This window comes from Mus musculus, chromosome 15 (genome assembly GCF_000001635.26).
Source record: "Mus musculus strain C57BL/6J chromosome 15, GRCm38.p6 C57BL/6J".
NCBI classification, from domain to species: domain Eukaryota; kingdom Metazoa; phylum Chordata; class Mammalia; order Rodentia; family Muridae; genus Mus; species Mus musculus.
This window is the reverse complement of record NC_000081.6, coordinates 88,666,210-88,808,725: the sequence shown is the minus strand read 5'-3', so window position 1 is coordinate 88,808,725 and position 142,516 is coordinate 88,666,210. Positions and strand designations below refer to the sequence as shown.

Sequence of the window (142,516 nt, the reverse complement as noted above, 5' to 3'; positions counted from 1 at the left end):
TCACAGAGCAAATTCCAAAGACCTCTCCCAAGCAGCTTGTCTTAAAATAGGCAGGAACTCTGCATCCTTTAGCATTCTTAGCTATGAAGGCCTTTAGAGGCACACCCAAACTGCATCTCTACAGTATACCCTTCACTGACCTGACAACTACAATATCCACTTAAGCTCTTGTATTCTGCTAACAATTAGATTTTCTATGCATAGTAATCAAATATCCTGCAGCATTCCAGTGTCCAATGAGAGGCACTATCTGAAAGGAAGAAGAGAGTGACAGAGCAGGGCACCGGTCCTCTAGGTTCTGCACATGCACACCTGGATCGCTCATCCCCCAACAGAAAATACTCCTCCCTCCCCGCCAACCATAGTCTGTCTTGGGAAAGGGAGGGAGTGAGGCTGAGCCAGTCCCAGGACTTGGTGGAGTGTTGGGCTATTCTCAGCAGGCAACCACGGGGTGTATGAGGCTTGACCTGGGGGCGCCAGCATGCTGAAAGGGACCTCAGTACAGCGCTCCTGGTTGAAGTCGGCCTCCCAGTCCTTCCATCTTGGAAGTCTGTTTGCTTTGTATGATTTATTTACACACAAGAGAAGCAAACAGTAATGCCGGGTCTGTTTAATGCCCTTTCAAAAGCTAGTATAAACTTGAATTGGCATCTAGAGCGGAAAATAGAGGTTTTCTTATTTTAGATTACTCTGTGTGTGTGTGTGTGTGTGTGTGTGTGTGTGTGTGTGTGTGTGTGTGTGTGTGTGTGTGTTAGTGGAGAGGTGCGCGAGGTGCACTGCTGTGGCGTGGATGTGGGGTCCATTCTCTTTCCACCTTTGTGTGGGTTCTGGGGTCATGGTCAGGTTACCAGCTCGAGTGGCAAGTGCCTCTACGCACTGAGTGGTCTCCCTGACTCTTTATGTTTTGAGGTAATCTTGTCATGTAACCCAGGCTGGAGTCAAATCTGCCATCATTCTTTGGCCTTCTCAGTGCTGGGGTTCTAGGCCTGTGCCCCTGTGCACAGCCACAAAGTTCTTCAGCAGGCATTTTAGTCATTTGGTTAGTTGAGGTTTTGTTTGTTTGTTTGGTTGGTTGGTTGGTTGGTTGGTTGGTTGGTTGGTTGGTTTTTTAATCAATTTTTTTTGTTGTTGTTTTTTATTTGTTCATTTTTTTCAAGACAGGGTTTCTTCTGACTGTTCTGGGTGGGACATATGCTGTAGAACAGGCTGGCCTTGAGCTCACAGAGATCCTTCTGTCTCTGCCCCTGCCCCTGCCCCTGCCTCATGAGTACTGGAATTAAAAGCCACCACCACTTGGCTATTAATTGAGATTTTTAAGTCACATTTAGCCTAAGCACAACCTCAACACCCTTCCTATATCCATATGACAATTTAAAGAAATTTATAAGCACATTAAAAAGAACAGATGAGCCAGGCATAGCAGGGGCACACACCTTTAATCTCAGCACTCACGAAGCAGAGGCAGGTGACTCTCAAGCTGAGTTCAGGGCTAGCCTGGTCTACAGAGAAAGTTTCAGGACATCCAGGGCTACACAGAGAAACCGTGTTTCAAAAAATAAAATAAAATAAAACAAAAAAGAGAACAGATAGGGGGCACTGCCATGAGCCTTACGTGTAAGCCAAGTTAGGTAGGGGCAAGAGGTATGCACAGTTAAGTAGTCTTGGTCCCCTGTGGCCTGGCCTACCATTATCTTAGTTCTGGTTCTGCAAGGTGGTGAGAAGACAGTCTCAGTTATCCTGAGATGAGTATTCCTGCTGGGGCAGGTGTGTGTGTGTGTGTGTGTGTGTGTGTGTGTGTGTGTGTGTGTGTGTGTGTGTGTGTGTGTGTGTGAGAGATCTGTGGGGTTAGGAGAACTGCAGACTTGGGATGCTTCTGTGGGTTTGGAGCAGCACAGTGTCAAAGCTGGCAGTAAGATAGCTCAGTTACTCTCTGCCCTCAGCCTTGAAGAAGATGTTGGTATTCTTGCCACCGTATGCTTTTCATTACATATCTTTTTCTTTCAGCCTGAATAAAAAGTCTTGGCCATACAAGGTGAGAGCTATGCTGGTGACAGGGCATATCTTGGTGAATGTGGCATATACAGCCACGTCCCTCTATGTGTCTCATTTCAACTACCCTGGTGGGGTTGCGATGCAGCAGCTACATGAGCTGGTACCACCTCAGACAGGTTAGTCCAAGTGCTCCCTGAGGAAAAGCCCAGGCCTGAGTGAAGTGCCATGCTGGCTTCTAACTGAGATTTGGTTTTTTTAGATGTCCTTCTTCACATTGATGTGGCTGCTGCCCAGACAGGAGTGTCACGGTTTCTACAGGTCAATGATGACTGGAGGTTTGTTTCGGAATTTTTTTTTTAAGATTTATTTATTTTATTTATATGAGTACACTTGTATAAATGCCACCAGAAGAGGGCATCAGATCTCATTACAGATGGTTGTGAGCCACCATGTGGTTGCTGGGAATTGAACTGGGGACCGCTGGAAGAGCAGTAAGTGCTCTTAACCTCTGAGCCATCTCTCCAGCCCTTGTTTCTGAAATATTGTAGCTGCAGGTCTAGTTGCTTCTCACAGAGGCCACCTATATATAAATCACTTCAGTGGAACCTACATGGGGAGAGGTGGTGTGAGACGTAGGCAAAGTTGAATGCAGTGGTGACAGGTGACCTCTTTCTCCCAGGTATGACAAGAGTGAAGATGTGGGAGCAGCGGCCATGCTGAACTACACCCACATCCTCATGGAGGCAGTGCCTGGGCACCCGGCCCTCTACAGGGACACACATCGAGTCCTGGCCAGTATTGAGGGCACTACAGGTATAAGCCTGAATTTGATGAAACTGCCACCCTTTGATGTCAACCTGCAGACAAAGCTGGTACTTCTAGAGCGGCTGCTTAGGCCAGCCTGAGAGGACAGGAGATCTCCAGGAACATCGAGTGTGGTCACCTTCTAATGCAGTGAAGACAATTCAAGAAAACAGCAAAGACCAGGGACTTCCAGCATGTCTACAGCATGCCTGGTGTTAGCCTACATCAGTCTGGGCCAGGCCCTACAATAGCCACACCTAAGGCACAGGGCTGAGAATGTGGAGAACAGACCACCAAGTGTGATAGTGGCCTGCTCAAACTGTCTGCTATGGTTAGGTGGCCCACAGGATCATTTACATTCATACTGGGAACCATTCATAACTAAGAACAGTGAGTCAGGCTAGAACACCCTGGCACCCTAGCTCTGCGGTGACCCTCAGTGTATATTTCTTGCCCCTGAAAACCACACTTGTTGCCCATGGCCTCAGGAGACCACGATATAAACCAGGTCTTTATGGGACAGACAGACACACACACACACCACCACCACCACCACCACCACCACCTCCTCCACCACCAATCATGGCAGCTGTTATAGCCCGAGGCATGTTATCTCCATTTCAGATTAACTCTGAGGACCTACACATGTTCATAAAAGAATGGAAATAAAAATTATGTTTTCTTATATTGTGTCTTGTTGTTGGTCACTTCTGGAGACAGTCTCTGCTCTGGTTTCACAGTAGGAGCCACTGGCTCTGCCACTGTACTGAGCATTTCTGAAGTGTGACAGTGCCAGTCGTAGAGATGACAGATGGTGTGTGCACATCATGCCTCCAGTATGTGGGCACACACCACACAAGCTCATGTGTATACAGATACGACACACAGCCTAGATAGGATAGCATTTATGTATACAGTATACAACACAGCTATAAAGGCTGTGCTATGTGTGTGTGTGCACATGCGCTATGCTGTGTTGAAATATATGCAAGTGCATGTTAAAGCTAGGGGACACTCTTGGGTTTTTGTTCCTCAGGCACCATCCACCATTTTTCTGTTTTCTGGCAAGTGAGCCCCAGGGACCTGCCTGTCTCTGTATCCAAAGTACTGGGATTAGAAGTATGCACTATATGCATGCATGTTTTCCCCCAAGTAGTTCTATAGGTTGAACTCAGGTCGCCATGTTTGCAAGGCAAGCAGTTTACTGACTGAGATCCTCCAGCTGTTTCTAAGTCTTTGAGAGCAGATGGTTTGAAGAATAGCCTTTGGCTTGTCTCAGCTTACAGGTATAGACTTTTTCTCCGCATACAACCGTGACACGCTCCACAGATACCTCCTGATGCAGTCTTGTATGGTGGTTGGAGGGCAGGCTTTAGACTCTAGGTTGCCTCCTGACCCTCAGACAGTATTCTGAACACCCCTTCAGCCATGTATTTCTGTTTTTTATCTGTACTTACGTGTATTCATATATTATCTCTTGTCTCTGTGTACATGTGAGCTACTACTTAACTTCGATGTCTGTGAGTCATTCCTAATTCTCATGTTCCCGTGGTGTGAAATGTTCCCAGTGGGAGCCCTGTCACATGGTACTTAACCCTGTGACATGCCCCTTTGAGCATTTCTCAGGTGTGTGACCTGTGAGATTAGCCATGACTCAAGTTTCTGGGCTCCTTTTGACGGAGCGTGGCTTTAGGCTGAGATCTGAGGCTGGGTGTCCCTGTTGCCCTTGGGTGTCTGCTCTTAGGCCCTTCCTATAGACCGATTAGGAAGTACAGGCATGTCTACATGTAGACATGAACATGTATGAACAGTCATGGGTCATATCTATACTAGTTTTTGTGGGACCTGGGATTGAACTCACAGCTCCATGCATGCTAGCGCAGCATGTACCAGTGAACTGTATCGCCAGCTCCAGCACTCATAATTCATCCCACATCATGGAGTTCTTGACATGCTTCATGCCACAACCATGCAGCCCCCTTCCACAATTAGAATCTTGGCTCCTGGCAGTGTCTATACATTTCGTACTTTGTTCAGCAACAAAATATACATTAGGTAGTTCTGGAATTCCGCACCACCCATTTCTAGTTTGTAGACCATGACAATACTTCAAGGGATCGATCCACTCCTACAGGTAAGCTCAAGGGATCGATCCTACAGGTAAGCTCAAGGGATCGATCCTACAGGTAAGCTCAAGGAGGGTTCTTCATCCGCCTCTGTTAACTGCTCTAGAAGTAGTGGGACCTGGGAGAATAGAGCCCATCAATGAAGTAATGTCTCATGCAACAGCCAACTTTATTCAGATCATCGGACAATTTATACCCTGACTGTTAAGAGTTAAATGAGGAAAGTGAACAAGGACAAGCCACACATAGCATAAGCATGTTTTCCATAGAGACATATGAACAAACAACAGTATCTGTCTATAATGAATAATTTAAACTCATTCCTGTCTGTTACACATGGGAGGGGCATGAAAACACATTGCAAGAACAATTCTGTGTTTTTGAAGAAACTGGGGTCACAAGACTCTTCTCTTGTTTACTTGGACTTTCCTCACAAGCACCCAGAATTCCCCTCAAGTGACTCCATTCTGGGACTGTATTCTCTTACACCTTCTGCTCGCGTTTTGGTCATTAGTGTGACTGTTTCTGTTTATCTTTATAAGGACAGGCAGAGGCTCACATTTTATTTCTCCTTCTGTGATGGCTTTTGTCACTTACCAGCCTCTCTGGAAATCCATGAAACTCCACCAGGCAGGCTCGCCATGGCTTCTGTAGCATGTCCTCTAGGTACTCAGTGTATTTCCAGTCTTTTGTAATTCAGTGTCTCAAAGGATAACCGTGTGGGACATACTGTTTCCTCTACACACAGAGGCGTGTCTTCAGGTTGAGGTAGACTGAAGAATGCTGGACAAAGGGAGATCATGTGCTCATGTGCTATGCGTGTCCTACCACTGCTCACTGGACAGGGACAGGCCTCCAGTATGGCTGTCATTTTGGTGTGCTTCTACCTGCAAGGTGGACTGTCTGTGAGTTTCAAGAAGATGCTATGAATTGTCTGTTCGTACCTTTTTTCCATTTCTCTAATGGCGTTTACATTGTTTTCTTCCACTTTGCAAGATGATGTAATGGTTAGATTTTATTTCCCATGGTTAATGACTCCTTAACCCTGTTAGTCTAGGACCTTATGAAGGGGCTGTCTCCTTCCTGGGTGCTTCTGCTTACCAGTGTCTGGGTGTCACACCATCAGCCTTCTCCTGTACACTCAGAACGCAGCTGTGCTTCCTCTATACCCAAAGTGCAGCTATGCTCTCTGAGTGTGGCTGTCCCTCCTGGATACTCAGATTATGGCCACGCCTCCTCTATACCCAGAATGCATCTGTGCTTCCACTCTACCCAGAATGAGGCTGTGCTTCCTAAGTACTCAGCTCTTCCATGCAGTATTTCCCTGATAGTTTTTGTCCATCTGGAGATAAGAACATTTCTCCATACCAAGCATGATCCATGGGAAGCTCACGTTTTTGCTGAGATTCCACTTGAGCGCACTAGGCTTATGAAGTCGGCGCAGCCTGATGCTGTTGCAGTCTCAGGGAAGACAAAGCAGTTCCACGCTGGCTGTGCCCACATGTCCTTTAAGGGCATCAGGATGCCTTGTCCTTTTTCCATGCCAGTTCAGATGCATGTTACTAAACTTATTCCTAAGGGTTTCGATTGTTTTGTTGCTATTGTAAGGCTTTCTTGTTCATCATGCCATCTCACTGGGTCCTTCCTATGTACGAGTCACTGAGTTTTTTTCTTACTAAGGTGTTATGTATAGATAATCTGCCAGCTTTGGCTGCATGGCTACTTCCCTGTGACATGCAGAGCTGTTCACTAGATATATGCGCATCTGGTTTCCCCTTACCACTTTGCTACCTTGAAACTGAACTTAAAAGGACACTGTGGTGCCCTTTCTTTTATATATATATATTTTTTTTAATTAGGTATTTTCCTCATTTACATTTCCAATGCTATCCCAAAAGCCCCCCATACCCTCCCTGCCACTCCCCTACCCACCCACTCCCACTTTTTGGCCCTGGCATTCCCCTGTACTGGGGCATATAAAGTTTGCAAGTCCAATGGGCCTCTCTTTCCAGTGATGGCCGACTAGGCCATCTTTTGATACATATGTAGCTAGAGTCAAGAGCTCCGGGGTACTGGTTAGTTCATATTGTTGTTCCACCTATAGGGTTGCAGATCCCTTTAGCTCCTTGGGTACTTTCTCTAGCTCCTCCATTGGGGGTCCTGTGATCCATCCAATAGCTGACTGTGAGCATCCACTTCTGTGTTTGCTAGGCCCTATGAGGTGCCCTTTCTAGAATGGGATATCAACTGCATAGAATGCATCATCTTTTGCTCTTTCTTTCAAGTGATGTTTGCTTTCTAGTGTTGTGATAAAGATCACCACCAAAAGCAGCCTGGGAAGGAAAGGTTTTATTTCAGGGCAAGGTAGAAGACCTGGAGGCAGGAATTGAAGCAGAGGCTGTTGGGGAGCGCGGCGTGCTCCCCATGGCCTGCTTACCTGCTCGCACTGCTTTCTTACACCACCCAGGACCATGTGCTGAAGGGTGGTACTGCTCTATCCCCCATCCCCCACCGAGATCCCAACCCCTCCCCATGAGCTGGGCCCTCCAACATCAATCATTAATCAAGAGAATGCCCTATGGACTTACCCACAGGCAATCTGATGGAGGCCTTTTCTCAGTTGGGATTCCTCTTCCCAGAAAACACAAACTTGTGTCAACTTGACAAACTAACCAGGACAGTGATGGTTCTGAGCTTCCTCGGATGTAAGCTGACTGTACACCAGGTATTTGTTCCTTTTGTCTCTGAGATAGCTTCACACTGAATGGGGCGTACCCCAGTCCGCTGGTCCACGGCTGATGTCTGTCTGAGTTGTTGCCAAGTTCTGGCTATTAAAAATGTTGATGCGAGGGCTGGAGAGATGGCTCAGCAGTTAAGAGCACTGACTGCTCTTCCAGAGATCCCGAGTTCAATTCCCAGCAACCACATGGTGGCTCACAGCCATCCGCAGTGAGATCTGATGCCCTCTTCTGGTGTGTCTGAAGACAGCTACCGTGTACTTACATATAATAATAAATAAATCTTTGGGCTGGGCAAGCAGGGCCGGAGCAAGCAGAGGTCCTGAGTTCAACTCCCAGCAATCACATGATGGCTCACAACCATCTGTACAGCTACAGTGTACTCATATGCATAAAATAAATACATCTTTAAAAAAAAGTTGATGTGAACGTGTACATGTGTGTACAAGAAACATAGATATGTTTCTTTTTTTTTTTTTCTTTTCTTTTTTTTGCTAAGGAGATGACTCACAGAAGAAGAGTTGCTGAGCCAGGACATTAAGTGTCTTTGAGGTGGTAACCACCGTTTCAGATATGATTGCACCAATTTATGTAGCACAGTGTCCCAACTTATGGATGGGCACAGTGGGTCATGCTCCAATCAGAGTGGCACTTCTCTTAAACACACAGTGTTCCCACGAGTGGTGTAGGATCTGTAGCTCATGCTTGCATTCTGGTAAGAGAGTCACGTGGGAATTCCGGGTGCTTGTGAGAACACTCCAAGAGAACACGTCTTGTGACCTCAAAACACCGGCTTGCTCTGGGAATGTGTCTTCCTGCCCCTCCCAGGTATAGTGGAGAGGAGTGAGTTTGCTCCAGCTTACTCATTATTGCTTGCTGTTATTCAATGTTTAAACTATCCTTTCTATGCCTCAACAGAGGCGCGGGGGCGGGGGGGGGGTACAGGGGACACTTGTTCTGTTCCAGGTGCAGCTTGTCCTTGTGGTTGTGTACAGCTTAAACTCAAGAGAACTTTACTCGGGTGACCTTTCTTAACCCTCGAAGTCTACCCTGTCTGGGGCCCCGAGTAAAGTTGGCTGTTGCATGAGACTTTAGTCTCTCTCGTTTATTGGCTCCACGTTCCCAGGTCCCACTGCCTCCAGAGTGATGACAGTGATGGTCTCTTAGTTTTAAAGGTACGGGGCTGGAGAGATGGCTCCTTGGTTAAGAGCACTGGCTGCTCTTCCCGGAGGACTTGGGTTCAATTCCCAGCCACCACATGGTGGCTCACAACCAGTTGTAACTCCAGTTCTAGGGGAATCCTCCACTTGTTCCTATTCTCTGCAGGCACCAGACATCTGCAGACATCCATGTAGGCAAATACCCGTATACATAAAATTAAAAAAAAAATTCTGGAGGTTGCTAAGAAACCTTTAAAAATTAAAGGGGGCTGGCGAGATGGCTTAGCTGTTAAGAGCACTGGCTGTTCTTCCAAAGGACCCAGGATGAATTCCCCAGCATCACATAGCAGCTCACGATTGTCTGTAATTCCAGTTTCAGAGGGTCTGACAACTTCACACAGACATACATGCAGGTGGAGCACCAATGTACATAAAATAAAATTTAATCAATTAACTAATTAATTAAAGGTATGAGCCATCATACCTGGCACTCCATATATATGCATACATACATGCATACATATAAATATACATGCATATATTTATCTCAATTCCGCATATAAAAGAATAATGCAATATTCATTTGAGTCCATTTTATTTCTCCTAATGCAATCCCTAGTTCCATCTGTTTTCTTGCAAATGACATAATTTTATTCTTTGTGGTTGAATAAAATTCTAATCTGTGTGTGTACCCATATATCTCACATGTTCTCTAAGCATTTGTCTGTTGGTGGGCTCCTGGTTGTCTCCATGACTTGGTTGTGAACAGTGCTGTGATAACACTGTGGTACAGGTGTCTCTGAGGTCGGCTGACTTAGACTCTCTGGGGTACACACCCAGCCGTGCTATAGCTGGCTCGAATGCGGTGTTCTGGTTTTAGTTTTTCCAGGAACACTCCTACTGATTTCCATAATGGCTGGTCAATGTAACACAAATTATAGGCACCTGTGAAGAGAGAACTTTAACTGAGGAATTGCCTCTACCAGATTGGCCCATAGGCAATCCTGTGGGGCATTTTACTGACTACTGGTTGGTGGGAGAGCCCAGCCCACTTGGGCACTATAAGCAGCAGCGGGTAGTAGAATGCAGATCTGGAGAAATGGAACTGTGGGACACCTTTGGAGTCCAGAAAACCGTGAGTCGAAGGCATCAGACACTGATCAACTCACTGTTGGTGCTGGGATCTGGTTTTGCCTGACTTTGATTGTAGAAACGTGTTTTTACTTACAGGACCTACAGTTAAGAGACTGTGGATTCTTAAGACGCCTTTGACATTTAAAGTGTTGAAATTTCAAGAGACTGTAGGATTTAAGAAAAAGGTTTTTAAAATAGTGTGTGTGTGTGTGTGTGTGTGTGTGTGTGTGTACCTGTATGTGGGTATGTGCACATATTTGCAAGTGTCCTCAGAACTTGGAAGTATTGGACCCTCTGAAACTAAATTACAGACAGGTTGTGAGCCACCTGATTTAGGTGCTAGAAATTGAACTCAGGGCCTCTGGAACAGCAAAATATGCTCTTAAGTCCAGGGTGATATCTCTAGACTCAGACCTTGGGACTCTAAATTAAAGTTATAAATTTTGTCTATTGTGATATTAATATGTGATCTTGGGGATAAACAAGAAAGGAAGAGTTACGGCTTAAGAGTGATATGTTGTTTGCAGACAAGGAGTCAACTGAGCTGGTTAAATGTTTCAAATTTGAAACAAACTACACTTTGGAAGGAGAAACCTCAGTTGTGGAATTGCCTCAATCAGATTGGCCTGTGGGGCACTTTCTTGATTGAAAATTGATGTGGGATGGGTCAGGGGATGGTGAATCATGCCTTTTATCCCAGTATTCAGGAGGCAGAGAGAGAGGCAGAGAGGCAGGGAGAGAGAGGCAGGGAGAGAGAGGCAAAGAGAGGCAGAGAGAGAGAGGCAGAGAGAGAGAGAGGCAGAGGGGGGGGCAGAGAGAGGGGGTAGGGCAGAGAGAGAGGGGGCAGAGGAGAGGGGAGCAGAGAGAGAGAGAGAGGCAAAGAGAGAGAGGCAGAGAGAGGCAGAGAGCGAGAGAGAGGCAGAGAGAGAAAGGCAGAGAGAGAGAGCAGAGGCAGAGGCAGAGGCAGAGGCAGAGGCAGAGGCAGAGAGGCAGAGGGGCAGAGGGGCAGAGGGGCAGAGGGGCAGAGGGGCAGAGGGGCAGAGGGGCAGAGGGGCAGAGGGGCAGAGGGGCAGAGGGGCAGAGGGGCAGAGGGGCAGAGGGGCAGAGGGGCAGAGGGGCAGAGGGGCAGAGGGGCAGAGGGGCAGAGGGGCAGAGGGGCAGAGGGGCAGAGGGGCAGAGGGGCAGAGGGGCAGAGGGGCAGAGGGGCAGAGGGGCAGAGGGGCAGAGGGGCAGAGGGGCAGAGGGGCCGAGAGGCAGAGGCAGAGGAGGCAGAGGCAGAGGCAGGATCTCTGTAAGTTGGACTCCAGCCTGGTCTATAGAGCAAGATCCAGGATAGCAGAGCTATACAGAAAAACCCTGTCTTGAAAAACAAAACAAAAACAAAAAACAAACAAGCAAAAAAATTTAAACAAGAGAAAAGAAAGTTGATGTGGGGGACCCCAGCCCACTGTGGACAGTGCTACTTCTGGGCAAGTGGTACTGGGCTATCTAAGAAAAAAAGCTAGACTGGAGATAGAGAGATGGCTCAGCAGTTAAGAGCACTAACTGCTCTTCCAGAGGTCCCGAGTTTAATTCCTAGCAACCACATGGTGGCTCACGACCATCTGTAATGGGATCTGACACCCTCTCCTGGTGTGTCTGAAGACAGCTACAGTGTACTTATATAAATTAAATAAATCTTTAAAAAAGAAAAACGAAAGAAAACAAGCTGAGCAAGCCAGTGAAGAGCACCTCTCCGTGGTTTCTGCATCAGTTCCTGCATTGAGTTCCTGCCTCAACTTCCTTCCAAGATGGACTGTAATCTGTGAACCGAATACATCCTCTGCCCCAAGTTGCTTTTCGTCAGTGTTTTATCATAGTGACAGAGAAGCAACTAGGAGAGTAGCCACACAAGTTTGCTTTGCCACCAGCCCAGCCCTGTATGAAGGTCGCTTCCCCCTCCCACCACATCCAGGCCAGTACTTGTTCTTTTCTTGAGGGTAGCCAATTCTGACTTGGGAGGAGATGAAGCCTGAGTGTAGTTTGATTTGCATCTACTTCTTGCTCGTTTGACTCTTTACTTAGAACTGCCAAATTTGTCCATTCCACCTATTGAACTATTTGGTTTTCAGTGGTTTTATGTTTGGGTATTAATCTCTGATGAGCTGAGTAGCTGGCCAAGATTTCCTACTCTTCTGTAGGTGTCCTGTCATTCTGCCGGTTACTTGCAGTACAAAGCTCTTTCGTTTTGTGCAAACCCATTCACAGCTCTTGCCATTGTTTCTGGCCTGCTGGAGTCATTTTCAGAAGATCCTTGGGCCTGTACTTCCCTATATTTCGAAGTATTTTTTCCTGGTTTCCTCTAGCAGTTTTCAGTGTTTCTGGTCTTACATTAACATTAAGGTTTTTTGTTCTATGATGAGTTGATTTCTTTCTTTTTTCTTTTCTTTTCTTTTTTTAAATTGAGGGTACAAGAAAAGGATCCAGTTTTAGTCTTCTACCTGTGAATACCCCATTTCCCCAGAGTTATTTATCAAAGAGACAGCTTTCTCAGAAGTCAGGTGACTGTAGCTGTGTTGGTTTATTCCTGGGTTCTCTATTCCCCAAGTGGTATGTTTGGTTTTGTGCCAGGACCTTGCTGTTTTTCTTTTCTTTTTTTCAGACAGATTAGAAGGATTAGGAGGTGTGGCCTTGTTTGCCACGCTCTCCGGTTGAGTCAGTTTGACAGGCTGAGGCTTGAAAGCTACTCACGAGGCAAAAGAGTTTCATAGAAACTCGCTCCTGGAGTCTGGTGTTCTCTCTAACCCATACATTAATTTTCCATTCCCAAGTTAGTCTAGTGTGTGGATCCACGTGCTCTCTTTTAGTATTATCCTATTATAAGTGCCTTTTTAAAAAATTTATGTATGTATTTATTTATTATAAGTACACTGTAGCTGTCTTCAGACACTCCGGAAGAGGGAGTCAGATCTCATTACGGGTGTTTTTGAGCCACCATGTGGTTGCTGGGATTTGAACTTCGGACCTTCGGAAGAGCAGTCGGGTGCTCTTATCCACTGAGCCATCTCACCAGCCCCATAAGTGCCTTTTAAGATTGAATTCTGACATAGCTAAAGCCTTCCGCCAGTGTTCCAACAGTCCTAGAATGTCCTTGAGCAAGACCATGGGCTTGAAATTCAGTAAAAATATTGCTATTCAGTGACATTCAGAATAGTCTCTGGTATTACATTATCACTTAGAATAAAAGTCAAGTCGCACCCATATACAGAAATTTACAATGGTTTAGGAAGTAGATCGGGCTATGGTTTTAGAGTATTGCATTATTCATGAGATGTTTAGCTAGAACGGAACTCCCTAGTTAGAACCATGACTTGGGTGTGAAAGCCCTTGCCTTAGGAAAGTAAAGACCTCACACCTGGCTTCTAAAACTATAGCTGAGTTACACTCATACACACGTATTTACAATGGCCTAAGGGGAAGGTGAACTATACAATAGACTAAAATAGGAACTATGGCAAGGGCATGAAGCCCTTGACCCTGGCTTCTAAGATTAAGTGAATCTTAGGTGGAGCCCTTGTTGATCCCAGTTGTTAACAATGAATTCTATCCCAGGTGGTTCCTCTTAGACCTTCTGTGTTTGCATTCCTGTTTTATGTAAGAATCCAGTAACCTCTTTGTACCTTGCTGGTATGTCACCCAACTTCCTTATTGTCTTCTGTATAAAAAGTCTGATGCTCGATTTGACAAAATACATTCAGATACTACACAACCTCTCCTGTGTGCATCTGTCTGTCAATTCATCTGACGCTTTGCCCACCTGCGACTAGAGACCCATTCCACGCAGACAAAGGGGCCCAGAGGGTCTATGGCACTTGTTGAAGAAGTGCTTCAAAAGGGGTGGGCTTGGGCTGGTGAGATGGCTCAGTGGGTAAGAGCACCTGACTGTTCTTCCTAAGGTCCAGAGTTCAAATCCCAGCAACCACATGGTGGTTCACAACCATCTGTAACAAGATCTGACGCCCTCTTCTGGTGCATCTGAAGACAGCTACAGTGTACTTACATATAATAAATAAATAAATCTTTAAAAAAAAAAAAAAAAAAAAAAAAAAGGGGTGGGCTTTGAGGTTTTGAAAGCCCATGGCTGATCCAGGTGTACCTTCCCCTGCCCCTCTCTCTGCCACCAGATCAGGATGTAGATAATGGCTACTTCATCAGCACAATGCATGTTGCCATTCTTCCTGCCATGATGATAATAATGGACTAAATGTCTGAAACTCTAAGCAAGCCCCCAATTAAATGCTTTCTTTTATAAGAGTTGCCTTGGTTATGGTGTCTCTTCACAGCAATAGAACAGTGACTAAATCACTCTATGTAGTCTGGCTGTCATGAAGCTTGGTATGTAGACTAGGCTGACTTCAAACTTGTAGAACTGTGCCTGCCTCTGCCTTCCAAGTGATGGGATTAAAGGTGTGTATGAATATCCGTGGCTTTGTTACTTTTTAAGATTTTATGTAAGTGATTTGCCTGCAGACAATGTCTGTGCACCATGTACGTATAATACTTATAAAAGCAAGAGGAGGGGATCAAATCTCCTGGAACTGGGGTTAGAGATAGTTGAGGGTCACCATGTGGATGCTGGGAACCTACTCCTCTGCTGCCAAAGGTTATGTGCTCTTAGTTGCTGAGCCATCTCTCTAGTCCCTACAGTTGTTTTTTTTTTTAATTAATTTATTTTTTATTTTTTTATTTTGTGGTCTTGGGGACCAATCCCAGGATTTTGTGTATGTTAGGTGTGGTGGTTTCATATATTTGAATGTTTGGTCAACCAGGGATTAGCATTGTTTGAGAAGGATTAAGGAGGTATGGCCTTCTTAGAGAAACTGTCCATGAGGTGGACTTTCCAGAACCACTCTCTCTGTCTACCTGTGAATCAGAATATAGTTCTAATCTACTGCTCTAGTGCCATTTGTGCCACACACTCACTGCCATGACAATAATGGATTGGCCCTCTGAATCTGTAAGTAAGCCCCTAAGTAAGTGTTTTCTTTTTTTAATGAATTGCCATGGATATGTGGTCTCTTCATAGCAATAAAACACTAAGACACTAGTGAACATCCCCAGCCCTGAGCCCATGTTTTTTATCCTTAATCATACTTAGGGTACAATATAACTGTATTAGGGTTCTCTAGAGTCACAGGACTTATGGAATGACTCCCTCCCTCCTCCCCCCCCTCTCTCTCTCACACACACACAAACACACACACACACACACACACACACACACACGCTGGAATTTATTGGAATGATTTATAGGCTACAGCCCAATTAATCCAACGATGGCTAGCTGTGAAGGGAAAAGTCAAGACTCTAGTAGCTGTTCAGTGCCCAAGGGTGGGCAATTCATCTGGTCTTCTGTATTTGCTAGAATTCTGACAAAGTAGGCTCCAATGCCAATGAAGGATGTGGCTCAAAAGCATGTTGTCTTCACTCCTCAAGATCACAAGTGTGCCCTCCGTTTCTGGATTGTAGTTCATTCCAAATATAGTCAAATTAATCAAGAATAGTTGTCGTAAGATTTACTGATTTGGATATTTTGAATAATATTGGTACTCATGGAGTGAATCCAACTATATTGTGGTAGTTGGTTTTTTATATATAATAAATTTTCTTTTTATTTGGTTTTTTTTGAGACAGGGTTTCTCTGAGTAGCCCTAGCTGTCCTGGAACTCACTTTGTAGACCAGGCTGGCCTTGAACTCAGAAATCCGCCTGCCTCTGCCTCCCGAGTGCTGGGATTAAAGGCATGTGCCACCACTGCCCAGCGTGGTATTTGATCTTAAATGTGTTGAATTTAGTTCCAAGTAGTTCATTCAGAAGTTTTATAAATTTTATAAATAAGTTTGGAAGATTTCTTTCTTTTTCTACTCTCTTGAGAAATATTGATAATTCTTGAAACTTGTCATAGAATTCAGGAATCAATCCTGGACTTTTCTCAGGCACTCCCAAGTTTGTGTGTGTGTGTGTGCACGTGCGTGTGTGTGTGTTTTCATGTATGGTAGGTAGTGCAGGTGCATGTACATCACAATGCATGTGTAGAGGTCAGAGGACAACCTTGCCTTCTACCTTGTTTGAAGCAGCATCTCTTTATGGTTTGCTGTTAATGTATAACAGACCAGCTGCTTGAAAGCTTAAAGGACTTTCTTGTCTGTGCCTCCCATTTCTCTGTAGGAATGCTGGGATTATATGTAAACTGCTGGGTCCATCTTTTATGTATGTCTGGAAATTCAAACAAGTCTTTACACTCTTTTGAATTTTTTATTTTTTTAATTTTTTAAAAGGTCCTTACACTCTTATCTTAGTTGAGATTTCATTGGTGTGAAGAGACACCATGACATGGCAACTCTTATAAAAGACACTTAATTGGGGCTGGCTTACAGATTCAGAGGTTCAGTCCATTATCATTATGCTAGGAAGCACGGCAGTGTCCAGGCAGACATGGCACTGGAGGAGCCGAGTTCTACCTCTTGTTCTGAAGGCAGCTGGTATAAGACTGACTCCCACATGGCTAGGAGGAGGGTCTCAAAGCCCACTCCCACAGTGACAAGTTTCCTCCAACAAGGCCACACCCCCTAATAGTGACACTCCCTGGGCCAAGCATATTCAAACTACAATTCATATATATAGCCAGCTCTTTACCCACAGAGTCATCTCATTCTTCCAGGACAATAGGAGATTCTTATACTATTTTAGTTGCATTTCTCATTAGAGATGTTCTTAAGCTGTTCATATCTTTTTGGTCAAATTTTGGTAGGTCATGTGCCTAGGAATTTACCCAGTTCTTCCAGAGATTCTAATTGTAAATTTTCAAAAGTACTTTTTAATGATCCTCTGGAACTTAGTATTGTATGTCATAATGGGCCCTTTTCCTTTCTAATATGGGGCTTGTTACTTCTGTTTGTTTAGCTAAGGGCTTCACAACCTTGTCTTTTTAAAGACTCAGTGCTTTGTTTCATTAATTCTTTGCATTGCCCCTCGTGTTCTGTTGGTCATATGCATTGTTGCTTGTCTGCATCATTTCTCTTCATTGTTTCTGGTCTGTTTCCCTGATTGGTTACATTGCTCTTTGTTTCATTGTTTCTACCTTGAAACCTGCTTTTTCTTGCCAACTACTGATGTGCGGGTTTCCCTTGTTCTTATCAAATCTTAACATCATCAGGCCTGTTTTTGTTGCTTGTTTTAATTGTTGAAACACTGTCTCACCATATAGCCCTGGCTGGGATTAAAGGCATATGCCATGCCATCAGGCTCTCTGGGTTTTGGTTTTTAATGTAAGGACTCTGTGTTAGAACCGTCTTTGCTGTATTCCAAAGGTTCTTGTAAGGTGTTTTCACTTTTATTAGGTTTTGGGAAGTTTTAAAGTTCCTTTGATTTCTTCCTCATGAACCAACCAGTCTCTTGTTTGCTAGAATTGATAGTGCATACTGGCAATCCCAGTGCTTGTGGGGAGGGGCAGAATTGTGAAGTCAAGGTCAACTGTGGCCACAGAACAAGCTTGGCAGGGCTACATCAAGTTCCTAGGTGAAGGAAAACAAAACAAAAAAGAAAAAAAGAAAAGAAAGAAGGAGTATATTGTTTAACGTTCATTTTTACTAGTTTTTATTGCTATTGGTTTTTAGTTTTATTTATTAACTGGTAAGATATAAAAAATTATTAGGTTGGCTGGGCTGTCGTGGCACACGCCTTTGATCCCAGCGCTTGGGCAGCAGAGACAGGCAGATCTCTGTTAAGCTTGAAGTCAGTCTGGTCTACAGAGTAAGTTTCAGGACAGCCAGGGCTACACAGAGAAACCCTGTCGTCCCCCCCCCCCCAAACAAACAAACAAACAAACAAAAATGAAACACAAAAATTATTAGGTATTTCTGTTTTGTTTTGGTTTTGCATGGTAAAGACTTTTGTTTGTTTGTTTTGCTGTTTTGAGACTGGGTTTCTCTGTCTGTCCTGTCTGTCCTAGCACTTGCTTTGTAGACCAGGCTAGCCTCTAACTCACAGAGACTTGCCTGCATCTGCCTCTGCAGTGCTGAGATTAAGGGTGTGCCCTGCCATCACCTGGCTTTAAACACTTACTTTATGGCCTAAAATATAACTTAACCACTTTAGAGTTAGGCATGGTTATATTCTGGCTTCCATTGGTATACCAGGCATAGCAGTACATGCCTTTAATCCTAACACTTGGAGAAAGGCAGGTAGACCTCTATGAGTTTTGAGGCCAGCCTTGTCTACATAGTGAGTTCTGGAACAGCCAGAGCTACATAGTGAGACCCTGTCTCAAAACAACGATAAACAAAGAAAATTAAAAAGATCCATGGGCTGCCATCTCTAATATGTATTCTATAGCCATTGATCTGCTAGAATATTCTGCAGATGTCTGTCAATTTGTCTTGTATTCTGATCTAATTCTATAAAATCCTCAATTTTCTTATGTAGAAGATCTATTAGGGTAGTATATCACCAATGTTTGTTATCTGAGCCCATATGTCCTTTATAGCCAATAAATTTTAAGAAACTAGATATATCAATGTTTGGTATATATGTATTTACATTTTTTTCTTCTTGATGGACTGTTTTAATATGTAGAAACCTCATGCATTTCTAATTCTAGCTTAAAGTCCACTCTTTTTTTTTTTCTTTTTCTTTTTCTTTTTTTTTTTTTTTTTTGAGACAAGGTTTCTCTGTATAGCTCTGGCTGTCCTGGAGCTCACTTTGTAGACCAGGCTGGCCTCGAACTCAGAAATCCACCTGCCTCTGCCTCCCGAGTGTAAAGTCCACTCTTGTCTGAAGTATTCTTCTTCCTATTTTTGGCTTCCATTTCCTTTGTATATAATTCCCTCTATATTCACTTTGTATGTCTTTGGCAGTGAATTTCTTTTAAACAATCTAGAGTTAATCTTGTTTTTTTTTTTTTTTTTCTTTTTCTTCTTTCCTTTTTCTCAGAATTCTATTTGTATGTATGCCTGCAAGACAGAAGAAGGTATCAGATCCCATTACAGATGGTTGTGAACCATCTGGGAATTGAGCTCAGGATCTCTGGAAGAGCAGACAGTACTTTTAACTATCAAGTCATCTCTTCAGCCCGGATCAGTTTTTGTTTTGAATCCAATCAGTCTTTGGTTTGCATATAAACCAGGATGGCCTCAAACTATGTAGCTGTAGGATAATATGAACTTCTGATCAAGTACTGGGATTACATACATTTATCACAGCGGGTTTCTGTAATGTTTGGACCCAGAACATTTTATGTGCTAGGCAATCACCAACTGAGCTATATCCTCTAGCCCTAGTCTGTATTTTTTAATGGGAGATGTAAGTCCATTTATATTTATTGAGCAGTATTTAGTGGTTAGTAATTTTGGGGCTCCCTTCCCTTGTTTGAATACTGTTTTCCTTCTCCTTTATTCACCTTAGTATTTTGCTACCTTACTGAAGTGGGCTTGATTCCTTTTACTTCTCGTTTATGCTCATGAAGCGTATTCTTTCCTGGGCTCTACTGTCTGTGACCATCTCTTTTCTTCCCCTGTGTATAGGACTCCTTTAAGTAGCATCTGCAATCTTAGCTTAGTAGTGAACATTTTTTTAACTTGTGTTTATCTTGGGATCTCTTCATTTCTCCGTTGACTTACAGTTAAGCCTTACTTCCAAGCCATTTATCCTCAGAAACTGAAGTAAGTAACCCATATAGTCTTGGTTTTAGGTTCTGCTGAGGTCTGGTACTCTGATGACTTTACCTCTTGTGATCGCTGTTATTTCTTAGCTCTGTAGTCTTAGAACTTTACCTGGAGTATGTAGTTGAGGGATTCTCCTTGTGGTTTTGCTCATGTCTAGTTGGGGTTATACATCCACTTGACTGCCTCTATTTTTCCTTAGATTTGGGGGAATTTCTAGTATAACATTCTTTTTGCTTTCTTTAGCTCTTTTCTCTGGCATAATTTCATTGAATAAATGTCCTATGCCTTTTGTTTCTATTTTTGTTCCTCTTCTACATCATTAATTCGTAGGTTTGATCTCTTGATCCATGTCCCAGATTCTTTAGAGTTGTGGTCATATTCATGTATGTCTAAATTCATAATCTCCTCAGCTTTTAATCTTTGACAGACTCTTTTGTTTAATCTAGATCATTACTGAGTTCCATTTAAAACATTATTTCCTGAATTTCATTCTAGTTTCTGCTTACTTCTCCAAATTCTCAATTTCATTGTTGAATTTCTCGTTCATGCTGCTTTTGTTGTCTAGTTCTGAGTTGACTTCATTTATCCCCTTGGGCTGTCATTTGAAATGCTGTTTTGAACCATTTGTCTGGCATTTTAACATCTCTGTGTCTTTGGTCTTAGTTATTGAAGAGTTCTAATCATTTGGAGGAGTCATGCTGCCTTTGTTTTCCATGCATCTCATGTTTATACGCTACAGTTCATGTCCCTTAGGGTAGACAGCTCTCTCTCTCTCTTCCAGTTTCACTTGAGAGTCCTCATTAGCAGCAGCTTTCTCTTGAGGCTCAGTTGTCAGTAGCACTGAGGGGAAACTAATTACTGTAACAGCAACAAACCAAACCAAATCAGATATAGAAACAATAATAGCCTGGTCTACAAAGTGAGGTCCAGGACAGCCAGGGCTATAGAGAAACCCTGTCTCGAAAAACCAAAAAGAAAAAAAAAAAGTAAGCTAACAGTAATTTAAAAGAAATGTGCCATGGGAAGGAAAGAAAGCTATTAAAACACATGAGGAAAATATCAAGAGAAGAACTGATGATATAATAAAGGAAAATGTATGATTAAAAAGGCTCTTTAAACAAAAAATAAGAATAGTATTAATATAGTAAAAAATATTAAAATGACAAGAATGAGCATTTTTGGGGGGTCTTTGATATTGAAATCTGCAGCACAGCAAAGGGGAGATGTTAGTTACATTGTAGCTGAGTGACACTCAGTCTGGTGATGTGAATTAGCCATGAGTTAGGCAAGAGGAAGATCAGCTCATCAAGTCTTGAGTTCAAGTTACAAGTACCCTTTGTGTGTGCCGTGAGCCACATTCAGCTTGTGGGCTGGGCAGGATCTACTTAACTCTCCTGGGCAAACCAGAAAGGAACACAGGGTTGTTCTTTCAAAGGGACACATACCTGTTATCCACACAGAAGGCTGGGAACAGACAGCTTACTAATCTTAGAACCTTTCTGTATAGATGATGGCTCATGTATTTAACCTGTAGAACCATCTTTATGGAAGATGTCATATGTACTTACTGTGCTGGCTAGTTTTATGTCAACTTGACACAAGCTAGAATAATCTGAAAGGAGGAAAACTCAGTGGAGAAAATGTTTCTGTAAGATCAGGCTGTAAAAGCCAGTGGTGGTGGTGGCGGCATGTAGCTTGAATTTCCAGCATGGGGGAGGCAGAAGCAAGCAGATCTCTGAGTGAATCCAGGACAGCCAGGTCTACACAGAGAAGCCCTGTCCAAAAAAGATCAGGCTGCAAGGCCTTTTCTTAGTGATTGATCAGGGAGAGCCCAGCCCATTGTGAGTGGTGCCATCCCTGGGCTGGTGGTCCTGGGTTCTATAAGAAAGCAGACTGAGCAAGTCCAGAGAAACAAGTCAGTAAGCAGCACCACTTCCTGGCCTCTGCATTAATTCCTGCCTCCAGATTTCTGCATTGCTTGTGTTTCTGATCAGACTTCCTTCAATGACAGACTACAGTAAGTCAAATAAACCCTTTCCCCCCTAATTTGGTCATGGTGTTTATCACAGTAATAGTAACCCTAACTAGGATGCCCATTCCAGGTAGACAGGAGGAATTCAGGAACAACCTGCCCAAAATGTCATCTGGAGGCAGGAAAACAAACAACTCAGAAGGTAAGTCAAGGTAGGATGATGGAGGGGCTGGTGAGATGGCTCAGTGGGTAAGAGCACCCGACTGCTCTTCCGAAGGTCAGGAGTTCAAATCCCAGCAACCACATGGTGGCTCACAACCATCCATAACGAGATCTGACTCCCTCTTCTGGAGTGTCTGAGGACAGCTACAGTGTACTTTAAATAAATAAATAAATCTTTAAAAAAAAAAAAAGGTAGGATGATGGAGAATGAACACATTTATTCTCAATATACCTATAACCTACCACCCAAATACCTGTCTGTGTAAGTCTATGCCATAAGAACTAGGCCTGTTCTCTTGCAGGGCTACCAGCAACTTTAGACAGAGATATAGCTCAGCTGTGTCCTTAGTGATGAGGGTGCCTGGTATCAAAAATACATTCATCACCTGTCAATAGAATATTAAGAGTTGCCACACCAACCCCAGTAGAATCTGTGTGACAAGTTCCACAGACTGAGGCGGTAGACTTCAAAAGGAGGAGGTCTCCTGGAACTCTTGGCCAGAGCAAAATATTGGGCCGTAGTTCTCACGGCAATCCATGTTTTGTTTTCTCCTATTCCTGTTCTTACTTACATGTTGCTTGTAGCCTAGGCCAAGATCTTAAGTGAGAATAATGGGTAAGAAACCATCCCTTGAGATGGGGACACTAACATGACCTTATCTTTGAGGAAACCAATGCTTTACTTTATAAATCATTTATAAAATTATACAATAGTATTATGACAGATTAAAAACTTTCCCAACAATAAAATTTCATATGGCTACATGTGTGTCATCAGTGTTGGGCTTTGGTATATGGTAAAGAAATCCTTAAAAAGAATATAGTTTAAATTTATGCATTGAAGATTAAAAAAAATCAGGTATTAGATGGTAAATAATAATTGACCATAAGGATTTATTATCCTGCTCTTGGAAATCTGCCCCTAGCCTTGGATGGCTGCCCCACTGAATACATCCTTTCAGAGTTGTTACACTTGGATGATTTCTGATAATCATGTCACCTGTTCTGTTTGTGATTCACTTAGTGCATCTTTTCTGAGTTGTAATGTTTGTTTGTTTTTTGTGCTTTACTGTGCCAAGTGATAATGATGGTATTTGTGGTTGCTTCACTGAACACATCTTCTAAGAGTTGTAATATTTGTTCTTTTAATGTATCTTTCCCCCTGCTTGAGAGCTGCAAAATACACTCAAACTGCCTCTGTGTTTCTGTTTGTTACTGCCAAAACTTTACCTACCTAGCTTTGAGAACCCTCATTCCAGGGACCCCCGTACCCGACTGTGGTAATCTGTGGCACAGAGTAATGGTGCTTCCAATGTCAGTTGTAATATTTCTGCTGAGACAAACAAGCACTTTTTTTTTTTAAATCTTTTTATATCCTGTGACTTGAGCATTTAAACTAGAATATGGTAGTGTGATGCTGAAAATTTACAGGGACAGAATGGCAGGTGGGGGCCTGGGGATGTAAGTAGTTAAGTTGCCTAGCATGTAGCAAACTGTTGGCTCTATTTTCAGCAATGCATAGAAGCAAGCACGGTAACATACCCTGTCATCTCAGCACCTGGGAGGCAGGGGAACAAGTTTAAGTTCATTCTCATCCTTGACTACACAGTGAATTGGCAGCCAGTCTGGGCTACATGAGATCCTGCCTCAAAAAGAAAAACTGAAAGCAAAGGAAAGAAACAGATAGCAAGTGCTGTGGATAGGGCTCAGCAACATCTGCTCAACTATCATTTCTTTGCTCCTATCTACAACTAACCCTTCCCATGTCAGGAGTGCTGGCCGGGGATAGAGCACTGTGTGGACTGTGAAACTCAAGTCCAGGTCAAATGCTCCAGGGCTCTCCAGAAATAGGCTGGTGCCCAGGGGTAAATATGCACAGGCATCAGGTAAGAAAGGATATGCTGACAGGGTATGCAGAGGTGCTAGGAAGTTCTAACCACCACTACCATCATCAAAAATGGAACTGTTAGGAATACTGCCTCTACTCCCCAGGGTCCTACCTGTGACTATATTCACATTTCTTCTTCTTCTTCTTCTTTTTTTTTTTTTTTTTTTTTTTTGCATGACCCCAGTCAATTCTGAGACTGAAGGATGTATGGACATTTCAAACACTGTTTGAATGCAGTTTGTATGTATTAACACATAAAAAGCATTCCTGAGCCAGGCGGTGGTGGCGCACGCCTTTGATCCCAGCACTTGGGAGGCAGAGGCAGGTGGATTTCTGAGTTCGAAGCCAGCCTGGACTACAGAGTGAGTTCCAGGACAGCCAGAGCTGCACAGAGAAACCCTGTCTCGAAAAACAAAACAAAACAAAAAAAAAGCATTTTATCCTAAAAATAAAAAGCCATCATCAGTCAGCAATAGAAAATCGCAAATAAAAAGTTTAATTTCAGAATCCAGGTTCGTCATTTATAAATACACTAAAGCACAGTCCAGGCAAACTCAGACCGAGCCCACACAGTATTTCAACACAACATTTGTTTTCTAAAAGGTCAGAGGCAATGAGTGATTTGTTTCACCCAGAATATTTAACTGATTTGAAATGAGAAAATGAAAAACTTTTTCTTTTAGACATAAGCAAAAACTTTGGAGTCTGGTAAAGAGTCTGATAGCTGATACTTCATGTTGGTATCCTTGGGACTCTATAATGTCCCAGTGATGGTTGAGGCTTCCCTATCATAGGAAAAAAAAAAATCTAAATGCCTAAGGCTTTTCTCATGACTGCAATAAACAAGCGCTTTCCCTGTCGACAAGCTACCTCCTCAAAGTAGAATCTGAGCGCTATCTGGTCAAACTGAGGGGTCAGTGCATACTTCTTATGAGATAGCTTTATTGTATAGAGATGCAAAAAGTAAACCAGAGGCATGGAGATTGGATCAGCAGGCCATCTGTTGTAAACGTGTCATATCATGCTCTGGTGAAGTCCTAAGCATGACTTTAAAACCTGGATCCAATTTCAAGGGGCTCATGATAAGTGGGATATCTCTGAGTTAACTGACCGTGTAAAACCTGAATGCAACACCTGACATGGGACCATTCTCATGACCAATTAGCCATGTGATTGACACTCCATGATATGCCCAAGTTCAGTTTTGTTTTCAAATGCCTGGTTCTGTAAACAGCTTCCAGAATATTCTCTCTAGGACATACTTTTGGAGCCTGTGGTTAAGAACTGTTCAGTCAGGATGGCTTAACCTCCACCTCCTATTTACAGGTTTCATTTAACAGCCACAAAAGCTGTTTTGTTGCAATTAAAATATTTAATTAAAATACAGCACCTGATTTGTGGTTTTTACACAACTGAATAAAAACCCTACATAATAAAATTGTTTACATCTTCCTTTCATTCTAGTAAAACAGATTACTATCCCCTCAAAACAAAACAAAAAACCTTTATAGTTTTAAACCTGATCATCCTATTTCATAATTGCCAAGACTGTTTCTAGTGGGCTTCTGAAAACGCACCTTGACACCTGGCCTGAAGGAGGAGTAAGGCACATGTGGATATTATGGTGAGAACTGGCAGGTAGCCCCAGATGCCTGGTCTGGTGTCCTACATGGCCCTGCCAGGCAAGTCAGCCCTGGTACAATAGCTAGCACTCTGAAGCACGTTTCCAGTCTGGTGGCTCCATCTCTGAGTTCAATACTGAAAGCATATTAAAGGAAGATTCACTTTTAAAAAGATGAGCTTTTCAAAATGCTCCATCATGAGCCTGGGCTGGCCAAAGCTGCCAGCATCCATGGGTGTGCTGAACAGCTTTTCTGAGGGGACTGTACTTGGGGGACATCCCAGAAATCGAACTGCTAAGGTAGACAGCCCAGGCCACGATGACCGCTTTAGGTTCCAGTAGGTGAGTGGGTCACAGCTGTGTTCCAGCACCTCTTCCTCCAAATACGCAAGCACCATGTCTTCAGGTAGCTTCTCTCTCTGATCTCTCTTTATCGGTGCGAGTGACCACAGGCTCTCCTCTGTGCCAGTGTCTTTAAGTGGGGACCCTGAGTCACAGCCATTGGAGGTGGCAGTGTCCTCTGAGGTAGAATTCAGTATTTCTAGCTCCCTGATTAAGTCTTGCCTGTACTGCTCTGCCTCCTCCTCTGTGAACAGGGAAGCTTTGTAGCGAGGGTCCAGCAGTGTGGCAAAGATGTACCTGGGGTCATGGAGTGTGGCAGACAGGCGGCTTGCCATGGCTTCCTTCAGGGACTTAAGCATGGTGTCAATGCCCATGGTCTCCCCAAACAGCATCTCCACTTTTCTGCTGAGGATGTGGATCATGGGGATGACCTGGCTCAGCGTAGACATGTGGGCACTCATCTCTCGGCTTGCAGCATCAAATGGTCTCAGCACATGGCACACAGACTGCATGACCTCCCACTGGTCACAGCTGATCAATTCTCTGAAGTTACACTCAATGGATACCTCATTAACTGCCCTCTTCTGCTCAATCAGACGTTCGAGCATGTGGAACGATGTGCTCCACTTAGACGGTACATCCTGGATCAGCTGGTGCTGTGGCAGCTCGTACTCTTTCTGCAGTTCTGCTAACTTCTCTCTTGCTCTGGGTGACCGATGGACCCGCTCACACAGCTTCCGGGCAATACTCAGTAAGTTCTGCACCATCCTCTGGCTCTTGATAGCCTCGCTCACAATCAGATTCACTGTGTGACTGAAGCACTGCACACTTGAGTGTTCACCCTCACTCAGCATCTTCCCTATGCTTGGATTGTCAGTGACAGTGATGCCAATCTGAAGGCCAATGGAAGTCACCCAGGCTTCCCACCAACACTCCAGCTGCTTCTGAATGCTATTTCCACTATAGTCACAGTCGATTTGTGAGACATCTAAAAGTGCTGAGCAATGGTGGTCCTCACAATGTGGTCGGACAGCGGATGCGAAGGTGACCCAGTGAGCTGTAAGGGTCAGGTATTCACGAGTCTGGCTACTCATCCATATTCCAGAGGTGAAGTGAACCACACCACTCTCAGCTTCCTTCAGATGTGACATAATTATCTGTTTCACATTGTCATACATACCTGGGATAGCTGTTCTAGAGAAGTAGGAAGGGGAGGGTAAAGAGTACTGAGGTTTCAAGTATTCGAGCAGCCTGTTAAAGCCAACGTTGTCTACAAGGGAATATGGCTGAAGGTCAAGTGCAATCATTTCAGCTATGAGACTTGTGATTTTTTTGGCAACTGGATGAGAGTCATAGAACTTCTCTGTGGAGTCACGGAAAGAGGAAGGCCCTGAGAGCTCTATGCCCAGAGGCCTCCGGATGCCTGGAGAACGGGACAGAGTGGCCTCTGAGACATCATTCTTGAGTACATGGCCATGGAACCGCTGCAGATGTCTCAGGAGACAGCTGGTGCCCAGGTTGGTGGGTTTCTTGCCCCTGCTGATGGTCCGGCCACAGTGCAGGCACACCACCTTTGTTGAGTCTGCTGAACAAATAGAAAAGTGATTCCACAGCTTTGAGGTCTTCTTGCTATTAGTAGGAAACACACCTTGATGGTTTTTTCTGACCACTGCTGGCAAGTCAGTTAACTTGGAGGAGCTTTCTGCAGAAGCCAAAGTGGCATATGGAGAGTTTGCCAAACTTGCACCCAGAAAGTCCTTCTGGTTCCCAACCACCTCAGGGTGGCGTCTGTACAGGTGTCGCATCAAACAACTGGTGCCAACATCTCCCTTCTTCCCCCGACTAATAACGCAGCTACAGTACCGGCACACTGCTTTGAGACTGTCCATGGGGGCCAGGGAAAAGTGATGCCAGACTTCTGACTTTAGTCTTCTCATCACCTTCTTATTTTGCTGGAAAACAGTACCTGATTCAAACCTTGGATTTACCGTGTCCGCTGGCTGCTTCTCTGGAGAAGACACTACAGAGGCCTCCCCCAAGTCATCAGAGGATGACAACATGGACACATCTTCCCGGGATACATCCCCAGGATTAGTGTGTGATGACAGGTCCTCCGGAAGCCTTTCTGGGGATGAGGAGGCAGAAGGGGACTCTTTGACTTGTTTGCCTGGAGACAACGATGCGGAGTTGAGATCCCCTTCTGGGGGCAGCAGGGCAGGCAGCAGGGTGGGGGGCATAGGGTACAATGGTGGGATGCCTGTGTTGCCCCCGTTCTCCTGCAGTACAATGGAGCGATGTGCTCTCCACATGTGCCTGATGAGGCAGCTTGTACCCAGGTCCTTCCCATTTTTCCCTCTACTGAACTCATTCATACAGTGGACACAGACAGCCTTGGAGCTATCAAGGGGTGACAAGTAGAAGTGCTTCCAGACGGCTGACCTCCTCCTGGACCCAGATGTGCTTTTGGGAAGAGAAAGGTTTCTGTCTGCCATGGTTTCTGAAGCGTCGTCATAATGGAGCATGGAGAGGTTGGGGGAGGAGCCTGCCAAGGCCTCCTCTCTGCTGTACTTTTCAGTGACAGACACATCAGAGGACAACTCTTCAGAAGAAACTACAGTCACAGACTCTTCCATTATTTGGTCAGGGGATGGGATCTTGGGAGCCATTTTCTGGACAAGTCTGACAGGCGAGAGCACAGTGCTAAGGTCTCCCACATCTGCAGGCTGTGGTGGAAGCAACAGAGAGGGAGGGGAAAAGGAGGACCCTGCCGATAGACTTCCATTTTCTTGAATGAGCTTGGTGGGGTGTGCCCGCCTCACATGTCTCATGAGGCAACTTGTACTCAGGTCTTTCTCATTCTTGCCCCTACTGAACTCTTTCATACAGTATGTGCAGATAGCCTTAGTGCTATCTCGAGGGGAAATAAAGAAATGCTTCCAGGCTGGAGACTTCTTCCTGGAGCTTATGTGTCGACTGGAAAGAAGGCTCTGGGTCACAGCTTCCATGGCTACGCTGTACAGTGTGCTACTATACTGGGAGAAGAGTGAGCCATAGTCATCCTCACTCTCGGCAGCTAAGAACTTCCCAGAGGGCTGACAGGCACAGCTCGCTGCCCTGATGTCTGCCTGTTCATCGCCACTGTCTGTCTGTCTCATATCCTCTGACTCACTTTTAAAGTCCACTTGTTCCAAACTGTGACAAGGAGTTTGATCATCATCTTCCTCCGTTTTGAAATTTACTTTGTCAGAAACAAAATCACTGTCCCCCTTGGGACAAGTTTCTTGCTTATCCTCCATGACCAACCATAATTATCCTGGTTGCTTTATCATCCTGACATCTTACGTTAATAAAAACTGCTTATAATGTCCACTTGTGAACCCTAATGTAGATTTTATTCACTCTTTCATAATCTCATTTTCTAGGCTGTTTACTATGGCTGACCATGAATGTCACTGGAAAGCTCACACAAGCACACTGTCACAGGGCATGGAGTGCTGTTCTGTAGGAGTACTGCAACCAAATACTTCTTGTATAAACCAATGCGTGCAGCATAGACCTCTTCCTCTTCTCCAAGTCAGGAGCCCCGCCATCTTGAGGGCACACACAGTCCTTCATTTCCTGTAACAGAGGATATCAAATTAAGCATGGAACTAAACTGTATATTCAAGACATATTTTATCATAGGGATCGGCCTAAATATATAGGAGAAAAATTTCCATGATAGAAAGCTAAAGTCAAAAACCTTGCTAGTGACATTTTGTAATCCATTCACATAAAAACAAAACAAAACCCCCAAAAGATATAAATTTAAATTCCAGTATTCTACCACTAAAGGAGTAGAGAATATGAATGAAAAGCAGTGATGACACTAGAAGAATTTTACAAGGAATTTACAGCCTTCTTTGCGTTTTTTCCATTAATTTATTCACTTTACATCCCAATCACAGCCCCCACCCCATTTTTTTCCTTAAGATTAATTATTTATTTATGTTGAGACATCATGTATCTCTGGCAGATCTGAAACTCATTATGTAGACTAGGCTTGCCTTGAACTCCAAGAAAGTCACACACTTCTGTCTCTTAAATGCTGACATTAGAGGTATGTGCCACCAAGAACAACATAAAGATTTTTTTTTATTTTTGCTGGGTGTAATGGCAGATGCCTTCAATCCCAACATTAAGGAGGCAGGGACAAGAGGAGTTTTATGAGTTTGAGGCCTGCCTGGTTAACACAGTAAGCTTAGGGTTAATCACAGTGCATAGTGAGACCCTGTTGACAAAAATAATTTAAAAAATGTATGAGTGTTTTGCACACATGTATATCTGTGCACCACACACATATAGAGGCCAGAACAGTACATCGTAAGATCCCTTTGAACTGCAATAACTGAAGATTGTGAACAGGAACTGATCCCAGGCTTTCTGTAGGAACAACAAGAGCTCATAACTGCTGAGCCATCTCTCCAGGCCCGTCTTACCTTTCAGTTTACCAGAGGCACCACACAGTGTTACTTTAAATCCTAAATTCCTTGAAATCAATTTATTCTACCTTTCAAGTAGAATATATAAAGAGTTCCAAATGTTCTTATGAAATAATAATTCACAGAGTAACTCAGACTGAAATCCAAAGGAGAATATATGTCTGTGGAACAGTTTAAAAAGCAACACAAGGGCTGCTGAGATTGCTGAGTGGGTAAAGGCACTTGCTGCCAAGCCCAGCGATTCAAGTTTGCTCCCCAGAATCCACATGGGAGAGACAACCAATTCTTCTTCCAAGATGTCCTGTACCTGCCTCCCCCCACCCCCCAAAAAACACACCTTCTGGCATCTACACCCTCAACACAAAATAAACAAATGTAAAAACAAAGCAGCCAAAGCTAACACTGTCATGTGGCAACAATGTAAACAGGACCCCAGACCTTAGCACAATTAGCTCCATGGTGTAAGTAGCATCTAGCTGTAACAATGGCAGACAGCACCACCTGAAAATAAAGACCTAATCAATCCATCAAAGTCTCCACTTCTGGGAAAGTCTCTAAATGCCTGGGTTTGCTTTTGGGCTTCTGGTTAATGTGTTAACTGCAACATGGCTTCTGTGCTTGAAGGCTCGCCCTGAAAAGGGATGGGTGTGGGGTCTTGAAAAGCTGGTGTAGCCGGGCGTGGTGGCGCACGCCTTTAATCCCAGCACTTGAGAGGCAGAGGCAGGCAGATTTCTGAGTTCGAGGCCAGCCTGGTCTACAGAGTGAGTTCCAGGACAGCCAGGACTACACAGAGAAACCCTGTCTCGAGGAAAAAAAAAAAAGAAAAGCCAGTGTAGTCATGGCTGGCTAAGACTTTCTATTGGTTTAAACCATCTCTGAACAGGCTTCTCGGTGGTGATCCCACAACAGCACAAATGCCAAGACACTGTTACAAACTTACTTCATGAGACGCTGCTGGGCACAAGCAGGCGGGAAACTGCTGAGAGGCTCTTGAGCACAGTGTCTGAATGGCTACTAAGACCCATACTGAGCATCTTGGGGAAGGGTTTAAGCATGATACCTCTGAACTTGCAGCACTCAAAGCTACCAGGCAATTCCCTGACTTATCACTTTTTTTCAAATCAGGCAGTTTTTAGAACAAGACTTTATATTGACAATAAGCTTAGGCCAAAACTATCAGTTTTCCTGAAAGAAGACAATCTCAAAAATGGATGCCATAAACAAAATTGGCTGAAATCACTCAAGGGCTGAGGAAAATAGTTATGGGTAGAACATCCTCAGCACCACATTAAAAAAAGAAAAAAAAATCAGCATTGAGATTAACTACCCGGAAACATATACAAGGGGCTGGAGCGATACAAGATATTGCTGTGTAAACATGAGAACTGAGTTTAATACTCAGACCCCAAGCTAGCTGTGCATGCTATGTGTGACTGTAAGGCTAAGAACTCTAAAGGAGATTTTACTCCCACTACTTCCCTAAACCAGCATTATTCCCAACCTCATTCTAAATACTATACCCAAAGATTACATGGAATTCTCATTCCTCAACAAAGAAGTTTGTTTCTGCAGTAGACAGCATTATACAAAGACAAAACTAGTCAGACTGCAGAGAATAAGTGGCCATGGGTGCCCAGTGCCAACTGAGACATCTATAATGCAGCCACTACATTGAAGGCTCAAGAAACATTGGAGAGATGGCAGAATGACTAAGAGCCAGAGAAGCAGGGCTTCTGCTCTGAGATAGTGCTATAAAAAAACCAGGAAGCTATCCCCATAAAATCTCAATATGGTTACATAAGTGAGTCCTATACAATGATAACACAAGTTGACATACCAACCTGGTTGGGGGTAAATTTCACAAGACCTCTACCTTAGATGAAAAATCATAGGCAACTGTTGACTGCTGATAGAAGGAATATGTGACCTAATCCCAAGTAGCCAGCTCTAAACCCATATACAGATGAGCAACACTAAATGAACACAACAGGTTTTGTTTATAAGTGTGGGTGTGCACACACAAGCATGTGACAATAATAAAAGGCTGGGTATGATGATGTATGCCTGTAATCCTAGAGCTGAGGGGTGAGGGGCAGAAATAGGCCGGTCCCTTGGGCTTGTTGGCCAGACAGTCTGGTCAACTCAGTAAGCTCCAAGTTTAATGAGACCCTGCATCAAACAAATAACAAAACACCAATGTGGACAACTCCTGAGAAATGACACCCAGGGTTGACTTCTGGCTTTCTACATGTTTGTTCATGTACACTGTAGCATAGTCACACACAGGAGGGGTGGGAAAGTGGAATCTCCTTGGAAATGGGAAATAGATTCTTCAGGTTGGCTAAGGGATCGGAACAGGAGGGGATCAGATAGGAATGGGAGGGATGACTGAGATAGGGGCACTTAGGATGATATAGAAGCCTGGTGCAGTAGAAACTTCTGGAACTCAAATGAAGGGACTCTGAGGAAGATTCACAGTAATGGCAAACACTGGGCCTGAACTGACCATCTTTAGTAACCTGGTGGAACCAAGACACCAACCCAGCCACAAAACCTTCAAACCATACCCGTCCTGCCTGGAAGATGTGTTGGGGCAATGGTGGCTCAGAGCTTGTTAGAGTGGCAAACCGATGACTAACTTGAGGCCAAAGCCAAGAGAAGGAACCCATGCCTGACACTGCTTGGAGGCTGTATGACTCAGAGACATAAGATAGAACCAAACACAACTGACAAAAGCAAAAAGAAATGCTTCCTAACAATATAACAATATTCTGCTATACTCATAGATTGGTGTCATCCAGCAACTGATGGGAGCAGATGCTGAGACTCACAGCCAGACATTAGGCAGTTTGGGGAGCCCTGTGGAAGAGGGGGAGGAAGAATTTTAAGATCCAGAAGGGTGAGGACACTAGGAGAATATGGCCCACAGTATCAACTATGCAGGGTTCTCACAGAGACTGAAGCAGCAATCACGGAGACTGCATGGGTCTGCACTAGGTCCTCTGCATACATGAAGTGGTTGCTGTGGGTTTTGTGGGAATCCTGACAGTAGGAGAGGGGGTGTCTCTGACTTTTTTCCTGCACTTGGGACCCTTTTCCTCTTACTGGTTGCCTTGCCAGTAAGTCTTATTGTATCTTGTTGTGCTGTGTTTAGTAGGTATCACTGGGGAGCCCTGTCTTTTCTGAAGGGAAATGGAAGAGCATTGGATCTGAGGGAGAGTGGAGGTAGGGGAGGGACTGGGAGGAATGGAGGGAAGGGATGCTGTGGTTGGGATATATTGTTTAGGAGAGAATAATGAATACAACTCAGGAAGAAAGAAAAAGCATAAATGTACTCATTACACATATGGCCTAAATCAATTACAAACAGCTGTACATAAAACAATATATACTTCATACATAACTATGCACATGTATTTTTAATATAGAAAACAAAATTGAGCAAAATAAGACACTAAATGCTAGATTTGGAAAATTAAACAGCAATTAAAGAAATATATACAAATCAAACTAATACATTAATGTGACACACTACGATGGACAGAATAAAAATTTAAGTGTCCATTTGAAGACAGAGCAGGGGCTGGAGAGATGGCTCGGCGATTAAGAGCACTGACTGCTCTTCCGAAGGTCCTGAGTTCAAATCCCAGCAACCACATGGTGGCTCACAACCATCTGTAATGAGATCTGGCGCCCTCTTCTGGAGTGTCTGAAGACAGCTACAGTGTACTTACATGCAATAATAAATCTTAAAAAAAAAAAAAAAAAAGACAGAGCAACAAAACTCTCAAATAGTCTGCAGAGAGAAGATAGGTAAGTACTCTGGGAAGAAGCTTAACAGTTCCAAAGCAGCTAACCAGACTCAGGCCATCCAGCAGACCCACTGCCATGTTACCTGTCTTAGTTACTTTTCTAATGCTATGAAAAGGCACCATGATCAAGGCAACATATAAAAGGCAGTTAATTGGGGACTTGTGGTCTGGAGCAGGCAGGCACAACACTGAAAAACTAGCTGAATTCTTACATCTGATCCACAATCACAAGGCAGATAGAAATACAGTTTACTGGAAATGACATGGGCTTTTGAAACCTTAAAGCCTGCCCCCCATGACAAACCCCACCAAAGAGATCACACTTCCTAATCTTTCCAAACAGTTCCAACAACTGTAGCTCAAACATTTAAACATAAACCTTAGAGCAGCTGTTCTCACTCAAACGACTACACTACCTGTCTTAGTTAGGGTTTTATTGCTGTGAAAGGACATGACTATAGTAACTCTTATAAAAGAAAATATTTAATTTGGGGCTAGCTTAATATCAGAGATTTAATTCATTATTGCCACAGCAGGAAGCATGGCAGTGTGCAGGCAGACATGGTATTGGAAGAGCCCAGAGTTCTACATCCTGATCCACAGGCAGCAGAAGACTGTGTGCCACAGCTTGAGCATAGGAGACTTCTAAGCCCACCGTCAGAGTGATACACTTCCTACAAGACCACATCCACAGTGCTACTCTCTATAGGACAAGTATTCAAACACACGAGTCTATGGGGGTCATTAAATCACTGCACTGCCCAAAAGAAATGTTCACACAAGACACCAGCTGACACAAGTGTGGTCCTGGGCAGCAATAAGATCAAAGGCCCTCACAATTTCAGTCAAAGGAAGGGGTCTTGCAAGTACAATAGAAGTGACACCATCCAAGGTTGTTTATCTCAAGCTAGTACTGACTTCAGGCCACACAGTCCTGAGCCACACATCACCAACATCCACTCACAAAGCTGCATGTAACATCCTCATAGTTTTGGTTCTAGTGTGCTAGAAAGTGCTTTAGGGAAAAGCACCAGGATCACTCAGGCAACTGTGGCAGTTTTCAGTTAGAAGGCTGTGGTCAGGTCAGGCTGGATTCTCACAGAAATAACTACATTTCAACCCCCGCTAAAAACAAATCTCTGCAAACTTCTCCCTTTGGGGAGAAGGAACTAAACTGAAGAATGAAAACTTCATTTGGGAACTGTTGGGGAAGGTTGTGGCAATTTAAAACTGGAGAAAAACTTACAAGGTGCCTTGACCTAAACTCTAATTCCTGCCAGGTGGATGACACCTATCATTGTGCCTTGTGAAGTTGTGTATCTATTGCCCCCTGGGAAGAGTCCAACAAAAATAATCTACCATTTCTCCCAAGCCCACAGATTAATCCCAATTGTAAACAGGGATCTTGAAGCCCCATAACTTTCACACTTAAACTCTGGAACCTCTATGTTTCCCTAGCCTAGTCATTCTGGGATACACAAAAGCCCTGGGGAATCAGGTTATATCTCTCTGTGAAAGACCCAGGTACTTCACTTACAATCCAAAGAAAATAGGTTCAGTCTGAGATAACTAAACCCACAAGTCCTGATATGTATGTACCTTCTCCCAATGCCTCAGGTTCCCCTGGCATGCCCACACCTCATAGATCTACCAACTACTGTCTTGCCTATTCTAATCTCCCCTAAGACATCCCCCTACACACTCTCCCTCCAATGGAGGTGCCTTTCCTGACCACGATAATGGCAACCTTTTCTTCCCTAAACCACTCTGTATCTAACCTAACACAAGATTGCTGGTTCTGTCTTGACCCTTACTATGTAGGACTGCCTTACAATCTGTAACTCACAGCACTGCCATGAGCCACTACTGAGGCTTGTTCCTGGTCTCAACCTAAATTATTATAGGTGATATACAAGGGTATTCATCATGTCAAAAGTACCAGATAACTTGGCTTCTCCTTATTTGGACAACTGTGCAACTATTTTCAGAACCTTACTAGCTCAGGTACTAAAAGCCAGCAGCTATTCCTCCCAGCGCACTCTAATACATGATGGACCTATACAGAAGGCATTACCCAATGTCTCTCAATCTCCCTCATTGATAATGGGACACATCCACTTTTTGCACTTACTCACAGACTCTCACAAACTTATATTTATGAGGACACAGGCCACTTGCATCTAGCCATGGCACTTGACCACTCTTGGCCAAAATGAGCAGTCACCATATTGATTCCACTCTTATTGGGTGCAGAGATCACAGGATCTGTGGCACCAGGAACAGCAGCCCTAGTCCTGCAAGGCCAGGGATTCAGAACCCTGACAAACAAGTGAAGCAAGATTTAGGGTCTTTGCAAAGCTCATTCTCCATAATGGAACATCAGGTATACTCCCTGGCAGAAGTAGTTTTACAAAAGGCCTGAATCTGCTCTTTATGAAGCAAGGAAGGCTTAAGAGAAACCTGTTGTTTTTATGCCAGGCAGGCAGGAATAATTAGAAACAATCTCAAACTAAATATTTAGACTACCAGAAGGGGAAAAAGATTGGTACCAACTAGCCCCCTGGTTAACAACTCTTTCTTTCAGCCACTTGTAGGTCCCTTAATCCTCCCAATAATGTTCTTCACAACCCATCATCATCAGTCCATGCCTCACAAATTTTGTCTTCTGATAGATAGAAACTGCTAAAATCTTGCCCTTCATCACCACCATTAGTCCTTACAGCAGCTAAAAAGGGAAGTTCCCTATTAAGGATTTGACAGGGACACATAAGACAAGTTAGGGTTTGGGGAGGGGATGAAAAACCAGAGTCCAGTTTGTAACCAGGAGCCATTCATTGTTCAGTTAGATTTCTGTTTACTGTAAAACTTGAAATTTCTGTTTCTTGGAATTGGGTTATGCCCCACTCCTACTGCCATAGAATGTTCTGTAAAGAAAAATTTCCTGGGCTGATGAGATGACTCAGTGGATAGGAGCACTGACTGCTCTTCTGAAGGTCCGAAATCCCAGCAATCACATGGTGGCTCACAACCATCCGTAATGGGATCTGACGTCCTCTTCTGGTGCATCTCAAGTCAGCTACAGTGTACTTATGTATAAAAATAAATAAATCTTTGGGCTGGAGCAAGCAGGGACTGAGCGAGTGGGGTTGACTGAAGTGAGCAGAGGTCCTAAAAAATGCAACTCACAACAACCACATGAAGGCTCACAACCATATGTACAGCTACAATGTACTCACATACATAAATAAATCTTAAAAAAAAAAAAAAAAAAAAAAAGCAAAGCAAAAGCTAAGCTTCCTTAGCTGCTGGTCTTGCTTCTGTAACCACGCTTGCTTACATGCTTGCTTCTGTAACCATGCTTGCTTGCTTACAAACCCATCCTGCAGAAAAGCCCTATAAAAGAAGACCGAGAAACTGGCTCTGAGCTGATCTCTAAAATGCCATCTTAAATACCGCTCTGCTGTGCATAAATAAAGCTTGCTTTGATTTGGTCATAATTTGTGGTTGGTAGTCTTTCTCCTCATGTCTGTGGGATTAACAGTAGTAGTTAATCTTGGATGGAAACTCCTAGAAATCTCAGGTTATCTCAGACACCTAAAGATGATTAGGAAATTATGATTCTGTAAACTGGTAGATACAAAGAATCACTATCTTTAGTTTCCTACATGAATTGCTGCTACCTTAGGTACTAGGAGAGGTTCTTTCTTTGTGTAAGTCTTGCTGACACCTGAGAAAACTGGGTCAGAACTGTAACACAACTGCAGTAGTAGTTCCTGGAAAGAAAGAAGTCTGACTGTAGGTATCTTTTAGTGCACACCAATAACTGCACTAATAATCAAAATAAGATTCCCAGACATGGGACTATGGCTGTTTTATTGCTGGTTTTGTTTCAACAGTGTCTTACTAGGAATCACCGATTGGCCCCAAAGCTTTGATTCTCCTGCCTCAGCCCCCTGAGTGCTAAGAATACAGCTGTATGCCACTATGCCTGGCTCTTGAATTGCTTCTTTAATTATTTTTTCAAGTGTCTCTCTGTGTGGGCATGTGTACATGTCTGTGCAGATATCAGACCCTTTGGACTGGAGCTACAGGTGGTTGGCTGCTTGCGAGCTGCTTGCTATGGGTACTGGGAACAGAACAATCTTACACCTCTCCAACTCTGTGAGATTCTTCTTGAACTTGAACCAACGAAACACCTGTGAAAAAGAAACTTGTGTGAAGTCCAATTCTAATTTGATCAGGCCTCTAAATATACCTACCGATTTACAAAAAGCCAGAAAACACGAGGAAGAGTAAAGCTCAGAGGAATGCCTACAGCATAATCTAGACTGGAAGAAAGACAAGGGGCAGCTACCACAGGAGGCAGGCTATGGATACAACCTGCACAAGAATGAGTTGTCATTTTTAAAAAGTCCAAAATTGCCGGGCGGGGGTGGAGTACGCCTTTAATCCTAGCACTCGGGAGGCAGAGGCAGGTGGATTTCTGAGTTTGAGGCCAACCTGGTCTACAGAGTGAGTTCCAGGACAACCAGGGCTACAGAGAAACCATGTCTCAAAAAAAAAAAAGTCTAAAACTTGACAAATACTTAGAGGTGATCAATTCAGCCATAAAAAACATAAAAACAAACTATCTCTATCTACCCACCCTCCTACCTATCTGGAAGTTCTTGCCATAGAATTCAGGCTAGCGGGTACTTTCACTTCAAGGGCAGGTCATGAGTCTAGGCCAAGTAGAAAATGAAAGGATGTTCTTTCCAGTCTAAATGCCAGGTATGCATGTGCTCATCATATAGCAACCCACTGAGACACACCTATTTTATTTAACTTCAACATCTGCACTATACTTTAAAATAGCTTAGGAATATACATATAGGGTATAGTGGTCTATATTTGTAATCCTAGTACTTGGAAAACTGAAGCAGGAGGACTGCCATGAGTTTGAGGTCAGCCTAGGCTATGAAGTGAGACTTTATCTTAACAAAAATACATAGGCCTACAAATTAGCTCATCAGGTAAAGACATTTTCCAAGAAGTCTGATGGCCTGAGTTCAACCCCTGAAATCCACATGGTAGAGGTTATTTTCTGACGTCCACATGTACAGTGACACATTCATACTCATATACAACAACTGTTAAAAAGAATGCATATGTGAAACTGCGCATGTATAATAATGGTACATGTAATACACATATACACACACAGCAACAGAACCCTGTGGCACTGCAGCATTAAGACTGATGTCTCAAGGGTAAGGTAGAATATACAGGATATATATGCCCTTCTTGTTTCTATAAAGGTGATGTTCCAACTGTCCTGCCAGGAAGTACAAATGTTTTGTGCATTGAGCAAAAAAGCATTAAAATTTTTATTATTTGTATGCATGTGTGGGAGCACACAGTACTTGTTAAGGTCAGAGGACAACTTGTGGGAGTTGTTTTTCTCCTTTTATCCTATGGTTGAGGATAGGGAATAGAACTCAAGTTGTGAAGTTTGGCAGCAAGCACTAGGTATTAACTGCTAACCCACCTCACGGGCATTTTTATAGCCTAATTTTCTGTTAGTCTTCACTCTTAGAAAATAAACAAAACTCAGTTTCTTTGCAGAATCTGTTTTGGAAGAAAATCTTACTCGAAATCTCTATAACCAGTACTATATATTTTATAGCTTACTGAAGCTTTTATCTTGGTGCCAATGAATGTTTTTTAAAAAGTATTTTAGATGTTTGTTGACTCTAAAATAACTGTTTTAGAAGAGCATTTATATCTTTGGAATCTTGGAACAGGTTATTTCTCAGCCTCAGTTTCCAGAATTAACATTTGAAAGCACCAGACTCAAACTATCCCACCTGGAAGAAAGCTGAAAATTAACATTTCTGTTAATATTTGAGTTAGGCCTGTCTCTGGTAAAGTCCGACCTAGCCAGTTTTCTGCAGTTCCCCAAATCTATAGTTAGCTGTTAATTATTTTCTAAGGGAGAGGAAAACAAACAGAGGCAAAAGGTCTTATATATTAACATAGTCCAGAAATCATTCCCACATGCTCTCCTGCACTCAGAACTGCACTAAATCAGGCATGCTAGCAACAGTGATTTCAGTGTGTGACAAGTTTCAGAAAATGGGAGAGGAAGTGGGCAAGGATTTGCTGCCCAGTTATTTTCTGGAACTCTCTGGGCCAATTAAGTTTTTCCCATAGTAAGTTACAAGAGACTGGTTAACTTGAGTTCTCCTTAGGAGCATCAAGACTATACTGGCAGTATTTTCTGTGGTTATATAAATCACAGTAGAGATTTCTTCAGCACCCTGCTCATCTGTTCCAAATGGTTCAGTAGAACCCCAAAAGACTAATTCCCATGTTTCCTTTCACTTGACAGATACTATCCCAAGTCATTCAACAGAACTCCAAATTTTCTCAAAAGTTGTTCCAAACTGAAAAGGCCTGTCATAGAAATAATACACCAGCTAAATAAGCAGTGGCTCCAAGGGACTCAAAAAAAGATAAAGCCATTCAGTCTCCAAGTGGCAGTTGCTGAGAGGGCTCAGGAAGAGCCCAGACAAGTCAAGGGAGTCTAAGCTAACAAGGCAAACTATGAGGTGCACTGATCTGGGAGGAACTCACTCATTCCCTGCTTCACACAGTAGAGTTAGACAGCACCCAGTGCTGGCTGAGATGGGAAGATGCATCTCTGGAATAAACTGTCCCCACAGCTGTGTGACACTGCTTGCTCTTTCCTTCTGGAGTCCACCTGCTGATGTGGCTGATAGACAAATATGTCTTTTTCTCCTGCCCATGACTCAAGTTGTTACCAGAGTTGTTAGGATCAGAACCTGGCCCCTGTCAATCCTAACAACCTAAGCTTAGCCACCTGTCACAACAGGCCAACTAAACACAACAGTAAAAAGCAGAGAGAGACTTAAGGACCCATTGGGGAAAGGAACAAATAAGAGGTCCAGTGACCAGGACAACACCCCCCACCCCAATCCATCTCTGGGCTCCTGACAGGAGGCTAAGGTTTATGTGGAAAGCAAAGAGATACACATAACTAAGTCCTAGTGAACATGTGGACCTACCCATCACTGAGTTGCCATTATATAGGCTCCACTCTCCTGCAAGGTGGTTCAGCAAGTCAGAACTGTGCTATAGACTCTTGGAGACAGATTGCTTTTGTTTGTTGGCACCAGACCTTTCCTTTTTTTTTTTTTTTTTTTAATTTTAAGTTTTATTTATTTATTATATGTAAGTACACTGTAGCTGTCCTCAGATACTCCAGAAGAGGGCATCAGATTTCATTACGGATTGTTGTGAGCCACCATGTGGTTGCTGGGATTTGAACTCAGGACCTTTGGAAGAGCAGTCGGCGCTCTTAACCACTGAGCCATCTCACCAGCCCCCCCCCCTTTTTAATTTTTAGTTTAGTTTAGTTTTTTCGAGACAGGGTTTCTCTGTGTAGCCTTGGCTGTCCTGGAACTCACTTTATACCAGGCTGGCCTCGAACTCAGAAATCCGCCTGCCTCTGCTTTCCAGGTGCTGGGACAGACCTCAGCTTTTACTTCTTCCAGCATGAAATTACTGGGGGAAATTCTAATTTCTTGGGGAATATTATTTCAATAATCTAAAATATTTTATATGTTTTATTAAGCATACTTAAAATGAAATATTTTAAAATTAATTTTTGGATTAATTTGTATGTAAATACTGTGGTCCATAGAAATATATGTATATGTGTATACATGTCAATGAAGAGATGGAATAATTTTGGGAAAATTGCTAACAAATAGTATTTTGTTGTAATATTACATAATAATACAACAAAACATTGTAATATTATGAGATTGCATATCTTAATAACTTGTATATATGTTGAAAATCATCGGGCTGGTGAGATGGCTCAGTGGGTAAGAGCACCCGACTGCTCTTCCGAAGGTCTGGAGTTCAAATCCCAGCAACCACATGGTGGCTCACAACCATCCGTAACGAGATCTGGCGCCCTCTTCTGGAGTGTCTGAAGACAGCTACAGTGTACTTACATATAATAAATAAATAAATCTTTAAAAAAAAAAAAAAAAAAAAAAAGAAAATCATCCAGACTTTATATATTATAAATAACTGCTGAGCCGGGTGGTGGTGCCACACGCCTTTAGTCCCAGCACTCAGGAGGCAGAGGCAGGTGGATTTCTGAGTTCAAGGCCAGCCTGGTCTACAAAGTGAGTTCCAGGACAGCCAGGGCTATACAGAGAAACCCTGTCTCGAAAAAACAAAAAAACAAAACAAACAAAAAAACCTGCCTGTTTTCTGCAAGTATTTAAAACAATTATTTTGTGTGCATGGGTGTTTTGCCTGAATATATGTCTGTGCACCATATGTGTGCAGTGCCCCCAGAGGCCAGAAGAGAGCACTGGATCCTCTGGGGATGAAATCACATGTGGATGCTAGGGCTTGAACCCAGTCCTCTGGAAAAACAGCCAATACTCTTAACCACTGAGCTACCACACCAGCACCATTTTCTGCTTTGTTTTTTTGTTTTTTGAGACAGGGTTTCTCTGTGTAGCCCTGGCTGTCCTCAAACTCAGAAATCCGCCTGCCTCTGCCTGCCAAGTGCTGGGATTAAAGGCGTGCGCCATAAAGAACTACTTAGATACATTTCTTTACAAAATCAAGGTTCAGCTAAGTATCTGTTTATATTAAATATTTTATTTTACTTATTTAGTTTTGGACAGGGTCTTACTATGTAGCCCTGACCCCTGGAATTCCCATTTATTGACCAACCAGGCTGTCTTTGAAGCATCTGTACTGGGATTAAAAGCATGTGCCTTCACACCCAGGAGTTATTTTTTAGCCCCGTGTTGTGTGTGTGTGTCCCTATATGGGGCATGTGCATGTGAGTGGAGTAGAGCATGGTGGCCAGAAGATAGCATCAGATCCCCAGCAGCTGGAATTGCAGGCAACTCTAAAAAGCCTGCCCTGGTGAAGGGAGCTGAAGTCACAAGTTATTTACGAAAGCAGTACATTCTCTTAACAGCAGAGCTATCTCTATAGTGTTTTTTGTGGTTGTTGTTTTTGCTTTTTGAGACAGGGTTTCTCTATGTAGACCTGGATGGCTGTCCTGGAACTCACTCTGTATACCGGGCTGGCCTCAAACTCAGAAATCTGCCTGCCTCTGCCTCCTCTGGGTTTAAAGGTGTGCGCCACCACTGCCCGGTTTTTTGTTTTTTTCTTTTTTCTTTTTAAACTTAGTATTTTATTTCTATTTTATGGTCATTGGTGTTTTACCTCCATGTATGTCTGTGTGAGGTGTTGGATCCACTGAAACTGGAGTTACAGACAGTTGTGAGCTGCCAGGTGAGTGCTGTGAATTAAACCTGGGTCCTCTGAAAGAACAGCTAGTGTTCTTACTTGATGAGCCATCTCTCTAGCTCCTATCTCTATAGCTTTATGTTTGTTTGTTTATTTGTTTGTTTAGATGACCTTTCTCTGTCTAGTCCTGGCAGTCCTGGAACTCACTCTAGAACATGCCAGAGATCTGCCTGACTGTACCTCCCTAGTGCTGGGATTAAAGGCATGTGCTGCTAAGCCTGGCTTTAAGCATTTAAATGACACTTAAAAGCAACTAGTCTTATATGAATTGGTATATTTAATGTGAATATGGTATATATAATACCATATTTATCTATGATTAGATATGTATGGAGCTGTGAATCTGAACTTTATATATTATGTAAACATTTGCAAGCTGGGAGATGGCTCCTTTGGTAAAGGGTCTGCCATACAAACATGAGGATCTGAAATTTCATTTCTAGAACCCATGCAAAAAGCTGGGCAGAGCAATGCATACTATGGGGGGATATGGGAGCTGGTGAGATATATATTATATACTATGGGGGGATATGGGAGCTGGTGAGATATATATTATATACTATGGGGGAGTATGGGGGTTGGTGAGATACATATTATAGACTATGGGGGGTATAGGGGCCAGTGAGATATATATTATATACTATGGGGGAGTATGGGGACCGGTGAGATACATATTATATTTCTGAGGCTTATTCATGAGCCAGACTAGCCAAATTGACAGGGTTGGGTTCAGGGAGAGAGCCTACTTAAAGAAAAAAGGGGGAAAAAAAAAGGAATGAGAACAACTGAGGAAAAACAAGGTCCTCCTTGGCAGACACACAGACAGACAGACAGACAAAAGGACAGACACACACGCTGCAGAGCTAACAAAATATAACTTTTTTTTGTTTGTTTGTTTGTTTTCGAGACAGGGTTTCTCTGTATAGCCCTGGCTGTCCTGGAACTCACTCTATAGACCAGGCTGGCCTCGCCTGGTGGTACACGCCTTTAATCCTAGCACTCAGGAGGCAGAGGCAGGCGGATTTCTGAGTTTGAGGCCAGCCTGGTCTATAGAGTGAGTTCCAGGACAGCCAGGGCTACACAGAGAAACTCTGTCTTGAAAAAAACAAAAACAAACAAAAAAAGTGACCACATATGTTCTTTTGTATACAAAATATACTACAACTAATGAAATTCTTTCAACCCTTTTTTTTTTCCTGGTTTTTTTGAGACAGGATTTCTCTGTGTAGCCCTGACTGTTCTGGGACTCTGTAGACCAGGCTGGGCTCGAACTCAGAAATCCGCCTGCCTCTGCCTCCCAAGGGCTGGGATTAAAGGCGTGCGCCACCCCCGCCCAGCTCCCATTTTTTGTTTTAAAGATTTATTTATGTATGTGAGTACACTGTAGCTGTACAGATGGTTGTGAGCCTTCATGTAGTTGTTGGGAATTGAATTTTCAGGATCTCTGCTTCTACTCACTCTAGCACCAAGATTTATTTATTATTATACATAAGTAGCTGTCTTCAGACACTCTAGAAGAGGGTGTCAGGTCTCATTACGGATGGTTGTAAGCCACCATGTGGTTGCTGGGATTTGAACTCAGGACCTTCAGAAGAGCAGTCAGTGCTCTTATCCACTGAGCCATCTCTCCAGCCCTTGACCTTCCCATATTTTACTTTAGTACCACTGAGATGAGAAAACAAAACAAAACAAACAAAAAAAAAACCAAAAAAACAAAAAACAAATCTTCCAACTCTGCTATCAGAAGTTTGCCTCGATATTTTGTTACTGTGCACATGAGACACCCTGCACACCACAATCAGTCTGTCTGCAGCAACTAGCTCTGTTCCCTAAACTTATAAGGTCTAATATTTCAAGTTCTGTCAGTGCTATAGACTTATCAACAACATACTGGGCCAAAGGTTCCAAATTTTGCTTCAAAAGGAGCCCAGTTACTATACAGACCACTTCTGAACAGTTCTGCTGGCTGAAGTGTGTTATAGAAGTCTCAAAGCTTAAGACACTATTTTACAAAGCTGCTGTTATCCTCCAAACTAGAATTCTCAGTGATGCTAACCTTTCCCAGGCCTGTTCATGTATTCTTAATTGTTGACTTGGCTAAGAAAGAGAATTAGACCTGTCCTAATGCCATACCCTGCCTAATAATTTTAAAGGAATTGGATGCCTTCTAAGAAGCACATCTCCAATAGTACTTAATTTCAAACCAGTTTTCTTTAAATGTTTGCTCTCACTGGTTGTGTTCTTGTAAATCTTTGTAACTGCTGTCTGTTAACTTTCTATAGAGGTATAACTTCTAACAAACGGACCTGACAATGTGTTTTTAGTTTAGTTTTACACTTATTTGCATGTGCACACACGCATCCACATAGGTAGGTCAGGGGACAACTTGGAGGAGTTGGTTCTCTTCTATCAGTTTCTAGGAATGAACTCCAACAGTCAGACTTTGTGGCAAGCACCCTTAACAAGCCGTCTCACTGGCCCCTTAAAAAAGATGTTTGTATTTCTTATATTGTGAATATGTATGAAAGTCAGAAGACAACTTCCAGGAGGCAGTTCTCTCCTCCACCATGTGGGTTCCAGCAAAGTTCCTTATTAGCTGAGACATCTCACCAGCCCCTGCGTGGCTATTTTTGAGATAACAGAACATCACCCACAGGGCAGCCAGAATTTAAGGAGAAAAATGGACTCCTAAATGTTAAACCTCTTAGTTGCTGAAAACTGAACATGGAAAAGTTTTTGGTACTAAGTCACTGACATCAATCTCAGTCACATACTCCTTGCCCTACTAAACGGGAACAGATGAGACCAACCAGGACAGACCTCAACCTGCCAATGAGGGGGAGCTGAAATAAAACCCCTGGATGGTTAAGCAGTGATGTTTTCAGAGTATTTTTGATAAACAAGGTAGGGAAGATGTCAGAATAAAGTCTGCTGAGCATGATGCTGCTTGCCTAGAATCTCAGCACTCTTAGGGCCTGAAACAGAATCTCAAGTCTGAGGTCAGCCTAAGCCCCATATAGAAACCCTATTCCAAAGCGAACATCAAAAGGAACCACCTCCAAAAGTGTGTACAGCCACATCGCAGAAGCTAGGCACAGTGGTCATGCCTTTAAACCCAGCACTTGAAAGGTCGAAGCAGATGGAGTTCTAAGGCAGCTTATTCTACACAGCAAGTTCTAAACCAGCCATGTCATGGCTGTGCAGTGAGGTACCTCCTCAAAAGAAAAAAAAGAAAGACAAAAGAAAAGTTGTTTTGGAGAAATGGTTCTTACACAGGGGTACCTGACACCCCAACTGTGGATACTACTTACACTGTATTTATAACAATTTCAATCACAGGCATATTCCACCATGAGACAGGTATGAAAACAACAAGTAAGGAATGTAGCTATCATGGCAAGAATGAAGATATTCTAAAGAAACACTTGTTACCCTCCGTTAGGCTATGGAACTATTGAAGCAATGGTCCCCAAGAAACTGGTAGCAACACTGTACAGCACTGAGACAGGCTCTTCTAAATCAGTGTGGGAGGGACACTGCTTTATCTTTTTAAAATTTTGTATTTTTAGCATACATATATATGCCAACATATATTTAACTCATGTGCGTATGCATGTCTGTGTGCGCATGATAAGATAAGCTGAGCATGTTGGTGGGGTGTATGTGTGTGTGTGTGTGTGCGTGTGAAGATTAAGCCAGGCACAGTGGTGCATACATTTAGTCCCAGAACTCAGGAGGCAGAAGCAGGTGGATCTCTGTGGATTTGAAGCCAGCCTGGTCTACACAGTAAATTCCAGGATAATCAGAACTACACAAAGAGAGGCCCTGTCTCAAGGGGAAAAAAAGGGTGGGGATGGGGGAGATTAGAACATAATTACGTCCCTTCCCTTCTTTCCTTCTTCAACAACTCCAATGTACAACCACCCCCCATATGCTCTCAAATTCATGACCTTTTTCTTTTTAAAAGTTGTTATTAATTGATTGATTTTTAAGTGTATAAGTGTTTTGCCTGCTTGTATATCTGTGTACCCCGTGCATGCCTGGTTCCCATGGAGTCCAGAAGAAGGTTATTAGACACACTGGGACTAGAATTACAGAAGGCTATGAACCACTATTTAGGTCCTGGGAATTGATCCCAAGTCCCCTCTCTGCAAGAGCAGCCAGTGCTCTTAACCTTTGAGACATCTCTCCAGCGCCTAAGCCCTCTTCTTTTATGTGTGGGGGAGGAGAGGGGTGTTAATTTGTATGTATCTGTTTTGAGGGCTGACTGTTTAGTATTAGATAATCAACTGGTGTACTCTTCTCTGAAGAAGATTATTTATCCAGCTCTCAGCAGTCTTTAATTTTCCATAGTTCTTTTAAGGCCTAGTGACCTTTCTCCCTTCCCTATTAGTGTTAGCATGGCTATTGTGGTGTCCTTGTTCAGATCATGATGGTTACTCTTGTATACCAACACTCATGTTGGAATCTATTCCTCATTATGTTTATTAAGAACTGAGACCAGGGGCTGGTGAGATGGCTCAGTGGGTAAGAGCACCCGACTGCTCTTCCGAAGATCCGGAGTTCAAATCCCAGCAACCACATGGTGGCTCACAACCATCCGTAACGAGATCTGGCTCCCTCTTCTGGAGTGTCTGAAGACAGCTACAGTGTACTTACATATAATAAATTAAAAAAAAAGAAAAAGAAGAAGTGAGACCAGGGGGCTGGAGAAATGGCTCAGTGGTTAAGAGCCCTGACACTCTTCCAGAGGTCCTGAGTTCAATTCCCAGCAACCACATGGTGGCTCATAATTACCTAGAATGGGATCTGACGCCCTCTTCTGAGATGCAGATGTACATGCACACTGAGCACTCAGACATTAAATAAATAAATAAATAGATAGATAGAAAGTGAGATCAGGTGGTCCCTGAGAGGTGATGAGGACCTTGCACTAATGAATGGCTTAATAACATTCATGTGACCAATGGGTTAATGAGTTGTCTGCAGCTGTCCGCTATAAGAGACAAGTCTGGCTATGACTCTGGTACCATGCTCTCTCTATAGGGTTCTGCCAACAGAAGGCCATCACCAGATTCTGAGGCAGAGCTTAGAACCAAAACAAACCTCTTGCCAGCATGGTGACACATACTTACACCCTAGCTATGGGCAAACCGAAGCAGAACAATCACTTAAAGAATGTTAGGAACAACTTGGGAAACCCAGGAAGACTATCTCAGAACAAGAAAAAGGTAGACAAAGTTATTAGTCCATTAGATCTTTCTGGAAGCTATGACCCTTTACCCTATGGCTCGTACCACTCTAGAACTGAAGTCCACGTCAACAGCAGAGGCAAAGACAAAACAGTAAAGGATGTAGTATAGGAAATGTCCTTATGTGCTTAAGTTAGAGCAAAACAGAAAATACCTATTGTAAGGAGATGGATAAAACTGGCCACATTACAATTAAGAAAAACAAAAACAAAATCTCTGAAGCTGGGTGGCAGTGGCTCACAGCTTTAATGCCAGTGCTTGGGAGGCAGAGGTAGGCAGATCTCTTGTGAGTTCAAGACAAACAAAGTTCCAGGATAGTCAAGGCTACACAGAAAAACCCTATCTCACCCTCCTGCCCCAAGAAACACCACCAACACCAAAATTTAAAGAGGTTATCTTTTCCATAATTTAGACAGCATGGTATGGAACTGTCTAAATTTAAGACCTACGTTCTGATTTGGGAGAAAAACGTCCCTTTCCATGTAAAGCTTTGCTGTTCACAAGCAGCCAGTGAGGATGATACTCTCTGCACAGTGGGGCCACTCAGAGACTTCCACCCCAGCCACCCACTGTCAACTCAAATGCTTTGACTCCCTGACTACATCCAACATGGGGAACTGGGAGCATTAGCTTTTCCTTCTTCGCATTCAAACTGTAACACATTAAATGAAGTCCATTTAAAAATGCCACTTCTCAACGGTAGCCACCAGAGTGCCCTTTATGGTTAACACAGGTGGGAGGGGAGGGGAGAGAAGGGGAGGGGAGGGGAGGGGAGGTGAGGGGAGGGGAGGTTAGGTTTACAGAATGACACTTACCTTTCTATTTAGCCACCCCATACTAGGATTGATTAGACCTAGAAGACTATGTTCCTCAAATAAAGAGCACATAGAAAATCTTCAGGCACATGACCTTCCCCACAAGGAAGGCAGGCCTGCTACCCTCAAGGATGAGTTGATAACTACACACTGACTATATGCTGCACTGACTAGGAGTTGTGAGGGGCAGGCTGTGATCTCTCCTGTGGGCTGGCTACCAAAGTATATCCCATCACCCATGCAACTGTGTCCTATACGTGCTACCTACAGTGACTCAAGTCTCCAAATGCTAGGTCACAAGGTCTACACAGAGGCAGAAAGCAGGACACAATACTAACCATGACACGAGATTCTGGTTTGGAAGAAATAGCTACTTGAGACAAATGAGAAATGTACACACTATCCGCTGGGTGACTACAGGGATTTTTATTTCATTTCTTAGACTATCAGTGCTGGTAATGGAGTGGAAAGAAAAGTAGTCTTTGAGGTGAATAGTTCTAACACCCACAGTTTCCTCCAACGTTTGTAAGTCCATCAGGAGACAGTTAACCCTGACGGTTCCATCTAGGAACATCAACTCTGTAGTTCAGTAACTTCACAGCATGGAAAAAAACAAAAAAAGACCCAACCTCTGTCTTCAACAGGGACAAGCCCTCACAGAGCTATCAGGGACACCTGTTTGGGGGTTGGGGGGGGGGTGTCTTTGTTCCAAAGACCTTAATTAAGACCTGGCCTACACCAGAGGGCAACTTTAACCTACTGGGTGTACTGTATAACTAACATTCTAAAGGAAGCATTGCCATCAAGAGCCTTAATGCTATAAATGCCACAGAGTCACTGAGCCGATAGAGATGACAGCTAACCACTAAGGCTGCCTGTCCCAAAATGGAAAGTCCAAAACTGAACACTTAAGATTAAAGTGCAGGGGCGGGAGGGGGAAAAAAAAGATTAAAGTGCAAAGAGTTAAACCTCAGAAATCTGGAACCAGAGTTATTTCCACCATGGTCAGAAACCCTGATAAGGCTACCTTGGAAACAAAGCACATTCCACAGTAAGCAAACACCCCACACTAAGGTCACTTGGTCCCTGTTCAGTCCCCGTAATGTTCTGGGTCACATACCACAAGCCTGGATTTTTCTGGTTGCTCTGTGTTTCCCCTGAACTTAACACTGGCATCTTCACCAACTACCCTCTGTGGTATAAGGAGTCAACACTAACAGGCCTAAGTCACAGTTTCGGCTGAAAGTTGCTGGAAGTCTTTAAATGTCCATCACAGGATGTGAGACGTGGCTTTCATGATACAGTGGACAGAGTTACATCCCTGTAGCTGGCAGGTGGAGCAAAACAAGGTGAGCTTCAGTAAGCAGCCATGATGACTGCTTTAGATGAAATTCAGCTGCTCACAGTATCTGTCTGCAGAGGTAAGGCAATTAGTTGAACAAGGCAAATCTGGGTTTGCTGGTTCACCAGGCCAAGGGTCCCAGATCAAGGAATAGGTGGCTACATCAATCACATGACAGCACCTTTGTAGGGCAGTAGAGCAGGATAGTCCTACCACAGCCTTACTAATGCTGGTAGTGTAACTTGGTACAAAAGAGAAAGAAAAACTTGGGCCCTCACATGGAGGCGCCTGGAAGCAGAACTCACACCTTGTTGGACACATACTGTCCCAGCATATTCGTTCACACCAAGGCATTTAAACTGTGTAGCCAGTGACTTCCCAAAACACAACCCTGGAGAGCTGACCAGGAAGCTGCAGCAGACCCTGAGTGCTCCAGACCCTGAGTGCTCCAGACCCTGAGTGCACCACACACTCTGTGGCACCAGCACCAGCCCCTCAGAGAAACCCTTTACTGTGCCAGAGGCATTTCAGAGCACACTGAGACAGAACACAAAGCAACAAGCCTGCCTTTAGCTGTCTATAATTTCCCCCAGAATACTACTTGTGAATTGGATCTCTTTATTTTAAGTTGAACTTGTGCGTTCAAATAATCCTCTTGCTTCAGCCTTCTCAGTCTATAGATGGGAACAAAAGATGTACACAGGTACAGGAAGGGCCCTTTTCTCTAGTTATTTAGGTCCCTACCATCATTATAAAATTCTCTGAGGACAGGAAATTATGAAGACACCACTATGAGAGCAGTTAGTGCAGTGCCAAGTGCAGGGTAGAGGCAAGGATGGCCCGCCAGGCAGCGGAGTTCTTCTGCTAGTCCAGGAGTCCTCTTCCTTAGAAATAGGAAAGGTTTCACTGTTCTTAACAACATCTTTCAGTCAGGCAGTGGTGGTGCATGCCTTTAATCCCAGCACTCGGGAGGCAGAGGCAGAGGCAGGCGGATTTCTGAGTTCGAGGCCAGCCTGGTCTACAAAGTGAGTTCCAGGACAGACAGAGCTACACAGAGAAACCCTGTCTCAAAAAACAAAAACCAATATCTTTCAAAATTTGAACTAGTGCAAAAAGCACATATTAAGTAATTAGTAAGAAGGCTGTGAGTTATGTGTGTAGCTTAGTGGTAGAGCATTTACTTAGCATTCGAAGACCCAGAGGTCAAGTCCCAGCACTACAAGATAATAAATATATAAATAAAAGAAAAAATATTAGAAATAACTAACAAGATGGAATATTAAAATGTTAGCAGGTAAAGGTACTTGCCATAGAAACCTAACAACAAAGTTTGATCCCTGGAATGAATATAAAAGTAGGAGAAGAAAACTGATTCTGCAGAGAACTATCTTTGGAGAAGTGTGGCATACACAGTAATAAATAAAATTTAAAATATAATTAGAAAAAAAGTCCTTGCTATTAACAGGTATTTTAAAACCACTTTTGCTAAAAAGCACCAATTTCTCATCAGAGACCACACAGTTACTAAAAGCAGACAAAAGCCTGGAATTCCTGGGCTCTTTCTGCATGTTTCCGTTGTCTTAAGGTTCTGAGTCCCTCACCTGTTTAATCCTGAGTGTAGACATATCCAGTCCTCTAGGAGTCTGTCTACAAGCTGATGGTGGCTAATCCATTTCATGTTCCTTCAAGGCTGAGGGCAGAGAGTAGCTGAGCTATCTTACTGCCAGCTTTGACACTGTGCTGCTCCAAACCCACAGAGGCATCCCAAGTCTGCAGTTCTCCTAACCCCACAGACAGATCTCACACACACGCACGCACACACACGCACGCACGCACTCACTCACGCACACACACTCACACTTACACACACACACTCACACTTACACACACACTCACACTTACACACACACACACACACACACGCACGCACGCACGCACGCACGCTCACACTTACACACACTCACACTCACACACTCACACACACACTCACACACACACGCACGCACGCACTCACACACGCACACACACTCTCACTTACACACACACACTCACACACACACTCTCACACTTACACACACACACACACGCACGCACACACACTCACACTTACACACACACTCACACTTACACTCACACTTACACACACACTCACACTTACACACACACACTCACACACACTTACTTACACACACACACGCTCACACACACACACACACACACACACACACACACACACACCTGCCCCAGCAGGAATACTCATCTCAGGATAACTGAGACTGTCTTCTCACCGCCTTGCAGGACCAGAGCTAAGATAATGGTAGGCCAGGCCACAGGGGACCAAGACTACTTAACTGTGCATACCTCTTGCCCCTACCTAACTTGGCTTACACGTAAGGCTCAAGTCAGTGTCCCTGGGCTTAAATGCCTCCTTTCATCTCCCTCTCTTACTTCTGTCTGAACATCCACCAGCCCAGACAGGGTTGCTTTGTATAGCCCTGGATGTCCTCAACTAGCTCTGTAGACCAAGCTGGCCTCAAACTAGACATCTGCTTGTCTCTGCCTCCTGAGCGCTGGGATTAAAGGATCAAAGGCATATGCCACCATGCCTGACTTGTTTGCTTTCTTAAGGGCTAAGTGTCTGGAAACCTAGAGTTGAGCCTCTGGGCTAGGGCTCTGCTTACAGGCATATCTAGGATAAAGAAAAACCTAGACATTCAAGAGTGGGACTAGGAGTATCTGAAAAAATGGGGTTCAACCGCTGACAAGCTGCTACACTTCCCAGATGTCAGTGAAGGCCAGAACTGAGAGATTCTTGCTGCTAGACTTGCAGTGACATACAAAACATCTGCAGGAATGACAAACACCTGCAACGGTATCTTCAAAGAGTAATGAAAAGAATGACAGAGCTGGCTCTGAACTGGTCTGTTCAGAAGGAAATGATGCTGGTTGGAGGAGCCTCTGGTTAGTGACTATGCCTCTTGCCCCAGATGGCTCTACCACAGGGCTAACCAAGTCTGTGGCCAAGGAAAGAGTCACTTACCTATGCCCTCCTCTCAGTAGGTCAACCAGAAGTAGAAACTAAAGTATTTGAAGCCAGGTACATAAAAAGTGCAGACATGGGGTGAAGAGACAGTGACCATGGTCACTTATGGTCTCCATGCTTCTAGAGCTCTGCTTCCCAGTTCTCGCTCCAAACTCTAGGCCCATCAGAGACCTGGAACACACATATGCACTTCTTTCACTGAACAAATACTATATACATCAGCTCATGTACACATACACAAAATTCAACCAAGTCCCCTAATTCCCTAAACACCTTTTCAAAAGTGTTTGGGGCTTTCTGTGTATCTGTGTTGTATCAACGTCAAAGAGTTTTCACTTATTTTTATTTTTTATTTTTTTAAATATGTGTTTATCATAAACAATGACTTTATTTGTTTTGTTTTTATTTATTATATGTAAGTACACTGTAGCTGTCTTCAGACACAGAGGGAGTCTGATCTCGTTAGGGATGGTTGTGAGCCACCATGTGGTTGCTGGGCTTTGAACTCAGGACCTTCGGAAGAGCAGTCGGGTGCTCTTACCTGCTGAGCCATCTCACCAGCCCTGAGTTTTCACTTATAAAAAACATCAATTATCCAAATCAGAAATTAACTGGTTGGGGACACACTCAATTAATCGCTATCAAATGAACTAAGCGCTTTCTTTCTTTTTCAACTTATTTTTACATATGTCTATTGGTATTTGGCTTGCTCGTATGCCCGTGTAAAGATGTCAGAAGCCCTGGAACTGGAGTTACAAACAGGTGTGATCTGCCATGTGATTGCTGGGAATTAAACCCAGGTCCTCTGGAAGAAAGGCCCTGCTCTTAACCAGTAAGCCATCTCTCCAGCACTGTGCTTTCTTTCAACATAAGAGTCTGCATACCTGCCTAAAAGACATGAGGCTTTCGGTTTCTATGACAAACACCATGACCAAAAAGTAACTTAGGGAAGAAAGGGTTTATTTCATCTTAACACTTCCAGGTAAGAGTCTACCATCGAGGAAGGGCAGGGCAAGAACTTGGAGGCAAGAACTGAAGCACAAGTCATGGAGGAACACTGCTTACTGGCTTGCTTTTTTTATATCATTAAGGATCAACTGCCTAGGGGTGGCATAATAGCCCCTTGGCTGGACTTGCCTACATTGATCATTAATAAAAAATAAACAAAATAAAAAATAAATAACAGAGCCGGGCGTGGTGGCGCACGCCTTTAATCCCAGCACTCGGGAGGCAGAGGCAGGCGGATTTCTGAGTTCGAGGCCAGCCTTGTCTACATAGTGAGTTCCAGGACACAAAGAACTACATACAGAGAAACCCTGTCTCAAAAACAAACAAAGAAACAAAAGATTTCCTCTTCACAGGAGCTGGAGAAATGGCTCAGAGGTTCAGAGCACTGACTGCTCTTACAGAAGACAGGGGTTCAATTCCCAGCACCCACATGACAGCTTACAATTGTCTGTAACTTCAATCTCTGATATCCCCACACAGACACAAATGCAGGCAAAATACCAACACACATAAAATATATTATTTAGAAAAAAAAAATCCCTCTTCTGGGGCTACAGAGATGGCCCCACAGTTAAGAGCACTGGCGCTCTTTCAAAGTACTTGGGTTCAACTCCCAGCACCCACATAGCAGCTCACAGCTATCTATAATTTCAGTTCCAGGAGGATCTGACATCCTCACACAGACAGACATGCAAGCAGAACACCAAAGCACACCCAATTAGTAAATAATTTTCAAAAATTATTTTGAAGAAGAAAAACGGAGTCCCTCTTCTGGGGCTAGAGAGATGGCTCCTCTTGAGATGATTAAGAACAGTTCCAGAGGGCCTGGGTTCAATTCCATTCAGTCACAGGCAGCTTACAACCGAAACTGTAACTCTAGTTATAGGGGATTCAACATTCCCTCAGAGACATACTTGTAGGTGAAACACCAATGAACATTAAAAATAAGAGATTAAAAAAAGTTCCCTCTTCCAAAATATGTCTAGGTTTGTGTAAATTGATGAAAACCTATCAGCACACTGAGACTTTGAAACTTCCTAAAGATTCAAAAAAATTTTTAACTAGATCTTCTCATGAAAATAAAAGCCACACAAAAAGTCTATATAAAAATTTATATAGAAAAAAGTTTATATAGATTACAGAAAGCATGCACCAATGTCTTCATGCACAAGCCACTCCCTCAGGGTGTAGAGCCAAACTTGTAGCTTCTCAATTCTGCTTAGCATGGAATTAATTCGTGCCTTGCAACTACGTTTATTCAGAGTACTAAAAAAAAAAAAAAAAAAAAAAAAACTCAAAACTAAAATTTCCCTGGTCTTATTAATTTTTATCACCACGATATAAAGGGGAAAATTTCTTTCTTCCTACCAAGTCACAAGAATGTACTTGCCTTGGCTGACTGGCTTTACGAAGCCAGAAGGCACAAGTGTCCTTTTAAAAACTACACTTAATCTTATCCTAATTAACTTCAAAAACAAATGACTTCCCTTTTTACAAACGCCAGAACCGCGACAGCCGCTCCTCCTGAGGCTCGGCGCTGCAGGGACTTGAAAAGACGCGCTGGAGCCTCGTGAGAACCTCCAGACGGAGAGCGAGGACCCGCAGCCATCCCGGGCAGAAGCGAGTGGGTCGCACCAAAAAGGACAAAAGGAACAAAAAATGACGGCAGGTACTGCGACCGTGAAGACGCTACGGAGCCAAAGCGTTGAGTTAAGTTTCGTTAAGCCTCCGCGGTCAGACCCAGACGCACACGCTTCAAGCTAGGCAGGCACCAAGAAGCGTGACACCGACCCGTGTCACCGCCGTGCCGCCTGCCTGCGCCCCTTCCTGGACACGCGCGCCCACCGGCACCGGCTTGGGGGACGCCACGACGTGGCGGGAGCCCGGCACCTGACGAAAGGTCCCACGGGGCGTCCCGCGGTCGCTCCCCTCCGCGGCCTGGGCCCGCCCGCGGCGCGAGGCGCAGCTGTCAGAGGCCGGGCCGGGCTGGGCCGGGCCGGGCGCAGTCTCGGGACACAGCCTCCACCCGGCCCGCCGCGCACGGACAATGGCGCGGTTCCCCAACCCCTGCGCGGCGCCGGCCGTCGAAGACGCCACTGGAGCGTCCCGCGCGCACTCACCTGAGGCGCCGGCTCCGCGCTGCGCTGCGCGGGCCCGCGGGCTGCGAACAGCGCGACGGGCGCGCCCATTCATTAGCCGCTTTGTCTGCCCCCGCCGCCCCTCCCGCCGCCCCAGCCCCGCCGCCCGCGACGCCGCCGGACGCTGCGCCCCTCCCAGGGCCCCGCGCGGGTCGGGGGCGGGGCCCGGGGCGGGGCTGTCGTGCGCAAGCGCAGTCCGTGCGCACCTGCCCCGCCTTGGGGGGGGATGCCTAGAGTACGGCTGGATGGGCCCCGGCTAGGCAAACGGGGCGGAGCTACGAAGACTACGCAGGCGCAGTTTCCCCTCGCCCCATCTCCGGAGGTCAGGTTACTCCGGCGCAGTCTCACACACACGAGGTCTGGTCGCTGGCCTCCTCCGTCAAACTACGCAAGCGCGGTCTGGCGCACCTGCCCTGTCGGGCGTTCGGTCCGAAGACTACGCAGGCGCAGTCGCCACGGCGGTTGGTTGGAATTGCTGCGCGTTTGAGAAGCGCGCGTTCTCAGTGGTTTCTTCTTAGGGCTTGGCCGTTAGGGTGGTCCTGCGCTCTCAACGGCTGGCCGCGGAGCTTCCGGGCTTGTGGTCAAGGCGGGCGCCTTCTCCGGGGGCGTTGCGCGCAACCACTTTCAGTAGCCCTTGGGTGGAGGCTAGACACAGCAGGTGCTAGCTGCTCAGGGCCTGGGGCCATGTTTGGGTAAAAGAAATAAGGAGCTGAACATTGAACGCCCCAGTTCAGATGCCTGTGCGGACCATGTAATTTCTGCAGGTGGAATTTATCCCAGAGGTCCTTCTCTGATGACACTTTAGACCACAGCTTGTTCTCTTATGCGGGAGTTCTGTCCTACGCCCATCTCCTGTTCTGCGTGTTTAGGAGTTTCCTTCTGTGATTGAGGTGGTGGTGGTGCGGTCGGGGGAGGCGTCGAGTGCTGATGTCACACCTTGCTTACCCTGATTCACCATCACTGGTCAATGGACATGGTTTGGGATTCTGTGTCTTTAAGTTCAAGGGAAGGTGGTTGGGCTGCCAGTGCACTGCTGGTGGAAGTCATCATTGGTGTGGAACCCTGAGCCTGGCTTCTGTCTTCTTCGCCTTCCATTCAGGGAAGCTGATGTTTGTGGTGGAGGTGGTGGCTCCATATGAGACTCAATGGGGAACAGCAGAAAGACCTGGGTGGAGGTCCTCAGCTAGCAGGTTCCCGTAGGGTACAGAAGTTTTTTCCCAGTAACCTTCCTCTCCTTGTTATGCCCCTCGTACCCTACACCCCAGAGGAAAGAGAACATCTGCCTTCATGAAGGATTTCCGAAGCCCCAGGAGAACTGTTGAGACATGGGTTCTTGAGCTATAGAGCTAAGGGGTAGCGCCTAGAACAAGTAAAGTAGCTAGGAGAGAGTTTGAGCTTTAGCTTAGGATGTCTCAGCCCAGCCGGAAAGTCTTGACGAGCTTCCATTTGTTTATACAGAAGCACCTGCACAAACTCTTCACCTGGAGATGGCCCCTCTGTGCTCCTAGCCCTGCACAGGCTGTGCAGGGGAAGAAGGAAAACGGGAAGTAGAAGACAATGAGGGTGCTTGCCTGGAGCGCACGGAGCAGGCTTACCCTTCTGGAACTTGAATAGTGTCAAGATGTCGAGGGGTTTTGGAGGGTTAGGAAACTGCGTGTCCACAGAGACCGTGTAAAAGGCAACCGCCACCTTAGACAAAAGATGGTAACACTTGAAATTCTACCTGGCTCTTATTTGCTATGTTAGAATGAGGCAGTAGGTCTAGCAATGGAGAGGTGGATGCTACAGGCAGAGCATCAGCCCTTCCAGAGGGACTGTCCCTGAGAACGGGGAGATCAGGCAGTCCATCTGTACTCATACCCGATTTCCAAGAAGACAGGAAACCTCAGGACAAGGGTTTGCCTACTATATGATCCAGGGCAGAAATCTAGTCCCTTGTTTCTAGGTACGAAGGAGCCCCTCCCCCCAAAGGTAACCAGGCAGAAGGCACAAAGGTCTTCACAGTCTGCTCCAGAATGACCAGTCCTTAGCCAGGCGTGGTGGCGCACGCCTTTAATCCCAGCACTCGGGAGGCAGAGGCAGGCGGATTTCTGAGTTCAAGACCAGCCTGGTCTACAGAATGAGTTCCAGGACAGCCAGGGCTACACAGAGAAACCCTGTCTCAAAAAACAAAAACAAAAACAAAACAAAAACCCAGAATGGCCAGTCCTGAGCCCTGGGATCTTGGAGCTACACCGGTGGTCACTAAGCAGTCTGAGTATATCAAAGTAGCTAAAGTAGCTTTTGGGTGTTACACAGGTACTGTTTTGTTTTGTTTTACATTTTTTCGAGACAGGGTTTCTCTGTATAGCTCTGGCTATCCTGTAGACCAGGCTGCCCTCGAACTCAGAAATCATGGTTAGTTTAACAGGTGGGTGCAGGCACCAATCAAAGGGTGTGCATTGAGTTATGGCCTGGATACTGACCTATCTTGGATAGGGGGTTCTAGCTCACTCACTCCCAGACCCAGTCCTGCTGAGATTCAGTGAGGCCTCCATTTACTATCTGAGAAATGAAGCAGCTCCTTGACTGTACCTAACCCTGTTCAGATGGGCAAGCAGAGATGGGCAGCCATGCAGATGATCAAGCCATGTAAACGGCCAGTTTTTCTAAATGTAGGGGTGAAAAGCCCAGATAACAGGAAGGCGTGCAGGTATTCCCCCTGGAGAGGGTCTTGGGCTAGGTGTTTCCTGGTTCTTGGCCCCTCCTTCAAGAGTGAAATGAGCCTGGAGACCTCGCTCAGAGGTTCTGAGTTCAATTCCCGGTCACCGCATGGTGACTCACAACCATCTATAATGTGATATGATGCCTTCTTCTGGCATGTGGTTGTACATGCAGATAGAACAGTTGTACATAACATTAACAAATTAAGACTGAAATAAACTATTCAAAGAATAGAACAATTCAGAACACATTAAAAGAGCAGAGTGGATCACATGAGTGAAGATACTCATTTAAAAATATGTGTTGATTGCCTGCATACATGTCTGTGCACCATCTGCATGCAGTGCTCATAAAGGCCAGAAGACCTCAGGTCCCTTAGAACTGGAATTGCAGAAGTTGTGAGCTACCATGTGGATACTGGAATCAAAGTAACGTCCTTTGCAAGACCAGCAAACGCTCTTCCCAGCTATCTCTCCAGCCATAGGGCTTCCTTTTATGGAGCTGAAGAGAAAGAGTTTGGTTTCTAGGGTTCTGTAGCATGGTTCTCTAGCTTGACAGATTGAGTCACAAACTTTAATGCTATGCATATTCTTTCTCTTTGTACCTCTGGTTTTGATCACCCACAGTCAATTTTGCATAGACATTAGATGATAGATTCTCCTTAAATGTTCCTTTAGAGGGATAGAGTTTGCTTTGTTGTGCATATACACACAAACCAGCTAAGGTTAGATCAATCCTCTACTTCTGTCCCCATATGTTGAGGATATATTTGACAAGTTTGATGGTCTTTTAATAGGAAGAGAGACGCATATCGTTGTTCAGAGTGGGGTGTGTTTGTAGCTGGATACAAATAACAGTCCTGGGTTGCTAACAAGTTGCTAGATACAGAGTTCAGGTGTAGGGTTGTGCATTGCATAAGTTTGCTTAGTACATAGAGGTGAGAGTCCTAAGCTAGCAAATGCATTATAAAAGAGGTGTGTGCATAGTCTAAACCAAGTAGAGTCTCAGGTTGCTAACCTATTCTCTGTGGTTGCCTGTCTCACTGGGTTGTGGCTGGGTTTGGAGCCCCTTTCTGGGGACAGGTGGCAAGGTATGTATGCCGTTAATGGGGAATGTGTAGACAGCTATTGGAGTGATGTGGAGGAGGCAGTGAGAGACCATCCACAGAGACCACTGAGCTGAGCTATCATAGGTGATAAAGTGGGCACTGCTGGGTGAAGAGCTACCATGGGAGAAGGTTGGAGATCGCTACTAGAGAGGCTGAGGAGCTGAGGTGAGTGGAGCTTGCCAAACCTTTGCTCACATAGCTGGAATGCAAAGTCTGTCAACTGGAGCTTACCTGTTTAGACCCACAGTAGGGTTGTGAGGAGCAAACACTTTCAGCTCTGGTTAAGGTCGCATTTATCAATCTTTCCTGTGAGATCGTGGTTTTGATATTCAGTTTAAGAAACTTTTGCTTAATTCCAGATCCCAAAGACTTTCTACTCCTACTGTTAGAATGATGGATTTCTATTTAAATCCTTTGTACTGGGCGGGGGTGGAGCATACCTTTAGTTCTAGAACTTGGGAGGCAGAGGCAGGTGGATCTCTGAGTTAGAGGCCAGCCTGCTCTACAGAGTGAGTTCTGGGACAGAGAAAGCCTGTCTTCAAAAAAATAACGGGCCGGGCGGTGGTGGCACACGCCTTTAATCCCAGCACTTGGGAGGCAGAGGCAGGCAGATTTCTGAGTTTGAGGCCAGTCTGGTCTACAGAGTGAGTTTCAGGACAGCCAGGGCTATACAGAGAAACCCTGTCTCGAAAAACAAAAAACCAAAAACAAACAAACAAATAATGGACCCTAGAACTTGGTGAATGATACAGGTGGTTGTGTGCATTCCTACAGCAAGATGGGAAATGAAGCAAAGAGATTCATCCAGGAACTCCAGGGCCAGCTAACCTGGAGCATCCAGTTGAGCAAGGGAAACACCAAGAGATACCTAAACAAGTTGTAAGGGAAGAACAAATGATAGAAAGTTCCCCTTTGACCTTCACACATATGCTAGCACTTGTACTTAACACACATAAGTACAAAATAAAGAAAAAAATCTAAAAGTCATTTGTGTCTTGAGAATTTGCTGAGCTCACTTATTCTATGACATTTTAAAAGATTTATTAATTATTATTTTGTATATGAGCACATTGTAGCTGTACAGATGGTTGTGAGCCATCATGTGGTTGCTGGGAATTGAACTCAGGACCCCTGCTTGCTCTGGCCTAAGGATTTATTTGTTATTATATGTAAGTACACTGTAGCTGTCTTCAGACACACCAGAAGAGGGCAACACATCTCATTTCAGATGGTTGGGAGCCACCATGTGTTTGCTGGGATTTGAACTTAGGACCTTTGGAAGAGCAGTTAGCACTCTTAACCGCTGAGTCATCTCTCTAGCCCCCAGTTCTATGACTTTTTAAAAATATTTTTTTCACATGTGTATGAGTCTGTGTTTGCACATGTGTGTGGTTTCTCTGGAAGCAAGAAAGGGGTGTTCGGTTCCCAACTGCTTGTTACAAGCCTTGTAAGCTGCCTGACGTGTGTACTGGGATTGAACTCCATTCCTCTGGAAGAACAGCAAGCACTCTTAACTGCTGAGTGAATGAAAATAAAGACAGGACTGCTCCTAGTTATGAGGAAGGAGAGGGTTTTATTGTAGATATCCGGGAGAATACGGCCAGAGGCATCTGGAAGATTCCAGACTGAACCAGGCTCTGGGAGGAAAGAGAGAAGGAGAACTAAAGTGCACATGAGAACCAAGAGAAGACCAAAGGAGCAAGTAGCCAGGGGCTGAGTTATATAGGACAAAGGAGAAGCCAGAGGAAGGGACGCTTAGGAGCCGAGAGGTTCAGAGTAGGGGGCAGGGTACAATGTCTACAGCCAAAATGACCCCAGCAGGTACTTGTGGGTGGGGGCTGAGGGAGCCTAGAGGTTAGCTAAGACCTTGATAGGCTAAGAGGCACTACAGCCCAAGGTTAAGGGAGGAGCCACAGTTCTCATTTTGCCCCAGATAAGGGTGGGTGGGGGAATGACCCCTTTTAACAAGCACGAATTATCTTAAGTCCCTGAGGGAATGCTGGCTTTTGTGTAAATGCTGGTCTTTGGGAAGGGATTTCTGAAGACCTAACCCTGAGCCATCTCTCCAGTCTCTCCTTCTATGAGGGTTTTTGCTGATGTTGGTGGTAGTGGTTTTGTTTGTTTTTGAGACTGGATTTTTCTGTGTAGCCCTGGCTGTCCTGGAACTCTATGGACCAAGCTGGTCTTGAACTGAGAGATCTGCTTGTCTCTGCCTCCTGAGTGCTGGATCTAAGGGTGTGAGCCACCACACCTAGCTCACGTATTTCTACTTCCACTCCCTACACATAATGTTTGTCTGATCTAATGTCGGGAATTGGGTCAGGATCTTGCACATTAGGCAAGCATACACTACAGCACTGAGTTACACTGCCAGCCGGAGAAGTTTTAAGGAAGTGACCTATGCTGTTATGAAGACTTGGTGAGTCCAAAATCCAGTGAAGGAAGCAAAGAGGCTGGAGGCTAAGGGAGGAGTTGAGTGAAGTTCTAGTCCAAAGGCCATCTGCTAAACAACCTGAATATGCTGATGTTGCAGAATGAGTTCTGCAACCTTCTTCCTCTACAGATCCTGCCTTTGGCTGTGTCATGGAGGCCAAACTTCTTTACTCAAAGCTCATTGGTTTAAGTGTAACTCTCATTTAGAAACGCACTAAATGATGTATGGTGACCCAACGTCTTAGTTACTGTTCTATTGCTGTGTCTATGATCAAAGCACCTCATAGAAAAAAAAAAAGTTAGCACACGCCTTTAGTCCCAGCACTTGGGAGGCAGATTTCTGAGTTCGAGGCCAGTCTGGTCTACAAAGTGAGTTCCAGGACATCCAGGGCTACACAGAGAAACCCTGTCTCTGGGAAAAAAACCAAAAACAAACCAACAAGACAGTATTCAATTGAGGGCATGCTTACAGTCTCAGAGGGTTAATCCATCTTCATGGTGGAGAGCATGGTGGTAGGCAGGCAGGCAGACGTGGTGCTGGAGATGTAGCTGAAAGCTTTAATCCTGATCCATGGGCAGCAGGCTGCAAGAGGGGTGAGAGGGTGAAGGTGAATGGGGGAGAGGGAGGGGAGAAGAGAAGCTTGGAGGTTGGGGACTGAGAGTGAGTTACTCAAGGTGTATACAAAACACAGACTGGGTGGGCCTGGTCTAGGCTTGCTTTTTTTTTTTTAAGATTATTTATTTTTATGTGTGTGTGAGTATACCAGACATACCAGAAGAGAAGAGAGCAACAGATCCCATAACAAATGGTTGTGAGCCACTATGTGGGTGCTGGGAATTGAACTCAGGACCTCTAGAAGAACAGTCAGTGCTTTTTTTTTTTTTTTTTTTTTGGTTTTTCGAGACAGGGTTTCTCAGTATAACCCTGGCTGTCCTGGAGCTCACATTATGAGTCCAGTTCCAAGGGATCTTAACTTCCCTCTTCTGACCACCACAGGCACTACATATGGTACACACACACACATGCCTTCAGGCAAAACACTCATACACATAGAATATAAATATTTACAAATTTTAGTTTTAATGTTAATACGTGGGTAAGTACATGTGAGTTCAGCTGTGTAAGGAGATCAGAAAAGGATTTCCTGGAAATGGAGTTGCAGGCAGTTGTGAACCATCTGCCATAGGTGTTGGACAGCAAACCCAGGTCCTCTGTAAGCGCAGTGCATACTCTCTTAACCACTGAGCCCTCCATCTCTTCAGCCCTTATTGTGAAACAGGATCTCACTAAATAAACCAGGCTGGCCTGGAACTCTCAAGCCTCCTGATTTCTGCCTTCAAAATTCTGGGATTACAGCCATGCACCACCACACCAGACTCTTGTCATTTTTTTTGTGTCATGTGTTTTATTATTGGCTTTTTGAAACAGTGTTTATGTAGCCTTAGTTGTTCTGAAGCTTGCTCTGTAGACCAGGCTGACTTCAGAGAGATCTGCCTGCCTCTGCCTCCCAAGTGCTGAGCTTAAAGGAGTGCACCACCCCCACACTCACTTGTCCTGTCCTTTTCTCTTTTACTGTTTGCAGTTAATGCTTTTTTTTAAATGTCTTTTTATTTTTAGCCTGCATAATGGCTATTCCTGGTTGTCAACCTGACTATATCTGGAAAGAACTACAATCCAGAATTGGAAGACTCACCTGTGATCCAGATCTTTTTTTTTTTTGGGGGGGGGGGGTGTCTTGTTTTTGTTTTTGTTTTTTGAGACAGTTTCTCTGTGTAGCTCTGGCTGTCCTGGAACTCACTTTGTAGACCAGGCTAGCCTTGAACTCAGAAATCAGCCTGCCTCTGCCTCCCAAGTGCTGGGATTAAAGGCGTGCGCCACCAGCACCCAGCTAAAGTAACTTTTGGTGCATTAGGTTTTAGTTTTACCGTTTTGCTTTCTTGTTCTCTTCCTTCCTCATTTTACTTCTCCTTTCTTGCCTTCCTGCGGGATACTTGAACATTGTAGAATTCCATTTTGATTTGTTTATAATGTTATTAGAGGGCTGGTGAGATGACTCAGCTGTTAAAAGCACTGACTGCTCTTCCGAAGGTTCTGAGTTCAAATCCCAGCAACCACATGGTGGCTCACAACCATCTGTAATGAGATCTGATGCCCTCTTCTGGTGTGCCTGAAGACAGCTACAGTGTACTTACATATAATAATAAATAAATCTTTTAAAAAAGTCATTTCTTTAAAAAAATGTTATCCCTGTTTTGAAAAACAAAAACAAAAAAATAAACCCCCCCCCAAATAAAAAAAAGTTATTGGAATAGTGTTTGTGTAATTCTTTCAGTGACTTTTCTGAGCATCACAATAAGCATGAATATATTGTGTGTCTGTTTCTATTGACATTTAGCGTTACCAGTGAAGTTCAGAAACTTTATTTCATTTGTCCCCTTACCTTACCTACTAAGACCTATGACTGGTTTCGTTTGGTTTTGAGACAGGATTTCTCTGTGTGACCCTGGCTGTCCTAGAACTCGACCTATAGACCAGGCTGGCCTCAAACTCAGAGAGCTCTCCCTGCTTCTGCCTCCTGACTGCTTGGCTTTAAGGGCTGCACAATCTCCACCACAGGTAAAACCTATATGTATCTTTAAATTTTTCCTATGTGTACCTTTAGTAACATATCAGGCAGTGTTCATTTGTTGCTTCAACAATTCAGTGTAGTTTAAGAAACACACTCACTCACCTGTCATTGTCATTGTCACACTATTCTTTTCTCCTTGCTGAAGTTGTTTTCTGTTTTTAACTGGTCTTCCTTCTTTCTTTCTTTCTTTCTTTCTTTCTTTCTTTCTTTCTCTCTCTCTTTCATGTGTGTACACTGTAGCTGTCTTCAGACACACCAGAAGAGGGCATCAGATCCCATGGATGGTTGTGAGCCTCCATGTGATTGCTGGGAATTGAACTGAGGACCTCTGGAAGAGCAGTCAGGTCTCTTAACCACTGAGTCATCTCTCCAGCCCCAGTCTTCTGTTATTACATTTCTCCTTGAGTTTCTTTCAGCTAGTCTTCCTGTGTGTGGCACACATGTGCACATGCACACGCACACACATGCCATGCTTGCACACATTCATGTTGTTAGGGTCCAAGAATCACTGAAGGAAGACCCCAGACTCAAATAGTATACAAAGGCAAAGAGTGGTTTATTCTGCAGAAATTATCAGCATGCCGGGATCAACCATTCATCAAAATGGTGATAACCTGAGGGGCTGATAGCCCCCCTTTTATTCAGGGCTGGGGGAATTTTCCAGAAAGATTAGGTAACCTATGATATGATTGGTAGGGACAAAGCAGTGACATTAGTGCAATTCTGATGGGTTGCTAAGTTAGTTTTATTATGATTGGTGAGCCTTGAAGAGTTTCAGAAGCCAGCTCAATTCTGGCCTTGATGTCCCTTCCAGCCAGGTGTCCCAGGAGTTGACTCAGTTCCAGACTTATCCTCTCTAAGTCAGGGTGGTCATTGATTAAAGGCCCATTGTCAGCTGGAGCCTTCTGAGGAGCCCACTACTCTTCCTGGGGAATTGAAATTTTATTCCCAAGGTGTTTGGAGCCCTCAGTGTATGTGTGCCACATGTGCAAATGCGTCTGTGCACATGCACAGAGCCCAGAGAAGGGGAGCAGTATTCTCTACCAATCTGTCTATTCTTCTGAGGCAGGGGTTTTCTGAGAACCTGGAACTCTTGGTTGTTTTGATTTGATTTGATTTGATTTGATTTGATTTTCTGGGCTAGGCTAGAAGCCAGAAAGCTTCAACAATCTTCCTGTCTGCCCATAGAGCCCTGGTTTTAACAGGCATTCTCGGGATGCAGGCTTGTCAATGTGTGGGTGCCGAAATCTGGACTCTAGGCCTCCTGATTACGCAGCAAGCACCCTAACTGCTAAGTCATTGCTCCCACTTGTGCCTAGTGTAGCTCTGTTCATGGCGTGAGGTTCTCACAATCCCCCCATTGTTCCTCCATAATTAGAGATTCTTTTTGTTCTCATTCAATCTGAAGGACTCTCATTAAGTAGAGGGTTCCTGGGGGACTGTTCTTTTCTTGAAGCAGTGCCCACATCTTCCTGGGCTCAGTGGCTTCTGCTGAGAAGTGCTGTCACCGAGACTGCTCTTCGCTGCAGGCAGGGTACCATCTTCCTGAGTCCACTTTGCAGATGCTTGGTGTCCAGTTCAGAAGTTTATCTTTGACACATGCATGGGTTCCTTGGGGTCTGTTCTCTGTGGACCTCACTAACCTTGAGTGTGCAGGTTCACGTCTCTGCTGGTTTTTTGGGAAGTTTCTCCTATAGGATCTTCAAATATTTTCTCAGCTGCATGATTCTTCTTGGTCTCCAGGACGCAGATCCTGTCAAAAACTAGATTTATCTTTAATTGTTCTATGAATCCCTAAGATTATGTTCAATTTCTTTCCATCTATTTTTTCTCTATTGTGCAGTTGGGCAATTTTTATGACCTTATCCTCCAATTCAGAATCTAGACTCATTCCTATGTCATGTTTAATTTGCTATTAAATCTATCCAGTAAGTCTTCAAAAATGCCAGATCACAGCACTCTGTAGGCAGAGGCAGGTGGATTTCTGAGTTTGAGGCCATCATGGTCTACAAAGTGAGTTCCAGGACAGCCAAGGCTATACAAAGAAACCCTGTCTCGAAAAAATCAAAAATCAAAAATCAAATTAACAAAAAAAAAGGAGATTTGTTGTCCCACTGTCTGGAGACCAAAAGTCTGAAATGAGTGTCTGTAGAGCCACACCCTCCTGGGTCTTCGAGCTCTTGGTGGCTGTCAGTCCTTCAGCATTCTTGGCTTTGCGGTAACATCACTGCAGTCTTTGTTCCACTATGTCTGTGTCTAAAATTTCCCCTTTCCCACAGGATATTAGGCACAGGCGTGGGGCCTGGCTTAATGATAGGACCTTGATTATACCTGTGAAAACTGTTTCCAAACCAGGCCATGGTTCAGGACTTTGATTGATTAAAACAGCTTTGTATGAGACACACTTCTTCCTACAGTGGAGGGAGACAACAGAGCAATTTGGGGATAAAGGCTGAAGCCGAGTCTTCAAGGGGTTATAGCATCCTAGAGGCCCACTGGGCTTCTTAGAGAAGATGCTCTGCTGAGGAATGCCTCTCAAGAACTTACAAACGTGACTCATACAACTCTAAAGCAAAGTAGAGTCAGATATTTGTTTAATCACCAGTGAGCAAAGCCAGCACATGATGGTAAAACCACCTCATGAGACTGAAGAGCGGCATTTACAATGGCTGACACAGAGCGTGTGTGAGGAGGTTTGCTAACCTAGATTACAAAGTAAAACTGTTAAAGCCCTTCAGGGCCATCACACTGCCGTTTTTCTATCATCTTTTCCCCTAGGCAAAAATAATTTTCTGTGTTTCACTATTGAATTTATTTGCACGCAGACAAGAATCATTTAACTTAGCCATCTGTTTTCTGCAAGTTAAAAGCCTACCTTGACTGACTTGTAAAAGACCATAATTAATGGTCCAGCAAGATGCATAAATTAGGAGTCAGAAAATTCCCCTGGCAAGTCTGCTGGACAACACTCAATCTGCTGTTGAAAAAAGACACATGCCGCTTGTTTGCCTAATTGTAAATTCTAGAAAAGCTTTATTAGTTCCTATTTGTGATGATAATCTTCAAGGGTTATTGTTGTACCAGGAAAGACAGTTTCCTTGTATGCTGACCTGATTCATGCACACCGGCCCTGTAAGAAGAGGTGGCAATTAACATGATGAACCTCCTTCTTAAGTGGTATATCTAAGCCATGAATTACGCAAGACCAGGGCCGGAATATCAGCTCTGTTTGAAGATGTCATCATGAGGAATGTAGGACTGAGCATCAATTATGCCCAAGCTATGCTCTCATTTGCATTTCTATCCCTTGATTAGGAAACCGAGCCAAACTAGTCTTCAAGTTTGCTTATAGCCTCTGTGCATGGTAGGGGAGTTTTCATCCCCTCCTTGGCCTCACTGGCTACCATGGTTCCTGCCTTTCCAGACCATGTCTTTCTTTGTGTAGGGCTGGGCCTTTGTATGTCAGAGTACAGGTGCCTGGCCAGTGTGGGTCTGAGGGTGGTGTAGAGAAACAAATGTACTCTAAACGTTGTTCCTTTATGGTGGGCATGCCATGTGACTCATGAGAAAGTTAAGACCTTAATGGGTTTTTTTTGTTTGTTTGTTTTTTGGTTTTTTCAGACAGGGTTTCTCTGTGTAGCCCTGGCTGTCCTGGAACTCACTTTGTAGACCAGGCTGGCCTCGAACTCAGAAATCTGCCTGCCTTTGCCTCCTGAGTGTTGGGATTAAAGCCGTGCGTGACCACGCCCAGCTGACCTTAAAGGTTTTAATGTAGGGCATTGGTTACATACAAAATTTGATTTCCCAGTGAAGAGGACAACTGATTTCTATCATAATTATGTAAATCATTCTATTTTTGTTAAGAAGAAAGGTTATAAGCCAGACATGGTAGCAATTCCAGTGATCTCAGCACTTTGGAGGCAGGGGTAGGAGGGCTAAGTTTAAAGCTCGTCTAGGCTACACATAGAGAGTCCTAGGCTAACCTGGACAGCCAGATTGATTCTACCAAAAAACAAAAGAGTAAGCTGTCTACAGTGCTCAGTATTATCAACTTTACAGGTTCTATCATCACCTGGGAGACAAACCTCTGGGCACTGCAGTGAGAGAGAGTTTAGATCAGGGTAAGGAAGATGGGAAGACCCACCCCTAACTGTAGGAGGCACAGGTCCATTGGCTGAGGACACTGAATAAAAACTATCTTAACTTCTTGTCTGTGGGTGTAGCATGACCAGCTTCCCTCCCATGATGCCCCCGCACCTTTAAACAATGAGCCCAAGTAAGCTCTTTCATCCTTAAGTTGCTTTTGTTATTTTGTCACAGCAGCAAGAAAGGGAACCAATGCAACACTGTAGCAAACATCCGATGGAAAATTCTCCAGACTCAATGGAAAAAAAGGACTAGACTGTTACTTGAGGCATTTCTTTTGTTTTGTGAGGACACAGTTAAAGAAAGGTTTTATTTGTGCCAGAAAACAGATTTGAAAAACTTACTAATGTCCTGTTCCCTGCTCTGTTCTGTCTTGAAGCAGGGGTATTCTGAGGAGCAGTGACACCTCCAAAACCAAGCTTTTGAATGGTGCATACATGGGGGTAGGCCAGGTTTCTGCCTGATGGAGGCCAGAGATGGCCTCAAAGGGGGACTGATGCATAGACGTTTCTCACAGTTAAGTTACAGAAGGGGGGATGGATGGCATGAATCATCTGCTAGACTAGAATGAGAGGTTAACATGGTTTCTAGTATACACATCCCACAACTCATAACCCCTGTTATCCCAGCTCCAGGCTTTTACTGCCTCTCTGGGCACTGGGCTCATATGTGCAAACCCACACATATACACAGAATTTAATCAATTAAAAGTCACTAGTTATTATAAAAAATAAAGAATTTAAAAAAGATAACACAAAAGAGTTGAGCGTGGTCACATGTGCCTGTAATCTCTCCTCACATTGCAAAGGCTGAAGCAGGAAGATTTTTAGTTTAAGAGCAGCCTGTGCTATACAGGAGGAGTTCCAGGCTAGCTAGATACTGAGACCAACACTACCTCAAAAAAAAAAAAAAAAAAAAAAGTGGACAATAATAACTAACCACCTACCAACCAACCAGATTAAAAAACTGACAGATCAATCTAATTGAGTCATATTTCTTTATTTGAACTATTCATGCCATCTCTTATCCCCTGCCCCAGAAGGGCCTCTTGGTAGCCTGGTCTGCTCCCAAACTAACACTATTTGTGCATTCTCATCACAGTGCTAGGAGTATGTACACACAATAGAATGGCGGCTCATGCCATGTTTCTTATTGGCCATGCTTTAGTCTCTTTTGTTGCTGCTGTTGTTTTTCGACACAAGGTTTCTGTGTAGCCCTGGTTGTCCTGGCACTTGCTCTGTAGACCAGGCTGGCCTAGAGACTAAGGGCTGGGGGTGAAGTGTGAGCCAGCACTGCCCTGCCCTTTATTTAGTCTTTTACCTTTGTCCTTCTGATTGTTAGTGTTGTTGACTTTTCTACCTTTTTCTTACATTTGAAAGCTGTAAGTCACATTTTATGTTTCAGGTGGAAATTGTGACATTATAAATTCTGACATTAAATATTATATATTTTAACATTATAATCCATTTTCTTTGGATTTTTTTTTTTGTTTTTTTTTTTTTGTTTTTATGAGAGGGTTTGGTTTCTCTGTGTAGCCCTGGCTGACCTGGCACTTACTTTGTATACCAGGCTGGCCTCCAACTCAGAAATCTGCCTGCCTCTGCCTCCCCAGTACTGGGATTAAAGGCCTGCGTCACCACCCCCCCTCCCCCCTTCTTTGGATTTTAAAGTGCTTTAATCATACAATGTAAGAACATCACAGTATTTGTATTTCCTGTTGCTTTTTCTCTTCACAGGTGCAACAGAGTTTGACTGAGATTTTTGATACTATCTGACATTAACAGTCCAAACTGGTTTTCTGGCTGAAATCCACGTCTTGCTACTAAATTCACTTTTAATTTTGCTAACATGTATCTTTTAGGATTTTAAAAGATATTTGTTTCAGTAAACTTGACTATATATAGGCTATGAATCCATCTTTCTTGTGCTGTCTCATTTGAACACTAGTTTCTACTGTCTTATGAATTCTAGCTAGGTTCAATTCTTTTAGAATTTTAGTTAATTCCTTCTACAAACATTATCTGGGGCATCATAAAGAAGGTCCTTATTAGCTGGGTGTGGTGGTGCATGCCTTTAATTCCAGCACATGGGAGGCAGAGGCAGGCGGATTTCTGAGTTTGAGGCCAGCCTGGTCTACAGAGTGAGTTCAAGGACAGCCAGGGCTACACAAAGAAACCCTGTCTTGGAAAAACCAAACAAAAAACAACAAAAAAATCCAACCAACCAAACAAGAAAAACCAATAAACCCCCCCAAAACCCAAACAAACCAAAAATGAAGGCCTTTCCTCTCTGATAGCTTTTCGGTTGCTTTAGTCCTTGAAGTTGCAGTTTGTCTTGGTCTCATGCCAGTCTGTGGGATCCCTCCAGCCTACTAAGAATCGCTTTGCCTGAGAAGTCCCCCTCTCCCTCAGTCCTTCCTGCTCTTGAAGCTGTTGTGTCCTTTCATCTTTGCTTTTCTGAGACAGTGTCTTACTTTTGTTTTGTGTGGTGGGAGGTCCTTCCCTCGTTGGTTTGCATTTCATTTTCCTGAGGTAGAGAGAAGGCTGAGGGCTCATCTTGCTTGTTCTTCACGGTCCTGGGATGCTTAGATTCAGATGAGTGGACTTCTGTAGAGGAGGCAGCATTTACAGTTCCTGGCTTTGCGGCAGATGTGTTCAGGCCTCACAGGGTACCCCTACCATGGCTCAGTGGTGTGCATGAAGAAAGTACTAGCTAAACAGGAGGCCTTGCTCGGGAGTGGCTCCAGAATTAACTTACCCTTAAAGACTATTTTTCAGCAGGGCAATTGCCTTTAATCCCAGGACTCTGGAGGCAGAGGCAGGTAAATCTCTTGAGTTCAAGGCCAGTCTGCTCCACAGAGGAAGTTCAGGGATATACTGAGGGGCCTTGTATTGAAAAACAAAACAAACAACAACAAAATGACTATTTTCCAGCCCATAGTTTGGCTACAGTGGGATAAGAGTAGTGGCCAGCCAAAAGCTGCAAGGCACAGATGAGCAAGTCTGCCTTGTCCCAATAACTGTTTGGTGCCACATCCTGAGCTGTGAGCCTGCCCTGCCTGTCATGGGCGGGGAGGAGAGCAGCTCTGCTCACGAATGAAAAGCTCTTCTGTTTACCTGAGAGGTCCAGGCTAATGTCACAGGCACATGACTAGTGCTTCATCACCATGACACCTGTCATAAGCCTTCCAAGGCAACCAAAGAACTACCCAGTCTTCACCCCCATTTCAAAATACTTACAGATGAGTCTCATAATGAAAATTCTCTAGAAGCCACTAACTTTTAAACTAAGGACAAAGTAGACGGAACAAGCTGGAGAGTAAGACCAGTGTCCCTAAGCACCAACCCAAAGGGCCCTGATTTCAAAATCTTCAAGCCTTTTACAGCAGAGGTTCTCAGCCTGTGGGTCACAACCCTTTTGGTCCTGCATATCAGATATTTACATTCATAACAGTATTGAAAATTATAGTTATAAAGTAGAAGTGAAAGAATTTGATGGCTGGAGGCCATCACAGCATTGATCAGCAGCAATAGGACTGTTGAGAACCACTGCTGTAAGTGTTACCAGCTCCTTGGTAGGGATGTCAATGCTTAAATACTTCTATGAGTACAATGCTTATAAGAGGAAGGCCTAAGTCATGGGTGGTGGGCCATGCCTTTAGGGAGGCCGATCTCTGACTACATAGTGAGTTACAGTCAGAATTACATAGTGAGAGTCTGTCTCAAAACAACAAAACCAAAAATCAGGCAACCAAACAATCAAACCACCACCACCAAAGTAAGTAAGAAAGGTAGACAGACAGACAGAAAGAAAGAAAAGAAGAGGAAAGCCTGAGTTGGAGGCATGCCCCCAGACCTGGCTGCCCATAGTTTGAGATTGCTACTACTTGTCCCAGTCACTAGTCATCCTCAAGTCCTTTCCATACCCTCCTCTACCCAACCACTGACCTCGTGCCCTTGTTAATGCCTTTCTAGTGCCACCTTAGGGTTCCCCAGTCCTAGCCATTTATTCCTCAAATAAATCCACCCTTGTTTGGTGATCCCCTCCATCACGGCCCTCATTTCCATTCCCTCCTAACTCATCCTCCGTGAACCACGCTGGTCACCAGACACTATCAGAACCCCACTTCCCCCCCTTAGGATGCATCTCTTGATTCTCTCAAAATACCACTCCCTTGGAAAGCAAGCACTCTCAGGAAACTCCACCTGGCTCTCTAGGGTCAGCATTCTTGCTCTACTCAGTGCCATTGACCCCATAGTAAACACCATTCATCTGGTTACCCTTCTCTTACAGCAGCAGTCCTTCATCCTCAGGAACCCTAGCCTGTCTCCCCCAGAATTCTCCTCCTAGTCACCCCACTTTTGTAGCACTCCTCCCCCATCCGGATCCCCACCCTAACACCCTTCCTGGTCACCCCACTCTCTCCTTCGCGTCCCGCCCCGCCCCCTTATCCCGGCTTGGCGCGGCGCGCGTCGTGGCGGCGGCGGGCGGGGCGCGTCTCGCACGCAGCGCGCCGGGCGGAGCGCTCGCCGCATTGTTTGCTTCGCTGGGGAGCGAGCAGCGCCTCGGCAGGCGTCCGAGCAGCTCCGCGTCCGCGTCCTCCGCCCGGCCGGGCCCCGAGCCGGCCTCAGCCGGCCGTGCCGGCGCCGCCGACCCCGCCCGAGCCGCGGCGCCCTGCGGGCCCGGAGCCGCTGGCCGAGCGCGCCCCGGAGCCCGGCGGGGCACGGCTGCGCGGCCGTTGGCGGAGGAGCCGCGGCGCCATTAGCGCCGCCTCGGCCGCGCCGGCCTCCGCGCCCGCCCGCCCGCCGGGCTCCCGCGGCCGCGGCGCCCCCGAAGGTGAGTGTCTGACGGTCGCCGTTCGCCGCCCGCCTCGCCGGCCGGGGCGGAGGTGCAGGCGCCATGTTTGGAGGCGGCAGCGGCGGCTCCGCATTGTCCGCGGGCGGGGAGGCCGGAGAGTCGGGGCGGCGAGGCCCCGAGGCCGTGAGGCCTGGCGGGCGCGGGAGCCGGAGGGACCGAGAAGGCCGGGCGGACGTGCGCCGCCGTGAGCCGGCGCGGCCGGGGACGCCGGAGATCGGTGCCGGCGGCTCGCCCAAGAGGCCGGGTTCGGGAGGCGAGGCCGCGGCGAGATCGCGGAGGCGGAGGCCGCAGCCGGGTGGGGGCGGAGAGGGACACGGAGGCCGCGGCGGGGTCGGGGAGACAGAGGAGTAGAAGGAGGCCGCCGCGGCGCGGGAGGCGCGGCCAAGAGAATGGAGCGATCGGCAGGGCTCAGTAGGCGGGGAGGCCGCCGGGCCGGGCGGGCGGGCTCTGGGCAGCTCGGCTGTCTGGGCGGCTGGGGCGGCCGAGGGGCCGGGCGTCGGACAGCGGAGGAGGCGGAAGGCCTGGGGTCTCGTGGCGTCTGCCCACGTCCTCGCCCGTAGCCTTGGCGGTGCGGAGCGGGTCGCATTATGTAACAGATCGGTCCGATCTATTTTGCCAAGACAGGAAACTCCCTTGAAGAGGGACGGGCTCGGAAGATTTCCTAAGTGGAGCGGGGCCTGGTATCTCCGGAGCAAGCCCGCAGCTCCGCCACAACTCCGTGGATGAGTGCAGGAAACGCCGAGAAACGAGCGCGCGTGCGCGGCTTTCTTGGGCCTTTAGGAGAGAAGCAACTTTCCTGTGCGCTTAATTTGCAGAAAACGCAGCTCCTCATGGTGCCCTGCAGTTGTGACACACTTACACACACCTAGGAAACGGCCCCCCTTCATGGAGGACATTCACTTCACCCAGCTGCGACTGTTTTAGAGTATCTGTCATCTGGTAACAAGTAGTTACAGAATTTCCCTATTACTTAGTTACTGTTTTATCACTTGTTGGGTCGCGTGCACTGTCCTGAGTCTGTGTTTTTCTCTCCGGATGGTCACCTTAGAGTAAGGTGTGTCTCTTTCCTGTGTGCTTTTACGGTGAGGGGTGGAAGCTAGGAAGAGTTTAAATGGCTTGTCCGCAAACCGGGCCGGAAATGAACGGAGCTGATTTTGAGCATGGAGTCTTTCCCCTCGTTTTGCCGGCAAAGCTTTTTAGGATGCGTTTAGCCCAGTGATTTCTGGAGAAGCATGCTTGTTGCCTTTGCTGATTCCTCCGTGGAGAGATGCTTGTTCCTGCATAGAGCCAGAGGGGTAAAGTGCTGGGTATATGAAAATGAGGAAGTAGATGAGATTGTTGGTCACTGTGCCGGGCAGTACTGTTACATGTCCGCTTTCCCCTGGTCACAACTACCTTTTCAAATTACAGAGTAGCTGTGGCCATTAAGTATTAGGTTCAGTTCTTGTAGAAAAGTGGTTTAAAGACAGTCCTTCAGTGCTCACTAGAAGAATGTGGGATTTGACAGGCTGGCTACAGTACTTTACTGGAGAGGAGAAAATTACATGTTTGTCTTTAATCTGGGAGCTGTTGCTTCTGCCCGTGGTTCTTTTTGGGAAGGATATGGTGCTGACACCTGGATTTGCACCTATCTCGACTTAGGGATGCCACTAGAGGCCTAGGGCAGGCTAGGGTTGCTTTGACAGTTTCCTGAGAATCCAGTGTTGAGTAGGCACCTGGAAGTGCCTCAGAAGCAGGTGCATTGGGGTCTGGCTGACTACAGTGTCTTCATATTCTTCTTGTTCATAGAGAGATAGTATAGAATGTGGCTTTCTGCAGCTTGTAAAGTCTGTCTTTAAAAATGCATTGTAGAGATTTCCTTTTGGGACTTAAAACATGAAGTCTGCTCTTTGAGGGCTTTTCCCAAAGACTAGTAAGATAACTATGAGTTGTGAGTTCAGGCTCTGGTGCGCGCGTTCTCTCTCTCTCTCTCTCTCTCTCTCTCTCTCTCTCTCTCGCCCTTCCTCTGGACTATCCTGATATTTCAACTTGGTATATTTGGGAGTCAGTCTAACTCTACTTCTTGTCAGTAAAATAGGTTTGTTGAGCTGGAGGGGCGCGAGCGAGTGCTCCTGGCACTTGATGCTCCATGTGCTCATTCTGCTTGCCCAGTGGTTCTGAGTGGGCTTGTCTGCTCATAAGGTCCATAGATACCACGGCATGTCAGAGTCCACTACAAGGAATGCGAATATAGGCTCTTGGCGCCCTGGTTTTGTCCATCCTGGAAATGAGCAAATCTCTGCATTGAAGTTTTCAGGCGTGTGAGCCAGAGATAAAGGGTGGCGGGGAGGCCACTGCAGGCTGTGGTTTGAGGGAACCTGTCCTTTCTTGGGAGCAAGAACTGAGCATTTTCAGGTGTGTCAGGAAGAGAGCAGAGATGGCCCTTGATTATCTTGCCCACTGCTAGGTTTGCTTGAAGAGTATGTGGCTTAGCATACCCAGGTCCTGGCCTAATGAGAGGGAAAGGCTGGTGGTGCCCACGGCAGTTTCCAAGGTGGTCACTGCTGAGGTGTCCTGAAAGCTACACTGTGCTCTTGGGGCAAAAATATCCCACAGATCAGCTCAGCGTTCCCTTTAGTCCTGTGTAGGATGTGTTTGTGGAAAGAATGGACTACTCTATGCTGTTGACTTATGGAAGCTTCTGGGCCCCTGCAGGAAAGTTCCCAGGAGCGCTCTGCTGGGCAGTAGTGAGAAAGAAAGGAGGTTGCTTAGGAATTGCTAAGAGTAGGTGGCCACAGCCCAGTAGGCGGCTGCTTTGTGGCCACAGGTCTCTGCTGTGAAGTCTGGCAGAAAAACAATCTATACTTGTAGGAGAGAGGCCTCGCTCTTAACTCTGGAGACTGTGTTGCTGTTTGGGGCTTACTTTTGGCTTGGTCTAAAGAGGTGTCTTGTGGGTGGAATGCACCTGTGCCCTAGCTATTCAGCAGGAACCCTGAGGGCTGCAGCTTCCTGCTGTCTCCGGCCTTATCTGTACCTTTACCTGGGTGTGGTGAGGGAGAGGCTTGCTGAAATGTGAGACATTGTTTGGAAGTCTTCTTCAGAGCCTTTAAACTCTGAGCTTTGTTTGCGGGAGATTTGTTAGTGCTACCCAAGCACATTTTGTAGTTCTCTGAAGGCTTCTGTCATCCTGCATAGAGGTAACTTTTCCTTTGACTTTATTTTAGGTAATCATTGCCAAATGAGGAGGAAAGGACGATGCCATCGAGGTTCTGCAGCGAGGCATCCTTCTTCCCCGTGCAGTATTAAACACTCCCCCACTCGAGAAACACTGACCTACGCACAAGCTCAAAGGATGGTGGAGATAGAAATCGAAGGGCGCTTGCATCGGATCAGTATTTTTGATCCCTTGGAGATCATACTAGAAGATGACCTCACTGCTCAGGAAATGAGTGAATGTAACAGTAATAAGGAGAACAGCGAGAGGCCGCCTGTTTGCTTAAGAACTAAGCGTCACAAAAACAACAGAGTCAAAAAGAAAAATGAAGTCCTGCCCAGCACCCACGGCACACCGGCGTCAGCCAGTGCCCTTCCCGAGCCCAAGGTGCGGATTGTGGAGTACAGTCCTCCCTCTGCACCCAGGAGGCCCCCTGTGTACTACAAGTTCATCGAGAAGTCAGCCGAGGAGCTGGACAACGAGGTAGAGTACGACATGGATGAGGAAGACTACGCCTGGCTAGAGATCATCAATGAGAAGCGGAAGGGTGACTGCGTCTCTGCCGTGTCACAGAATATGTTTGAGTTCCTGATGGACCGCTTCGAGAAGGAGTCTTACTGTGAGAACCAGAAGCAGGGTGAGCAGCAGTCCTTGATAGATGAGGACGCTGTTTGCTGCATCTGCATGGACGGGGAGTGCCAGAACAGCAACGTTATACTCTTCTGTGACATGTGCAACCTGGCTGTGCACCAGGAGTGCTATGGGGTACCCTACATCCCCGAGGGCCAGTGGCTTTGCCGCCACTGCCTGCAGTCTCGGGCCCGCCCTGCGGATTGCGTGCTGTGCCCGAATAAGGGCGGTGCCTTCAAAAAGACAGACGATGACCGCTGGGGCCACGTGGTATGTGCCCTGTGGATCCCAGAGGTTGGCTTTGCCAACACGGTATTCATTGAGCCCATTGACGGTGTGAGGAACATCCCTCCTGCCCGGTGGAAACTGACATGCTACCTCTGTAAGCAGAAAGGCGTGGGTGCCTGCATTCAGTGCCACAAAGCAAATTGCTACACAGCATTCCATGTGACATGTGCCCAGAAGGCTGGCCTATACATGAAGATGGAGCCTGTGAAGGAGCTGACTGGAGGCAGCGCCACGTTCTCTGTCAGAAAGACTGCTTACTGTGATGTCCACACGCCTCCAGGCTGTACCCGGAGGCCGTTGAACATTTATGGAGATGTTGAAATGAAAAATGGTGTGTGTCGAAAAGAAAGCTCAGTCAAAACGGTCAGGTCTACGTCCAAGGTCAGGAAAAAAGCAAAAAAGGCTAAGAAAACACTGGCTGAGCCCTGTGCGGTCCTGCCGACCGTGTGCGCTCCGTATATCCCCCCTCAGAGGTAAGTGCATCTGAGCTTCCGGCTCCGATGGGCCTGAAGGGAAAGACTTGATGGTGGACACAAATCCGGGCCAGCAGGAGTTCTGCCACACCTCTGTCCCACTTCCTGATAGTCTTCGTCCTAAGTTGTAGCCTTTAATTGACTGGCTACTGTGGAGTGGGGTGTAAAGTGTAAGGCACGGATTGGGATAGTTTACAGTTGTCACCTGTTGGCCTGGAATATAAGGTAGGTACACTCACGGGAGCCACAGCCACACTAGTATTCATTCAACCCTGGGTTTCTGGACTTCATAGCATCCTAAGTTTTGTTTCTAGCTATAATGCCGTTAAACTCCCTTATTACCAGATTTGAGGACCTTGTGTGAAAGCATCTGGTTGGGAAAGTGAACTACCATCCTCAGTAAGGTAACCTTTGAGGTGAGGTTAGAACAGGAGCTGCTGTCAGCAGGCAGATGGTGGTCTGTCTTCTACTGGCCTTGAACTCACAGGGATCCTCTGCCTGCCTCCCAAGTGCTCCCACCATACTTGGCACATTGTATGTTCCTGGTGGGAGGACTTGTCCTCTGCAGTTTAGGGACTGCTTCAGCTTCTTCAGTCTGCATTGGGCTGCCCTCTCTCCTGTATCTTCTCCACTACTCTCTGGTTTGCTGTTTTTGTTCCATTATTTCAAAAAATGTTCCTTTTCACATCATAGCCTGAGGATGCCAAATAAATCCACTCTTTTTGTATCTGTTTGAACCCTTTTTTGAGCCTTAAGGAAGTAATTTTCTGTGAAGGGGGTGTGGGCTTTTAGTTGGGTCAGGTCTGTAAAGCCCCAAGGAGATAAAGTTCATGTGAAGCAGACAGCAACCCACATGGGTTTTACTGTAAACTGCTCCATAAAAACGTTCATTCTGTAGCGAACTGGTAGACAGTAGATTTCAGAGGTTTTTTTTTGGGGGGGGGGGGAGATCTGGTCTCTGTATCTTTGGCTGTTTTAGAAAGCCTATAGACCAGGCTGTCCTGGAACTCCATCCGCCTGCCTCTGCCTCCTGAGTGTGCTAGGATTGAAGACATGAGCCACCAGCATTGGCTCAGAACCTGTCTTTAACATAGTGAACATTAGGCTTTTTGTGTTACTTTCTTATGAATGTCTGGTTTGAAGAAATTAATCTTTTTTTGTTTTTGTTTTTGTTTTTTTGAGACAGGGTTTCTCTGTATAGCCCTGACTGTCCTGGAACTCACTTTGTAGACCAGGCTGGCCTCGAACTCAGAAATCCGCCTGCCTCTGCCTCCCGAGTGCTGGGATTAAAGGCGTGCGCCACCACCACCACCGGGGGAAATTAATCATTCTTGCTAGCATGCGGTGATTGATTCCACTATGGAGTTGGGTAGCAACTGCCTTTGTATTAGAGTTTAAAACGGGTAAATAAATGCTTTTTTTTATAGACCTATTCCTACTACTTAGAGTCAGTGAGTCAGAAACAGAGATCTCGTAACCCCTTGTTCAGAGAAGAGTCCTGGTAGAACCAGCATGCCTGACTTCTGTGCCTATAGAGGCGGAAAGGATAGGGTTCTATGAGAGCTCAGGAAAGTTTAGCTTTACCGAAATTGAAGTAAGTGAAGCAGCAGTCTGCTTGCTCTCGCTGGAGTGCCAAATATTCCGTGTTCCAGGTGATGGGTGCGATCCTGCACCCCGGCCTGTGGTTCCTGATGTTCAGGTTTTGGAACATGAAAGCTGCCAGGTGGGTGGGACTTGCAAGGAGGATCTGCAGTGAGAACAAAGACCATCGAAGAAGCTTGAAGCTTTAAAAAAATCTTCCAGGGTCTGTTGTAGAATTCAGCAGATTCTATTTGTGCATTGTGGCCCGTGTTTCCTTCCCCAGACAAGGTCTTATCTGTAGCCCAAGACTGCCTGAGGCTTATGGAACACAAGTCAGGTTGGCCTCAGACTTGTGAGTCTCTTGCTTCAACCCGTCACATGCTCACTGTCCTGTCCTAGCTTGTCTTACTTTGTTTTGTCATGTTGTGTTTTGTGACAGAATCTCACTCTATATCCCAGGCAGGGTTGAAACTTTTTTTAAAGATTTATTTTTTATTTATTTTTATTGTATATAAGTACACTGAGCTGTCTTCAGACACTCCAGAAGAGGGAGTCAGATCTCATTACGGATGGTTGTGAGCCACCATGTGGTTGCTGGGATTTGAACTTCAGACCTTCGGAAGAGCAGTCGGATGCTCTTACCCACTGAGCCATCTCACCAGCCCGAGCCTTGGCCTCTTGAATGATGGATTTAAAAGCATAAGCCACTGTGCATAGCTGCTTGCTACTACTGCTGCTGTTGCTTTTTTAATTAATTAATTAATTATATGTAAGTACAATCTAGCTGTCTTCAGACACTCCAGAAGAAGGCATCAGATTTCATTACGGATGGTTGTGAGCCACCATGTAGTTGCTGGGATTTGAACTCAGGACCTTTGGAAGAGCAGTCGTGTTCTTAACCGCTGAGCCATCTCACCAGCCCCCTGCTGTTGCTTTTTACAGATTTATTATTCATTTTGTATGTGTGAGTGTTTTGCCTGTATGTATATATGTGCGCCATGTGTATGGCTGGTTCCCTGCAGTCAGAAGAGGACTTCAGATGCCCTGGGAGTAGAGTTGCCGATGATTTTTTGTGGGTCAGCAGTGGGGTGCAATGGAATACAGTTGGACAGCTTTAACCAGTAGACTTCGGACAGGCAGTGCTGGTCAACTTGGCTTACACTTTTAATCCCAGCCATTGGGAAGCAGAGGCAGGAGGATTTCTGTTTAGAGTTCAAGGCCATCCTGGTCTATGTGGTGAGCTCCAGGACAACCAGGGCTATGGAGAGAGACTGTGTCCAAAAGAAAAAAAAAGTTTGGGGAAGGTTGAAGAAGGAAGGTCAAAAGAGTACAGATTTTGTGGGTTTTTTTGTTTTTGTTTTTGTTTTTGTTTTTTTGTTTTTTTTGTTTTTTTTTTCCGAGAAGCCTGTTTTGAGCCTTAAGGAAGTAATTTTCTGTGAAGGGGGTGTGGGCTTTTAGTTGGGTCAGGTCTGTAAAGCCCCAAGGAGATAAAGTTCATGTGAAGCAGACAGCAACCCACATGGGTTTTACTGTAAACTGCTCCATAAAAACGTTCATTCTGTAGCGAACTGGTAGATAGTAGATTTCAGAGGTTTTTTTTTGGGGGGGGGGAGATCTGGTCTCTGTATCTTTGGCTGTTTTAGAAAGCCTATAGACCAGGCTGTCCTGGAACTCCATCCGCCTGCCTCTGCCTCCTGAGTGTGCTAGGATTGAAGACATGAGCCACCAGCATTGGCTCAGAACCTGTCTTTAACATAGTGAACATTAGGCTTTTTGTGTTACTTTCTTATGAATGTCTGGTTTGAAGAAATTAATCTTTTTTTGTTTTTGTTTTTGTTTTTTTGAGACAGGGTTTCTCTGTATAGCCCTGACTGTCCTGGAACTCACTTTGTAGACCAGGCTGGCCTCGAACTCAGAAATCCGCCTGCCTCTGCCTCCCGAGTGCTGAGATTAAAGGTGTGCGCCACCACTGCCTGGCTTTTTTTTTTGGGTTTGTGTGTGTGTGTATTTTGTTTTTTTGTTTTTTGTGGCAGGGTTTTCCTGTATGGTATGGTCCTGGTTGTCCAGGCTGGCCTTGAAGTTGACATCTGCCTGTTCCTGCCTCCCAAAGGTGTGTACCACCAATACCCTACCTATTTTTTTTTTTTCCTAAGAAAAATATTTTGATGCCTGTTTTTCTGTGCTCTTCTGTGACCCTGCTCATCCACCCGATTCTGTGTAGCAGGAGGAACGAGCAAGACCAGGTAAAGGGCAACGCTTCGTAGTTGTCCCCCCCTTACCCCCCCCCCCAAACGAAGTACCAGTCTCGGTAACTTCCCTGCCCTGGCCATATGAGGCCGTAATTTATCTCCAGAACAGAAGCTGCTGGTGAGTAGCTGTGCCTGCCCAGATCTGGACTTGACTCACTCAGATCGCCTCTGTGCCTTGGAGAATGGGTGTGCAGTTTATTCAGTGCCGAGGTGTACGTTGTGACTTGGTGCTGGGTCAGCAGTGAGACTGAGGCACCTTCTGTTTGCTGTTTACACTGCCAGTCCTTGATCTGGCTTTGGGAAAAGACCAGGTGGTGTGTGAACACCCGATGCACTTCATCAGGTAGACTAGGGTTTGCTTTTACATATACTGTTCTGGCTTGGATTTTGTGCACACCCCCTCCTCCATGCTTCTGCTAGTTAACTTGTCAGCTTCTCTCTCTCTCTCTCTCTTTCTTTCTCTCTCTGTTAATGGCATAGCTGTTTGTTTGTTTGTTTGTTTGTCTATTTCGAGTTTTAGAGAAACGTCTTTTTCTCTTGTGTGGTCCTGACTCTAAATTTTTGAGACAGGGTCTCACTGCGTGACCTTGGCTGACCTGGAGCTTGCTATGTAGCCTCAGACTCCCCCGTGCCTCTGCCTCCTGAGCTGGGACTAAAGGCGTGTCAACAGCATGCCTGATTTAGTTACCAGTTTTGAAAACAGTACATGTAAAATATTGTATATAATTTGAATTTTGCTCTTTCTTTGCTAGTGGTATGTGTCACACTCTCTGGGGATGCGACATTGCACTGCTGTGAGCCACAGCCTCAGTGAGCGGCACAAAGGATGGCTGAGCACTTGGTGGGAGCTGTGCTGTTTAACTGGGCTGTTGGGTAGCATGGCTGCTTTGACTTGTGTGAGGTGATCAGCGTGTAGCCTCCTGTCAAAGAGCGTCTGTATTTGATAAACATTTCCATCTGCCACGGTTGGCGCCATCCCTTCCAAGTGGAAGCCCTGCCCTGTATGTCCTGGGAGCAGTGTAGGGAGGGCTTGCTGCTGTGCCAGGGCCTTGGAAAGCAAGCAGATGCATCTACTGTAGAGATGCTGGGGAAGAAGCATTTGAACGACCGAGAAGTACAAAATGACACACTGATGTGGAAGGCAGAGCCCATCTGACAGCCAGTCTGAGATGAGTGGGTCTACCTGCTCATCTCGTGCCCTTAGGAAGCTGGGTCAATCATACCGAGCTGAAATCACTGTATACTGACTCTTCCCACCGTCTGGACACCTTCCCCTAGTGGACTGTTGTCCCTGGGCACTCAGCAGAGAGGGCATCTCCAGTATGACTGATTTCCTCTTTTTGTTTTTAAAGATTTATTTTTATTTTATGTATATGAGTATACTGTGCTTGTACAGATGGTTGTGAGCCTTCATGTGGTTGTTGGTTGTTTGGAATTGAATTTAGGACTTCCGCTTGTTCCAGTCAACCCCTCTTGATCCAGTCAACCCTGCTTGCTCCGGCCCAAAGATTTATTATTATAAATAAGTACACTGTAGCTGTCTTCAGATGTACCAGAAGAGGGCATTAGATCTTATTATGCATGGTTGTGAGCCACCATGTGGATGCTGGGATTTGAACTCAGGATCTTCTGAAGAGCAGTCAGTGCTTACCCACCGAGTTACTTTGGAATAGGTAGAAGTAGATACTTACTTCATTGCTGGGGGCAGGCTGTTCTTTGGTCTCTCTACTGCTGCTGTGAGTCAGTCCACTTGAAGCTAACAGTGGGCCTTCGTGGGACCCTGAGGTCAGCAGGACTCTCAAGTTTGGTCCACATTAGAAAAAAAGATTGCATTACATGGTCATGTGCCCACGGGGCATGGGTTCTAAGTTATCCTTTGCAGTGGGGAGGGGCACTTGCATGCCCTGTCCTGTCCATGCCCACCTTCTAGAGGTAATCTTGGTGCCTGGTTGTTGCTCCATACCGTGACTCCAGCTCCATGCCCCTAACCCAGCCTGCCTCACACAATACTCGGGCCCTCTGAGTATTAGGAAGACCATTCTGATTATTGCTTTGTTCTGAGGGGCCAGAGCATTGGGCAGATATTACCAAATGGAAGGTCAGGGGCCAGAGGGCCGGGAGGTGGGCAGACCTGCCACTGCCAGGACATGGGTTGGGTGTTGTCTCTGCTGACACCACGTGAGCCGCTGCTCTGACTGCTCTTCAGCTTTCCTGGCTTTGGATGCTTTGTCTTTGTCTGGTGTGTTTCCCTCTGGTTCACTCAAGTTAACCGTCCTTATGTTATGGTGACTGTCAACCATAAATTATTTTTGTTAGGAATCTTGGAGGTTTGACAAAGGGGTCACGACCTACAGGTTGGGAACCACTGGTCTACAGTATTGCTGGTCTTTTTACTTGTTTGAGGCATGTCTGTGTTGACCAGGCTGACCTAGAGCTACCTGCCTTTGCCTCTGAACTGTTGGGATTAAAGGTGTGTGCCGCCATTCCTCCATGTTTCTGAGGGTGATGTTTCCTGGCAGCTAGTTTCACATCTTTGTCAAGACTTGAAAACAAGTGCAGATTGAGGGTTGTTTGGCCTGGCCAGTCTTTCCTATGATTATTAGCATCAGTGATAGTCCTCGGTCCCTGGGCTTTTGTCCTCCCGAGTTTGTGCTGGTTTGTCAGTTGCTTGAAGAGGCTGGGAAGTTACCCAGTACATAGGACCTGGGCATTGTGTGGAGAGGAGGCCCGGAGTGTCAAGAGAGGAGCCATTTCTCACTACCTCAGGGGAGATGAATAGTCAACCATATGATAGCATTTATAATACAGTTGGCCTCTGCCACAGTTGGCCTGTCACCTCTGAGATCTTGGCCCTGCTTATTTTCTGTGGCAAATGCCTTCTTATAAGCAGCCGAAGAAGGTGCGACTTGCCAGCTCTCTTTTCGACTAACTTGTGTTTTTTGGCAATTCCAGGTTTCACATGGCCATCTATTGACTTGGGTGTATAGTCTGTGTCTAGAGGTAAATTGTAGACTTTTGAGTCCTTGGAGGCAAAAAAACCTAGGCTTTAAAAATGATGCTTTATTTTTTTATTTTTTATTTTCATGATGTAATGATGCTATTTGTTGATACTGTAAGGTTAGAGACACTTGTCGGCCTGACCATGAGCTGTCCTGAACATGAGTGGAGTTCATTATAAAGATGTAGGATGTGTAGGAAATGTTGCATCAAGAAAGGAGGCTGGTTTGTAAAATTCACTCTCCAGAGGTGACTGTGTGGAGCATCTGGAGAGATTGTGGGTCTATGCACATGTATGGGTAGAAGTCATGTTCTTTTCTTACTTTTCATGATTTTTGTCTAGGGAACTCTAAGGAAAATCAGAGACTAATGTAACCTGAGTTATCAAGTATAGCAGCAAGCCACAGTTACCGTGGAGGCCTGCAATCTCTGGGTTCATTCTCCTGCTTAGAACAGCATTCATAGCCGGCAGTGGTGGCGCACGCCTTTAATCCCAGCACTTGGGAGGCAGAGACAGGCGGATTCCTGAGTTCGAGGCCAGCCTGGTCTACAAAGTGAGTTCCAGGACAGCCAGGGCTACATAGAGAAACCTTGTCTCAAAACAACAACAACAAAAAACCAACAACAACAAAAAACCAACAACAACAAAAAAAGAGAACAGCATTCAGGTGACTCTGGGACTTGCGTGCACTTGACATCCTTGGGCACGGCTTGTTTTCTCATTTCTAGTGATAGCTGTGATTGACAAAGGGGAAAATAAGCTTTAAGAAGTACAGAGAAAACCTATTGGTTCAGCAACTTAACTTCAAAAGTTCCTGTGACTGGTTCATCCTCCTTGCCTGTACCTCCCTCTGTCCCAGCCATGTGACTCCATGACTGCAGCTGTAAAGAACCTTCTCAGAGCTGTAGATTGATGCTAATGAAGTGAGTGCTGGTCGGTCCTTTTCTGTGAAAAGTGTCCCCAGAGGTCAGGGAGGCTTTGGGGTTCTGGAATTGTTTGTTGCGGATGGTATGTGGGAGCCTAAGAGCCTGTTCCTCCATACTGCTGTGGTTCCTGCTGTGTAGACCTTCCTGCTGGCTCCCAGCCCCACAGTTTCTCACCTCCTGTGTTCTTGGTCTGGTTCCACAGTATTGCTGAGCATAGGGGTAGCTCATAGCACTACGGGCTTTTTACTGACTGTCCCATGACTGCATGGTTGTCCCCATGACATCAGTGTTCTGTGGGAATTCTGGTAGGGACGACCTTGCCACTCACATAGGTTTATTTATTTATTTATTTTTTCTTTTCTTTACTTGAGATAGGGTTTCTTCATAGGTTCGGCTGGAAATTACTATGTAAACCAGACTGCCTTGCCTCTGCCTCCCTAGGACTGGGATTAAGGTTTCTACCACCACACCTGCTAATATGAGAGTTAACTGGTGAGGCCCTGTCTCAACAATAGCCACAACTCCACCCACCCCACTTTCCAAAATGTCCCTCCCCCGATTAAATTAGCCGTTTGTGACTTTGTTAGGATACAGGATTTTTGTTTTTATATATTATATATAAAATTTATAAATTTTAGGCTATCTTTGTAGACAGTATCTGTGCAAATGGCAGTTTTGTTGGGCTTTTCTGCTTTTTTAGCTTTTTACTCAAAGTCAGACGAGGCCTGCCTTTTGAGCTGCCCAGAACGGGATTGACTCTGATGCATGCATGTACTGTATGTATGTTCCTACATAGTGTATGTAGGGATTTGTTTGTTTTGTTTTTTAAGCAGTCTTACTGTGAAGCCCTAGCTGCCCTGAAACTTATGTGTAGACCACAGAGATCCATCTGCCTCTGTCTGAGTGCTGGGGAGAATTCTTAACAATCAGTACTATTTAATTCATAATGGAGTCACTGGTTTTGTTAAAAGCCGGTTACTGGGCTGGTGAGATGGCTCAGTGGGTAAGAGCACCCGACTGCTCTTCTGAAGGTCCAGAGTTCAAATCCCAGCAACCACATGGTGGCTCACAACCATCCTTAATGAGATCTGACTCCCTCTTCTGGAGTGGCTGAAGACAGCTACAGTGTACTTACATATAATAAATAAATAAATCTTTTTAAAAAAAAAAAAGCCGGTTACTACTTCCCTGGGGGAGGGGTGTTAGTGTTGGGCGGAGGTGGAGCTGGCCCTGTTTCTCTTGCCGTTCTTTTACTTTTTTTTTTTTTTTCAAGACAGGGTTTCTCTGTGTAGCCCTAGCTGTCCTGGAACTCACTTTGTAGACCAGCTGGCCTAGAACTCAGAAATCCGCCTGTCTCTGCCTCCCAAGTGCTGGGATTAAAGGCGTGCCACCACGCCCGACTACTTTTACTTTTTAAGACAGTCTCTCTGTGCAGCTTAGGTGGCCTCCGCGAGACTCTGAAGTGCTGGGTGACAGGTATGCCGCCATGCCCAGCTTTCTTCCTGGTTTGTTCTTACTGTCGGAGGAGTTCGAAATCCTGGCCATGTGTATAAGTAGACTATAAAAGTGGCTTGTTGTGGTACTGTATGTGCAAAGCTACAAGTTGGCTGTAAGCAGTGCATTCCACTTTAGACCTAGGGTCTTTCTCACTAAAAGTGGATACAACCTAGGCCGAGAAAGCTTAGAAGGACCCGACAGTGTGAGTCACTTGCCACCTTCACTTTGTAAACATAACTTCACACTTTTCAGCAAAATGGTCCAGTTAATTTTTCTCTTGTATTTTTGTTTTTATTAGCTGTATTTAGGAAGGCTTGAGAAACTTGTGAGTGTATTCTTGCTAACATTTAAAATTTTTAAATAGACTATAATATTAAGAAATTCATAGCTGGGCGTGGTGGCGCACGCCTTTAATCCCAGCACTTGGGAAGCAGAGGCAGGCGGATTTCTGAGTTCGAGGCCAGCCTGGTCTACAAAGTGAGTTCCAGGACAGCCAGGGCCATACAGAGAAACCCTTTCTCGAGAAACAAAAAAAAAAAAAAAACAACAACAACAAAAAAAGAAATTCATAAGACAGATGTGTGGTTATTAAGTTACAATGGAACAATTGTAGCGATTGTTTGTGTCGTGGAGCCCTTCTTGTTGCATGGCTAGGGCTGAAAGTGGTTTGGCTCCTGTAGGGCTTGCTTCATGGGCTTTTCCTCTCTGTAATCTTGGTTTATTTGTGCTTTTGACATAACACTCATCAGATTTTAGTTGCAATAACTATGCAGATAAGATTGGGGAGTTTATAAAGGATTTTTTTTTTTAGCTCACAATTTGAGGAGCTGAGAGCACAAGATTGGACATCACATCAACTTATTCTGTGGCTGAATCAGTGGGGCAGTGGCATCGTGGCGAGAGCGTGTGTGGGACGTAGAAATGCTGCAGTGAGATAGGACTCCAGAGCACAGGGAGTGGCCAGCCTGGTCTTCCTGCTGGGTACCTATCTCCAGGGATCTGGGACAGAGTATCCAGACTAGAGTAGCGCCTCTGTTTCCTTCTAGAGATCCATTTTGGTCATGTCTACTTCCAGGTTCCTGTGTGCGTGGGTCTCAGGTCTGTCTGTGTTGGTTGTCTGTCAGTGGTAGTTTGGCCTGTTCTTCCTGTGGTTTCTGAGTTGGTAGTTGGCCTGATCATTGATGAGTGTGGGATGAACTTGTTGGACATGCTTGCTTTTGGCTGGTCTGCTTCTGAGGACCTACAGTATTAGTGCCTGTTGTCTACCTTTCTCCACAGTGTGCAATTGCTCACCAGGGGGGAGTCAGACTCTGCTTATGTAGTGTTTGGATACATACCTGTAGAGGACATATTTTAAATTTGTTTGTTTGTTTTTGTTGTTGTTGTTGTTTGAGACAGGGTTTCTCTGTGTAGCCTTGGCTGTCCTGGGACTTACTCTGTAGACCAGGCTGCCCTCGAACTCAGAAATCCGCCTGCCTCTGCCTCCCAGGTGCTGGGATTAAAGGCATATGCCACCACTGCCTGGCATTAAATGTATTTTCTATAAATCTTGTTTACAACTTGCAAGCTATTTACAGTTTCCCAAGTTCTTGCACTGGGGAAGGTGTGGGTCTAGTATGAAGTTGGAAGCTTTATTAAAGCAAATTGCTAATTATTACTATTTTTTTTGACTTTTAAATTGTTAACAAATCTTGTATCTGGCTGGGAGCGGTGGTGCACACTGTTAATCTTAGCACTGGGAGGTAGAGGCAGAACTCTGAGCTCATGACTATAAAGCTAGTTCTGGGACAGCCATGGCTCCATTACACAGAGAAACTGTCTTGAAAAAAACAACAAGAAGCAAGCAAAAGTCTTCTATCTCTGCGCTGCTTCTGAAGGTTAAAGTAACCATCAGTGTAGTGTTGAACATCTGTTTGCTGTACAGATGTTACACCTCAGTCAGAAGTGAAAACACAAGCTGTTACCAACACTGCAGCTGTGGCGTGGCCGGGCCTCCTGCCCGCTCCATGGAGACTTTGGTCCATCCTCAGGTGTCGTGGTTGCCTTCTGGTGCAGCCTGGTGTCCTGCCTCTTGATGGGTTTGTCATTGGAGATAATGCTTCGTGGTCTTGGTGTTTGACCCACCACATTGAGCATGCAGAGCCGCAGAGGGCACTGCATCATCCAGCGGAGCTCAGCCAGGAGGCTCGACCACCTCGAGGTTTGAAGCATTCTCAAGAGCAAGCAAACCTTGGCAGAGCCGGGCCTTGGCAGAGCCGGGCCTTCCAGCTGATGCTGGTGTTCTTGATTGCGTTCTTTAAAAAAAAAGTGAACTTAGAAAATTTTAAAGCCTGTTGTGTAATTTTGATGTGTGGTACAGTGAAGGAACACCTTCTTGTAGCCTTTTGTAGTGGGATTTGCTGGAGTTTGTCTTTCAGTGTCTTTGTGAGGCGGCATACCAAGCCCCATCTTCTTCAGAGGGAGGGAAGCAGGCTGTGGTATAAGCAGCCGCGCAGAAGCTCTCTGGCCGGCATTCACAGCACTCACACACAGCCTGAGGGCTTTGAGCCTCCCTTCTGCAGAGGTTTTTACAGCTTGGCACGAGGATGGTTGTCATTTACTAGGAGCAGACCATGTTCCCAGCCTGAACTCAGTGGGTGGGCTGCTCTGCTTGGAGAGTTTCTTAAGGTTGAGTGTGCCCAGCGCTGGTGGCGCCAGCTGTGAGCGCAGGCTTTGACCTCCAGTCCATCCAGTCGGCAGCATCTCAGCTGGCAGTGGTCAGTAGCCGTCACTGTGTGTGTAGACAGGAGCACAGGGGCAAAGTGGTTAAAGTTTTGTTCACCTGTGTCTGCTTTAGACGTTGAACCTGGTGACTCTTGTGGAGGATGAAATCTGTAGTTAGTTGAAGGTTATGAACTGTTTTCAGGGACAGGCTCAGGGAGAGAACTGCAGTGTCCTGTCTAGTTTTCTAAATGCAAACACGTTTAAATATCCCTTTCGAAGCTAAACTCTCAGTTTTTTCATGTTTTAGATTAAATAGGATTGCGAATCAGGTGGCCATTCAGCGGAAGAAGCAGTTTGTGGAGCGAGCCCACAGCTACTGGTTGCTCAAAAGGCTGTCTAGGAATGGTGCTCCCCTGTTGCGGCGGCTCCAGTCCAGCCTGCAGTCCCAGAGAAACACGCAGCAGGTATGTGTGCTCTTCTGCTTTTCAGTTACATGGGCTGCCCCCCCCCCCCCCCCCCAGGCTGGATGTGCTGCTGACCCTAAGCCCCGGGCCTTAAACTCTACTAAACTGCAGGTTATTCGGGTGGCTCCTGTATCCTCAAGGTTTGCTGTGACTTTGGGGTTGAGTTGTTCTTTACTCTGACAAGTGTCTGCTCTGTGCCCAGTCCTCTGTCAGTTCCAGGGAAGGAAGGGACTGCTCAGAGAACCTGGCTCAACTTCAGCTGCATGCATAGTCAAGACAGAGAGGGAGGCCTGATGAAGTCTATGCAGTTCCTCTACACATTGCCCAAAAACTAGGTGTCTGGTAATACCTGCTGGTTCCACTGGGAGGAGCTAGTCATTTCATCTGTAAAATAGCAACCAACTTTAATGGAAGTTTAAGTCTGTAGAATCCTGTGACTCCCCATGGCTGTCACAGGCATGGCTGTGAATGAGCTTAGGGTTCTCATCCTGTATCCTGGCTGTCAGATGAGCAGTGGTACTGGAGCCCTGTTGTATGGATCAGACCCTTGTGTCTGCAGGTTACCAAGTATTGCTCTTCTGGGAGTTAACAACTTGCTGGACTCTGTCTGGGTCTGATCTGAATGGAAGGGGCCTCCCCAGTGTTAGATCTTCTGTTGCCTTCTACAAGCCAACGTTGTCTATTATTCACTGAGGACACATACCTCCTTGGAGGCTACTGGAATGTCCTAGTTAGGGGTTTCCATTGCTGAGAAGAGACACAGTGAAGGCAACTCTTACAAGGGACAACATTTAACTGGGCTGACTTCACAGGTTCAGAGGTTCAGTCCATTATCATCAGGCCGGAAGCATGGCAGTGTCCAGGCAAGAGGGTCTTAGAGCTATTGGTCATGAAGTGGGGAAGTGTTTGGTAACCCTGGGCACTGGGAGGAATGATTGCCTATGTGACGGTAGGTAGCAGTGTTGGAAAGAGAAGTCCGGGAGTGGGTGGCTACTTCTGAGCTTCCCCTTCTCAGAAGTCTCTTCCTGGGAAGAATTCCAGCATTGATTTCTATGTAGCAAAGCAGACTGCTTCGGAATCGTACCGGGACAGCGGGTTTACAGATGGGATGATCTGTGTAGATTTGTGTACAGGGTCCTGTCTTCGTGAGCCTATAGCATGGTGGAGTGCAGACAGTGGCTCAATTACCCATGACCTTTTAAAGATGAAAACCAGGCCAGGAGCAAACCACTTGAGTTTTGCCTATCCCTAAATATACAAGCTCAGGCCTGTTGGAAACCTATCCAAAATGCTCTTATGTTACTCAGAAGTCTGTTTCTAAGGAGCAGGAAGCTGTCCAGATGATGCTAGGATATTTGGTTCCTTTTTTCTTTGTTTATTTGGAGATAGGGTCAACCTGAATCTTGCTATATATGCTGGCCTTGAACTCGCAGAACTCAGTCTCTGCCTCCTAAGAGTTGAAATTAGAGGTGCACATGGCCACAGCTGGCAATGTTTGTGAACTCCCCTTTCCATGTATTTGCTCCCTTTGCCTATATGTGATGAGTGAGGTACACTGTGCATTACTGTGGGCGCTAAAGTGTGCATCAGGACAGACCATGCCATTCCCATCCTGTGCTGCCATTTTCATACCATGAAGAGTGGCTGTTTATACAGTTGGGTTGGTGACACTTTGCTCCGAGACCCTCCATCTTTGACCGTTGTGCTGGTAGCTTGAGTTGCAGTCTCTGCTGTGGTGTCACTGGGCCATGAGAGGCAAAGCTGTCCAGAGAGAAGGGGCTCCTGTGTGTTCTACAGCTGCAAGGCAGCACTTTGCTTGTGGCTGGCAGATGTAGATATTTATTTAGGTTACTGTCTAGCAGTAGTGCAGAAGGACAAACTTTTGGGTAGGTCATTTTCCATCCCTTTATAATAGGGACAGGCAGGACATATGGCTTACTGTGAGGAGGTAATCCCATACATTTTCCACAGAGTAGAGAGTAGGGGATAGCTTTGGATAATGACTTGTGTTGGATGAGAAACCAAGTCTTGGACAGGTTCACTCTGGGGAGGCAGAAAGAGAAGTATGGGGTGGCAGGAAAGGAGATCTGGGTTGGGGGAGCAGAGCTCTGGGGAACGTGGTTGGATAAGATGCATGGAATTCTGAGAGGATGAGGCATGTTGAATTTCTTGGCAAGTGACTGGAAAACCTGGTGCTTTGTAGATAGGGCTCTGGTCTTGTTTGGTGTTCCTTGGTTGCTATCAAGGGATGTGTGCTATCCCTGTGGCAGTAGGTCTTGTCCCCGTACATTTGTGAAGTAGTAAGAGTACCGTGGTTAGCCTTGAGGGGCTTACTAGGCTTCTGGCTGCTTCTCCTGCTTAGAACTCTGAGCTGCTTCTCCTGCTTAGAACTCTGAGCAGCAGCTCAAGGATCCACCTCCCTCTGGTGCTGCAGAGCTAGGCTGCTTCCCTGCTACTGTCTGTCTCTTGGTGCTTCCACTTTGTTGGCTAGGATAGAGAAGTGCTGGTGCAGGATGCTGACCAAGTGCTATTTGGTGTACTGCCTGAGAAGGCAGCTGTGACTGGCAACTACAGTGCCCACGCCTAGAACTGAACCTGCATAATATTCCGCCGCCAGTAAGGGTAGCTTAGGTTTGTACCTCTTGTGTATCTCCTTTCTCGTACTCCCTCCATTCCTGCCTCCTGGAGTCAAGCCAAGACCCCGTTGTGTCGACTAGACCTTCCTGTCCCATTGTCACAGCACATTTATAGGGACTGGGTACATTTATAGAGACTAGATCCCAGGTCCTGCTACCCTTTTAGTCTTACCTGTTGGATGAGCTTGTTAGATCCCTGGCAGGAAGAACTTTGGGGTGTGACTGATGGAAAGTTTCCTCTAATTTTCTCAGAGAGAAAATGATGAAGAGATGAAAGCTGCCAAAGAGAAGCTAAAGTACTGGCAGCGGCTGCGACATGACCTAGAGCGTGCACGCCTGCTAATTGAGCTGCTGCGCAAGCGGGAGAAACTCAAGAGAGAGCAGGTGAGGAGGGAGGCCCTTGGGTTCTGCCACCCTCTGGGCTGTCCCTGGATAGACGTCTTGCTGCCGTCATGGAGTGCTCTGGAGTGGCCCCTGTGTACCTGCTGAGTTAGTGCTGTCCCCACCCTGTAGCATATCATATCCCTACCCTATAGTTGGTCCTGTGGTACCTCTGTGTTGTCCTTTTCGATTAGCCACCTCTGGAGTATACGGGGTCTTAAAGGAGACCCCTGCCGTGGAAGAAGTACATGTCCTTGCACAGAGAAGGCAGCTTTGTGGTGGGATGGTAGCTGGCACGTAGGCTGCTCTGTGCTGCTGGTTCAAGTGGCGCTTCTGTGATTGTGCAGTACGTGGAGGTGCGGTGATCTCCAGGAGAGGTGTCCCTACACTCCTCTGGAGACAGTGTATGCAGAGGTGTCCCTGCATCTTCTAGAGACAGTGTATGCATGCTGTTGTTGCCAGGTGAAGGTGGAGCAGATGGCTATGGAGCTCCGGCTGACGCCGCTAACTGTGCTGCTACGCTCAGTCCTGGAGCAGCTACAGGAGAAGGACCCTGCAAAGATCTTTGCCCAGCCCGTGAGTCTCAAGGAGGTGCGTGTCCCTGCGACTGAGCTCTTCGGCTGCTTGCTTAGGAAGCATGCAACTGGGGAGAGGTTACCTGCATTCTTAATTCTCATTAGTTAGTAGTTAATGAATTTTTGGTGAATAGTATTTTAATTATAAAAGATTGTACCTCGTTGTAAAGCACTGAAAGTGCATAGGTGAAAATTTCTACTTAGAACTTAACAATTGGTGATGATAGCCCCCCTGGTACCCCATCTGTTTGTACTTTTAGTTGAAGTAGGTTGGGAGGGTCTCTGCAGTGATTGGGCTTAGTTTGTATTGGCTTAGTGTTGTTATGTGAAATTAGTTTCAGGTGTGGTTGATTTTGTAAATGTTTATTTTCCCTCCTAAAATTAGGTACCAGATTATTTGGATCACATTAAACACCCCATGGACTTTGCTACAATGAGGAAACGGCTAGAAGCTCAAGGGTATAAAAACCTCCATGCCTTTGAGGAGGATTTTAATCTCATTGTAGATAACTGCATGAAGTACAATGCCAAGGACACCGTGTTTTATAGAGCTGCAGTGAGGCTGCGCGACCAGGGAGGGGTTGTCCTGAGGCAGGCCCGGCGAGAGGTGGAGAGCATTGGCCTGGAAGAGGCCTCGGGAATGCACCTGCCTGAGCGACCCATCGCAGCCCCTCGGCGGCCCTTCTCCTGGGAAGAGGGTAAGAACTGTATCCAGGAGGACAGCGGATGCTTTTTCTCTCAGACTGCACTCACTAAGACTCCAGCATGCCGGCCGAGTGAGTGCTCCTGAGGTGCATGCGCCTTGTATGGGCACCACGTGGGCCTCGCCATGTTTTCACATACCCACTGCGAGAAACACATATCTAGGTGCTGAAGGCCCCGAAGACACTATAGTTGAGGATGCATCCCCAAAGGGTCTGACCTTGCTTCTGAGGTCATGCATTGAGAAGGCAGCTATTCATTAGTTGTCATATTTCAGCTGAGAAGCAAAAGCAGGAGCTAATGTTGGCTGTGCCTCTGATCCTCTCTCTGGGATGCTTGCAGGTGTTTATTGAGGGCCCAGCCTTAGCCTGCTTCTAGGACATGGCCTAACCCTTCTAACTCTCCAGGGCAAGCTTGTACTCTGGGCCCCACCGTGCACATGCTGTTGTGCTCTTCATTAATTTCTTCCAAGTAAGGAGCTGTTTTTAAAGATAAGGTCTCAGTGGGTAGTCTTGACTGGCCTGGAACTCAAAATGTGGATCAGGCTGGCTTGGACTTGACAGAAGTCCACCTGCTTCTGCCTCCTGAGTGCTGTGGTTAAAGATGTGCATTACCATACCACATCTGGCCTCCAATCATTTCTTGTAAGCTTCTTGCCCCTGGATTGTTTATTCTGTAGGTAAATGTCTACAGTAGGTGAATGGGGTTTGGTGGTCAACCTTGGAACTTTTATTCACAAAACCCAAGATCCTATGTTCCTGATTTGACCTACCTTTTCTCCTGCTATTGACTGTTCAGGAAAATGGTGGAATCGTACGGACTTAGGTTTTATCCGGTACGTTTCCTTCTCCTGGATGACCAGCTGCCTGGTCACTGTGGCCTGACTCGTGAGGTCAGAGCCCTTGGAGACTCCTCACTTCTGGCTTCCTGTGTATCTGACCCAGAGAAACTGTCTGTCTCAGGCATCTCTAGGGCATACAGGATAGGGTTGAATTCTTTTTTTCTCAAGATAGGATGTAGTGCCACACTCAGGAAGCTAAGACAGGAGGTTCACCACAAATTTAAGGTCAGTCTAAACTATAGTGATTTCTAGGCTAGTGAGTTACACCCTGAGACCCTGCCTAAAAACCAAAACTGATCCTAACAGTATAATTAGAAAGAAAAGCAGCCAGGCCAGAGTGTGGCTTAGTAGTGTTTCTTTGCATGCACAACATTTGGGTTCAATGTCAACACAGCATAAACTGGGTTGATACAAAGATTAGAATTTAAAGGTCATATTGGCTATAGAGTGAATTAAGGCTAGCCTGGGTTACATGAGACCTTGCTTTGAAAAATAGATATGCATGCACCCACACAGGTGACAAGATTTCTGAAACCCTAGATAGGTCCAGCAGGAACTGAGCCTGATAGCCACCAGGATTACAGAGCGACTCTCAGATCTTCACCTGCATCCATGTTCTTTTCTCCAGATTGTGTGGGAGGCAAGGGTGGGCTCCAGCCTCATCTGTTGTGGCCGTGACTGTGCTTTGGGTGGTATCGGCTGCCCTGAGAAGCAGAGGAGCCCAGTGACATCTGGGAGTCTTTGACCCCACAGCTTCTGATTCTCGTGCTCTGTAGATGGGCAGGGCTCAGAGGCCTCACAGTTGAGATTCCAGGAAACTGGCTTTGTCATTGCTAAATAAATTTCTGTGCCAGACTTTTTGCCAAAAAGGAAAGTAATAATGAAAAGTACAAATTTATTTCTTACTCAGTGATTGCAGTAGAAAGCATGACCTGTGGCAGGGTGAGCTCTGGGTACTCTGCCGCTGTCTTGAGCCTGCAGTAAGGAAGATACTTGTCTTAGTTAGGGTTTTTCTGTTGTGAGCAGACATCATGACCAAGGCAAGTCTTACAAGGACAACATTTAGTTGGGGCTGGCTTACAGGTTCTGAAGTTCAGTCCATTATCATCAAGGTGAAAACATGGCAGCATCCAGACAGGCATGGTGCAGGAGGAGCTGAGAGTTCTACATCTTCATCTGAAGGCTGCTAGCAGAATATTGGCTCCCAAGCAGCTAGGAGCCCACACCCACAAGGCCATACCTCCCAAAAGTGCCACTCCCTGAGCTGAACATATAATATACAACCATTACATTCCACCCCCTGGCCCTCATAGGCTTGTCCAAACATAAGCCTATGGGAGCCATACCTACACATAGCATAATGCAAAATACATTTAGTCCGACTTCAAAAGCCCCCATAGTCTATGGCAGTCTCAACAATAATCGTCCAATAACTTAACTGTAATCCCCAAAGCAAGACAGGAAGCCAGCTGGGCTCTGCATCTCCATGTCTGATGTCTTCAGATCTTCTATTCCTTTTTCATCTTTGTTGACTGCAACAAACTTCTTTCTCCTGGGCTGGTTCTACTCCCTGGTAGCATAGCAGCTTTCCTTAGCAGATAGTCCAACTACCACTCTGGTATCTCCAAGGCAGCTTCTTGTTTTAATGTCTGGGCCTCCTCTCCAAGGTGACGTCACTTCCCCAGCTCTGCCCTCGGTAGCTCTAAGCTCAGGTTGATCCCTCCACTGCCGCTGCTGCTCTTGGTGGCCATCATCTCCAATACACTGGGGGCTTCCGCTGCAACTAGAGCCTCTCTAGGCTCTCTTCATGGTGCCAAGCCTCAACTCCTTTGCATGGCCCCTTCAGTCCTGGGCCATCATCTGCAACCGAGGCTGCACTTTGATCAGTGATCTTCCGCCTCAGCTGCTCTTCATGGCCCCTTCATGCCTCAAGGCCAGTGCCACCTGGGGGACCATTGCAGTCACCCAGCATAGCTGCAGCATGAGGTGCAACCTTGGCTGTCTCTGGAACACAGCTTCTTGGTGCTCAGAAAACACTTCCAGTGATGCTGGTTGTCGTCATGATTTATTTATTATATGAGTACACAGTTCTCTTCAGACACACCAGAAAGAGGGTATTGGGCCCCTGTTACAGATGGTCGTGAGCCACCATGTGGTTGCTGGGAATTGAACTCAGGACCTCTGGAAGAGCAGTCAGTGCTCTTAACCACAGAGCCATCTCTCCAGCCCTGCCGGTCTCTTAATCACTGCTAATGCCTTAGCTCCCGCTAACCAGCATCAGCTGTCCCAGGAGTCTTTCTCCTCGTGATTATAAAGCCAGAGACACATGGCCGAAGCTGCTTGCTGGAGCTGGAACATGGCCCCTAGTTCTATTGCGTCATCACTAGCTTCCAGCTTTCGCGCTCCTTCAAGGCCTAAGTTTGTCACGTGGGGATCTTGCTCAGAACTCTGAGATATGCAAGCCTGACTCCTGGGATTAGAGGTGTGTACCAGCACGCCCGGAATTAAGCTTTTCTTCACCTACAACTTGATCTGTCCTTGAAAGTAGAGATCTGCCTGCCTTTGCCTCCAGGAATTAAAAAGCTTGTTCTGCCCAGTATAGACCAAAACTTAACTGGGTGGGATCTTGCCCCAAGGTCACTAGTCCCTTAATTCAAACTAATGTCCTTGAACACATTCAGCTCCATTCACTTCCAGTATTCCTTTCTAACCTTGCAATGCTTATTCACATGCTCTTCCTGAGAACAAAGTCTACGATGGGCCTTTCTAAGGCTTCCTTTGTCATTGTAATTAACCTGAGCCTCCTTAGCCTCAGGCAGACTCTTCAGCCAAGGGCAAAAATAGCTACTTCTTCACCAAACTACAAAAACAAGGCTCTAGACCACATAACTGAAATTCCTCACTGAAACCTCTTGTGCTGGGTCTACACAGTTCCGATTACTCACAGCAACAAAGTGTTCCATAGTCCAGCTAGGATAGACCATGAAGCCCCACTTGAAACATTCTGTGGCCTTCCAAATCCCAAGTTCCCCAACCTACATTCTTATAAGCAAAAACACGGTCAGGCCTATTACCGCAATATCTCAGTCCCTGGTGCCACCTGTCTTAGAGTTTTTCTGCTGTGAGCAGACACCATGACCAAGGCAAGTCTTCTAAGGACAACATTTAATTGGGGCTGGCTTACAGGTTCCGAAGTTCAGTCCATTATCAAGGTGGAAACATGGCAGCATCCAGACAGGCATGGTACAGGAGGAGCTAAGAGTTCTACGTCTTCTGAAGGCTGCTAGCAGAGTACTGACTCCCAGGCAGCTAGGAGCCCACCCATGAGGCCACACCTACTCCAACAGGGCTACACCTCCTAGCATTGCCGCTCCCTAAGCAGAGCATATACAAACCGCAATACTGGCCCTGTTGAAAGAGAAGCCAACCAGCAGAGCCTGCAGGTCTAGCACTCAGGTTGAGGAGGGAGGATTACAAGTTTGAGGCCAGCCTGGACTCAGCAAGCACAAAACAGAAGAAAGGAGGCTTGAGAAGTTGAGTGGTGGTTTTTGTTGCGGTGACTGTAAGCCAGTTGGACAGTGTTTGTCGTGTCCCACTGCTAAGTTAGTGCTGTTTAGACAGGGCGCTAATGAGTCTCCTAGGCCAGCTACCAGGTCTGGGCAGGGCTCATTTATGGTAGGTGTCTCTGTTGGCCCTGCTGTTCCTTTGGTTTTATCTTCGCATAGATTAAATAATTTTTTGGCTATTTCACTAATTTAAGTCCTGCAGTCAATGTTCCTAGAGTCTGGGGAGACCTGCGGACTCTGCAGCCTAGTTTCCTTTTGGTCATGATGTATGTGCAAGAACTTGAGCTAGGATGATGTTCACAATGTATAAACAGTCCATGTGAACATATTTACACACACGCAGCGTCTGTCAGTAGTCCATCTTGCGTCTATGTTGGTGCACTCAGACATGTCTGGTGGTCTTTGTGCCTCTCACTTTTTACAGAGCAGGACTGAGTTGGGTCTTAGTCCAGGAAAAGCCATGTGTGTTACCCACATCTCCTCTGCTACGGCCACACTAGTCCTTTGTGTACTACTGACTGAAGGAGTGTCTTGTCTCTTTTTTTCCCTCTTTGTGACAACAGCCTTGTCATAGGTTCAGAATCAGGGTAGAGAGGAGTATGTATGGCACCAAATGGTGAAATTGGAACACTTGGGAGGCAGGGGCAGGCAGATCTCTGAGTTCAAGGTCAGCCTGTTACAGAATGAGTTGCAGGACAGCCTGGGTTACCCAGAGAAACACTGTCTCAAAAACAAACAAATAAAACAAAACAAACCCAAGAAGCTAAATAAACAAACAAAGATTAAATGAATTTGAAGCCTGCGCTTTGGCCGTGGGCAGGCCCAGGCACATAGTTAAGACAGATGTGTTGTTATCAGAGGCGGCCATGAATCCGAATCCTGTGGCTAATGATACGTGTTTTTGGTTCAGTGGACAGGTTGCTGGACCCAGCCAACAGGGCCCACATGAGCTTGGAGGAGCAGCTGAGAGAACTTCTGGACAAGTTGGACCTGACCTGCTCCATGAAGTCCAGCGGCTCACGGAGTAAACGGGCAAAGCTGCTTAAAAAAGAGATTGCTCTTCTCCGAAACAAGCTGAGCCAGCAGCACAGCCAGGCTCCGCCCACAGGGGCAGGCACGGGAGGCTTTGAAGATGAGGCTGCTCCACTGGCCCCGGACACAGCGGAGGAAGGTAAGCATGGGGTAGGAGGGCCATACCTCACGGGCTCGGGGCTCTCTTGACAGGCTTAAATGATGCTCTGTAGTAATGATGAGCTTGTACATTTTGAAGGTCACGGAACTCTTGGTTACTGGATATTCCTGCTAGGCTTTTTTTGATGCTCTTTGAAAGGATGTTTTGGTGTGTTCTGTCTGCTGTATTTTGGCACTTAGTTTACAAGCTTAAAGGAACAGAATGAGATTTTCTTTTAACTCGAGCTTGAAAGACTTAGAAGGAATAGTTTAGATCCAATACAGTGTTGAAGGTGGCTTCTATGGTGGGAATGGCAATAACTTAGTTGTATTTTGTTAATTGAGGCAGAGTATTATGTGAGTAGACACCCTAGAATTGTTTTTACCTTGTCTACGTAGGTCAGAGGACAGCTAGTTGGAGTTGGTTTTCCTGGCATCTTAGCACGCTTGGGGATCAAGCGCAGGTGGTTAGGCCTTGTAAGCACCTCTGCCCTTAGCTAAGCCCTCCTGCGGCTGGAGTTAGGAAAGGAGGACTGGCTAGAGAACAGCCCAGCCTTGGGCTGGGCATGGTGGGAGGAGTCTGACGTGCACAGACCTGTTCCCAGACTCTCCCTCCACCTCAGGCCTTTCCTGTGGCTCACCTTCAGTGGACACTGTCTTATTCTGGCAGCGTGAGTGACTTCTGGGGAAAGAGCTGGATAGCTGAGATGTTAGGGTGGAGAGGAAGGAAGGGAGGAAGTACAGAAGAGGCTGTCTGCCCCGTGCGATCCACGAGATGAGCAGGTCATTGTGTGGAGGGAGGGAGGCTTCTGTGTGTGGTGCATCTAACTGGCATGTTTGATGGTACAAGCACCCTTTAGTCCACTTGTCTTGACATCACCACATTTCAACTCCATGAAATGGAAAGAAAAATAAGACCTACTTCTTCTGCCACTGCTATTAGCAGCTTGACTTAGGATCTCCCTGTGCATTTTTTTTTTCTGCCCCATCCAAATAAGAAAAACATTAACACAAGACCATTGTCACCATAGTTTGCATTTTTTTGATCTGTATGGCTGCCTGTCTTAGTAGATGTGACTTTGCCCTATTCCTCAGAGTGACATGGTTTCAGTATGTTTATGCCATGTTAAATTTAGTCTTATAATTTTAACAGTTGGTGACAATCTTCTAACCCACTTTCCCCTTCTCTGGTTGCTTCTTTTATATGGTTATGCTAGGCAACCAGCAGAAGCTAGGGCCAACACCAGAGTTCTCCTGGCCTTACATCCTTCTAGTGTGTTCACTTGTAAACTCACAAACACCCTTGGCCTTGCCATTAGGTAACAAGTTTGATTGGTCCACACAGTAAAGGTTTTATTCCTCAGTGTGTGACACGTTTTCTCCTCATTTTCTAAAAGCCTAATGACCTGCACATGGCAATTTTCTGCCTCTGTTGGGGCCTCTATGCTTTCTTTAAGGAACATTGCTCATGGGACCTTTGACAAACAGATGCATCCAGGATACAGTTATTGTTTGCATTCTGTGGTGAGGCCCATATAGTGCCATTGCCTGGTTCTCATGGCAGCCCTTCTCAGGCTCCTCTTGTCACTGCTTGAACTGGCCCAGTAGGACCCTTGGTCCAGCCACTTAGTGAGTGACCTGTACACTTTGTCCTAAAGAGTCAGCTGGGGAGAAGGGTTAGGCAGGACCGCTCACTGACATTGCAGTAGCTTTACAGGATTGAGGGTCTGTCCACCTTTTGTATCTAAATTGGAGGAAGAGCAGTGCTATTGGAAGACTGGATCTGGTGCGTTGCACTGCTGCGGCCACTTCACAGGAAGCACATTGGTGCTACCCGAGACCCGGGCCTAACATTGCTGCTGGCCAGTGTTTAAGATGCAGGAAAGGGGCACTTTGCTTTTAGCTGAGAAGAAAGATGAGTGGAGAAGGAAAGAGCCTGACAGTTTGTTCTGAGGCAGAGCTGTGAGGGTGGAATTTAGGGCCTCTTAAAGAGACTGAGTTCCAGACAGGCAACAGGGGAGCACTTCAGTTCTGGTGAACAGCAGACACAGAACTGTGAAATTGCTATATGCATGTTGGGACAGAACCCTGAACTCAAGACATTACGTAGTAATTCAGCATATTCTTCCCAAAGAGGATGTTTTGGTTGGATGCAGTCATACATCCTAGAGGCAGAGGCAGGTAGAGCTCTGAGTTCAGAGGCCAGCCTGATGTATAGAGTAAGTTCTAGACCAGCTAGGGCCCTGAGACATCATGACCAATTAAAAAAAAAAAAATCTGTGATTATTATTTTTTTTTTGAGAAGGCTCATAGATTTTTCACACCTAGGAAGGCATATCTTAATATAAAATAAGCAATTTCACTTAAATTGTAATTAAACAACATTTTTGTGTATTATACCATGTAGGGTGTTTGCATTAGAGGAAACATCCCCTGAAGGCTAACATCTGAGGAACAAAACAGGCCCTAGCTGTCCTGGACAGTGGACATGCCTGGCTTGCTTGTACAAAGGGCAAGCTGTTTGTCAGGAGGCCTCCCATGCTGACCTTAGGGTTGAAGAGTTCAGTCAGTTGAAGTCTGAGGGACACATGGAATGGGGCCATGATAAACCTGGGGACAAGCTTGAGCTCTTAGACGTTTTTACTCATTCATTTCTAACTAGGAGCTTTGGTGAGCTCAGAGTCTATGTGCTGGTGATTACTCTTGGCCAGATCAGCACTTCCAGGGGGACATCACTGTTGCTGCAGCAGCCATGTGCTGTCCCTACTGTATGTACCCCATATTGAATACAGTACACACTGTTCTTTCAGGGCTGGCAGAAGGGAGCAGGATAGATCGCTGGTGTGGATGGTGCAGTCTCTAGTTATGGAAAGTCTCTGCACACTTTGCTGTGGGATCCAGAGTTATCTGTGGCTTTGGTGGAAGCATTCGGTTGGCTTGGTGGCCTTGTGTATAGAGAATCATGGTCAAAGGGACTAGCTGGTCCTGAGTAGATGTCTGTCGAATCCGGATGTGATAGTTGCTAGCAGACAGTGAGGTTTTTAAAAGGACAATGTTTAACGTTTGTATATTAACTGCCAGTAAGGTTTTTCTTCCTGCCTGAGGGACCTGATGGGAGTGTTAGCTATGGCACTGGTGCTGCCCTGTGTTCTGGCGTGAGAGTTCACTCATCAAGGAGCCTGACGCCTTGGGTGTTGCTAAATCTATCTCAGTGTGAGTTTTAGTGCTTTGTGTAGCCTAGCCCTATGGCTGCTGGAGATGGTGCTTCACTTGGGCCTGGGCAACGCCTTTTGTATCCAGTGTGATTGTTTTTGTAACACCCAGGAGTATGCCAGTGAACTATAGGGCAGTAGTTGGGAACCTGGGCTCCTCCACCTCATTGGTTGTCACAGAGCAGGGAGAATGCAGGACTGGAGTGTAGAGGGGACCATAGATGGGTGTGACTAGCTATGCAGTCCCTGTGGGCAAGCAGCTTTTGATAGACAGTGGTTGGGGGGGATGAAATGTGGTGGAGACCTTGTGGGAAGGGACAGCATGTTCACTTGTTGTCTTAGCAGCAGTGACCGAATCTGAAAAGTTAAGCAGGAGGCAGAAAATAGGTCTTTGGTACCTCTTAGCCATGGAGAGAACGGATGGAAGATCTACAGTGCCTGGAGCCCTGGGCAGGAGGCCTCTGGTACCATTCTCTGGTAGTCTTGTATGTAGGGATTGGATTGGACATCCTGGAAGCCTCAGGATAAGCTGCCTGGAGTGAGGGAAGAGGTACAGAGCTGTGGAGGAGGAGGAGGAGGAGGAGGAGGAGGAGGAGGAGGAGGAGGAGGAGGAGGCGGCGGCGGAGGCAGGCTACAGGCGGCAAACTGAAGTACGCAGTGTGAGCCCAATGGTGGGCATCCAACACAGCCATGTGCTGTTCTACCAGCCTAACACACCATCCAGCGACTTCTGTTTTCATATTTGTGTGCACCAAGAGTGCCATGCACGGCTCTGCACTGTTCCTAATCCCATCTTCTCAGTGTCCCTGTATGCTTTGCAAATAATACTGTCCTAAAGCTGTTACTGAACCTAACCCGAGTGGGCAGGAAGAATGTCGTCATATCCAACATGTCAGTGATTCAAGATTTGGCATTTCCACTTCATTGGAAGTTTAACCTCCCAAGTACAGAGGCTTTGGTTCTGTGACATGAGTTTGTGCACTCCTTATCTTGTGGGTAAAGCTTTTCAACCAAAGGCCTCTTAAAAGGCTGTTTGAGGCTGTTTCCACTGCTTGGTGGTGGAGTTGTCTCCAACAGGCTTCTCATACACACAATTAGCCCAAGCCACCTGACTTGCCAGAGTTGCTGTTTCCAGTCTGGTGTTGCTGAGTCCCGAGGAGATCTTGGCGCAGAGCCTTTGTTCTGAGTTAATCAAGTGACGCAGGGACATCCTCAAGGCTTTTAAGTTGTGTAGCCTTTTACTTTCAGAGTGACTTTTAAATGTAAAGTATTGTGACATAGTGTAAATGTTTTGTGGGAAACTTGTAGTTTGAATAAAATAGAAACCATACCTAGGGATAACATATGCATGCTCATGCTACTTTGGAATGTTGAAACTGATGCTGTTGAATTTTCTGTCATATGTCCTGTAGTGAGAGTCTCAGAATCTTGCCCAGAAAGAACCTTTAGCAGTTGAGCCCAGCGGGCTGAGCCTTCCACGATGAGCTCTGCTGCTGTTTGTTGCTTGAGCTTTGTGTGTGGAGACAGGAAGGTGCTTCTCCCTGGTCAGGTCCATATTGGTTTTGTTTTTATTTTATTTTATTGTATGACTGTGTGCCAAGTGCACAGGCCTTGTGCCACAGAGGCCAGGTGAGGGCGTTGGATTTCTTGGAGCTGGAGTTCTAGAGGGTTGTTGGCTGCCCACGTGGATGCTGGGAACCGAACCTATGCCCCTTACAGGAGCAGCAAGTGCTCTTAGCCACTGAGCCAGCTCTTCAGCTCCCATGTTGGTAATTTGTAAATACCTTACTAAAGAGGTTGAAATAATTTTGGGGGTCTTTTTTATTTTTAGAGATATGAAGGTAGAGTGGGGGAACTAAGGGAGTATTGTCTGTGTATCCTAAGGGAGTGGAAGACCATGCTGCCTCGTTAGAGTCTCCCAGCCACTCACCTCCCCAAAGTTGGGCTTTGGCTTAGAAAGTCCTGGCTAGCCGGGCGTGGTGGCGCACGCCTTTAATCCCAGCACTTGGGAGGCAGAGGCAGAGGCAGGTGGATTTCTGAGTTCCAGGACAGCCAGGGCTACACAGAGAAACCCTGTCTCGAAAAAACAAAAACAAAAACAACAACAAAAAAGAAAGTCCCGGTTAGACAGTTGAGTATTTGTTTCTTCTCTTTATCACTCTGTGGCGCAGCATAAACTGCTGTGGGACCTTTAAGGCTCCCTGAGTTCTGTCACTGTCTCACCCTCCTCAAGGTAAGTAAATACTGATGCAGAGATTGTCCTGAACTCAGATGAGGTTTTTAATATTGCTGTGTGTTAAATGCTCTTTCACAGTTTTTTCCAGAAAGTAACTTGTGCACCTGGGCTTAGGACACCAGGCCCGAAATCTTTTGTTAGGGAAACACACAGTGTTACCTGACGGCCGGGGCTACACACTGCTCCGCAGACCAATGTGTGTGATGCTGTTTCCTTAATTGAATTAGTGTTTTGGTGGACTTCACATTTATATAAGTTTTATAATAGATTTTATAATCTTCAGTTTTCAAAATCACTTTATTTATAATTTTTTCAGGAGCTAACTCTCCCCCTAAACTTGAACCATCAGATGCATTACCTCTTCCTTCAAACTCGGAGACTAACTCAGAACCACCAACCCTCAACCCAGTAGAACTCCACCCCGAGCAGAGTAAACTATTCAAAAGAGTCACATTTGATAATGAATCACATAGCACTTGCACTCAGAGCGCACTGGTAAGCGGACACCCTCCAGAGCCCACCCTCGCCAGTAGTGGCGATGTGCCGGCGGCGGCGGCCTCCGCAGTGGCGGAGCCATCAAGCGATGTAAACAGACGCACTTCTGTTCTCTTCTGCAAATCGAAAAGTGTAAGCCCCCCAAAGTCTGCCAAGAACACTGAAACCCAGCCAACTTCTCCTCAGCTAGGGACCAAAACCTTTTTGTCTGTAGTCCTTCCGAGGTTGGAGACTCTACTGCAGCCAAGGAAAAGGTCGAGGAGCACATGTGGAGACTCCGAAGTGGAGGAGGAGTCCCCGGGAAAGCGCCTGGACACAGGTAAATGGCAGGGGCAGCTCTCCCCCAGGGCTCATAATAGAAAACCATGGTGCTCAGCTTTTGTTTTTGCGGCATCCTCTCACTCATGTCAACATGTCAGTGATTCAAGATTTGGCATTTCCACTTCATTGGAAGTTTAACCTCCCAAGTACAGAGGCTTTGGTTCTGTGACATGAGTTTGTGCACTCCTTATCTTGTGGGTAAAGCTTTTCAACCAAAAGACCTCTTAAAAGGCTGTTTGAGGCTGTTTCCACTGCTAAAGCTGTAAGCTGTCCTCTGGCAGTGGCCATTCAGCCTCTTGGCAGCCCAGCAGCTGGCTATGCAGTGGGCATGGCTGGCTCCGCCCCTCCCTTGTTCCTTTCTTGTTGACTTGTATGTAGTTTGATTGCATACCTTGACTATTGTGTGCATGTATATGTGTAAACTGGGACCTGGGAATGGCCACATCTGGCACTAGGTGCCCGGGGGGTGGGGTCTTCTAAGAGCAGTTCCCACAGCTCAGAACCATCAATTTAAACCTGAACCTTCCTTACTGAGGGCTGCTTCTTCCCTGAGCTCTTTGAAAATATGCTGTCATCTCATTACTTGTAACACTTCATACTTGGCTTAAGGAGTACCGTGATGTTCCCTCAGTGGTTTTGTATGTTGTTTTAGTACATGTGCGCCTGACTAGGAGGGAAGCACATATCAGGGTGCACATACTACACATGCCTGGTAAAATCCCACTCAAGCCTTTCTCCTTTACTGCCAGGCTTTTTTCTTTCTAATGGAGGTAGTCTGTCTGTCTGTCTGTCTGTCTGTCTGTCTGTCTCTCTTTCTTTTTTTTAAATGCTAAACTTGCTGAGTAGTCATGGCTCACCCCTTAGAGCAAGTTCCAGGAAAGCCAGGGCTACACAGAGAAACCCCGTTTTTTAAAAGACAAACAAAAAAAAGCTAAGTGAGTTTGGTTGAGTGCTAAAGTGTGGTGTGGGTTGGGGAATAAATCTTGAGAGAACCGGAAGTTGATTGTCTCCTTTCACTCTGGGGTTGAACTCAGGTCACTGAATTCCCACTGAGCTATCACCTAGTCCTATTGTTAACCTGAGATGTGTTATTTTCTAAGATGTTGCCTGTGTGCCTATACCTTTAGCATCCTGTGCTGTCCTTGACTTGACGGCTCTTACTTGGCTTCCTCAAATTCCCTGTGTTGTGCTTGACAGCACTGGCTTGGCTTCCTCACAGCCTCCTCCTGTCTAATCCCTAGATTAAACACTGCGGAAGCGGGTGCTTGTGTTCTTAAACGATGATTGCCAGCATCAGATGTGATGTTCAACGTCTGCTGTCTGTGTAAGGCAGGTTTGCACTTTGCTTTTGGTCCTAGGTGCCTAGGATTAGTGTCTTAGTTATTTTTCTATTGCTGTGAAGAGATACCACGAGACAAAGGCAACTTATAAGAGAAATGATGGAATTTGTGGCTCATGGTTCTTGAGGTTTAGTCCATCCCCATCATGGCAGGGAGCATGGCAGGCATTCTGGCAGGCATGGTGCTAGAAAGTTAGCCGAGCGCCTACATCTGATCCATAAGCTTGTTGGGATGGTAGAGAGAGGAGAGAGATTGTGCAAGCAGGAGAGAACGCTAACTGGAAATGGCTTGTGTTTTGAAACCTTAAAACTGGTGACACACCTTTTCCAATAAGGTCATATCTCCTAATCTTTCCCAAACAGTTGCACTAACTGGGGATAAACATTCAGATATATGATCCTGTGGGGACAGTTTCATTGAAAGCACCACATTCCGTTTCTTGGGCCCCTGTAGGCTTGTGGCTATATCACAATGCAAAGTGTATCTAGTCCAACTTCAGAAGTCCCCATTGTTTCATAATTTCACTGGTTTGAAAGTTCAGAGTCTTCTGAGACTCCTAATTTTAACCTCTTGTAAAAGCAAAATAAAAAATCACATACTTCCAACATAAAATACATTAGCATTCCAATAGTTAGGAAATACCAGACCATAGCAGGCCTTTAACCCAGCCAGGCAAACTCTGAATCCTCTGGCTCTGTGTCCAGTGTCAGGACTGACAGAGATGGCTCTCCCCTTCCAGCTTTGCTGACTGCAGAACATCTCTGAGGAACTGCTTCCATGTTGTGTTTGTAGCTCTCCTTGGTAGACATCTCATGACTTTGGCAACTTCAACATCGGGACATCTAGCACAATTCAGGCAGCTTCACACAGCAGCCTTTCCGACTTCCCCATGCAGGGATTGACCTGCCAGGAGCCTGGTTTCAGTGGCTTTCCCTAACAGGAGGAAGAGTCCACAACTCCTTATTCCTGTATCCTTCCAGACTGTGAAGTCAGAGCCACCAGGCTGGAGAGCTGTGTTAGGCGTCAGCTTGCCCTGCTTGAGTGACGTTGGCATTGGCTTTGGTTTGTTATTTATTGCTTTTTAGGAACAGATCATTCCTTAGCCCCGTTCTTCTTGCCTGAGTAGTCTCGTCGTAAGGACGCCACTCCCGTTACTTCATTTCTCCTGACCTCTGTCAGCACAAGCCTTGTCTTTTTTTTTTTTTTTAAGATTTATTTATTATTATATATAAGTACACTGTAGCTGTCTTCAGACACTCCAGAAGAGGGAGTCAGATCTTACGGATGGTTGTAAGCCACCATGTGGTTGCTGGGATTTGAACTCAGGACCTTCAGAAGAGCAGTTGGGTGCCCTTACCTACTGAGCCATCTCACCAGCCCCAAGCTTTGTCTTGAACATTGATGGGGGCCATTCTCAGACCACCACAGTAAGGAAAGTTGCATTCTCATCCAGGCCTCTGGTGTTGGCTGGTCTTGTCTACATGTCAGCAGTGAGCAACACATAGGTCTTGGCTGATGAGGGAATTCTGTTTCCTGGAACCCTGTCAGGTGGTCCAGTCAGAGGGTTGGGAGGGCAAGGCTGGCCTGGTAGTTAGAGTGGACTATTGACACCTCTTCATCTTTGTTTCTCCATCTGTTTGAGTTCCCTGGCCTGAAGCACCACACCTTGAAGAGCACTTCTTGCCAAAGTCAATACATTGTGGTTTCTTCCCCCCATCTCTCTCTCTCGTGTGTGTGTGTGTGTGTGTGTGTGTGTGTGTGTGTGTGTGTGTGTGTGTGCGCGTGTGTGTGCGCGTGTGTGACTGGCACCTTGTGGCAAGTTGCTGTGTACTATGGAGTGCCTTTTAATGTGTGTGTGTGTTGGGGGTGGGGTTGGGGTTAAAAAATTGTCTCTCCCAGCGTGCATTAGACATGTACAGCAAGTACCTTTACACTGACACATCTTGGTGAACCTTTCAAAAAATGTTGAGACAAGTTGGTCTTGAACCTTTTCTATAATAAAGGCCTTTAGCTCATTAGCCTCTTACCTCAGCCTCTGAAGTAGCTGAAATCACAGACCTGTACTAGTAGGCCCAGTTAATTTAATTTTTATTTTGCAGTCAGTAATTTTATAGAAATTTCTCTCAATGCCCTCTTGTTTTGATGAGTTGATAATGGCACTTTAAAATCCAATAACCCTTGGTTTTAATGAAGCAATTTTAATATGCCACAGGAAGTAGATTGAAACTGAAGTTATCTCAGTTCTTGTTGGAAGTTTCTGAAACTATATAGCTTTAGCTTTTCTTAGCCACATTTAGTGAAAGACTCTGGTGTCTAAATCCTTTGTCACTGAACTGATCATGGCATGCTGTGCTCTGCTGCTAGGAGATTGCTCAGTGTCTCAATACCAGGTGCCTTGCACGCACAGGATGGCTTTCTGCCTCCTCAGGGTTCATATCTACCAGCAGCAGAAAGTTTGTTAACCCTGTAAGACACTGTAGAAAAAGCTTTCACCATGTAGCTGCTGTCCAGAGCTCCTGCTTTGTACCTGGCAGCTTCTGCCAGGAAGCCTAGTTAGCCATGTGGGCTCTGCTGGGCCATTTGTCGCCGGGGGCTACTAATCTCGAGGTCATGAAATGTTATGTGTTTGCACATCTCAGTTCTTTTCTGGGTTCTCAGTGACAACGGTGAGTCCCAAGGAGTCTTAACTTTAGGATGTGTGATCCCCAGTGCCTTTGATCCTGACTGAAATGGAGATTTCTGCTTTCTTATTCCAGAATGGCAGTAGCTTTCAGTGGATGCATGATGAATTCCTAATCGCACTCCTGAGCAGCCGGGAGCCTTGTTAGCACTAAGATCTGACCCTCAGGAACAGGAGGCGTCCACTGCTGCATCTGCCTGGCCCATGGTGGGCCAGGCCTGGGCTGAACGGGCCCATCCTACCATCGGTGCTGGCTGTGCCTCCACTTGAACCTTGTGGTGCTCTCTGCGCACCTGGATTTCTTGTTTCAAGTTGCAGTTCTTCGCTGTTTGAGGACTTGGAGTATTCAGAACCTTCTGGTCTTTTCCAGGTTCATCGGGCACTGAACTTGTAGGGAATTCTCTGGTGCTCTCCAGTGCACTGCAAGATTCCAAGTTAGATTAAGCGTGGACTTACCTATTTTAAAACTGCCCACCCACAGGCCTCAGCTTGCTCATGCCTGCAGGACAGGCAGGCCATGTGGGCAGTGCCGAGCATGGTGTGACTGCTCTTATGGTTTTCATATTTTTTGGAGCTGGCTCTGTTTCGTAGGTTTTTTTTACTCTGCCTGTTTATTTCCATCAATGGACCGTCAGGCCAGGACCTGTGTCACCTCTTACTCGTACTCTGTGGTGTGGAGATTCTCAATGAAATGTGTGGTGTGGTAGTGGTGAGCAGGTGAAATGTCTTCCCTGGCCATGGACTGTTGAGGGAGGAGATGATCCCTGCCCTTGCAGTCAGACTAAATGGCTTCTCACTGTTTTCCAGGTTTTCAGTTAACCACTAATGTGCCTGGGTAGCTCACTCTTTGGATCCTAATCCTTTTCTCTTAACCTCGACTTGGACTGGAGTTCTGCTAAATGGCCTCTTGGAATGCAAAGCCTTCGCTGCCTCCTTACCTTCTCCTAGTTCTTGAGGACCACATTGGAATCACCTGCTGAGCCATCCTCTAAACAGACACCTACCTAACCTTGAAGGAGATCTGTCCTGGGCCAGCGTACCCCTCTCTCAGCCCAGCAGTTGAGAGGAGCCTGGTGCCTGAGCAGATGTCTCTCGGTGCCTCCGTCTTGCTGGTGCTATAGCAGAGCCTGCTGTAGCTTGGACAACACAATCCAACAGTTTGAGCCTCATCCTGAGCACACTCAGAACTGACCTGGGATGGCCGGGGGCTCCGGTTAGGCCGTCGTGGTCTAGGTGTCTGAAGGGACTGACTGCACATACACTGCCCGAATGGGCCTAAATAGAGCTCCTTACTTGGTTGTTAGCATCTTTTATTTCTTTGTTCTGTTCTCCCTCCTTTCTTCTCTCTCAATGTTTCTTGGATTCGTAGGCATTGCTAATCTAGTTGGAACCTGTGCAGATATCTGCAGAGCCAGCTGAGAAGTCCTCCTGCAGTGCCCTTGAGTTGGGAGGGCCTTTGGCATGGCCTCTGGCTTGTGTTGGCCATGTGCAGCTGTCTTCATAGACTGTACTTATGAAAAGCAGAGTGGTGGGTGGGGTGGTCTTGCTCACTGTGCTTTATTGAAAGGTGGAGCGATGCACCCAACATAAAGTTCTTTTGGAGACAACAAAGTCAAGTGTGATCAGAGGACAGTAATAGATGCTTTTGCTGCCACCCTTAGATGGTTGCATTCCTAGCCTAGGGCACGGTCCAGCCTGGGACACAAGCTTGTCGATGTGCACTAGGTGGGAACAAGCTGGAGCTTTGGGCAGCATGATTCTGTGCTGTCTCAGAGGAACCTGTGCTCCGGAGGCGTCTGTGGTGGCAGGTGTATCAGCAAGGATGCACTCAGTGACTACAGTCTCAGGCACAGCTCATGGCTTCTGTAGAGGGTGGGAAGCCTGTCAGTGCCCTGATGCTCTCACGTGCTGCAGCCTGTGAGCTCTTGGCACTGTGCTGGTTGGGAGCCCAGGGTAGAAGGGATCACGTCCCTACTTCCCCACTGTGTGCTTCTGAGCTTTCCAGGTAGACCACCTGGGACCTCTCCCTGGCCTGTGGGTGAGAGCTGGAGACCTGAGCACCTCAGAGGACCCTTTATTGGCCACTCCGTGTAACCCAGTTGTGCTGTAGAAGACCTGGGCTAAGGGGGAGCTTTTAGGGAAGATGTGGTAGTTAAAAGGCTGGGGCTGGGCCTGTCTTGGGACACAGTTGCAGTGGTATTTTGGTGGGTTCCTCTGGGCCTGAGTAAGGTATTTGAACACTCTCTTTGGAGGCCTCAGGACCCTCTGTGACTGACATGTGCTTGGGGTCCTTGGTCTTGTGTAGGAGACATCTCACCTTTGTTTTGGTTGTCAAGAGCAGTAGGCATGTGTGTGATCTTCTACAGTAAGCTTTGGGGGGGGAGGTGAGGGGGTGGGAGGAGCATCATTTGGCTCTCCTTCCTGCAGCTAATTGGAGAGTCATTGTAGGAAGTGGATCACAAAGAGCGAAGCAGAGACACAAAGCTCTTTACTTGGCTCTGTGTCAAAGCCATGTCATCTTCAGACAGTGTCTGCAAGAGCTTTTCAAGCTTGTGTCTCCGGCCCCTGTTGCTTCTCAGGGCATGTCCAGGGCCTTGGAAGCCGACAAGAATCTGGCTGGGCCATGCAAGCACCGTAGTTGTGTTTGGGCTGTAGCACCCTATGAAAAGCAGGCCTGGAGATGGCTCTGCTCAGCGGGCCCCAGAGGTCTTTCCTGAAAGCTGCTCAGGTTTCATAGTGGCTCTGCCAGCTTCTCAAGGTGTTAGGTATTTTTATGTAATGTGTGAAAACTTTCTGTAAACTTAGGAGCCCAGATGCAGTGTGCCCTAATAATTAGACACTTGGGAAAATGAGAGAGAGATTTAATCATATTTTTTCCTTTCTCAAAGTTATAAATGTTCTCTTAGTTTTTCTAAACCCCTTCCCCCACAAGGGACTGTTTAGGCCCTGACAAAGTACCTTGCTATGGGTAAAGCTGTTGCCATCTTTGTTGGGAACACCAAGTGTGTGTGTGTGAACTGTACTTCTGGGTTCTTCTAGGTTTCTTTCTAGCACAGAGATGCCAGTGTTGGGGACCTGCTTGTCCAAGACCTTTAGACTCTGCAGACCTGCCTGCAGGTGCCTGCTCTGCCTAGCCATGGCAGAGATTCTGGGCTTGTAGTCTTCTAAGATCTTGAGTCCTGGAGCAAGGGCTTTGCCTCCGTCCGTCCATCCAGGTGACAGGGCCATCTCTGTGTTGACTTTGCTAACCTAAGTCAGCAGGTGTCCATGTCCGAGTTGTGTGTTGCACCGGCCAAGGCAGCACCACGCTCTGTTGCCTCCTAAGAGTTGCTGGGCCTTGAGGCCCTTTAGGAGAGGGGTGTGGCTTCTTCCCTGTCTTGTGTCTTCTGCTTTGCCAGTGAGCAAGCAAACGAGAACTTCTTGAAGCGTTTTTGACCTTTTTTAGCACAAGCAGGTCCTTTCCCAGGCGTGATATGGGAGAACGCAACGAAGACCTTGTAATCTAGACAGTCACCTCATACTTTTAAGAAAATGTTTTTCAAAAATAAGTTTACATGTTTTACTTTGGAAAATAGTTTAAAAAATTTTTTTAAGGTTATATGGGGAAGATGGGTATATGTGAACAAAAAGAGTGTTGTCTGTTTGCTGTTCCCGTCCCCTTCTCTTTCTTAAGCTGGTGTAGCCAGCAGGAGCCATGCAAGCGCACAGCCTGGGGACAGGATCCTTCTGATTGAGGGAGGTCTGCGAGGACCATGGGTGGCCGGGCCTTTCCTGCTTTACCGACATAGAGTCAGGGTCAGACTTGCCTGCCAGGAATGTGGTGTGGCCTTGACTCAGATTGGTCTTTATTAAAGCACTTCACAAATCTCCAGATGCTGTGCTTGCCTTTGTGCAGACATTGTACCTCAGGGAGACCGTGGCCGCATGGCTCAGCCTCCTGCCAACTTTACATTCTTCCTGCTTGGGGACCTGACATCGCTCGGATGACTTGGGCCCACACTTGCAGGTTTAAAGTGTTTTATCCATATTTTTAAAAAGTTCTTGTTAACGTTGATTTTTTTTTAAAAAAATTTAATTTAATTTTACTTTGGCTGGTGGTCAGACCTAGGGCCTTGCATGCCTGCTAGGCACGTGCTCTCCCACTGGGATAGACTGCCCTGGTTTTCCTTCTTTTTCCTTCCTTTCTTTCTCTCTTTTCTTACTCCCTCCCTTTTTGTTTGTTTTTGTTTTTAAAGCCTAATTTTCTATACTAGTCCTTAAAGTTCTACATGGTCAGTGTGTTTTGTGGAATCTTGTAGTGTTCCTCCACTCTAGGGCACTGGAGTGTTTGTGTCTCGACACCGCTTATTCCTTGTCTAGTGGACAGTCTAGTTTTGATGTAAGCTCCCAGCCCTTACTCCATGTGATCTGTTAACTTGGGAAGTGGTAACAGTTTCTTTTTGCTTTGCTCCCCTGGGACTAGTTGAGCATGTGCAGAGCTGCTCTGACTTTCTGTGGTCTGTTGTGTTCATTTTACTCAGCAGTGCCTCTGCATTTGTCCACGGAGGTCACAGGAGACATGAGATACTGGCTTTTGTGTGGACAGTGTTCTTTGTGGGGCCAGTGATGTAGCTCAGGTGGTAGAGTGCTTAACTAGCATGCACAAAACTCTGGGCTTGAACCCCAGCACCACACAGACCAGGTCTGGAGGCAAGATCAGAAATTCAAGAGCAACCTGAACTCTATGAGACCCTGTCTTACAAAAGCAAAGTTATTTGGAAAACACTGTAGTTTTTAAGGAAGAGAGAGAGACGTAGGACTAAGTTGGGCTAAAGCTACTGCTCTGGTGTGTTGTGACTGAGCATCCGTCTGCTTCTTGCCTTCCAGGTCTCACCAATGGCTTTGGGGGTGCTAGAAGCGAACAGGAGCCAGGAGGGGGCCCAGGGAGGAAAGCTGCGCCCCGGCGGCGCTGTGCATCTGAATCCAGTATTTGTTCCAGCAACAGCCCACTCTGCGACTCAAGGTAGGCCCGGTCCTCTGGAGATGGAGATGGACTGCCCTGGAGCTAGTTCATGGGTGTGCTTTGCCATCAGGAACAGCTTCTCGGGATAAATTGATTTGTTTAGTCGGATTTAACTGAAGTCAGAAGTTGATTTAAGTTAGTTTATAATTAAACTAACACTTTATACCTCCCACGCCCCAAATCTTTTCTCTGATTAAGATTGTGATGTGCAGTGCCCTGCCTATGTGTACTGTAGTGGCCACTGTCGAGTGGGTAAGGGTGACCCAAGTGGCCTCCTGGGGACAGGCTTACTTTTCTTGGGTCTCCACACCACATTGTCCGTTGGCAGCCTGGCACCTGGACTAGGATAAAGACACAGGCGGGGGACGCTAAACTGTGCTCTCAGTTTGATTCATCTCTGCTTTCCTCCGAAGCTTTAGCACACCCAAGTGTGGGCGAGGGAAACCTGCCCTTGTGCGAAGGCACACGCTAGAAGACCGAAGCGAGCTGATATCTTGTATTGAAAATGGAAACTACGCTAAGGCGGCCAGGATTGCAGCTGGTAAGTTGGGATACAGATAATGGATGGAAAGGCAGTGTCTGGTCTTGGTGGCTTGGGGCTGTGAGTCAGGCACACTCCCCCCCACCCCCTGCGCGCGCGCGCGCGCGCGCGCGCACACACACACACACACACACACACACACTTGAGGAAAGGAGTAAACTCATGCTTACTTAACTCACTGAGGTGAGAACTGCTGCCTGCCTGGGGTTTCAGGTCTGTCCTGGGCTGCGTGGCACTTGGCTCTAGGAGTTCCTCATCGTTAGGTCTATTCAGGAGGAGATCTGCTTTCTGACTGAATGTGTCCCAGCAGGGTGGTCATCCCTAGCTTCAGGCCACAGTGTAAGGGAGTGTGTGTGTCTGCCGGGCTGATGCTGTTTGTTTAGATTTCCCTGTCAGTGGACCGGGCCAACTCCAGGGATAGAAATCCTCGCTGTTTGAGGCTTGTGGGGCAGAGACCTGGGATTGAGAAGGGCTGGAGACTGCAGGGAATCTCTGTGGCTCTAGAGGCTGCAGTGCATTCAGTGTGATAGGAGTACTGGAGGCCCTGAGTTACAGCGCCACTAATAGATTGTGCTGCTGTGAGGTGGGACACACCATTTACCAACAGTAGTCAGTGAGGGCCTGTACACACACAGTACATACACAGTGGACTCCTTTTTTTTTTTTTTTTTTGGTTTTTTGAGACAGGGTTTCTCTGTGTAGCCCTGAATGTCCTGGAACTCACTCTGTAGACCAGGCTGGCCTCAAACTTAGAAATCCGCCTGTCTCTACCTCCCAAGCTGGGCTCAAAGGTGTGTGCCACCACTGCCCGGCCACAGTGGACTCTTGAGGTGTGTCCTGGGCTGCTGGACGTGCTCAGCGAGGCTCAGAAGAGCGATGTCGTGGTAGTTTGGAGCAAGCCAGGACTTGTATTTGGCTGTTTGGTTGTGTGATAGGCATCTGGTACATGCTTAAGGATCCCATCTTTAGAATGGAGGTTCAAGTATGGTGAGGTACAGGGGACACGAAGTCATAGGCCTTAGAACTGGGGGTGGTGGGAAGCAGGGAGGCCTTGGACAGGCTTCTAGGCCTCCCTTCCCCTGGAGGAACAGTGAGGTAGAACTGTCCTGCTCCAGCAGCTGGGAAGCGGGGCCTGACAGGAGAGTGGGGCTTTTTCTAGCCCCAGGCTAGGAGACTGTGCTGAGTGTGTTAGCGGTTCTCCTGCTTGCTCTGACTCTGCTGGACCTTTTCTCCTAGAGGTGGGCCAGAGCAACATGTGGATTTCCACTGACGCTGCTGCCTCCGTCCTGGAGCCCCTGAAGGTGGTATGGGCCAAGTGCAGCGGCTACCCCTCCTACCCAGCACTGGTGAGTCTGCAGGCAGGGAGGAGGGTGTTGTGGTGGGACCTGGGGAGGGGCCCCAGTGCATGCTCTGTACCTTGCAGTTCCTCTGCTGCCAAAGGTGTATGATTGTTGTCGCTCTGGAGGCAGGTGTGTGGATGGCTGTGAGCTTAGAAGGCTCTGAGTTTGAGAGTACTGTGAGTCACTGGAGCATGTTTTTGGCAGATTATTGACCCCAAGATGCCACGAGTGCCTGGCCACCACAATGGCGTCACCATCCCTGCGCCGCCGCTGGATGTGCTGAAGATCGGTGAACACATGCAGACCAAGTCCGAGGAGAAGCTCTTCCTTGTTCTGTTTTTCGACAATAAGAGGAGCTGGTGAGTGTGCTGTCTGCAGCAGGCAGAGCTGGGGTTCTATCCGACCTGGGGCTTAGCTTGACCCATGCTGAGTAAGGGTGTCTCCAAGTAGTTTTTTTTCCTGGTCCTTGTCTGCTGCTGCCTAATGACACCTGGGGATTGTGAGGTGCTGGTCTCTTCTGACAGCTCCTATCACTTCGTCGATCCCTGAGTGGCTCAGACTGTCTTCAGTTCTTGATCCAGGCTCACTTGCAGTGGGCTTTCTGAACCCACTGCTCTGCCCCTTTCCATCCTGTCCATCTTCCTGTCCTCTCTCCACCCAGAGCTATTGGAACTCCTCTCATGGTTGAGATCCTAATACTCCCTGAGGGTGATATCTGCTGACATCTTGACCATATTTAGTTGAATCCAGCCCTTTCCTATGCAGACCATTGTAACTGGGTCCTTTCAGCTGGCCATGCTTAGGACTGAAAGGTGCTTCAATACCATGGAGGGGCCCCTCTTGGGGTGCTACCAGGTTCCCTGTGGTCCTCTTTTTCTCTCTGCTGACTCTGGCTCCTGGCAGTTCATCATTGAGGCTTACACTGGCTTTGCCCACTTGATGGTTCTGTTTGTAGTCTTTTCACCCACCCTAGGATGCCTCTTCACTCTGCTCCAGGGTTCACTGACCTATATTATGTGCACACACACATTCTAGTTTGTCCCTTGTGTGCATATGTGTATGTACCTGGGCTCACCTAGTGGGTCACTCACTTGCGTTATCTTGGGCCTGTTCTGTGTGCATAGCTGTATGTTCCAGGTTTATCTCTGTAGCCACTTGGCATAAGCTTGAGAAAGAGAGTTGTATTGTGGTTTTCGTGCCTTAGCTGAGTCCAGAGAGGACTGAGTAGGTGGGTCCCCTACGCACCCAATCCATCCTGCATGAGGCCCAGCGTGTGGGAGCTTGGGTTGGGTACCACCAGGTTCCTTCCTGTGTGCATGGGCTGATGGCTGGTGAGCCACACCGAGTATGAGCTGGTGGTTCTTATGCTCTGACTTCTCTTTAAAAGGCAGTGGCTTCCCAAGTCCAAGATGGTCCCTCTTGGTGTCGACGAGACCATCGACAAGTTGAAAATGATGGAAGGGAGGAACTCTAGCATCCGGAAGGCTGTGCGGATTGCATTTGATCGAGCCATGAATCATCTGAGCCGGGTCCATGGGGAGCCAGCCAGTGACCTCAGTGACATTGACTGAGGTGGTTTCCAGCAAAGGCGGTGGCCAAAGCCTCAGCCAGCCGGGAGCTCTGTCCATAGTGTTGATAAGCTGTACATGTTTGTATATTGTTCAGAACTTAACTTATTCTGGTTTTCTAGGCGTAGTTCTTTAATTCTTTTTCCCCTGGGGAGGGGAGGTTTCACTTCCAAGTTTTCTATGAAACCATCTGGTCTTGGCTTTGCAAGTGAGGAGGGTCTGTTGCGAGCAGTGTGGTGTTGGGGTCCCACTGCAGGTGCCGAGGGCCGAGGCCTCACTTATTCTAATCTGTAGGGTTTTTTTTTTTTTTTAAAGACTTTTGAATGTTTAATAATTTTGTAGATCATGCTCTTTACACAGAGTACCGCTTATTTAATAAGACGGGATGTAAATTTACAATGACAAATGTGTATTTTAAGAAAGAAAATGACATTATTTTGAATGGTACTTTGTGCAAAGAGGGAATAAATTTATGCTGTGTGCATCACTTGCAAATCACCAAAAAATGTCCCGCCAGCTGCTGCCGGACAGGGCCCGTTCTCCTCGTTGATCTGACTGCCCTGAGTCTCCTGCTCTGCCCTGGCTCCTGCAGGCGTGCCTCCCAGCGGGTTATTTATTGTAGAAAGTGTACTCATTTGCTTTATAATGAAAAATAAATTTGCAAAGGTATATTGATATGCATTTTTATACAGGCACATAAAAATTCAACTTGGTGTGGGAGCAGAATGTGTTGCGAGGTTATATACACGACTGGCCTGTGTGTACTTTGATTTTGTAACTTGTAATCTTTTGTTTACAATGAGGAGCTTTCTGTAACTTGTTTTCATTTAGAACACTTTGGTAGCAATAGACTTTGGATACATTTTGTATGGTACATGTGATGTATATAGAATTAGTCCTTTATTTTTATTTCTAAGAGGTAAAGCATTATGTTAGGGGAAAGGCAGGGTGGGTTTCCAAATTTGCATTTTTATATTAAAAATAAAGTGAAGATTTGGACAGTGTGGCCCTCTCATTCCTGCATCACTAGGAGGCTGGGTGAGCTGTAGCCTGAGGGACGTGAGGGACTCGGAGCACCGGGCCTGGAGTGGGTGGTGTGACACACTTGATCTAACAGCTGACTCGGGATGGCATTATTTATTATTTTGCCTAATCATATTTTTATTTTAAAGCTAAATAGTTACTAAAAATTTTAAATGTTCTTTTAAATCTACATGTTTGTAATATCTCCATAGAAACTTGAAAATAAAAAGTCTTCCTTTGGTAGTTTTTGTCCCGTGTTTGGCAGATGGTCATGTACCCAGCATCTCTTTCCAGCTCTGAGGAAGCCTGAGGTGGACTGAGGCAGTGGAACTGTGTGCTGACGGTGTGCACACACTATGTGCTGGCGGTGTGCACACACTATGTGCTGGCGGTGTGCACACACTGTTGACTCTCCCTGCTGCCTGTCCACTGCTTCCCACCCGACCTCCTGCTGTTGATGCTGTTTTGAGTTGTGGTTGACTTTTGCCTTGGGACAGCCCATGGGGTGGGGATGATGTCTGTGTGGGCTGTAGTTCTGAGGCACAGGAGTGGCTTTGTGTGTCCTGAGATTGGCAAGGATACAGGCAGCTGACATGGTGGGGTTGAAGCCTGCTGTCATCCCTGCTTCCTGGAAAGCCAGGGCCAAGTATCCCCACCTGAGAGATTGTCTGACATCTTCCAGAATGAGCCAGGCATTTCTCAGCTTTCATTCCTGTCTCTCCAACCCCCAGACCCAAATCTCATCCTGTACCCACCCCGGGGCAGGGCAGGGCAGGGCCACTTACTCGGATCTGTTCAGAACTTCCCCGACCATTTTGAAGGTACCAAATAGACTAGGTGACCTGTCACTCTGGAGCCCACTAAGCAGTATTCGCCGTGAAGGCAGGAATGTGAGCACCCTCTTGGGTGAGTAGCAAGTCTCAGCGCTGAATGTCTGACCTTTTGTTGGACTGGCCTGGTCAGATAGTGTGACCTCAGCCTAGAGTGGTCGGGCCATCATGGACCCAGCTGTGTGGGGCTGGGAGCGTGTCTTTGTCTTGTGCAACAGAAGGCCCCCCACTCTAATCTCAGACTCAAAGCCTCAGTCCTGGGACTGCGGTGTAAGCTGCTTTTTGTTTGTTATTTTGTTTTTTTGTAAATTTTTCAAATTAAAAAAATTTTTTTAAAAGATTTATTTATTTATTATATGTAAGTACACTGTAGCTGTCTTCAGACACTCCAGAAGAGGGAGTCAGATCTCATTATGGATGGTTGTGAGCCACCATGTGGTTGCTGGGATTTGAACTCCTGACCTTCGGAAGAGCAGTCGGGTGCTCTTACCCACTGAGCCATCTCACCAGCCCAAATTAAAAAATTTTTAAAGACATCTTGAATTCCATATGTGTATGAAAAGAGCTGTGATCATACCCACCTCAGTTCCCTATTCCAGCTCTTGCTGTGTCCCCCAGGCATGCCTGTGTCCCTCTCCCAATTTGCTGTCATTTTTCCTTACTAGCCCCCTAATTCCAATTAATGTTGTCCATATGGGTATGGAGCCATCCATAGAGCTTGGAAACCTTACTGTGGGAACACTTGAAAACGTCTCCCGCCAGCAGCCATTAAATGCCAGCAGCATCAACTCCCCAGTAACAAACGGGGCCTGGAGATGACGGGCCACAACTGTACTGGGAATTTGCTGTTTCAGTCTTGTGCTGGTTTTGTCCGATCACCGCAGCTGGCTTCTGTGAGTTCATGACTCTCTGTTGTGTCCGGACGAAGCGTTTCACAGCGCACGGCTTCATTTTATAGCTCTTACATTGTTTCCCCACCGCTTCTGTGATATCCCCTGAGCCCTGGAGTGTGAGCGTTTTGGTATCCTACTTAGTTTCTTCTCAGTGCTTCTTTGATCAGCTGGTTGTGTGTTTTCCCAGGGATGGCTGCCCACTTTAAGAACTGCCTCTGATTAAGGTTGAGAGCAGCCGAGGTCCTGGGTCAGCTCTGGTTCCCATGCTGGCTCTGAAATGAGTTGTTTGTTGGGAGATGGAGCTGGTCCTCTTGGAATGCAGGTTGTTTTCCTCCATCTTCTGTGCATTTCCTTGATTCTGTGAAAATGGAATCGGGGCACTGAGCACCGTGTTGCCTCCTGAATTAGCAAAATTTTAGACCTGAGACACCAAGGTTGGTATGTATGTATAAAAATTGCATAGTGAAACTCACTGTGTGCTGGCTTGAAAGAAAGAGACATTAAAAATGGCCTGGCTGAGCCGGGCGCGGTGGCGCACGCCTTTAATCCCAGCACTCAGGAGGCAGAGGCAGGCCGATTTCTGAGTTCGAGGCCAGCCTGGTCTACAAAGTGAGTTACAGGACAGCCAGGGCTATACAGAGAAACCCTGTCTTGAAAGACAAACAAACCCCAAAACAAAAGAAATAAACAAAAAAAAAAAAATGGCCTGGCTGGTGATGCCTGCCTCTAATCCCAGGGCTTTGAAGGCAGGGCAGAGACCAGCTCGTAGTCTACACAGAAAGTTCTCTTGACAGCCAAGGCTACGTAAACCCTGTCTTGAACTGTAACCCCCCCACTAATATATTTACCGTGTTATGTGTATAAATGTATGTATGTATGTATACCATATAGAGTTCAGAAGAGTGTGTTGGATCCCTGGTTGTAAGCTGTGGAATGGTAGCTGGGAATCAAACCCAAGTCTCTGCAAGGGCAACTGTTCTTAGCCACTGAGCCACCTCTCCAGCCCTTTGTACCGTGATCTACAAAAACGTCCCAAGTGCTTGGGTTAAAGACACCTGCCACCACCATCTGCTGTGAAAACATCTTTTTTTTTTTTTTTTTTTTTTTTTTAAATTGAGGTTAAAAAATGTAAAACCAACACCCTGGAAAACATACAACAAAATCAGAGTGCCTACAGACAAAATCAGCTCGTGTGACCTGTCTCCACCTGGCCTCACCCCAGCCCTTGTGGCCGATCTCACCCGGATAGCATACCCTGGTTGAAGAGCCCCACCCGAAAGCCTCTTTCCCATGCTCCTTTTCCCCTGCCGCTGGAAGGTAGACAGGAAATCAAGGTCAAGCAGGTGAGGAATTGGTGGGGGTGGGGTGACATCAGGAAATATCCAGATTTGAGTCATCTGCTTGTTCTTAATGGCTCCTGGGGTGTCGGTGTGATAGATGGCTTGGAGCAGCCTTTTTGGACCATGCTGAGCCTGACAACCACAAGATAGATGAGACCTGTGGCTGCAGTCCTAATGCAGGACTTCCCTGTGGGTCTGCACATTGGTTATGTGATAGAAACATTGATACTCTAAGCCCTGTTACTTTTCTTTACAGCTGGTAAACTTCAAATCATTCAAAAACCAGGATCGAAGACTTTGAGGCCAGTAACCTGTGGCCCAGGTCAGCTTTCTTTAGGTTGCTTTTGGTTGGTATTCGATGTAGTTCACGGTGAGGCAGGGTTTTGGATTCTTGTGGTTCTGGGGGGACTTTCTTCCCTCCGTGCTGGTCAGTGGGCTTTTAGAAAGCTCACAAGGCAACCACCGAAGCTTCTTAGAAGTTCTCAGACCCTGTCATTTTCTGAAGCTCCGGGGCAACAGCTTATGACTTGGTCACTCCAGCTGCTCTCCTCCCTGTAGACTACTGGCCAGCGGTCCCTGGATGGTGACATATGGGCATTTGAGAGCTCGGAGTGGGAGCATGCTCAGTCTCGTGTACTAGGCCTAGTGAGGAGCCCTCAGAGCAATGAGATGCAAAGGCTGCCAGAGATGAAGCCCAGCTGGGCCCAGGGCCAGCGCTACTCTGGGCTTGGGACCCCACTACCTTACACTCCTAAGTAGCCCTATTGTCACTGCAGGCTATTAACAGTTCCAAAGAAAAATGTGCAGCCCCAGTCACTGGGCCCAAGGGGATCGATCACTTATCGCCAAAGTTAGGTTGAGTATGTCTGCCCAATGGACATATATGCCACTTTGAGGTCATATATGCTCGTTATGCCCAGTGAGTTGCTTCTGCTGCCTGTGGACCATGTCTGGCTGCACACTGCCATCATGGTCTAACCCTCCAAACTGTAAGCCAGCCCCAATGAAATGTTTTCCCTTATCAGAGTTGCCCCTGATCATGGTGTCTCTTCTTAGCAATGAAACTCTAACCAGGACTACTTACTTTAAGGAACATGCTATTTAAGTAGTCAGAACTTGGACTCACGGAGCCATAGCCTCATTGCCATATCTGCCCATTTACCCAGGAGACTTAAAAGGCTCTGGTTTCCCGACTGTGCCAGCCGAAGCTCCACCGGTGCTGTGGTGATGTCCCCCAGGTCGAAGTTTAACGAGAAGACCCATAGGATAAAGGCTTGAGATAGAGGGCTCAGGTGCAGGCGGGTACCCGGGTGAGCATCTAGCTAGCCAGACCCCTCCCTCGTTAGTGGCAGTAGCTACCTTTGGAGATGCAGTAGATTTCTTTATTTCTTTCTTTCTGTTTTGTTTTTGTTTTTGTTTTTCGAGACAGGGTTTCTCTATAGCCCTGGCTGTCCTGTAACTTACTTTGTAGACCAGGCTGGCCTTGAACTCAGAAATCCGCCTGCCTCTGCCTCCTGAGTGCTGGGATTAAAGGCATGTGCCACCATGCCCGGCCGAATGTTAAGGATTTTAAGTATATAGTTACTAAATATTGAGCAACTGAAAGAGTAGTAAACTCAGTCCTCCAAGGTATGCTAATCATAAAACAGATAGCGACATTCCTCCACCCACCCGCTTCCTGGGTTCAAGTGTGTTCATTCAAAGAAAGTCACCCTGACCCACCCTGACCAGTGCTGGAACCTGCAATGCAAATGTGCTATCGTTAGGGGCTCTTAGAAACTGTCTTGAGAGTTAACAATTACCAGGTAGGTATTCCTTGTGACACCTGTGACTTTGTACATCCTTGTGACTCTTAACTGGTATTTTTGGTATTTTCCAACAACGCCCTTCCCACCTCCTTGAGTTGTGGTTTTTTCCTTTAAATACCCCCTTACTCAGCTACTCGGGGCGCCACGGTCCTCTACCCCTGCGTGGTGTATGACCGTGGGCCCGAGATCGCTCTTGAATAAAAATCCTCTTGCAATTTGCAGCAAGACCGTTTCTCGTTGGTGATTTTGGGGTGTCGCCTCTCCTGAGTCAGAACGTGGGGGAGTCCTCACGTTGTGGGTCTTTCACAACAAACAATAAAACATTGATATTACTGGACATAAAGAGACAGACAGGTACAGATACAATATAATGGGTAATTCAACAGTCTCTTGTCCTGGCTGGTTTTGTGTGTCAACTTGACACAGCTGGAGTTATCACAGAAAGGAGCTTCAGTTGAGGAAATGCCTCCATGAGATCCAACTGTAAGGCATTTTCTCAATTAGTGATCAAGGGGGAAAGGCCCCTTGTGGGTGGGACCATCCCTGGGCTGGTAGTCTTGGTTCTATAAGAGAGCAGGCTGAGCAAGCCAGGGGAAGCAAGCCAGTAAGGAACATCCCTCCATGGCCTCTGCATCAGCTCCTGCTTCCTGACCTGCTTGAGTTCCAGTCCTAACTTCCTTTGGTGATGAACAGCAATGTGGAAAGTGTAAGCTGAATAAACCCTTTCCTCCCCAACTTGCTTCTTGGTCATGATGTTTGCACAGGAATAGAAACCCTGACTAAGACACTACTCGAACAAATAGATTAATCAGATTAAAAAAAAAATTGAAAGAACTGGATTCCACAGGAAGACCAACATAGTCAACTAACCTATACCCTGTGAGCTTCCAGCGACTGAATCACCAACCAAAGACCAAGCATGGGCTAGACCTAGAACCCCTGCACATATGTAGGAGAGCAGCGTAATCCCTAACAGGAGTGGAAATTCTCCCTGAATTTGTTACCTGCCTGCCTGTGGATCCTGTACCCCTAAAGGGACTGTCTTCTCTGACCTGCAGTGACCCAATTTGCTGGGATTGAGGCATGGGGCGTAAGGTGGGAGAGTAGTGTGTGTGTGTGTGTGTGTGTGTGTGTGTGTGTTGGGTTGTTACTGCCCGGCAGTAGATATCTTTCTTTAGTCATTCCTAAAGGGCTAGAAGTGCTCCCCTCCCCAGTTTCAGATGAGACTGTGGGGAACTGGCTTGCTTCCCATTTCTGAGCTCTTGGGCTTTGTTACAGGGCTAGCTGCCGAGGCTGCATGGTGATGCCAGGGCAAGGGCAAGTACCTTCAGGTGGAGTGTTGCTGCAGAGGTCCGGGGGAGGGGAGGGATTCTATGTGTCTTGCACCCTTGCCACATGGTCTGTGGGTGCCCCATTTTGCTCTCCCCTCCCCCAGGCATCTCGGTTTCTGGTTGGCTCTGTAGCCTTATCTGATCATTCCCCTGGGTGGCGATTCTCCCCAGCTTCAGGGAAGATGAAACAGCTCTGTGTATGATGGTGTGAGTTGTATAGAAAATCAGGGGTTTAGGGAGCTGCCGACTGACCAGGGAGAGAGAGCCCCTTCATTGTGCAACACCTGGGGCATGGACAGCAACCCAGGTGGATGATAGTATCTGCCTGTTTCAGTGTGGAAGGCCCTTGGTGAATGACCCTTGGCTGAGCAGATAGCTCCCCAGGAAACCTGGTAATGTGAGGATAGCTGTGACCAAGTCCCCTCAGTGAGCAGTGTGCACTCCTAATGGCTAAGTCAGATATGCTGGCCCTGTTTTCTTGTTTAGACAGGTTCTTATTATATAGAGCCCTGGATAGCTTGAAACTTGCTATGTAGACCAGACTGGTCTTGAACTTGGGGAGAGATCTCCCAGTCTCCCATGTACTGATACTAAAGGATGCACCACCATGCTTTAAAACATGTTTTCGTTGGGCTGGAGAGATGGATGGTGAAGTGGCGAAGAACACTGGCTTCTCAAGGACCTGGATTCGATTCCCAGCATCTACAGTATGGCTCAGAACCATCTGGAACTCCGGATCTAGAGGATCTGACACTCTCTTTTGGCCTCCATAGGCATTAAGCACAAGGGTAGTAGATATGCATACATGCAGGCAAATACTTATAAGCATAAAATAATAAACTTAAAATGTTTTATTTAACTTCATTGCTCATGAAATTAACATTTGGACACGTGACTAGATTTTTTGCCAGCCAGAAGAACACCTCGTGTTTCAAGAACAGGATGTATGTTGAGGTCGTCATTAATCATGGAATGTATAATTTGTAAAAAGTAAAATAAAACACCCCCCCCCAAAAAAAAGAAAGAAAGAAAGAGAGAAAGAAAGAAAACCCCAACCAATCAAACAAACCCAAAACACATCATGTGTTTGACAAATGTTGAGCGTTGAGCAGAAGTCTGCTAACAACTTGGGAGAGATTTTGGCCACACCATTGTTTTGTTTGGATCCACCCATCTCTGCCTCCCAAAATGCTGGGATTAAAGGTGTGTGCTGCCCCACCTGGCTCCCTGGGATAGAGTTAAATGTACTAAGTGGAAAGTTCACTGAAAGGCCAGGCTCCTGTCTTTGTTGAGACTCTGAGCCAAATGCAGGGTGGTGGAAAGTCCTGCCTGAGTCTACCCTTGCCCCACAGCTATTGAGCTGATAACAGTAGCCACAGTAACATACAGACGCTTATGAAACTCTGCTGCTGACTGCTTGGTTATGGGGTCCATGCCCACCGGGAACCTGATCACAAGCAGGTAGGGCTAGAAGCTGGGTCAGGCTCCACTGGCCAACATCTATTGCCTGGGAAATCCCGTGGCATGTGCTGTGTGGCCAAAGGCTGTGGGCCTGTTCCCCAGATTCTGTAAGGTAGTTCCATCTCCCTGAAGTTCCTTGGTATTCCCCCAGATTATTCTTTGTGGGTGCTTTGTGGTTCTTGGGGGCTATTCTGCTCTTGGCCATGGCTGACTTTGGAAAAGACCTAAGTGGTTGTTCTGAGCAGCCCTTGCTGGGCCACCCAATGAATTCTTGTATTGGAAGTGGCTGTTATGCTAAGGTCCTGCTCCCCAGTTGATTCTTGATTCATCAGTAGAGATGCTAAGGGTCAATTGCTTGGTGGAAGGAAAGACGCAGGACTTTCGGGTCCCTGGAGGAGGAGGTGAAGAGATACAGAGGAGGAAGGGGGTTTTTTGACATGCTTCAGAGGGAGAAAAGGTGACCAGCCATGTGAAATCTTGGGTGGAGCAGCCATAGTCCGCTTCCCCAGGAGGGAGGTTAAGGTGTTGAGCTGGGACTAAAGGTAATTGAGCAGCTGAAGCAGAGGGCAGATTGAGAGGTGCTGAGCTAAGAGAACTGGGAAGGGCACACTAGCCACGGGAGATTGGAAGTGCCCAGCAACTGAGCCAAGAAGGCAGGTTGAAAATATTCTAGTGTGTGTGTGTGTTTCATCTGCATATCTGAGGGAACCTGAGCGGGGCTGGTAGTGAGGTCTACCCAAAGCTTAAAGTAGGGTAGCAAAAACTACACACTATCTTCTGGTGGTGCCGTCTCCATGAGCTATGGACCATTCTGGCCTCTGGGAAGAAGTGTCAAGAGCTAGAATTTGACCCCTATGTGGGTAGTGGGTAAATCTAAGCGTTCTCTAGAATGCCCAGCTACCCTGGAGATCTAGCCTCCCGGTGGGAGGGAAAGGAAAGATTCTGATGATGTAGGCCCCTTAGCACAGCAGTTCTCAACCTGTGAGTTGTGACCCCCCTAGGGGTCGAATATTAGATATCCTGCATATCAGATTACATATCAAATTACAACTCGGAACAGCAGCAAAATTACAGTTCTGAAGTAGCAACGAGATAATTTTATAGGTTGGAGGTCACCACAACATGAGGTGTTGTATGAATGAGTTGCAGTGTTAGGAATGTTGAGAATCACTGAGAGCAACAGGCCTTGGTTAGGGTGGACCACCACAGAGGTCCGGAAAGAGAGGCTGGTCAGCAGGAAGACCTCACTAGGCTCCCTAGCTGCTCCCCCGCCCCAGCCCACTCTCCCTCTCTAGATCCTTTAAGCTTTATCGAAGCAGCAGACATGTGACAAAAATGGATGTCCTCAATATGGAATTAGATGTCTGTGAACATTAGCTCACTGGGAATTGATTTGTACTCCTGCTTGATGGGACTCTGTCTATAGAGGCCTCAAGGCACAGGCTAAGGCCCTTGGTAGGTAGGGCACAGATGGCAGAGGGCTGGGGAAACCCTGGACAGCAGCAGGCCATTCTTACTTTCAGTGTAATAATCTTAAGACCCCCTTACATTGTCTAGGATGGAAGCAAACACTGCGTCATCAGAAGGAAGTGCTGGGGTGTGTTTGCCCCATCTGGATGGGCACTTGGAGCAATGGTTCTGTGTGGGCAGGTGCTGCTGGCCAGAACTGAAGGTTGATCGGAACCCAGGTTGCCTCCTTCCCGTAAGGTGCTGTTCTGGCCTCTGAGGAACTTACCAGAAACCTTTGCTCTTCCCTTTTCACTACTGCTGTGCTGAGAAGCTGAGCCTGGGCAGAAAACCAGCTCATGATGAGGAAAAGCTGTTAGAAAAGGTTGTTATTTTTAGCCTAGTGGTGGTGCCACTTGGAAATCCCGGCACTTGGGAGGGAGGCAGAGACCGGCTGATCTCTGTGAGTATGAGGCCAGCCTGGTGTACAGAGCAGCTTCCAAGACAGCAGCCATGGCTCTACAGAGAAGCCCTGTTTTAAAATACAAAAACAATGCCTTTAATCCCAGCACTTGGGAGGCAGAGGCAGGCGGATTTCTGAGTTTGAGGCCAGCCTGGTCTACAGAGTGAGTTCCAGGACAGCCAGGGCTATACAGAGAAACCCTGTCTCAAAACAAAACAAAACAAAACAAAACAAAACAAAACCAAAACAAAACAATCCAAACAACCAAATAACAACAAAAATAAAGAAAGAGTGCTGGAGAGATGGCTCAGTGACTAAGAGCACTGACTGCTCTTCTAAGAGGTCCTGAGTTCCATTCCAGCAACCATATGGAGGCTCGCATCCATTTGTAATAGGATTTGATTCCTCCTTCTGGTGTGTCTGAAGAGAGTGACAGTGTACTCACATATATAAAATAAATAAATAAATCTTTAAAAAAGAAGGAAAGAAAAAGGACAAAGAGAAGATTGTTATCTATTCAATGGCAGAAACCTGCTCTCTCCCTAGGAGCAGCTGTGCCCAGTCACAAGCAGCATCAGGAGCTTGGGGGACTGCCCAGATAGCACCAGGTCAGGCTGTTGGTACTGACCACCCATTCCAGGGACCTGGATTCATTCTTCTAGGAAGATGGAGTTCCTCAGAGATCTCCCAGTCCCACTAGATTCAAGAGGCATGTGTAGGCTAGATCTTGTGGATGAAGTTCTTGCAGGCCTTGGGAACTGCTTTAGGGTAGAAAGTAGCTGGCACTGTGCCCTAACCAGGTAGACCCATGGGGGTTAGCTGAACCCCACCATCACTTCCTGCCAGGATCGGTGGACTGAACAGAGAGGATTCTGAACACCAGGCACTTAGCACCTAGGTTGGAAGTGGTGAAAGAGGCTACACTTATGCACTGGCTCTCCTGGGTTGGGATACAGTGTCCCCTGCCTTGACAGAGCCCTCTGGGTACCCCAGCTAGCAAGAGGCCATGCCCACCGTGGACCACCCACCACTCCAAACTAGGAATAGAAGCCAGAGGTAGAGTACTTCCCGAGAGTGCACTTTGACCGACCCCCAACACTGACAGGAGAAAGGGAAGGAGGCAGAAGAAGGAAAGGAGGGGGGAAGGAGAAGAGGGAGGGAGGAGAAAGGGAGAAATTGCTTTGTGAATGATGAGGTACGTTTAGACTTTTCTCCTGATAGATTTCTTCAAGTTAATTGAAAATAAAACGCATGATCTTTTCTTTTATGAGAAAAGGCAGATTTAGCTGGGACTAATCAGCAGTGGGGGCCGGAGAAAACTCAGAGACCGTGCAAGGAGAATAAGAGTCTGAAGACGTTTGAAAGATATTATAATTCTCTCAAAACAATGCACAGGATGATGCATTAATATCCAAGCCTAGAGTTACCATGCACTCCTCTGGGCTACCCGAGCCATTATCCCAGCTCTGCTGCTCTCCATCTCACTGTCATTATCTCTTAATTAAATCATGTTATTGATGGTGCCGGCTGTCACATTTATACTGACTGCTTCTGACAGGCTTCTGTGAGAGCCAGGGTCTGGTGCCCATAGGTATCTGCCTGGATTGAAGTGAAGGATGCTTCTGGGTCCTGCCTCCCTACCATGTCTCCTTGTAGAGATGGTCCTGCCTGTTTCTCTCCCCTCTTTCATTGCAGACACCTGTGGCTTTTGGGACTGTGGGTGCTGAGTGGCTGGCGATCTGCCTCCCCATGACCTTTAGTTATACTATCGTTTGAACTCAGCCAGAAGCCACCCCCCAAAAGGTCCCAGAGACCTTGAGGGGCCTGGTAACAATGGCCACAGTCATCCCCACTGAAAGCACCCACTTCTTATCTCACTGTCTTTGGACAGAGACTGGATGTGACTTGGTTGGGGGCTGGTCCTAGTTTTCTTTAACTGTCAACTTGCTACAGTCTAGAAATCATCCAGAGAGGAAAACTCCAATTGAGGAATTTCCTAGATCAGATTGACCTGTGGACAGGGCTGTGGGGGATTGTCTTGATTGTTAATTAACACAGGAGATCCCCACTGTCTTAGGGTTTCTGTTGCTATGAAGAGATGCCATGACCACGGCAACTCTTATAAAGGAAAACATTTAATTGGGGATGGCTTATAGTTTTAGAGGTTTAGTCCATCATTGTTATGGGGGGAAGTATGACAGCCCACAGGCAGACATGGTGCTGGAGAGGTAGCTGAGAATTCTACATCCAGATGGTCAGGTAGCAGGAAGAGAAAGACACTGGGCCTGGCTTGAGCATTTGAAACCTGAAAGCCTACTTCCAGTGACACATTTTCTCCAACAAGGCCACTCTTCCTAATAGTGCCACTCCCCAAATCTAAGGGGTCCATTTTCATTCAAACCACCTCACCTGCCTACTATATGCAACACTAATCCTCAGGCAGGTGGACTTTATAAAGAAGCTAGCTGAACATGGGTTTGTGAGTGGTCCAGCAAGCAGCATTCCTCCATGGATTCTGATGGAACTCCGTGTCTGTGAGTGAATTCCCTGGTTGGAGGAGACACTGTGGTTGGAGGAACAGCGAGAGCAGGCTTACCTTCAAGTTACTGGTTGAGTTCCTGCCTTGACTTCCTTCAGTGAAGGACCGTGACCTCCAGGTGTAAGGCAAATCAATCTTTCCCTCTCCTCAGCAGAGCAACAGAAATGAAACTAAGAACAGGGTCCCTGCCATTAGCTGACACATGGAGGGTCTTTTAGGGGAACCCCACTTAGCTCAACATGTGACTTGTACTTGTTCTTTCTGGTGGTGGGATTGAGAGTGTCCTTGTCTCTGGCTGTAGTCCCTGAGGCTGCCTCAAGTCCCCAAGGACACCTGTAGGTTCCTAGGATGTGAATTTTCAATAGGCTGCTTTGCTCTCAGTGCAGGAAAGAGGGACCCCAGCAAGAATGTGGACACCTTCACTTTCATCCCATCTCACGGTGAGAATCAAGAGGGTCTCACGGCGTCCAGGGGCAGTATATACCAGGAGCTCCCCAGGACTGGGGTTATCCTTCAGGTGAGAGCCCCCTTTCTGTGGTCTGAGAGCCTCCACACAGTCTCCATGTGTGTCTTTGGGATGGGAGAGGCTGAGTTCCTTGCCCCTTCAAGGTTTAAGATACGTTTTTATGCCCTTACCAGCTCTGCATTTTGGGCAGGCTCATAGGTATATGTGCCTAACCACAGAACATCTGTGGGTTTTCTTCATCCAGAAGCAGACAATGTTTTCTTCTCATGCTCCTAGGGAATGCTCACCACATAGACCGCTTCTTGGACCAGAAAACACACATTATACATTTAAGAACAAACACACACACATACACACACACACACATACACACACACACCATCATCATCATCATCATCCCATGATGTGATCTCAGCATATCACAGTGATGTTAAAATCTAGGATTTGGTACCCGATCATCCCAGAACACTTGGAGAATAAGCAACAAATGGGTCAAAAAACAACCAGGAGAAAACTGAGAGAATACTTTGAACTAAATGACTGTAATGCAATTTATCAGAAATTGTTGAATGTGTAAAAATAGTGCTTAGTGGAAATTTGATGCATGTGTTAGAAAGAAGAGAGTTCTAAAATCACTCACATTCTCACCCAAGGACTCTAGAAAAGCAATATCAAAGTGAGTCTAAAACAATCCGAAATCATAAGACAGAACTGCAACCCACGAACTTGGGAAGGTTCAGTAAGACCAATAAACCTCTAGCTAGACCAACTAAGAATAAGGTCAGCAGATCTCGCAGTGGGCATCAGTACAGATCTTAGAGACACTGGCAAGGTAACAAGGAGACATAAGCCCACTGACCACCTTGGACAATCTCTGTTCATGGGACAAAACATCACACCAGAAGCAGACAATCTGGAATAGGCCTGCATCTATGAAAGAAATCAAGTCAGTCATCATTTACCTTCAAAATAGGATGCACAGGCCAGATGGTTTCCTCATAGGTGAATGCTACCAAACAACAAAGAATCATGCTGGTCCTCTACAGCCCACTCCAGCAAAACAAAACTACTATGCAAGCAAACAAAACAACAAAAGACCTGGAGGGACAGTTCATAATCCACTATGAGGACAGCAGAACTCTAACCCTGAACCAAACAAAGCATGTAAAAACAAAACAAACAAATAAAAGACCCCAAACAAACAAACAAACACCCCACCACACCATGATTTGGGTGTGGTGACCCATGCCTGTAATGACAACATTTAGGAGGCCGAGGCAGAAAAATTGCTGTGAGTTTAAAACCATCCATTGTGTGAAGAGACAGCATGACCAGGGCAACTCTTGTGAAAGGAATGGATTTAATTGGAGCTGGCTTACAGTTTCAGAGACATGGTTCATTGTCATGGTGGCCCTGGAGTGGTAGCTGAGAGCTGCATCCTGACTCACAGAAAGAGAGGAGAGAAGCCCCTCTCTCTCTCTCTCCTCTCTCTCTCTCTCTCTCTCTCTCTCTCTCTCTCTCTCTCTCTGTGTGTGTGTATGTGTGTGAGAGAGAGAGAGACTGACCTGGCATGGGCTTTTGAAACCTCAAAGCCCACCCCAAGTGACATACTTCCTTCCACAAGGCCACACCTCTCCAACAAGACCTCACCTTCTTTTTTTTTTATGTTTTTTTTAATTGGGTATTTATTTCTTTTTTTTCCATTTTTTTATTACGTATTTTCCTCAATTACATTTCCAATGCTATCCCAAAAGTCCCCCATACCCTGCCCCCCCACTCCCCTACCCACCCATTCCCACTTTTTGGCCCTGGCATTCCCCTGTACTGGGGCATATAAAGTTTGCGTGTCCAATGGGCCTCTCTTTCCAGTGATGGCCTACTAGGCCATCTTTTGATACATATGCAGCTAGAGTCAAGAGCTTCGGGGTACTGGTTAGTTAGTTCATAATGTTGTTCCACCTATAGGGTTACAGATCCCTTTAGCTCCTTGGATACTTTCTCTAGCTCCTCCATTGGGGGCCCTGTGATCCATCCAATAGCTGACTGTGAGGATCCACTTATGTGTTTGCTAGGCCCCAAGACCTCACCTTCTAATCCTCATAATCCTTTCAAATAGTTCCACTCCCTTGTGACTAAGCATTCAAATATATGAACCTATGGGGCCATTCTTACTCAAACCATCACATAGAGACAGGTGAGTTTCTATGCACTTGAGGTTAGCCTGGACAACAAAGGGAGTTCCAGGCTAGCCAGGGCTACATAGTAAGACCCTATCTCAATAAATAAATACATTTATAAAAAAATCAATTGTAATATGATAATTGTATAAATTCGTGTAATACAATGCAATGATTAAATTTGGGTAATTATCATACTCCTTACCTCAGACACATTGTTTGGTTTCTTTGTTGTGAAACTCAACAAGCTTTCCTTTGTAACCGTGAGCTTTCTCCTGAACAAGGGGATTAAAAAAAAGTTTTTTTAAAAATTTCCATTCTGCCTCTTAAGCTATTATCTTTGCTCTCTCTCATACTGTATTCGTCTAATTTTTTGTATGTGGGAGCCTTTTCTTTTTTTTGATAAAACTCGACAGAGACTGTGTTCAATACCTTTCTATGCTCTATGCAGACTCAAGATTGTGTTCAGTAAAATGTTTGTTGCAGTGTCTTTATTCATTTTATTTTTCATATGATATTTTAAAATTTATTAATGTTGTTCTTTCACTATTAAAACAAAGAAGCAAAGGAGAGGGAGGAGTGAGGCCGGAGAGATGGCTCAGCAGTTAAGAGCACTGGCTGCTCTTCCAAAGGACCTGTGCTCAATTCCCAGCACCCACATGGCAGCTTACAACTGTCTGCAACTCCAGTACTAGGGGATCCAATACCCTCACACAGACACATGCAGGCAAAGCAGCAATGCACATAATTTTTTTTTTTTTTGGAAAAGAAAAAAAAAAGGTAGAAGGAGAGGCCATATCTTTCACAAACAGATTCAGAACGCATTAGATACATGTATAAAATTGTCAAAGACCAAATTAAACCAATAAAATAATCCTTTATTTTTTTAAAAAAAAACTTCCACAAATCACTTAGGAATAAAGTCTAACAATGAGTATAAAGATCTTACTTATCACAACCAGGTGGGAGTTCTCCTAGGTATCGAAAGCTGGTTCAATACTCAAAAATCAATTACACAACTAATCACATCACCAGGCTAAAGAAGAAAATGGCAAAAATTATGCCAATTAAAAAAAAAAAGTGGGGGCTGGAGAGATGGCTCAGTGGTTAAGAGCACCAGTTGCTCTTCTAGAGGTCCTGAGTTCAATTCCCAGCCTCACAACCATCTGTAATGGGATCTGATGCCCTCTTCTGGTGTGTCTGAAGACAGGCACAGTGTACTCATACAAATAAAAAAAAAAAAAAAAAAAAAAAAAACATGGGGCTGGTGAGATGGCTCAGTGGGTAAGAGCACCTGACTGCTCTTCCGAAGGTCCGAAGTTCAAATCCCAGCAACCACATGGTGGCTCACAACCATCCGTAATGAGATCTGACTCCCTCTTCTGGAGTGTCTGAAGACAGCTACAGTGTAATTATATATAATAAAAATAAATAAATCTTAAAAAAAAACATTAAAAAATAAGTATTTGACAAAATCCAACTCCCGTTCTGCTAACCACCGAGTAAACTAGGAATAAAACAGAACTCCCTTAATTTGAGTATCTACAAAAACATTCAGTGACCATCATAGTCAGTGATAAGCCACTAGATGTTTTCTTGTTCTTTTCCTGAAGACTCAGTTGAAGGGAACCTCCCCCAGGCAGCTTCCTGGCTCTCATTTCCTTCCTACCCTTGAGTAAAGTCTCTGTGCATTACAGTTCCCTGAGCAGCCACAGCGTAGTAGTCTCTGTATCTGTTGCTCCTCTCAGGGCAGAGTGGGTGACATTGTCTTCAAGCCTGACAGAATACTGGGAGGATCAACTGGCTGAAGCAAGGATGAGCTTAAAAAGGAGCATTGCCAGGTCAGAGCACTCCCGGGGGGTTCTCAGAGCTGGCCTCTGAACAGGCCAAGGCGGCTCCTAAGTGGCTTTCTGCTCTGCTGCCCCCTCCTAGTGATGAATGGATAGTGGTGATCATATCTCAGGCAGTCCGTGATGCCAGTGGTTGTCTTCCGGTGGGTGGGCAGTTCTTCAGGAACTTCACCATCCATTTGAACACAGATCTTCTGGTGATAATAGGCTGTGTCGTTTATCCATCCCTCTATCCACACACCTCCCCCTCCACCTTATTCACATCTGCCCATCTGCCCAGCCCTCTGATCATCCACCCTTTCCTCCATCCATCACCAGTCCCTACAACTGTTCACCTGTGTCTTCATCCATCACTCATCCCTCCAGCCATTCAGCCATTCCTGCAACCACCCACCCATCTCTGTCTACCTTTCGAAACCATCCTCTCTCCCACCTACCCACCTACTGCCCCTCCGTGCATCTATCCATGCTTCTGTCCTCCCAGTGAGCACCCATACCTCCACCTACCAACTGTGGATCTGTGGATCCATCTTTTCACTGGATGTTATGAACTGAATTTGGGGAGTCATTCCTTTTTGCTTGTTTGTGTTTTGTTTTTCGAGATAGGGTTGGTTCCTCTGTGTAGCCCTGGCTGTCCTGGAACTCACTCTGTAGACCAGGCTGGATTAAAGGCATGCACCACCACTACCCAGTTTGGGGAGTCATTCTTACCTCTTAAGGCTTGAAGGCTATACAGGAAGGTAGTTCTCTCACATAGGATACCAGCATAGGGGCCCACTTACTTAAGCCCACCTTTCCTTCCTTCCTTCCTTCCTTCCTTCCTTCCTTCCTTCCTTCCTTCCTTCCTTCCTTCCTTCCCCTTTTCTTCCTTTCTTTCTTTTCTTCCTTCCATCCTTCCTCCCTCTCTCCCTCCCTTCCTTACTCTTTATTACTTCCTTTCCTTTCCTTTCCTTTCCTTTCCTTTCCTTTCCTTTCCTTTCCTTTCCTTTCCTTTCCTTTCCTTTCCTTTCCTTTCCTTTCCTTTCCTTTCCTTTCCTTTCCTTCCCTTCCCTTCCCTTCCCTTCCCTTCCCTTCCCTTCCCTTCCCTTCCCTTCCCTTCCCTTTCTTTCCTTCCTTCCATGAGGAATCTGGGATACACATTTCAACTCTCAAGGAGATTGTGTTTTAGGAATTAATATGGAAACACACACACACACACACACACACACACACACACACACACACCCAAAAAAAGCAAACCAACTCTAGTAATGGATGGTCCCAGAAATGCCGTTTGGGCAGAGAGTTCCATGCTTCTTGGTCACCAAAGACATTTTTACACTGAAAAGTAAGAGTGGCTTTGGAAGTGAGCCCTGAAATGGGCTGCAAGCTCCTGGAGCCTCTGACCGCAGGACTCAGCACAGGCCAGGCCTACAGAGCATACCATTGACAAGTAGGGTCTGGGACCTGTCCTTGGTTCTGCTCTCTCCCTGGCCCTGGTTCCTGGGCAGGTTTCTGCTCCTGAGTCCTTGCCTCAGACCATGTTACTCTGTGTTCATCTCCTGATCTCTCTTATTTTTTGGGTCATATTTTTTTTCTCCCAAGACCTCATTTTTTTCACACATGTAGGAGTCTTTGCTGCTTCCCTTTGTTAAGCCTTCTTACTGAGGCTGGGATGGAGTGGGTGCCAGCCAGGCTCTCACATGCAGAAGTGGGAGCTGGAAGTTGAAGCTTCTTTTGAAGTCAGACTTATGGGGGGGTAAAGCTGAGAATAGACCTGGCCTCTTCTCATCACAGCTCAACAGGCTTTGGTGTGTGCTCATTACAGACAAACACATGTTGGCACCATACTGCACACTTTCTGGGAAGTTTGTCGTCTCTTCAGCCCCGGGTGTCTTACAGCCCTGGTGACTGTTCTTGTTTTGCCTTTTCTAGGTCTTATAGAGTAGAACAAAGGACACTGTCTTGTGAAGTGTGTTTGTGTGTATGTGTGCTGTCTTGTGAAGTGTGTTTGTGTGTATGTGTGCTGTCTTGTGAAGTGTGTGTATGCGTGTGTGTATTCAATGTTTGGTATCTTCCTCAATCACCTTCTACTCTAGTTTGCTTCTTTGGCTGGACTGGCTGGTTAGTGAACACCAGGGACTCTGCCCACTGGACATCTCACTGACCCTGCTTTTACCTTTTATTTAATTAAATTATTTCTCATTTAGCTTAATTAGGCTGGCCTTTAACTAGCTATGCGGCTGAGGTTGACCTTGAACTTCTGAGCCTCCTACCTCTATGTCTCCAGACTGGGTACAGGCGTGAGCCATCAACACATGGCGTTCCCTTTTACTGCTGAGAAGTATTCTAATGTGTTATCATACTGTAATTTATCTACCCTTTAGTTTGGGTATTTGGCTATTTTAAGCAAAATGTTTATATCCACTTATAAGTCACTGTATGGGATATAAAATTTCATTTTCTTGAGTTATTAGATGACACGGTAGGTGTAGGTTTGACTTCATAAAACCTGCGGATTGTCTAGAAATTTGGTGTTTTATTTTGCATTTCCCCAGCAGCACTGCAGCAGACTTCTTTGCCAGCATTTGGCATTTTCATTTTTAAAGAAATAACGCCACCCTCCGCTCCATCAAATTTGATGATTACAATAAACCCAAATTTCTAAGGAGCTCAGTTTCAGTACACGATGAAAGCCACACCCACATATTATAAGCAAATCACAGCAAACTAGCACTAAAGAATTAAAAGCAGACAGGGCAACACAGGCAAAATGACAGCTGACTCTTGGCACCTTCAAATGTTGCAAGAAAAAAAAATTATTGCCAACCTAGCACACCATCTGTGAAAGTATCTTTGAAAACTGAAGGCAGAATGCAGGCTTTCGGGCATACAGAAGCCAAGAGCATGCATCTTAGTCTGTTTTCTGTCACCAACAATAACACAATACCATAGTGTGGATTCTATAAAGATGTATATTTAGCCCGTGGTTCTTGTTGGCTGTCTCATAGCTGACACTGTTGCTGGTTCTCCTGATGGCAGTGTCCCGAGAGAGCTTAGGTCATCACAGAAGGTGTTTCTGTCCTCCCCCCCCATCTCTTTTATTTAAAGCACCTGGACTGAGTCCTAGGGTTCCACCCTGGTGACTTAGCTCCCTAAGGGTCGACCTCTAAACACCTTATCAGATTAAATTTCCATCCTGGTAATGCCTCCCAGGAGGAGTTCAACTTCAGACACGAAGCCCGGGAACTCTCCAACCACCATCCAAACCACCAGAGTGTTTGTTAGAAGACACTCCACAGAGGGTTAGACGAGTCTCACAGCGGAGAGAAAAGCACGCTCCAGGCACTGTGTTGGACCAGCCTCTTGAAAAAGGCAGACAAAGCAATAACATGGATAAGTTGGAAATACTTGTTATTTAACAATATCTCTAACTGTTAAAAAAACGTAATTGAAATGTACCAGGGGGATTATAACGGATGTAGTGTGTGATCGGATCGTAGCAGACAGGTGAAGTTGATGCAGGGTAACTGTTCAAACACTTTATATAATGTGTGAACAGGTGTAATTTGCTGGAGATGGACTGTTTTTTTTTTTTTTTTTTTTTTTTTTTTTGGTCTGGATGTGGAGCATCCATCTGGATTTTCCGATAAAGCAACCCTAAGCTAATAAAACTTGTAGCTAATAAGTTGACAGTGAAAGATAAGATAGAATAATGAAAAATTTATATTGATATAAATGAAGGCAAGGGAGTGAAGATATGGACAAAGAACAGATGGTGCAAACAGGTGGATAGGTTTACACTCACACATGGCAATGATCACTCAAAAGTCACAGGTGACAGCTTGTGGTAGCACACGGAAGCCCAGGGCTTGGGAAGCTGAGGCAAGAGAATTGAGGGTTTGAGACTAGCCTGGGCTACACAGTGAGACCATCTCAAAACAAAGCAAAAGTTAGAGACTATCAGATTATATAAAAAGGAAGGCCAACTAAGCGCTTCTTATAAGAAACCCATTTTTAGCTGTGAATGGTGGGGCAGGCACATCCCTTGAATCCCAGTACTTAGGAGGCAGAGACATGTGCATCTCTTTGAGTTCGAGGCCAGCCTGGTCTACCGAGTAAGTTCCAGGACAGCCAGGACTACACAGAGAAACCTTGTTTTGGAAAACCAAACCAAACCAAACCAACCAAATCCCTTCAACTCCCGGCCAAGAAAAAAACCAAAAGAAACAGGCAAGTCAAACAAACAAACAAACAAACAACCCTCAACACCCTCCCTCCCCCAAACCCACATTTTAAAGGAGGCAGGGACCTTAAGAGGATGGAAAGAGGATGGAAAAAGATATATTTTAACACTAGTCAGTGAACACTTGGGTGGTTATATTAATCTCAGAAACAGATTTCTAAGTAAAGATTGTGTGTGGACAAAGAAGGTCTTCTCGTGATGATGGAGGGGTTAATTCACTTAAGAATGATGCTCACAC

The 142,516-nt window shown here is 46.0% G+C and overlaps 3 protein-coding genes and 1 long non-coding RNA gene across 18 annotated transcripts in view; 2 read left to right on the top strand and 2 right to left on the bottom strand.

The window, feature by feature from the left end:
- Alg12 (asparagine-linked glycosylation 12 (alpha-1,6-mannosyltransferase)) overlaps positions 1-3,483 on the top strand; it is a 14,076-nt gene extending 10,593 nt beyond the window's left edge. For 2 of the 3 annotated variants that reach the window (NM_001142357.1, NM_145477.2), the window contains 3 exons: positions 2,005-2,168; positions 2,252-2,327; positions 2,672-3,483. In NM_001142357.1, the coding sequence (NP_001135829.1) occupies positions 2,005-2,168; positions 2,252-2,327; positions 2,672-2,897 (466 nt within the window). In that variant the 3' untranslated portion in view covers positions 2,898-3,483. The remainder of the gene's footprint in view (positions 1-2,004; positions 2,169-2,251; positions 2,328-2,671) is intronic. The other variant, XM_006520842.2, reaches the window with a different exon arrangement.
- Positions 3,484-24,209: 20,726 nt separating this feature from the next.
- On the bottom strand, positions 24,210-57,064 carry Zbed4 (zinc finger, BED type containing 4). Of its 4 annotated transcripts, XM_006520840.4 has the most exons (4): positions 56,924-57,028; positions 53,793-53,966; positions 38,142-38,188; positions 24,210-29,317 (listed from the first exon to the last, which is right to left on the bottom strand). In XM_006520840.4, the coding sequence occupies exon 4, from the start codon at positions 28,993-28,995 to the stop codon at positions 25,489-25,491; it is 3,507 nt and encodes a 1,168-aa protein (XP_006520903.1). In that variant the 5' UTR covers positions 28,996-29,317; positions 38,142-38,188; positions 53,793-53,966; positions 56,924-57,028; the 3' UTR covers positions 24,210-25,488. The 4 variants fall into 4 exon arrangements, with proteins under 4 accessions (XP_006520903.1, NP_852077.1, XP_006520904.1 ...); NM_181412.3 differs by lacking the exon at positions 38,142-38,188 and having other exon boundaries at positions 56,924-57,015; XM_006520841.4 differs by lacking the exons at positions 38,142-38,188; positions 53,793-53,966 and having other exon boundaries at positions 56,924-57,064.
- A 9,505-nt stretch (positions 57,065-66,569) lies between these two features.
- Positions 66,570-74,605, bottom strand: Gm41377. 2 transcript variants are annotated; one of them, XR_875560.2, is made up of 3 exons: positions 72,719-74,605; positions 72,435-72,567; positions 66,570-68,945 (listed from the first exon to the last, which is right to left on the bottom strand). It is a non-coding gene; the product is annotated as a predicted gene, 41377 (long non-coding RNA). The 2 variants fall into 2 exon arrangements; XR_003951647.1 differs by having other exon boundaries at positions 72,435-74,605.
- Positions 74,498-121,692, top strand: Brd1 (bromodomain containing 1). 9 transcript variants are annotated; one of them, XR_384007.3, is made up of 14 exons: positions 74,498-74,797; positions 78,022-79,402; positions 91,664-91,820; positions 94,709-94,840; positions 95,300-95,428; positions 95,798-96,110; positions 101,432-101,692; positions 107,456-107,766; positions 107,849-107,953; positions 116,842-116,977; positions 117,391-117,518; positions 118,755-118,864; positions 119,063-119,217; positions 120,246-121,692. XR_384007.3 is itself a non-coding variant. In XM_030248510.1 (14 exons), the coding sequence occupies exons 2-14, from the start codon at positions 78,036-78,038 to the stop codon at positions 120,427-120,429; spliced, it is 3,087 nt and encodes a 1,028-aa protein (XP_030104370.1). In that variant the 5' UTR covers positions 74,498-74,797; positions 78,022-78,035; the 3' UTR covers positions 120,430-121,692. The 9 variants fall into 9 exon arrangements, 7 of the variants coding, with proteins under 7 accessions (XP_030104370.1, XP_006520897.1, XP_006520898.1 ...); XM_030248510.1 differs by lacking the exon at positions 107,456-107,766 and having other exon boundaries at positions 95,798-95,871; positions 95,962-96,110; XM_006520834.3 differs by having other exon boundaries at positions 95,798-95,871; positions 95,962-96,110; positions 107,456-107,953.
- The last annotated feature ends 20,824 nt before the right edge of the window (positions 121,693-142,516 follow it).

Excerpts from the sequence above, each read along its gene's own strand:
- Zbed4 (XM_006520841.4), bottom strand. The coding sequence starts at position 28,995 with ATGGAGGATAAGCAAGAAACTTGTCCCAAGGGGGACAGTGATTTTGTT.
- Brd1 (NM_001033274.3), top strand. The coding sequence starts at position 78,036 with ATGAGGAGGAAAGGACGATGCCATCGAGGTTCTGCAGCGAGGCATCCT. Across the intron at positions 79,403-91,663 it reads CCGTATATCCCCCCTCAGAG|ATTAAATAGGATTGCGAATC; the intron begins GTAAGTGCATCT and ends TTCATGTTTTAG. Across the intron at positions 119,218-120,245 it reads TTCGACAATAAGAGGAGCTG|GCAGTGGCTTCCCAAGTCCA; the intron begins GTGAGTGTGCTG and ends TCTCTTTAAAAG.